The sequence below is a fragment of the Mobula hypostoma genome, chromosome 3, assembly GCF_963921235.1.
Source record: "Mobula hypostoma chromosome 3, sMobHyp1.1, whole genome shotgun sequence".
NCBI lineage: Eukaryota > Metazoa > Chordata > Chondrichthyes > Myliobatiformes > Myliobatidae > Mobula > Mobula hypostoma.
In genome coordinates, this window is record NC_086099.1 from 117,326,996 (window position 1) to 117,471,174 (window position 144,179).

Below are 144,179 nucleotides of genomic sequence, written 5' to 3' on the forward strand. Positions count from 1 at the left end.
AGGAGAGTCACTCCACACTGACCCAACAGGGATCCACTGAACAGGAGAGTCACTCCACACTGACTCAACAGGGATCCACTGAACAGGAGAGTCACTCCACACTGACCCAGCAGGGATCCACTGAACAGGAGAGTCACTCCACACTGACCCAATAGGGATCCACTGAACAGGAGAGTCACTCCACACTGACCCAATAGGGATCCACTGAACAGAAGAGTCACTCCACACTGACCCATAGTGTAGGGATCCACTGATGCCACCTTGGTGAGGCATCACCTTTTCAGGATGTCCTTCATTCTGGGGAGACTACTGATGGAGCTGGCTAATTTCACAACTTTCTGTAGCTCCTCTCCGATCCTGTGCAGTGGCCCCTCCACACCAGACAATGATGCAACCAGTTAGTATACATCTGTAAAAATTTGCAAGTGTCTTTAGTGACATACCAATTTTCCTCAAACACCTAATGAAATAGAGCTTCTGTTATGTCGTCTTGTAATTGCATTAATATGTTATGCCCAGGATAGATCCTCAGAGATGTTCACATCCAGGAACTTGAAACTGTTTGCCCTTTCCCTAGCTGACTCCTCAATGAGGGCTGGTTGTCCTCCCCCAATTTCCCCTTCCTGAAGTCCTTGTTCGTACTGACGTTGAGTGAAAGGTTGTTGCTGTGATGCCACTCAAGCAGCTGATCTATCTTGCTCCTGTATGCCTCCTGTCACCCTTGAATATCTGCCAACAATGGTGGTATCATTAGCAAATCTACAGATGCTGTTTGAACTGTGCTGAGTCACACAGTTATGGGTGAAGACAGTGGAGCAGTGGGCTAAGCACACATTCCTGAGGTGCACCATTGTTGATTGTCAGTGAGGAGGAGATGTTATTTCAGATTCAGTCATTTGGGTCTCACGTTGAGGAAGTCAAGGCTCCAGTTGCAGATCTAGGTACAAGACCCAAGTTTTGGAGCTTATTGGTTAGTACTGATGGTTTGATTGTGTTGAATGCTGAGCTGTAATCAATAAACAGCAGCTTGACATAGGCAATGCTATTGTCCAGGTGATCCAAGGCCAAGAGGAGAGCCAGTGAGACTGCATCTGCTGTACATCTATTGTGACGATTGGCAAATTGCAGCAGGTCCAGGCCCTTGCTTAGGCCGGAGTTCATTCTGGCCATGACCAACCCCTCAAAGCACTTCATCACAGGAGATGTGAGGGCCACTGGGCGGTAGTATCTGAGGCATCTCACTCTTCTCAGTCACTAGTACGATTGTCCTCCTTTTGAAGGAGGTGGGAACCTCTGACTGCAACAGTGAGAGATTGAAAATGTCCTTGAACACTCCTGCCAGTTGGTTAGCACAGGTTTTCAATGTCCTACAAGGTGCACCATCAAGGCCTGATACCTTGAGGATTCATCCTCTTGAAAGATGTTGTGACATTGGCCTCTGAGGCAGAGAGGACAGGGCCAGCAGATGCTTCAGGGATTCACACAGGTGTAGTTTTATTCTCCCTTTCAAAGCATGCAGAAAAGGTGTTAAGCTCATCTAGGAGTGAAGCATCACAGACTTTCAAGATGTTGGCTTTGCCTTGGAGGAAGCAAAGGTCTGCAAACCTTGCCAGAGTTGACGTGCATTTGATTCCGTTTTTAACTTCAATCATTGTTGCTTTATGCCTTTAAAGTAACCTTTTGTGGGTTGTAACTGGACTCCTTGTATGGTTCTGGATCATTGGTCCTGAACACCACTAACCTAGTCCTCAGCAGACTACAAATCTCTCGGTTCATTCATGGCTTTTGGTTGGGGTATGGGCAGTATGTTCTCACGCACACATTCATCCGTACAATTCTTGGTGAAGTTAATGACAAGCATGGTGTATTCATTCAGATTTGAAGATGAGTCCTTGATATTGTCCAGTCCACCAACCCAAAGCAGTCCTCCAAGCACTCTTCTACCTTCCTTGGTCCTCACCACTGCTGCTGTGGTCTTTAGTACAGCCAGGTGATCAGACTTTCCAAAGTGTGCGCATGGGATGGTATGGTAAGCGTTCCTGATGGTAATATAACAGTGGTGAAGTGTGTTGGCTCCTCTGGTTCCACAAGTGATATGTTGGCAGTAGTTGTGCAGAGACTTCTTCAAGCTGGCCTGTTTGAAATCCCCCACATCAGGGTGTGCTGTTTTGTGGCTGCTGGTTACATTGCTCAGCTCCTTCAGTGCCTCTCTGATGTTGGCCTGAGATGAAGTGTACACCACTACCAGGATGATGGTGGAAAACTCCCTTGGCAAATAAAATGGAAGAGGTGTCCACTGGAAGTTCAACATCGGGTGAGCAGGAATGAGACAGAACCGTCACGTCTGTGCACCATGATGAGTTAATCATAAAGATACTGTCTCCTCTATCTTTAAATGTCCGAGCGGTCCTGTCTTTACGGAAAATGGTGAAGCCATCAGCCTGCAGCGATGCATCTGAAGTGGTGGGGGATAGCCATGTTTCCATGAAGCAAAGTATACAGCAGTCCCTGATGTACCTCTGGTACAGCAATCTTTCTCTGAGCTCTTCAATTTTATTTTCCAGAGACTGTACATCTATCAGTAGGATAGTCAGGAATGGGGATCTAAAGCCCTGTGTTTCAATCATGCCTTCAGATCAGCTCAATTTCCTTGCTTCCATTTTCTTAAAGGGGAACTGCACTTGCAACCCGAGTATGCCATACAGAGTGTGATGATATCACTAGATTTGTCTATCAATTGATCTTTCAAATGTCTTAAAATGATGCTGCTTACTTGCATGCAAACATCTGGCTCTGTCTGTGGATTTCAGCTGCGGTAATCCTAAATGGGAACAGTTGATGATTCCCATTGGAGCTGCATGCAAAATTGCCACTTCTTGGCACCATCTTGAGACCAAGTGAGGGGTGAGGTGTGCTTGGCTTGGTGAGCTCCTTCTGCATTTTGTGTGTGTCTCATTTACTCTTGCTGCTTCTTTACCTTTCTACATAAATTTAGAAGCTTTCAGAGTATGTGTTACATTTCTCTGTGGGGACCATCTGGACAAGCCTGGAGGTTTGCCTGGAGACACCCGGGGGTGGGAGGGCAGGGGGGGAGTTACTGTCATGGTCTCATCTGTCGGCTCATTCCCAATTATTGCTAGTTCTATTAATTACAGCACACCTGGTTTCCATCAGTGAATGCAGGATAAGAACCCTGGAGTCATAGCAAAGGGCCACCAGTTCATTGGTCAGTTCTAGTGTGCGTAAACCTTGTTTCCTGATTCGTTAGGACTGTCAGTTCTATGTTCTGCACCATTACCTGAAAAATCTACATAAACCTTGTCTCCATGTAAAGACTCTCCTGGATACCTTGTTCCTGAGCTTTCCAGCTCTCATGTCAAGGGATGTTTTCTTATTGAGAAAGCAACCAGCATGAACTGCCTGTGATAGGTTGCACCTCCTGTCCAGTCCTCAGTGATCTGACTGGCAGACATCACCAGCTGGCACCAAGTCAAACACCTTGTTTCTCAGAGCCAACCTCAACTGGTAGCCAGCTGCTTCAGCCCTTGTCTCTGAGGGAACTAAGCAGGCCCACCAGGTCTCAATGATGATACCTGGTTAATGTGTCTTTAAAAACCCTTTACCGCCTTTGGACATCAAAAATCTCATCCCCCAATAACTTTATTTTAATGCTGCTATACTCAAATTGACCTCCATGTTCTCTTTAAACATCTATTTATGGCATGTACATTTCATTCGCATTACAACCAGTCATAAAGTTAAGTGACTGGTTGTTTTGAGGAACGTAGCAGTGAATCTTTATTGTGGTCAGAACTACCATTACAGTTTAAACCCCAGAACCATGCCAGAAACTAGTGATTCCAGAAAGATCATTACTAACGCCTCCACAATCTCTTCAGCTAGCTCTTCCAAAAACCTGAGGTGTATTCCATTTAGTCCAGGTGAGTTATCTACCTTCAAATCTTCTACCTTCTCAAGCACCTTCTCTAGTAATAGCAATTGCATTCATTTCTTCTCCCAAACACTCTCAAACTTCTTGCATACTGCTAGTGTCCTCCACAGTGAAGACTAATGCAAAATATTTGTTCAGTTTGTCTGCCACTAACCTCTCCAGCATCATTTTCCAGTGGTTCAATTTCTACTCTCACCTCTCATCTACTTTTTATATATCGAAAAAACTTTTAGTATCCTCTGATATTATTGGCTGGCTTACCTCCTACTTTTCTCTCCTTACAGCTTTTTTAGTTGCCTGTTGGGTTTTAAAAGCTCCCCAATCATCTATCTTCCCACTAATTTTTGCTATATCATGTTCGCCCTCGCCCTGTTTTTGACTTTCCTTGTCAGCCATGGATGTATCATCCTGCCTTTAGAATATTATGACTACTTTGGGATGTATCTTTCCTGTACCATCCAAATTGTTCCAGAAACTCCAGCCATTAATGTTCTGCTGTCATCCCTGCTAGTATTCCCTACCAATCAACTATGGCTGGCTCCTCTCTTGTGCCTCTGTAATTCCCTTTACTTCACTGTAATACTGTAATATTCTGATTTTAGCTTCTCCCCCTCAAACTGCAGGGTAAATTCTATCATATTCTGATCATTGCCTGCTAAGCACCCTAATCATATTGGTTTATTACACAGCACCCAATTCAGAATAGCCTTTCCCATAGTGGGCTCAATTACAAGCTGTTCTAAGAAGTTATCTCGTAGGCATTCTAAAAATTCTTTCTCTTGGGATCCAAAATCAGCATCAACAGGTTTTTCCCAATCAACCTGCATATTGAAAATCTCCATAACTATTGAAACATTCCCCTTTTGACATGCCTTTTCTATCTCCCATTGTAATTTGTAGCCCACATCCTGGCTACAGTTTGGAGGCCTCCATATAACTCCCATCAGGGTCTTTTTACCCTTGCAGTTCCTTAGCTCAACCCACGAGAATTCTACATCTTCTGATTCTACAGTATATCACCTCTTTCTACAGATATGATATAATTTTTTACCAAAGGAGTTACGCCACCCCTCAGCCTACCTGCCTGTACTTTTGGTACAATGTGTATCCTTGCAAGTTAAGCTCCCAACTATAACCTTTCAACCACAACACGGTGACTGTCCACATAACTTCCAACCTCTAACAGTGCTATAAGATCAATCAGCTTATTTGGTATACTGAGTGCATTCAAATACAACACCTTCAGAACTGTATTCATTACCTTTTTCAGTTTTGATCCCCTGTTCCACTGCAACTCATCCCGCTCACAGGAATTTTGGCCTGTCATCTGTCTGTCCTTCCTGACAGGCTCAATACTCACTGCCTCTGTTTGTCTACCAACTGCACCATCCTCAGCCCTTTCAATCCAGTTCCTATCCCCCTGCCGAATTAGTTTGAACCCTCCCCAAGAGTTCTGGTAAACTTGGCTCCCAGAGATATTGGTTCCCCTGTGGTTCAGGTGTAACCCATCCCTTTTGTACAGGTCATACCATCCCCAGTAGAGATCCCAGATGATCCAGAAATCTTCTCCTTATACCATGTCCTCAGCCACACATTCATCTACCAAGTTATCCTATCTTTACCCTTTCTCATGCATAGTACAGGCAGCAATCTGGAGATTACTGTCTTGGAGGTTCTGCTGTGGACCTGTTCTGAGACCTTCCCTGACCTTGGCTCCTGGGAGGCATCATACCATCTGTTTGTCTCTATCACATCCACTGAATCGCATAGTATTCCACTAACTATGGAATCCCCATCACGATTGCAGTCCTCTTCTCCCTCCTTCCCTTCTAAGCCACAGAGCCAGACTCAGTGCCAGAGACCCAGTCGCTGTTCCTCCCTCCCAGTAGGTCATCCCTGTCAACAGTATCCAAAATGGTATACTTATTATTCAGAGGAATGGCCTCAGGGGCACTCTGTATTGACTGCCTATTGCCTTTTCCTCTCCTGACAGTCACCCCGGTACCTGCTTCCTGCAACTTCAGGATGACTACCTCCTCAGTTTATCATATGAGCCGAAGATCATCGAGCTGCAGCTCCAGTTCCTTAACGCATTTTCTCAGGAGTTGCAGCTCGATGCACCCGGTGCAGATGTTTATCCCGGAGGTTGGATCCCAGAGTTCCCACATCTCACACAAAGAACACAGCACAGAACCTGGAGCCATTCTCACTGATCTAACTGTACTAACAAAGAATGAAGGAAAAGAAACTACCAGATATTTAACTTGCCCAAGTCTGATGAGCCAGATCCTCCCCACTCTAACAATGGTCCACTCCAAGAATGGCTGTTGCACTTGTCCCTGCCTTATTTTTAGTTGCCCTTGCTAATAGATTGCAATTTGATAGGGCTGTGTGAAAACACCAAAAGCCCACAGGCACTCCTTTTTAAATCTCACTCACAAACTTGAGTTGCCTCCTCTCACTCCTGATTCGATTGGACCGAGTGCACTCGGTGAACTCATCGGTCTGTGTCTGGAAAAGGCTCAGGACCTGGTTTTAAAGTTGATGGGACAGGATGTCAGTTCACTATATGTGAAGACAGTTGCCTGGGGAAATACTGAAAGGGTATGGCAGGTTTCCAGGAGATAGTTAACCATAAACTCCTTGCATGGTAACCCAAAGAATGGCATGCAGGCTTACATCAAGTGACTTTTTAAAAAGTAGCTCAGCATCAGGTAACAGTTTTACAGCAGCAGCAACAGCTTTGAGGCCTAGTCAGAGGGTGAAAAGAGCAAGAGAGAAGTACTTACTATGATGGTCCTACAGTAATTACTTATCAGATTGTTCATTGTATGGTCCAGACCTTCAGCAGAGTAATGTGCTGTAAAATAGATGGCTGTATGCCAGTCAGATATCAGATGTTGATATTTTCCTAACACTGAGTAAACTTCCAAGAGTTGTAGCAGTTACTCGACCATAATCAATGCTTTGGCAGACAAGGATTTGTTGGGAGACATCAGGTTTCTTTCAAGTGGAGTCCTCAACAGGCCTAAGCAGTCAGCTCTTCTATTTCTGGTATTTGAAGATGTAATCCTTTCAAGGAGCACACCCGTGTAATCCAAGTTTATAAAGGAAATCCCCCTTCCCACAGATTAATCAATGGGTCTTGTGCTATCAGGAACTGATGCTTTCTTTCAAATCTGCAAAGTAAATTTGTGAGAAACAGTAAGAGACTGGCTGTCCTGCAAGTCCCACAACACTTAACTGATTCATTACTCAAGGTGCTCTACGCCTTTTGGAAGCACAAGCTGTGGAAAGGATGGCTTCTGTATCTACAAAGAAATCTAGCTGTTGTCCGCCTACAGTCAGGGGAATAACTGGCTCAGAAATCTTTACAACAGGCAGAATCGTAATTGTGCAAATTCTTCAGTACAACTTGGGAAAGGATTACTTAAAGTAAACTGAGTAGTGTGTGGTGCTGGTGGCAGCAAAGGCAAAAGCTGGCTGTATTCAAAGTTACCCTGACACTGAAGGCATTTTTGAGTCCAGCTCTCACTGGCAAGACACACATTTCATGGATATCCAGCTCTTTTACCCCCACCACGTCCACTGCCACCATGTGTTTGTTGATGTGATTCAAAGAACTGTAAAAATCAGACATTTAGAATAGCATTATCTAAATCTATGCTGTCAAAATGAAAATAATGCATAAAAGCAAGTAATTGTAAAACTAAACAACAGGAGTTCTGCAGATGCTGGAAATTCAAGCAACACACATCAAAGTTGCTGGTGAACACAGCAGGCCAGGCAGCATCTCTAGGAAGAGGTACATTTGACGTTTCAGGCCGAGACCCTTTGTCAGGACTAACTGAAGGAAGAGTGAGTAAGAGATTTGAAAGGGGGAGGGGGAGATCCAAAATGATAAGAGATGACAGGAGGGGGAGGGATGGAGCCAAGAGCTGGACAGGTGATTGGCAAAAGGGATACAAGTGGATCATGGGACAGGAGGTCTGGGAAGAAAGACAAAGGTGGGGGGAGAACCCAGAGGATGGGCAAGGGGTATAGTCAGAGGGAGAAAAAGGAGAGAGAGAAAGAATGTGTATAAAAATAAATAACAGATGGGGTATGAGGGGGAGGTGGGGCATTAGCGGAAGTTAGAGAAGTCGATGTTCATGCCATCAGGTTGGAGGCTACCCAGACGGAATATAAGGTGAAGGGTCTCGGCCTGAAATGTCAACTGTACCTCTTCCTAGAGATGCTGCCTGGCCTGCTGCGTTCACCAGCAACTTTGATGTGTGTTAATTGTAAAACTAATTTTACACTGAATTCATAAGAAGTTAATATGGTAATAATTAGCAGAAACTTGCCATTTTAGTTAAATATAAACTAAAAGTTTAAGTTAAAATAGCATACAAATTGTATAGGACAACTGTAGCAATTTTTAAACAATATGCACAACATTTTGTCCATATCACCCTTAGCAGATTTAATTCTCTGATGTTGTAACTGACATTGGCTATTTTGCAAAACACTCAAAATTCTTGGCTCTTCTCATCCCACACAAGTATACATTTCCTTTAACCTGGGTTGTAACTAATTTACAACTGCATTCATTAAAACAGGCATCCCTGTCTCTTGGGTTAATCTGGAGTACTTTTGAAATACAATACACATGCATTCTTTGCATTCATTAAATTCATTCTCTGTCTCTTGTGCAACACTATGTATTTTATGTCAGTCTACATTGCGTGAGAAACATTTTCCTGGAGCTTCTGCTGGGTTACTTCAAGCACTCTTAAATCAAGCACACACATCCTGAAACTCTGAAACCAGTTGCTTCTTTTTGAATGCTGAGGTAGACACCATTATCCTTGACTGCTCTTTCTGTGTCTCTCTTTCACTTGTTTTTCCTGTGACACTCATCTAACTGTTACTGCATCTCACTTTGTTGTGTATTTAATATTTCAATGGTATTTGAGTAATACTTTAAATATATTTGATTAAGCATTCTTTGTGGTTTACATAATTCATATGTAAAAGTACATGAATGGCATATGCCACTGCATCATATGTGCACACCTAACTAAAGCAAAATTAAGAGTACACACGTTATCCCTTGCTCCCATGTTTTTTTTTTTTTTTTTTTTTTTTTTTTTTAAATCTTTTTATTGAGTAAGTATACAAAAAAGGTAAGCCATATAAACATTAATACAATGTTAAAGTATAATAAAATTCCAAAAGATAACAATACCAAAAAGAAAATACTACAAACAATGTAATTTAAGCATAAGAAACCAAGATAACATAATAGTATACTAGATTTTATATATATCAATGGAAAAAAAGAAAAAAAAAACCCCAAAAAAAAAACCCACCGTGCAACTAACTAAAAGCAAAGCAAAGCAATGGGCTAACTTGAAACCAAACAGAGTTAAACTTAAAATCACGTCCTCAATCCCGACCTCCATTAAAACAGTGAAGAGAAAACAAGAAGGGTAAATATTACATTAAATGAAAATATCGAATAAAAGGTCCCCAAATCTGTTCAAATTTAAATGAAGAATCATAAAGGTTACTTCTAATTTTCTCCAGATTCAAACATAAAATCGTCTGAGAAAACCAAAAAAAGGTAGTTGGAGCATTAAGCTCTTTCCAATGTTGTAAAATACATCTTTTCGCCATTAAAGTAAGAAATGCAATCATTCTACGGGCTGAAGGGGAAAGATTACTAGAAATTTTAGGTAGTCCAAAGATAGCAGTAATAGGGTGAGGAGAGATATCTATATTTAATACCTTAGAAATAATATTGAAAATATCTCTCCAAAAAGTTTCCAAAGTAGGGCAAGACCAAAACATATGAGTTAAAGAGGCTATCTGCCCCGAACATCTATCACAGAAAGGATTAATATGCGAGTAAAAACGCGCTAACTTATCTTTGGACATATGTGCTCTATGAACCACTTTAAATTGAATTAGGGAATGTTTAGCACAAATAGAGGAAGTATTAACTAATTGTAAAATCTGCCCCCAATCATCCACAGAAATGGTAAGCCCCAATTCCTGTTCCCAATCTACCCTAATCTTATCAAATGGAGCTTTCCTAAGTTCCATAATAATATTATAAATCATAGCCGATGCACCTTTCTGACATGGATTAAGGTTAATTATCGAATCTAAAATATATATAGGAGGAAGCATTGGAAAGGAAGTAAGTATAGTACTTAGGAAATTTCTAACTTGTAAATATCTAAAAAAATGTATTCTTGATAAGTTATATTTGTTAGATAATTGTTCAAAAGACATAAGGGAACCATCTAAAAATAAATCCAAAAACCGTAAAATACCCTTAGTCTTCCAAGTTTGAAAAGCGCGATCCGTAAAAGAGGGAGGAAAAAATATGTTACCTAAAATAGGAATCGCTAACCCGAATTGATTAAGATCAAAAAATTTTCTGAATTGAAACCAAATGCGCAAAGCATATTTAACTATCGGGTTAGAGACCTGCTTAAGACGTTTCGAATCAAAAGGAAGAGAGGAACCTAAAATAGAACCAAGTGTATAACCCTGAACAGATTGTAATTCCAATGCTACCCATTTAGGAATAAATAGTATGTCCCGATCAAGTAACCAAAATTTCATATGTCGAATATTAATAGCCCAATAATAAAATCTAAAGTTAGGTAATGCTAAACCTCCATCTCTCTTAGCTTTCTGTAAATGTATTTTACCCAGTCTCGGATTCTTGTTCTGCCAAATAAATGAAGAAATTTTAGAGTCAACTTTATCAAAAAAAGATTTAGGAACGAAAATTGGTAATGCCTGAAACACATATAAAAATTTTGGCAAAAAAAACATCTTAACTGCATTAATACGACCAATCAAAGTTAAATATAAGGGAAACCATTTAGATGAAAGTTGAGTAATATGGTCTATTAATGGTAAAAAGTTAGTCTTAAATAAATCTTTATGTTTACAAGTAATTTTAATCCCAAGATATGAAAAGTAATTATTAATCAATTTAAATGGAAATTTATAATATAAGGGAAGATGTTTATTAATCGGAAAAAGTTCACTCTTACTAAGATTTAATTTATAACCTGAGAAAAGACCAAATTGTGCTAATAACTCTAAAACAGCAGGAATGGATCTCTCAGGATTAGAAATATATAAAAGTAAATCATCAGCATAGAGTGATAATTTATGGGACTTTAATCCCCGAGTTATCCCAGTAATATTTAAAGATTCTCGAATAGCAATTGCAAGAGGTTCTAATGCAATATCAAATAATAGGGGACTAAGAGGACAGCCTTGTCGAGTACCACGAAAGAGAGGAAAAAAAGGTGAGTTTAAGGAGTTAGTACGAACCGAGGCTACAGGGGAGTAATATAACAGTTTAATCCAGGATATAAATTTCAAGCTAAAATTAAACATTTCAAGCACCTTAAATAAATAAGGCCATTCTACTCTATCAAAAGCTTTCTCGGCATCTAAAGAAATAACACACTCAGGAACATTTTGTGAGGGAGTATAAACGATATTTAACAATGTACGAATATTATAAAAAGAGTAACGACCTTTAATAAAACCCGTTTGGTCTTCCGAAATAATAGAAGGAAGTACTTTTTCTAGTCTATTTGCTAATAACTTAGAAAAAACTTTAGAATCAACATTTAATAAAGATATTGGTCTATAAGATGCACATTGAGCAGGGTCTTTATCCTTCTTTAGTATTAAAGAAATTGATGCTCTATTAAAAGATTCCGGAAGTTTACCAAGTTTCAAAGAAGCCTCAAAAACCTTATAGAGCCAAGGAATCAATAAAGAAGCAAAACATTTATAAAATTCAACGGTAAACCCATCAGGGCCAGGAGCTTTCCCCAGATTCATAGAAAAAATAACATTCTTAATCTCATCCATTGTAATGGAAGTATCTAATAAAGAAGACATATCCTGTGAAATCAGAGGGAAGTCTAACTTATCTAAAAAATCATTCATATATTTAGAATCTCGAGGAGACTCTGATTGGTATAAAGAAGAATAAAAATCACAAAAGGTTTGATTAATCCCCACATGATCCAATATCAATCGATCATTTTGGTTATAAATCTGATTGATTTGAGATTTAACATAATTAGATTTCAATTGATTAGCCAGCAGCTTGCCAATTTTATCACTGTGAACATAAAAATCACTTCTTGTTTTCTTTAATTGGTTTACAATCGAGGACGAGAGTAGTAAACTGTGTTCCATTTGAAGTTCAGTTCTTTGTTTGTATAGCTCCTCAGAAGGAGCCATAACATATTTCTTATCAATTTCTTTAATCTTGTCCACAATTACCATCTCCTCCTGCTTCTGTTTCTTCCTCAAAGCAACGGAATACGAAATAATCTGACCCCGAATATAGGCTTTAAAAGTGTCCCAAAGAGTGTTAACCGAAATATCTTCTGTATGGTTAATTGTAAAAAAAAGCTCAATCTGTTCATTCATAAAATTAACAAAGTCCGAGTCCTGAAGCAACAGCGAATTAAAACGCCATTGTCTATTGTTTGGTATATTGGCCATAATTTTAATAGAAAGCTTAAGTGGAGCATGATCCGAAATGGTTATAGAATCATAATCACATTTAATCACTGAAGAAATGAGACGAGAATCAATGAAAAAATAATCAATTCTTGAATAGGAATGATGAACATGTGAAAAGAAGGAAAAATCTTTTTCCTGAGGATGCAGAAAACGCCAAATGTCCGTCGACCCAGAATCAGAAAGGAAAAAATTAATCAAATTTGCAGATTTATTAGGTAAAGTCCGTAAAGGAGCCGAACGGTCCAAAGCTGGAGATAAACAGGTATTAAGATCTCCGCCCCAAATCAATGAAAACTCGTTCAAATTCGGAAACTGATCAAACAATGATTTATAAAATTCCGGACAATCCATATTAGGAGCATAAACATTAACCAAAACTACTTTTTTATTAAATAATAAACCACTAACCAATAAAAATCTACCATTCGGATCAGAGATAATATCCTGTTGTATAAAAGTAACTGAGGAGTCTATAAAGATAGAGACGCCTCGAATCTTAGCATTGGAGTTCGAATGAAATTGTTGTCCCTTCCAAAATTTGAAAAAACGTAGTCTGTCCCCCCTCCGTACATGGGTCTCTTGTAAAAATAAAATTTGTGCTTTAAGTCTCCGGAACACTTTAAAAACTTTTTTCCTTTTAATAGGATGATTAAGACCATTAGTATTCCAGGAGACAAAATTAATAATAGACTCCATAAATCCTAAAGTCAACCCATAACAAGGAGGATTGACAATAGGCGCGACCCACAGACCCGGAGAGGAAACAGAACATACAAAAGATACCGGGGAAAAGGACGTAACCAATACTTCAATAATGTATATAGCCCAAAGAGAAACAAACTAAAACGTGAAGCCCCTCCCACCGCCCCCCACCCCAGGACCCCAAGGCGAAATCTAAAGCAGACCCGCCAGAAAGAAGCAAGCGCTAAAACTACCCCCATGACTTCCGGTATACGCTCCCTAAAAAAAAGGTATAAATATGAAAAGGATCAGCTAATTGTAAAACAGTAAAAAAAATAAGTAAAAAAAAGTTAGCTCAATTAAAATACACACAGAACAGAACAAAAGCCGGAAAGTATATATTAAAAAAAACCACAATAAACCTCAAACTCATGAATAGACACAGCAACAAAAAAAATAGGATTATTAACATAAAATGATTATAAAAAGCAAAACAGAATAAAATTTAAAAAAAACTACAAAATTTAAGGCCGCACAGGAAATACGTAAGATGACAAAAGGGAAGTAACCACCCAGAATCCCCTGGGAAAAGAAAGAAATGACGCAGTTAAAAAGAAAGTTTAGCAGCCATATTAAGAAATCGAAAGTAAACTTTTCTGCCCAAATAGGGCACAGAAAAGTTAAAACCAACCAATTCACAGCCTCCGATCAACGGAGAAAATTAAAAAAAGGCAATTAAGATGTTGAAGATGAAAGTTGATCCAGATAACTCTGGGCATCCGATGGAGAATCAAAAAAACGAAGAGCTCCATCTAACATGCGAATCCTTAGACGTGCAGGGTACAGCAGCGCTGGTCTTAAATCCATCTTATAGAATTCCGACATCACGGATCTGTAACGGACCCGTTGGTCCCAGATTGGTTTACTGAAATCTTCCACGAATCGGAACTTAAGATCCGAAAAATCAATGAAACCTTTAGATCGAGCGAATCGAAACAGTCTCTCCTTATCTTGAAAGTAATGAAAACGTAAGATAACATGCCTAGGTCTATCTGACCTAGACGAGTATGATGGGATTCTGTGAACACGATCCAGTAGCGGTGGTTGGTCAGGAAATACAGTAGGGAATGCATCTTTTAAAAGTTGGGAGAAATATTTCATAGGGTTGTTAGCTTCCACGGCTTCCCTGACGCCAATCATTCGTAAATTCTGCCGTCGCATTCTAGATTCCAAGTCAGAGTTTTTAAAAGTCAAAAAGTCAAGTTTCTTCTTCATTACATTAATTGTTTCTTCGATTTTCCCCATCTTAAGCTCACTTTGTTGCGCGGATTTTTGAAGACCAGATATAGCCGACTGATGTTCCGCAATACATGTTTGCATCTTATCAATTAAATCGGCAATTTTCTGGAACTAAGTTGAGATTTCCATATGAATCAGGTCTTTAACAAAGCCCATAATTTCTGTACGAATCATCTCCCTAACAGAGGTTGAAATTTCCCTCTGAATTAACTCCGATATAGCTTCCAAAGTCACCGGTGATTCAGTCGGAGGGAGATCCGTAGCTTTCGGTTTAACCGGAGGTTTACCATCCTTGCCGTCTTTCCCGTTCTTAGACATAGCAGATCTAAGTTCCATCCAATTGTCAGAGAATTCAGTTTAATTCAAAGTATTGTAAAAATTGATGCCTTAATAGTTAATTAAAGTATAGCTGACCATAGAGAGAAAAAACTCAGAGGTAATGGAGCGAGTCAAGAACGCGACTTCACTCCATGAGCGCTACCGGAAGTCTCCCCATGTTTTGGAGTTACAAAACATAACAGTGATGACAAGGGAGTTTCAAAATGATCCTGAGATGACTACCTACCTGTTGAAGTGTCGTGAAATGTCCACATTTTTAAAAAGTGCAGCATGTGTCTCTTTGGAAGAGTAGAGAGATGGTTGAATTAAATTAAAAAAGGCAGAAAATGGATGACATTCACAGGTTCATAAATAGTGAGTACCGGGAGATAATAGCCATAAATTTAAAAAAAAAAGGATGAAATGGCTAGTTACTCCAGAAAGATAGATGCATTTGATTGCACAGCAGATAACTGGATATTGTATACTGAATGAATTGAGTAGCATTTTGAGCACAACTTACAGTGAATTCAACTGCTTTTTTAAAATGTATCAATGGAAAATACAGACAGAGACACAACTGAGTTGCAGTCAGGAAAGGAAGTCATTGGAAACAAAATTGCAATGTCTAAGCAGAAACATGCTTGGCTGAACAAATCATGTTACCATTGTGGCAGGGACTCACATACATCAGACCAACATGGGTTTAAAGGTGAAACTTGCAGAAAATGCAACAAAGTCGGATACATACAAAGAGTACGTTTGACAGACAAAAATAAATAGACTGCACAGTGAAGAGAAAAAAGATAAACATTTTAGTTGCAGTTTCAAAAAGAACACTAAGCTGCATGCTCTTGATGAAAATTCTGATAATGATGAGAGTGACATGGAACTGAGTAGCCACAAGATTTACAATATGAAAACTGACAAGTCACAAGCAAGTGGCCACACATTTAATTCCATGTCCCATTCCCATTCTGATATGTCTATCCACGGCCTCCTCTACTGTAAAGATGAGCCACACTCAGGTTGGAGGAACAACACCTTATATTCCACCTGGGTAGCCTCCAACCTGATGGCATGAACATTGACTTCTCAAACTTCCGCTAATGCCTCACCCCCCCCACCCCCCATACCCCATCTGTTATTTATTTATTTATTTACACTTATTCTTTTTCTCTCTCTCCTTTTTCTCCCTCTGTCCCTCTCACCATCCTTTGGGTTCCCCCCCCCTTTTCTTTCTCCCTAGGCCTCCTGTCCCATGATCCTCTCGTATCCCTTTTGCCAGTCAACTGTCCAGCTCTTGGCTCCATCCCTCCCCCTCCTGTCTTCTCCTATCATTTTGGATCTCCCCCTCCCCCTCCCGCTTTCAAATCTCTTACTAGCTCTTCTTTCAGTTAGTCCTGACAAATAGTCTCGGCCCGAAACGTCGACTGTACCTCTTCCTAGAGATGCTGCCTGGCCTGCTGCGTTCACCAGCAACTTTTGTGTGTTGCTTGAAATTCCAGCATCTGCAGATTTCCTCATGTTTGAAGTCACAAGCAATATGGCTTACACCAGAACTGAGTGGCAAATCAATTAAAATGGAATTGGACACTGCCTCAGCCCTTTCAGTCATTCCACAAAATGAGATTGAATGGAATTTCAAAGATACTGAACTGAACCCTACAGGTATTCAGCTAAGAACTTTTACAGGAGAAAAGATAATTCCTGTAGTGAAATACAACAACCAACAAACTATAATGGGTTTTCATGTACTAAAAGCAGGAAGGCCTGCATTGTGAGGCCGTTATTGACTGAGTCAATTACAACTTGATTGGAGATCCATCCAATATTTGCATGCCACATCACTTGCAATAGAATCAACTGAAAGTGAATTAAGAAAGGTATTGGATGATGCCACAGCAGTGTTCAAAGATGGTATTGGAAAACTCAAACATAGCAAAGGTAAAATAGAGTTAAATGAAAATGCCACACCCAAGTTTTACAAAGCAAGCCTATCTAGTTCCTGATAGCATCCGCGATGAAGTAGCCAGTGAGCTACATCACTTGGAGGCTGAAGGAATTCTTTCCAAGGCTGAGTGGATCCCATGAGCAATGCTAATGGTCCGAGTAGCCAAGAAGGATCTGTGATGATTTTAAGGTTACCACTAACCCAATACTGAAAGTAGGTCAATAACCTCTGCTCAGGATAGAGTCTTTGCAAACCCGCCTTGAGAGAAACATTTCAGCTAAGCGGACTTAGCCACTGAGGCCTACCTACAGATGGAGATGGAAAAGAGTCCGAAGTGTTTCTAACCATAAATACTCACAAAGGGCTTTATCGCTATAATAGGCTTATTTTTGGAGTAGCATCTGCACCTGCACTCTGGTAGAGAGCTATGGACCAGGAGTTACAGGACTGTTCAGTCACTCAGTGTTACCTGGATGACAACATTGTTGCTGCTGAGGATGACAAGCACCATCTCAAAAATCTCTAGACAGTGTGAAAAACATTAGAAGATTATGTGTTCAGAGCACGATGCGACAAATGTGAATGTTTTAAACTAAGCATCACTTGCTGTGGCCACACCATTGATGCACAAGCCTTACACAAGTGTGTTGAGGAAACTCAAGCAATGGTGGATGCTCCAAGGCCAAAGGCTGTGTAACAGCTGTGGTCCTTTTTAGGATTTGTCTATTACTATTACAGGTTCCCGCCGAACATGGCTACTGTGTTTCATCCCTTGAACTCATTACTACAGAAAGGGAAGAAATGGCAATGGACAAAGCAGTGTGGGGTGGCTTTCCAAAAGGTAAAGCAAATGGTGATGTCAGACACTGTACTCACACAGTAGGATCCACATTGTCCAGTGAAGTTTGCCTATGACTATTGCCTTATAGGTGTGGCGCGTGGCCAAGTGGTTAGGGTGTTGGGCTCACGATCTGAAGGTTGTGGGTTTGAGTCTTCGCCAGGGCAGTGTGTTGTGTCTTTGAGCAAGGCACTTAACCACACACTGCTCCAGTCCACCCAGCTGAAAATGGGTACCGGCAAAATGCTGGGGGTTAACCTCGAGATAGATTGGTGTCCTATCCGGGGGGAGTCTCATACTCTCAGTCGCTCCACGCCACAGAAACCGGCATAAGCACTGGCCTGATGGGCCACAAGGCTTGGGACAGACTTGAACGTTAAACTGCCTTGTAGTGTAGTTGCAGTCATGTCACATGTTATGAGTGTCCATTATGTTCCCTTACCGCTGCACAGATAGATTATGCACATAGTGGCATTGAGTCTGGTTTGGGGTGTAAAATGTTTCAGCAGTACTTGTATGGAAGAGACTTTACCCTCATTACTGATCATCAACTGCTGGTGTCCATTTTCAATCCACTGTAGGCTGTCCCACTAACAACAGCAGCACAACCACAGAGATGGACTCTGTCCCTTGAAGGACATTATTACAAGGCCGAATTCAAGAGGACAACTAATCATGGAAATGTTGATGGATTGTCCCAAACACTCTTGAAAAGGAAATACCTGAAAATTTTACAGAAGAAGACACTCCTCTTGACATAGTCTCCATAACACAAATCAAAAGTCTCTCTATTATGGAGAGATGATCCAAAGGGAAATCAGAATGGACCACACTCCATCTCAGGTCTACCTGACCACCCAAAATTCAAGTTCTCTATTTCTACCAGTATCGGGATGAACTTGCCTTCGGTGGGGTTTGCCTTGTGTGTGGATTGAAAGCTGTTGTACCATCCAAGCTGAGAACTAAAGTGCTGGAGGAGCTACATGCTGGTCATCTAGGCATGGTCAATATGAAAGCATTGGCTCAAAGTTTTGTCTGGTGGCCTGAGAAAGATCAGCAGATTGAGCGGCTCGCCATGCACTGTTGGGAGGCCAACACATCCAGAAGATGCCCAGAACAGCTCCTCGCCATCTGTGGAAATGGTAGGGCCCACAATTCATGTGGATTTTTCCAGACAATTCATGGGCATGAAGTTTAGTAGTAGTGTATGCAGATACAAAGTGGCCAGAAGTGCTCTCAATAGTCTCCACTACATCCCTGCACAATGTTGACGTGTTGAGAAGCCCCTTCTCAAGGACTGGTGTTTCAGAAATTTTATTCAGTGACAATGGACTACAGCTTGTTGTGGAGTAGTTTCAGTCATTCCTGAAAATTAATGGAATAAGACATATTACATCTGTACTGTCCCACCCAGCTACAAATGGTTTGGCTTAAAGTTTTGTCCAGAGTCTTAAGCAATGTCAGCAGAACACACTACACTGACAATGAATCAGAAGCTCACAATATAAACTGAGATGCATTCTGTATTAAGTTGGAGTTTATAGCTAAGCAGGGAGGAGTGTTGTGTATTTAATATTTGACTAATTTTGCAAATGTGCTGTATTGTTTGTTCTTTACATAATCATTATGGGTTATATGTAACCTCCTTACAGACCATCAAGGGTACTGGAGCTGGAACTGGGTGACTTTCAGATCATTTGAGAGACAGAAGGGTTCATAGACAGGAGTTACAGGGAGGGAGTCACGTTGAAGTTGGAGGATGTAGGTAGCTAGGTAACCGTCAGGACAGGCAGTCAGTGCAAGGTACCTGTGTGATCAACCCCCTCAGTAACAAGATTATCATTTTAGATTGGGTGCGGAAAGCCACTGTGGTCACTCTCAGGCACTGAGTCCGGCTCTGCCGCTCAGAAGGGAAAGGGGGGAGAAGAGTGATGGGGATTCCTTGGTTAAGGGTGCAGATAGGAAGTTCTGTGGACAAGAGAAAGATCCTTAGATAGTATGTTACCTTCCAGGTGCCAGGGTCAGATATGTCTCAGATGGAGTTGATAGTATTCTTGAGGGGAGGGGAAGGGAGGGTGAGCAGCCAGTTATCATTGTCTACATCGGAATCAATAACATAAGCAGATTAGGTGATGAGGTCTTGCAAAGTGATTTCAGGGAGCTAGGGTGCCAAATTAAAAGACTGGACCTCCGGTGTGGTGCTTTCAGGATTTCTTACCTGTGCTATGTGTTGGTGAACTAATAAGTAGGAAGATAGTGCAGTTTAACACATGGCTTAGCAGATGGAGCATGAGGGAGGGCTTCAGATTTTTGGTCCATTCTGCTCTCTTCCAGAGCAGCTAGGATCTGTACAAATGGAATAGTTTGTACATTGCGTAGAGGCAGACCAATATCCTTGCAGGAAGATTTGCTAGTGCTGCTTGGGTTAGGGTTGTAAGCTAGAATTGCTGTGGTGTGGGAACCAAAGTGGCAGGGCAGCAATGGTATGGTTGTGGGGAAAGAAGATAGTAAGAGAAAAAGGTTCTAGTACTTTCCCTGTGGATATGACAAGTAAACTCTTCTTGGGCTTCCAGCAGCATTCAGGTATCAATTATAACCAATGTTTCAATGACAAACTCTGCCATCTTCATCAGGGATGATGGCTGGACATGCCAAGTCCGGTGGTATTTATAACGCTGTCGTCCATCCCTCCTGATTGGTTAGTCCTCATCCTATCAGGTTTCCACTCTCCCACCTTGTTTACAATCGAATTCCAGTTCTTAAACTTAGAGGTTTGCCTTTGTTAAAATTCTTTTTCTCTAGTTTTATTTCAATGGCTTCCTTCACTAGGCAGTCTGAAAAGACATTGGTGTGGCACAGTAGTTTTGTGTCGAAGCCCATCCCATAGCCATTGCGAATGCAATGTTCTGCTACTGCAGGGTTTGATAAGAAAATTAGAATATTATCCACATACATTGTAACTTCAGTCCTATGTCTGGAGCAGATATTTTGGGGTCTCGCCGAATAGCCTCAGCCAGTGGTTCGATCACTAGTGTGAAAAGTAGTGGTGATAAAGGGCAGCCCTGCTGGTTGCTCCTCAGAATTCTAAAATTACCATCAGTGAGAATCGCAGCCAAAGGGTCGTTATAAAGAATTTTCACCCACTTAATAAAACTATTGCCTAAACCAAATTGTTCTAAAGTGAAAAAAAGATATGGCCATTGGACACGATCAAAGGCCTCTTCTGCATCTAAGGAAACCACTAAACCATCCACTGCCTGTTGCTGACATGCCTGAATCACATTAAGTAATCTTCTGATATTGTTAGATGATCTACGGCCTTTTACAAAACCCATTTGATCCTCTTTTATGATAAAAGGTAAAACAGTTTCTAATTGCAATGCTAAGGTTTTAAATAAGATTTTTAAGTCAACATTTAACAATGAAATAGGCCTGTAGGAGGCACAATCTTCAGGGCTCTTTCTTTTCTTAAGAATTAGGGAGATATTCTCTCAATGATGGCAGGAGGAGACCACAATTAAATGCATGATTGAACATGTTTAGCATAGGCTCTGATAATAACCCTGTGAACTCTTTATAGAATTCACTAGTGAGTCTATCAGGACCAGGTGCCTTCCCACTTTCGAGCTGTCTCACAGCTTCCTGTATCTCATGTATAGATAACGGAGCTTTGAGGAGGGACTCTTATTCAGAAGAAATGCCTAGGAGATCTAAATTCCTGAAAAAGGACTCTATCCTAGATTGTCCATCATTACATTGCTCAGATTGATACAATTTAGAATAAAAGTTCTTAAATACAACATTAATCATTTTAGAATTACTAGTGAGGGCTCCTGTCCCATCCCTGATTGAAGCAATAGTCTGAGAGGCATTTTTCTTTCTCGCTAAATAAGCCAAATACCTACCTGGTTTTTCACTATGTTCAAACAATTGTTGATTAGCAAAAGTCAATTTTCTTTTGGCTGCTTGTGTAAGTAAAGAGTTTAATGTACAGTCTGTACATTAAACTGTACATTAATGGCTGTGATATTCTGTAACATGGCTGCAGAAGGCATTAGTATAACCCTTTTCAGCTGCTGCAAGCCTTGCTTCCACTAGGCACTGCTGTTCCTCAGCTTGTCACTTCTTACTAGCAGAGTAGGAGATAATTAATCCCCTTGCATAGGCCTTAGTGGTTTCCCAGAGCATTGATGGACTAATAGCTGATTTGGAATTAATAGATAGGAAAGTTTTGAATTCGGAAGTAAAGTAGTCTATAAATTTATTATCTTTTAGAATACAAGGATTTAGCCTCCAGTGTCTAGATCATGCTGAGTTATCTTTGGGCCTAATATTTAAATATACTGCTGCATGGTCAGAAATAGCAATATTCCCAATTGTGCAGGATACAACTAAATCTAGGAGCGTTTTGGGGGTTAGAAAAAAGTCTATTCTGGTGAAACACTTGTGTGGATTAGAAAAATATGTGAAGTCTTTGTCTGAGGGATGTAACAACCTCCAGACGTCCACAAATCCTAGTTCTCCACAAAAGCCCATGATTTGTTTGGACTGTGAGGAGAGCAATGGGGGAACCACTAGGCACTCTGTCCATCAATGGGTCCATGAGACAATTAAAATCCCCACCTACAATAATGGTTTGTATTGAAAAGCTTGTAAGTTTGGAAAAAGCATCTATTAGGAATTTGAGAGGATGAGCTGAAGGGCAGTAAACACTGAGAATACCATATTCCTCTCGATATATTGAAGCCTTAACAATCACAAATCTCCCATACTTATCCCTAATGCTGTCTAATAACTTAAAAGGTAGGTTCTTCCTTATTAAAATGGTCACTCCCCCCCCTACTCCTGGTATTAAAAGCTGAAAAGTAGACTTGATCAAATCCACTCTGTTGCAGTTTTAGATGTTCTTTATCATTTAAATGTGTCTCCTGCATTAAGGCTATGTTCACCTTTTCCTTTTTCAGGTTTAGTCATATGTTCTTTCTCTTGATTGGTGAATGACTCCCCCTTAATGTTCCAAGTGCACAATTTTAATATGTTACTGGCCATAACCCTCTATAACAATCATTTGACTCTGGAGGAGAAGAAACCTGACTTAAGATCAGCTGAGCAGCAATAAGTGAATAAAAAAAACAAAACGCCAACAGTGCTGAACAAGAGGACTTACCCCACACTTAAAGGGGATATCTGAACCTTTTGGCATCCCATATTCTGCCCCACTGCCAATATGGCATTTAACGTAGTCAAAAATAAAAACATTTATCAATCCACTGATTTGTTACCATCATGTTTAAGCTCCTTCAGGCTAGAGCAGCACCGCTAATTTAAACAAATAATGAAACTGTATCAATCAAAACAAACACATTACCCATCCTATAAGATATCTTGCCGTCGAGTAATGAAAAGGTAAAATAAAGCAACCATCGAGCAGGTTATCGCCCATAACCAGGGCTACACAATATATAGGCAACACATACAAAATGCTGGTAGAACACAGCAGGCCAGGCAGCATCTATAGGAAGAGGTACAGTCAACATTTCGGGCCGAGGTCCTTTGTCAAGACTAACTGAAAGAAGAGATAGTAAGAATTTGAAAGAGGGAGGGGGAGGGGGAGATCCGAAATGATAGAAGTCAGGAGGGGGAGGGATGAAGCTAAGTGCTGGGAAGTACATTGGCTAAAGGGGAACAAAGCTGGAGACACGGCAGAAAGAAAAAGGGGAGTGGAGCATCAGAGGAAGATGGAGAGCAGGCAAGGGGTGATCATGAGAGGGAAAGAGAGAGAAAAAAGGGAATAATAATGAATAAATAAAATAGGGGATGGGGTAAGATGGGGAGGAGGGGCATTAGCGGAGGTTAGAGAAGTCAATGTTTGTGCCATCAGGTTGGAGGCTACCTAGACGGAATATAAGGTGTTGTTCCTTCAACCTGAGTTGGCTTCATCTTTACAGTAGAGGAGGCCAGGGATGGCCATATCAGAATGGGAATGGGACGTGGAATTAAAATGTGTGGCCACTGGGAGATCCTGCTTCCTCTGGCGGACAGAGCGTAGGTGTTCAGCAAAACAGTCTCCCAGTCTGCGTCGGGACTCGCCAATATACAGGAGGCTACACCGGGAGCACCGCACACAGTATATCACCCCAGCTGACTCGCAGGTGAAGTGTCGTCTCACCTGGAAGGACTGTCTGGGGCCCTGAATAGTAGTGAGGGAGGAAGTGTAAGGGCAGGTGTAGTGCCGGGTATACCATTAAGTACTGGATTTCGGATTCTCTCAGCCGCTTCTTTACTGGTCAAGTTCCTTGCGCTTCCAAATAACGGCTGCCAAAAAATCTTGAAAAAACATAAGCCTGGATCCCTCATATATTAAAGCCTGGGCATCAGTTCCGCGGCGCCTCGAAGCCTCCATCACTCTTTGCTTATCACCGAAATGATGGAACCGCACGAGGACAGGTCGAGGGCATTGGTCTGGGCCCAGTTTTGGAACCAGTGTACAATGAGCTCTTTCCACTTTAATGCATCCAGCTTTGGTTTCCAAATCAAGGAAATCAGGCAGCCAGCCCTCAAAAAACTTCCCCGGCTGGCTGCGTTCTGTACCTTCAGGTAGACAGATGATCCGTGTGTTCTTCTTCCTACCTCTATTCTCAAGATCATCGATATGGTCAGACAGGCTTTGAACTTGCATTTCTCGTGCCCTGATGCAGCTTTGGGCCTGATCAGTTACAGTCTCTACCGCGGAGACTTAGCCCTCGGCCTTGGTCGTTCTTGTATCAAGATTTTTAAGCTCTAATGTGTGGTTCTGGAGTGATAGCGAGAGTGGACCCAGATTCTCGTCCATCATTTTGGATATCTTCTCCATAACTTCCTGAGTTACGTGACGAAAAGCAGGGTCTAACGTGTTAGCATAGCTAGCAGTAGCTAGCTCCTCAGCCCCTGGAAAGCGCTCTGTGCAGTCCCCCTTGGCTGCCTTTTTCGTACTTTTCGATGGCATGGTGTTGAAGCAGCTCAAAAAAAATACTCATCAATGTTCATGTTATTAAATCTGACACTTGGGCATTTTTTTAAAAAAGTTGAAACGGATAGGTTTATATGCGAAATTATCAGTGTTGTGCTGAGCTCAGCAAAGCAGCCCTTTCACTGCGTCGCCATTTTGAAAATGAGGAAAGTTTTTTAAAATCAGTATGTAGAGGTCCCAACTAAAGCGAGTATGGTAATGGATCTCTTTTTATGGAATGACAGAATGTACGTGACAGAAGTAAGTGTAGATCTATTGATCAGAACTCCATTAATTTTAAGATTCTAACTGGACCAAGGTGAATTTTGATGCCTAAGAAGGAATCATGTAGGCATGGATTTGGGATAAACTGTTTTCCAGCAAAGAGATACTTGGTATCTGGGAGGCCTTCGAAAGTGAAATATTGGGAGTACAGAATGTGTATGTTCCTGTTAGAATAAAAGGTAAGGCTAACAGATTTAGGGTGCTTTGGTTATCGAGGGATATTGATACCCTGGCATATCAAGTAGAGGCTGATAGGACCAAATGAGGCATTTCAGGAGTATAAGGAATTCAGGACAAATGACACTTAAAGGATTGACGGTGGATATGCAATGGCAAGCATTTAAAGGTTGCATGGATGAACTACAACAATTGTTCATCCCAATTTGGCAAAAGAATAAATCAAGGAAGGTAGTGCACCCGTGGCTGACAAGAGAAATTAGGGATAGTATCAATTCCAAAGAAGAAGCATACAAATTAGCCAGAGAAAGTGGCTCACCTGAGGACTGGGAGAAATTCAGAGTTCAGCAGAGGAGGACAAAGGGCTTAATTAGGAAGGGGAAAAAAGATTATGAGAGAAAACTGGCAGGAAACATAAAAACTGACTGTAAAAGCTTTTATAGATATGTAAAAAGGAAAAGACTGGTAAAGACAAATGTAGGTCCCCTACAGACAGAATTGATTATGGGGAGCAAGGACATGACAGACCAATTGAATAATTACTTTGGTTCTGTCTTCACTAAGGAGGACATAAATAATCTTCCAGAAATAGTAAGGGACAGAGGGTCCAGTGAGATGGAGGAACTGAGCGAAATACATGTTAGTAGGGAAGTGGTGTTAGGTAAATTGAAGGGATTGAAGGCAGATAAATCCCCAGGGCCAGATGGTCTGCATCCTCGAGTGCTTAAGGAAGTAGCCCAAGAAATAGTGGATGCATTAGTGATAATTTTTCAAAACTCGTTAGATTCTGGACTAGTTCCTGAGGATTGGAGGGTGGCTAATGTAACCCCACTTTTTAGAAAAGGAGGGAGAGAGAAACCAGGGAATTATAGACCGGTTAGCCTAACGTCGGTGGTGGGGAAACTGCTGGAGTCAGTTATCAAAGATGTGATAACAGCACATTTGGAAAGCGGTGAAATCATTGGACAAAGTCAGCATGGATTTGTGAAAGGAAAATCATGTCTGACGAATCTCATAGAATTTTTTGAGGATGTAACTAGTGGAGTGGATAGGGGAGAACCAGTGGATGTGGTATATTTGGATTTTCAAAAGGCTTTTGACAAGGTCCCACACAGGAGATTAGTGTGCAAACTTAAAGCACACGGTATTGGGGGTAAGGTATTGATGTGGATGGAGAATTGGTTAGCAGACAGGAAGCAAAGAGTGAGAATAAATGGGACCTTTTCAGAATGGCAGGCAGTGACTAGTGGGGTACCGCAAGGCTCAGTGCTGGGACCCCAGTTGTTTACAATATATATTAATGACTTGGATGAGGGAATTAAATGCAGCATCTCCAAGTTTGCGGATGACACGAAGCTGGGTGGCAGTGTTAGCTGTGAGGAGGATGCTAAGAGGATGCAGAGTGACTTGGATAGGTTGGGTGAGTGGGTAAATTCATGGCAGATGCAATTTAATGTGGATAAATGTGAAGGTATCCACTTTGGTGGCAAAAATAGGAAAACAGATTATTATCTGAATGGTGGCCGATTAGGAAAAGAGGAGGTGCAACGAGACCTGGGTGTCATTATACACCAGTCATTGAAAGTGGGCATGCAGGTACAGCAGGCGGTGAAAAAGGCGAATGGTATGCTGGCATTTATAGCGAGAGGATTCGAGTACAGGAGCAGGGAGGTACTACTGCAGTTGTACAAGGCCTTGGTGAGACCACACCTGGAGTATTGTGTGCAGTTTTGGTCCCCTAATCTGAGGAAAGACATCCTTGCCATAGAGGGAGTACAAAGAAGGTTCACCAGATTGATTCCTGGGATGGCAGGACTTTCATATGAAGAAAGACTGGATGAACTGGGCTTGTACTCGTTGGAATTTAGAAGATTGAGGGGGGATCTGATTGAAACGTATAAAATCCTAAAGGGATTGGACAGGCTAGATGCAGGAAGATTGTTCCCGATGTTGGGGAAGTCCAGAACAAGGGGTCACAGTTTGAGGATAAAGGGGAAGCCTTTTAGGACCGAGATTAGGAAAAACTTCTTCACACAGAGAGTGGTAATTCTCTGCCACAGGAAACAGTTGAGGCCGGTTCATTGGCTATGTTTAAGAGGGAGTTAGATATGGGCCTTGTGGCTACGGGGGTCGGGGGGTGTGGAGGGAAGGCTGTGGCGGAGTTCTGAGTTGGATGATCAGCCATGATCATAATAAATGGCGGTGCAGGCTTGAAGGGCCGAATGGCCTACTCCTGCACCTATTATCTATGTTTCTATGTTTCTAAGAGAACATTAGGGGGAAATAAGGAGGGCTAAAAGTGGGCACGAAGTTGCTGTGGCAGCCAAGGTGATTCTGAATCCCAAAGGCCTCTATAGAGCCATGTTAAGAGCAAAATAATAGCAAGGGACAAAAGTGGTCCTCTTGAAAATCAACATGAGCATCTATGCATGGAGACAAAATAAATGGGGGAAATCTTAAATGATTTTTTGTGTCTGTATTTACTCAGGATAAAGATGATGATGATGGCGTCGACTCAGACCTGAGAGGCCAGCATTGGGCATTTTCATGCCTGACAAGGTACAGTTCGAAAGGTTGTGTGGGGCACCACTCCTCATATAGACATCTTGCAGTATTATTTTAAGAGGCTGAGTTGCGAGCTCAGCATCAACCCAGTGCGGATGGAGAGACAGGATAAAGACAGAGTCAATAGGAAAAATTGTGAGGTCATGCACTGTATACGGATTACAGCAGAGGGGGTACTTGAGATGAGTTAGGATGGATAAATACCAACGGCCTGATGAGGTGTTTACTTGGACTTTGAATGAGGCTGGTGCACGAATCGCAGGGGCCTATCAGAGATCAGACATCCTTAGCCACAGGTGAGATGCTGGAGGACTGGCGGATGGCTTAGGCTGTTCCATTGTTTAAGAAAGGCTCTAAGAACAGGTTGGGAAATTTTAGGCCAGTGAGCCTGCTGTCAGTTGTCAGTAAATTATTTTATTGTATTATTAGGGAAATGATATACAAGTACAGTGGATTCTGGTTAATTGGGCCATCAGTGAATCGGGGCAGCCACTTATCTGAGACAGCTCTTCAAGAACAAAAACTAATCAAGAGAACAGCTGGGATTCCCTTTGTTCATTTGGGACTCTATGCCACTTAATTGAGACAGGAAACAGTTTCTAATTTGTGCCAGTCATGTGCACTTGTAAACAGTAAGACAATTTAGAACTATTTTGCTCTCTGCAGTTTTAAGCATTCAGGCTTGGAGATGTCAGAAACAGCCAGGAGTAAAAATTGAACTATTTCGCTACTTCAACAAGTTTGGTACTATGAAGGGTTTGAAGGTATCAACAATAATCTTGAATGTTACAATGAGTGTGAAGATTATGAGGATGCAATTGTTGATAGCAGTCCATTAACTGTTCATTTAGAGTCAATCAAAAGAACAAGGGAGCATAGGAATCAAAGTTTGCAAAAATGATTTGGACCAACTGGAAAAATGGGCTGAAAAATGGCCAGTGGAATTTAATGTAGACAAGTGTGTGGTGTTGGGAGGACAAACCAGGGTAGGACTTGCACAGTGAACAGTAGGGAATTGAGGAGTATGGTAGAACAGAGGGACCTGGGAATACAGATTCCTTGGAAGTGGTGGTGTCACAGGTAGATAGGGTCAGAAGGAGAGTTCTTGGTGAATTGGCCTACATAAGTCAGAGCATTGAGTACAGGAGTTGGGATGCTATGTTGAAGTTGTATATGACATCAGAGATGCCAAATTTGGAGTATTGTGTGAAGCTCTGGTCACCTACCTACAGGAAAGATATCAATAGGATTGAAAGGGTGCAGAGAAAATTTACGTTGATATTGCCAGGACTTGAGGACCTGAGTGACAGGGATGGGATGAATAGATTAGGACTTCATTCCATAGAGCGCAGGGGAATGAGGGGGCAGCAAACAGAGGAATAATAAATTATGAGGAGTGTAGATAAGTTGAATTCATGCAGGATTTTTCCCCTCAAGGTAGGAGAGACGAAAACTACAGATCATAGGATTAGGGTGAAAGGTGAAGTACCAAGGGAAGCTACTTCACTCGGAGGGCAGTGCAAGCATGGAATGAGCTGCCAGCAGAAGTGGTAAATTGGGATTCAAATGTAACATTTAAGTCCTGTCTGGATAGGTACATGGATGAGTGGATGGAGGGCAATGGTCCAGTTACAGGTAAATGAGACTAGGCAGAAAACCAGACTGGCCTGAACGAGACAGACTGTTGTACTGCTCTATGGTTCTATGACATCCTACAATATCAGGGCTGAGATGTGGTTATAAAACATTTAGTGGCATTATTGGAAGGGCACATCTCCTAGTTCCTGTTCAGCACTGATGCCTAAACTGATAATGAAACAGATTCAAATACTTGAAAAGCTTATGAAAGGTTCAAAAAACTAGGTAATGATAGAGATCTAGAAGATTATAAGGCTAGCAGGAAGGAGCTTAAGAAAGAAATTAGGAGAGCCAAAGGGGCCCATGAGAAGGCCTTGGCAAACAGGATTAAGGAAAACCCCAAGGCATTCTACAAGTGTGTGAAGAGCAAGAGGATAAGACATGAGAGAATAGGACCAATCAAGTGTGACAGTGGAAAAGTGTGTATGGAACTGGGGGAGATAGCAGAGGGGCTTAATGGGTACCTTGTTTCAGTATTCACTATGGAAAAGGATTTTTGCAATTGTGGGGATGACTTACAGTGGATTGAAAAGTTTGAGCATATACACATTAAGAAAGAAGATGTACTGAAGCTTTTGGAAAGCATCAAGTTAGATAAGTCTCTGGGACCAGATGGGATGTATCCCAGGCTACTGTGGGAGGCGAGGGAGGAGATTGTTGAGCCTCTAGCGATGATCTTTGCATCATCAATGGGAACGGCAGAGATTCCTGAGGATTGGAGGGTTGCGGATGCTGTTCACTTATTCAAGAAAGGGAGCAGAGATAGCCCAGGAAATTATAGACCAGTGAGTCTTACTTCAGTGGTTGGAAAGTTGATGGAGAAGATCCTGAAAGGCAGGATTTATGAACATTTGGAGAGGCATAATATGATTGGGAACAGTCAGCATGGCTTTGTCAAAGGCAGGTCATGCCTTAACAGCTTGAATGAATTTTTTGAGGATGTGACTAAACATATTGATGAAGGAAGAGCGGTAGATGTAGTGTATATGGATTTCAGCAAGGCATTTGATAAGGTACCCCATGCAAGGCTTATTGAGAAAGTAAGGAAGCATGGGATCCAAGGGGACCTCGCTTTGTGGATCCAGAATTAGCTTGCTCACAGAAGATAGTGGTTGTAGACGGGTCATATTCTGCATGGAGGTCAGTGACCAGTGGTGTGCCTCAGGGATCTGTTCTGGGACCTCTTCTCTTTGTGATTTTTATAAATGACCTGGATGAGGAAGAGGAGTGATGGGTTAGTAAATTTGCTGATGAAACAAAGGATGGGGGTGTTGTGGATAGTGTGGAGGGCTGTCAGAGGTTACAGCAGGATATCAATAGGATGCAGAACTGGGCTGAGAAGTGGCAGATGGTGTTCAACCCAGAAAAGTGTGAGGTGGTTCATTTTGGTAGGTCAAGTATGAAGGCAGAATATAGTATTAATGTTAAGACTCTTAGCAGTGTGGAGGATCAGAGGGATCTTGGGGTCCGAGTGCATAGGACACTCAAAGCAGCTGCATAGGTTGACTCTGTGGTTTGGAAGGCATATGGTGCGTTGGCCTTCATCAATCATGGGATTGAGTTTAAGAGCTGAGAGGTAATGGTACAGCTATGTAGGACCCTGGTCAGACCCCATTTAGGGTACTGTGCTCAGGTCTGGTTGCCTCACTACAGGAAGGATGTGGAACCTATAGAAAGGGTGCAGAGGAGATTTACAAGGATGTTGCCTGGATTGGGGGGCATGTCTTATGAGAATAGGTTGAGTGAACTCAGCCTGTTTTCCTTGGAGCGACGGAGGACGAGGGGTGACCTGATAGAGATGTATAAGATGACGAGAGGCATTGATCATGTGACTAGTCAGAGGCTTTTTCCCAGAAGTGAAATGGCTAACATAAGAGGGCACAATTTTAAGGTGCTTGGAAGTAGGTACAGAGGAGATGTCAGGGGTAAGTTTTTTTACGCAGAGAGTAGTGAGTGCATGGAATGGGCTACTGTAGGGTCTTTTAAGAGACTCCTGGATAAGTACATGGAGCTTAGAACCCTAGGTAATTTCTAAGTAAGTACATGTTCGGCACAGCATTGTGGGCCAAAGGAGCTGTATTGTGTTGTAGGTTTTCTATGTTTCTACAGAAGTCTGAAGCATCTGGATAGTCAAGCAACATCCACAGAGAGAAACAAAAACAACATTTCAGTTCAAGAACCCTTCTAGCTTTTATTGCCTTGTCATTATCTTGGAAGCCAGTTATTACTTCTATCTACTGCAATGCATTCCACTAGCCCATTAAAACTGTACAAATCAACTCTAGTAAAGTTTCCAACACCATCTGGTTTGAATGTTTTGCTCCAGTATGTCTCAGCATAATGTATATCAATGCTGGGAAAAGTGCACCAACCAATATGACCCACACAAGAACACAAATGGCCTCCAAATCCAATGTGCACATTGCCAGAAGATTCATGTCCCGGACCAGGATTGAAAGAACTATTTAACTACAGCTCTCTGAATTATTATTAGAAATCCAGGGTTAAAAAACCAGTGCGGGTTGTCACTAGTGTTAGAAATAGTAGAGGAAGAAGGTATAAAATGTGAATTAAGTGATGATGTAGTAATATTATTATCACCATCATTATGTACTGTGTCATATGACATCATCAAGAGCCGTGTCATATGATGTAGGCCATCCTGGTCTTGCCATGACCATGATTGATCTTGGAAAATTTTTCTACATTACTGGTTGCCATTGCCTTCTTTTGAGCAGTGTCTTTACTAGAGGGCTGACCCCAGCCATTATCAATACTCTTCAGAGTATGTCTGCCTTCGTTACAGGTCGCATAGCCAGGATTTGTGGTATGTGCCGCTTGTTCATACAAATATCCATCACCTGCTCCTATAACTTCATGAGACCCTGACCAGGGGGCTAAGCAGGTGCTACACCCTGCCCAAGGGTGACCTGCAGGCCAGCAGAGGGAAGAAGCACGTTGTATCTCCTTTGATATCTCCACCCACCACCCCTGCACTACTTTGAATAAAAAAGAGTGTAGCTGAAGCAGGGCTGTGCATCCATTCAATACAATCCTGAGCAAATCCACTTACCTACTGTTCCCAGTAACCCTCAGGTTCCCCAAAGCCAACAAGTCTTGAATCATCAGTTTCCACAACAGAGAATTCCAAAAATTCACAGCCATTCAGGAGAATGAATTCCTCCTCATCTCAGTCTTGGGTGAGCTTTTACTTTGAAACTTCCTAAGGCTGTGGATCATGGAGCTCCCCCTGTGAACCTTTTGGAAAGAGAAACATTACCATGCTTCAACCTGTTTCACAAAACTGAAGATAATCATGGAGGATTACGAGACAAAGGATGCAGCTTTCAGACACCAGCTCTTGGAGTTCCTCTCTCACATCTGTTCTCCTTACTTGCTGAAGGAGAAGTTGCTGCAAGTCTGTCTGGAGTTGGCTCTCCTCCTTTTTGACACTTCCTCTTATTGCATCATTAGTTTTCCAAACTTCCTTCATCCTCCAACGAGGAAAGATTGCTGGCATCTGTCTGTTGCCATGCCTTTTATTTACAGAAACCTTTTGACACTTGGGTGGTGCTTTCTGAGAAGTCCCCCTTTCCACTACTTTCCATCTCTTCTTCCACTGATTCGTCCTCTTTGGGGTGCAAGCTGAAGGCTTTCAGCAGGCTTTGGGAGTTCGAACTGGCTGATCACTCCTCAGCAGGGGCCTCTTCTCAGTCAGAGGGGTATGCCAGCATTCCTCTGGGGGTTTTAGGTGCCAGCTTCCTCTCTTATTGCCTATGTGTAGTTACAGGATGTTTTAGGAAAATCTTGTGGAGATGATGACCTGCTCCTCCACATAGGTTGTAACTTTTGCTTTCTCCGCACTCCTTGATCTGGTGGCCCTTCAGCTTGCAGTTCCTGTAGATGACTACATTGCTCTGGGCCACCACATTGTCCAGGTATGACACACACTGGGTTGTCCTGCATACCTCATGTAACCATGGTTCCCTCCGATAGCATACATGAAGGGTGAGTGGATGATGGTATCATTAGCATCCACCCTTAGTTTGACCTTGCTGGGCCAGATCCCAAGCATCTCCTTGATGTCTGCGCTACTTCCTTCTCCCTTGATGTAACAAGCCAGGAAGGTGAGCACATCCAGAACAGGAATCCAGTCGCATTAGGAGTCCAGTTCTCAGGCATCACTTGATCCAGTTTCTGGATATCGAGCATGTGGATGACAAATCAGATGAACTATTACTGAAAGCAAGAAAAAATTCAGACAAAGACAAACAACAAACTTAAATTATCATTAATAGTGGTTTACCACTGGAAAAAAAAACAGAATTAGGATAAGGTAACAAGAAACCATTCAATGAATAGTAAAGTAGCAAGAATGACAAATTGTTTCCTTCAATAAATAACAGATCCAACTGTGGGCAGAGCAGGCTATTCAAATAAATTGAAAATATTAAGATAGCAATGGGTGTGGTAGGTGATAAATTCAATCAATCTAGAGAAGTGACATTGCTGGTTGAAGTGAATTGCCCAGATGATAGTAAGGTAGTTAAGTGGCAGTTAACAAAGGGAAAATTGCCAAAGCACTGGCAGACAGCTGATGTGATTCACTCACATAAATACAGGAACAGAATGATCCCGAGGACCTATCAATCTACCATCTTAACATCAGTTCATCGCAGAACACTTAATCACAAATGGGATTGCAACTGTTCTAGAAAGTTACCAGGATTCCAAAAGGGAAGGACATGCTTAAGCAATGTGACCAAATTCTTTGAGAAATAAGCAGTAAAAGTCAGGAAGGATATTGGAATGGGTGTAACACAAATATATTTATGAAAAGTCTCTGGCAAGGTACTGGCAATGCTTTGTTCTGTCATAAGTGGGACACACACACACACATTCTCTCTCTCTCAGCAGTACCTTGAGATCAGTGGTCAATTGCTCCCATTCCAGTTTTGTGACTACTGAAATGATGGGGCTATTGTGGGAACTGCAGATGGGGAAGGAGCTAGCTGACAGGACAGAAGTGCTAGGTAGACCATGAGCTGTGTACCAGGACTGAAGCCTTGATCTTTACTCAATCAACTAGAGGCAGAGTTGCCTGTCTGATGAAACATTAAACTGAAGCCATACTTTCTTTAGCCGGTAGGTGTAAGGATCTTATCACACTCCAAGTTTCCTCAATGTCTTAGCCATTGTGTGTTCTTTCTTCTACAACAGCTATATGAGTTTATCTGGTTATTATCACATTACTTTACATGAGAGTTTACTTTGTACAAAGTAGCTGCAGTGTGCAACAATCTCATTGGCTCTCCACTCAGCTTAGGATCACCATACATCAGGTCAAGTCAGGCTGTTGTTTTCCATTACAGCTCAGTGCTCAACACCATCATCCCCTCAATACTAATGAGGCACCATGGTAGTTTAGCAGTTAGCGTGAAGCTATTACACATCAAAGCGTCGAAGTGTAGAGTTCAATTAACAGGCTTCTAAGTACTTCCCAGTCTGGGTTTCCTCCAGGTGCACTCCAAGGACGTACTGGTTAGTGGGTCATTGTAAATTGTCCTGTGATTGACAGCTGTCCATCATATCTGACAATGACTGGAACATTGCAGGGGAGTTTTTGAGGTGGAAAAGTCCGTTGTACTGGGGCAGTTCTGCTCCATGCCTTCAGAAGTCGGGGTGCAGTGGTGCAAAGATGCATCACGGCTGGGGCCTTACTCAGTTGCAGTGATTGACCATGAATTCTTCCGTTCCTTGTCAAGTTCTTCGCTCTCAGTGGAACTGCCTTACCATACCTGCCTTGGATCTCACCATACATCTCATCTGCCTAGCCTGCTGGTGCTGACTTCGCATGCTGGCGTAGGCATGTCCCCACCACTACCATCATCTGCTTTACCCTGACTGTCGAAACAGCGTACCGGGGTATGGCTGCTGTCGCATGCAAACAGCTGCTTAGAGCCACAGGTGAGAGCTGAGTGTCCGGTGGGGACCAAAGGTGAGTGAGCGGCCCCAGACTGGACACAACAAGCCCCCTCGAGGTGCTACCCAACCCTGGACACCTGATGCACTCTGCCCCGTGATTAGGCTTGGGTTGTTCGGTGGTGTGGCTTGGCAAGCCAGAAGGGCCTGTTCAGCGCGGTATCACTAAATAAATAATTGACCAATTTCAAAACCTGGGCCTCTGCAAGTGGATCCTCGACTTTCATACTGGGAGACCACGTCGAAGTGGGTTGTTAAAAACGTCTCCTTATTGCTAAGAATCAACGCAAGGATGGGTGCTCGGCCCACTGCTCTATGTTCTCTACACCTTCAGGCAAGTGTTGGCTGCTCAAGGAACTCAGGCTCAAAACTGATGACCTGGGGTTTCAATAGTACAATTTATCAGAGAGGGGGAGAGTTACCGGGACACAATTATTTTATCAGGCTGTCGCAACCCATTAGATCAACTCCAGTTAATTTTACTACTTCAAATTATGTCTATGGCCAGGTACAAGAGGGTTGACTGCGAGTGGGGCAAGTGGGCAGGAACAGGAGGGTTGACTGCCAGTGGGGCACGTGGGCAGGAACAGGAGGGTTGACTGCCAGTGGGGCATGTGGGCAGGAACAGGAGGGTTGACTGCCAGTGGGGTACGTGGGCAGGAACAGGAGGGTTGACTGCGAGTGGGGCACGTGGGCAGGAACAGGAGGGTTGACTGCGAGTGGGGCACGTGGGCAGGAACAGGAGGGTTGACTGCGAGTGGGGCACGTGGGCAGGAACAGGAGGGTTGACTGCCAGTGGGGCACGTGGGCAGGAACAGGAGGGTTGACTGCGAGTGGGGCACGTGGGCAGGAACAGGAGGGTTGACTGCCAGTGGGGTACGTGGGCAGGAACAGGAGGGTTGACTGCCAGTGGGGCACGTGGGCAGGAACAGGAGGGTTGACTGCCAGTGGGGCACGTGGGCAGGAACAGGAGGGTTGACGGCCAGTGGGGCACGTGGGCAGGAACAGGAGGGTTGACGGCCAGTGGGGCACGTGGGCAGGAACAGGAGGGTTGACGGCCAGTGGGGCACGTGGGCAGGACCAGGAGGGTTGACGGCGTGTGGGGCACGTGGGCAGGACCAGGAGGGTTGACGGCGTGTGGGGCACGTGGGCAGGACCAGGAGGGTTGACGGCGAGTGGGGCACGTGGGCAGGACCAGGAGGGTTGACGGCGAGTGGGGCACGTGGGCAGGACCAGGAGGGTTGACGGCGAGTGGGGCACGTGGGCAGGACCAGGAGGGTTGATGGCGAGTGGGGCACATGGGCAGGAACGACTGCCAGTGGGGCACGTGGGCAGGGTTGACCGCCAGTGGGCAGGAACAGGAGGGTTGACCGCCAGTGGGGCACGTGGGCAGGAACAGGAGGGTTGACCGCCAGTGGGGCACGTGGGCAGGAACAGGAGGCCTCAGCCCCTGAACTTGCCCAACTGCTGTGTGATTGTGAGAGTGATGGATACAGGAAAGAGGAGCCAACGAACCATGGAACCATGGTTCAGGGAGCCATTCAAGAAGGGGGAGAGAAAACGCTGGGGGATTGTACAGTCAGGGGAATGGATGCAATTCTTTGTCTCAAGGATTGAGAGTCCAGAAGTTTGTGTTCCCTGGATCTGGAGTGCCTTGTGCTGCTGTGTAGACCTTTCTGACTGTCTAGGGAGTTCACGGCTGTTATTATCTCAGCTGTGTACATTCTGCCACAGGCTGATACTGATCTGGCTCTCAAGGAACTGAACGAGACCATCAGCACGCTGGAGACCGCACTCTCAGAGGCTGCTTTCATCGCCGCCGGTGTCTTTATAGAGCGTCGCCAACTAAAATCTCTCCGAAGTTTTGCCAACCCATCCAGGTGAGCACACGGAAAGATAGCGTACATGACCCTTCTATAAAGCTTACAAAATGCTCCTTCGCCCCCCCCATTTGGGAAATCAGATCACTCTTCCATCTTGGAGTACAGAAGAAGCTGAAAGAAGAGGTGTTTCCAACACCATCCACTGTAGGTCTGACCAATCAGTCTCCATGCTACAGGACTACTTTGATGACGTCGACTGGAATGTCTTCCATGATGAGGATGTCTCCGAGTTCACGGAAGGGGTCACGAGTTTCATCCGGAAGTGCATCAAGGATGTTGTCCCCCAGAAATCGGTCAGGGTCCATCCAAACTATGGAGGAAATATTGTATCATTTCTTAATGCATGCATTACTAAATGACAATAAAAGAGGACTGCCTGTCTTCATAATCTAACTAGAAACCCTTGGATCAACAGTTCCATGCGAGCAGCACTTACCACGCGTCACAGAGTTTATGTTACCAGTGACCTACAGGAGCTCGAGAAATGCAGCTACGGTCTGCGCAAAGTCAACAGGGCAGTGAAACAACGATACAGGGACAAGATCCAGACACAACTTTCCACCAAAAACACACGCAGCTTATGGCAAAGTCATCACAGACTTCAAAGCTAAACGCAGTGGAGTTTCCAACATCACTGCTTCTCTCCCAGATGAGCTGAATCTTTCTTTACGCTCAGTTTGATGTCGCCAACACTGAGCCGCTGATGCGACCTGCACCTTGGTCATCTCTGAGGCCGAAGTACACAGGTGTTTCCCATGAGTGGACAGTCACAAGGCTGCGGGACCGGACGGCATCCCAGGCCGGGTGCTCAGGATGTGTGCAGCACAACTGGCAGGTGTGTTTACTCTCCCTCTCCCAGTGTTGTGTGCCCTTCAAAACACCCACCGTTGTCCCTGTACATAAAAAGATGAAGGTAACACGTCTGAATGACTGGCATCCTGTCACACTCACCTCAATAATAAGCAAATGCTTTGAGCGACTGGTCAAGGACTATATCTGCAGCTTGCTACCACCCAAACTGGATCCCCCTACAATTTGCCTACCGACACAGCCATGATGTAATACAGATGATGTAATAGCCACAGATCTGCACACTGTCCTTACACATCTGGAGAAAAAGGATGCTTATCTGAGAATGCTGTTCTTGGACTACAGTTCAGCATTTAACATCATAGTTCCATCCAGGCTCGACAAGAAGCTCAGAGACCTCAGCCTTCACCCTGCCTTGTGCAGTTGAATCCTGGACTTCCTGTCAGCTCGCAGGAGCTGGTAAGAGTGGACTGCCTCACCTCTGCCCCTCTGATCCTCAACACGGATGCCCCACAGGGCTGTGTACTAAGTCCCCTCCTTTAACTCTGTATACCCATGACTGTGTCGCCACTCACAGCTCCAATCTGCTAATTAAATTTGCTGACAACACTACATTGACTGGCCTTATCTCAAATAATGAGGCAGCCGACAGAGAAGAAGTCATCACCCTGACACAGTGGTCTCAAGAAAACAACCTCTCCCTCAATGTCGCAAAAACAAGGGAGCTGGTTGTGGACTACAGGAGGAATGGAGACAGGCTAGCCCCTGTTGACAACCATAGATCTGGGGTTGAGAGGGTGAACTGCTTTAAGTTCCTCGGCATAAACATCACTGAGGATCTCATGTGGTCTGTACATATCGGCTGTGTGGTGATAAAGGCACAACAGCTCTTCTTTCACCTCAGACAGTTGAAGAAGTTTGTGAGAGGTCCCCAGATCCTAAGAACTTTCTACAGGGGCACAATTGAGAGCATCCTAACTGGCTGCATCACTGCCTGGTATGGGAACTGTACCTCCCTCAATCGCAGAGAGTGGTGAAGACAGCCCAGCGCATCTGCAGTTGTGAACTTTCCACTATTCAGGACATTTACAAAGACAGGTGTGTAAGAAGGGCCCGAAGGATCACTGGGGACCCGAGTCACCCCAATCACAAACTGTTCCAGCTGCTACCATCCGGGAAATGATACCGCAGCATAAAAGCCAGGATCAACAGGCTCCAGGACAGCTTCTTCCACCAGGCCATCAGACTGATTAATTCATGCTGACACAATTGTATTTCTATGTTATATTGACTGTCCAATGTACATTCTGTTTATTATAAATTACTATAAATTTCACATTGCACCTTTAGGCGGAGACGTAATGTAAAGATTTTTGCTCCTCATGTATATGAAGGATATCAGAAATAAAGTCAATTCCATTCAGTTCTCTGACTGGTGCCTGGGTTCAAGACATCCGACTTGAAGAGGAATTTGAGGTGTGAGGGGAAGATCCAGTTGTCATGGTCCATGTGGGTATCAATGGCATAGGAAGAACAAGGAAGGGAGTTACGCTGAGGGAATTTGAGCTGCTGGAGACTAAAGTAAAACTAGAACTAAATAGGTTACGATCTCTGGACTGTTACCTGAGCAGTATGCAAATTGGCACTGGGTTAATAAGCTCAAAGAGCTAAGTACATGGCACAAAGATTGGTTTGGGAGAAGAGGCTTGAATTTGTGGGATATTGGCACCATTACTGGGGAATGTGGGAGCTGTTCCAATGGAACGGGCTCCACCTGATCCACGATGAGACCAGGGTCCTGGGAAATCGCATATCTAGGACTGTGGATAGGGCTTTAAATTAAAAAGAAGGAGGGCGGATTCAACACTTTGGACAAGTGAAGGTAAAGTGAAAAGGAGAGTGCGGCAGAGGTTGCAGAAGTCTCAGAATAATAAAAAGACAAAAAGTTTAGAAATGATAAGAATTTAATTTTGGTAGCATGGAGGCATAACTGAAAGGAATGATGAATACAGGACTAGTGGGGTACCGCAAGGCTCAGTGCTGGGACCCCAGTTGTTTACAATATATATTAATGACTTGGATGAGGGAATTAAATGCAGCATCTCCAAGTTTGCGGATGACACGAAGCTGGGTGGCAGTGTTAGCTGTGAGGAGGATGCTAAGAGGATGCAGGGTGACTTGGATAGGTTGGGTGAGTGGGCAAATTCATGGCAGATGCAATTTAATGTGGATAAATGTGAAGTTATCCACTTTGGTGGCAAAAATAGGAAAACAGATTATTATCTGAATGGTGGCCGATTAGGAAAAGGGGAGATGCAACAAGACCTGGGTGTCATTATACACCAGTCATTGAAAGTGGGCATGCAGGTACAGCAGGCGGTGAAAAAGGCGAATGGTATGCTGGCATTTATAGCGAGAGGATTCGAGTACAGGAGCGGGGAGGTACTACTGCAGTTGTACAAGGCCTTGGTGAGACCACACCTGGAGTATTGTGTGCAGTTTTGGTCCCCTAATCTGAGGAAAGACATCTTTGCCATAGAGGGAGTACAAAGAAGGTTCACCAGATTGATTCCTGGGATGGCAGGACTTTCATATGAAGAAAGACTGGATGAACTGGGCTTGTACTCGTTGGAATTTAGAAGATTGAGGGGGGATCTGATTGAAACGTATAAAATCCTAAAGGGATTGGACAGGCTAGATGCAGGAAGACTGTTCCCGATGTTGGGGAAGTCCAGAACGAGGGGCCACAGTTTGAGGATAGAGGGGAAGCCTTTTAGGACCGAGATTAGGAAAAACTTCTTCACACAGAGAGTGGTGAATCTGTGGAATTCTCTGCCACAGGAAACAGTTGAGGCCAGTTCATTGGCTATATTTAAGAGGGAGTTAGATATGGCCCTTGTGGCTACGGGGGTCAGGGGGTATGGAGGGAAGGCTGGGGTGGTGTTCTGAGTTGGATGATCAGCCATGATCATAATAAATGGCGGTGCAGGCTCAAAGGGCCGAATGGCCTACTCCTGCACCTATTTTCTATGTTTCTATGAAGCTGTTATATTTGAATGCATGCAGTATACAGAAAAATATAGATGATCTTGTAGCACAGTTAGAGATTGGCAAGTATGATATTGTGGGCAACAATGAGTTGTGGTTGCAAGAAGATCACAACTGGGAGCTTACTATCCATGATACACATCATATTGATCAGGCAGGTGGGTGGGGAGGGGCTCTCCGCCCCCATTCTCTTACCTTCTTCCTGTAACCTTTGATGTCCTGACTAATCAAGAACCTATCAAACTCTGTTTTAAATATACTCAGACTTAGCCTCCACAGCCATCTGTGTCAATGAAATCCACAGATTCACCATCCTCTAGCTAAAGATATTCCTCCTCATCTCTGTTCTAAATAGATGTCCCACTTGCCTGAGGCTGTGCCCTCTGGTCTCGACTCCCCCACTAAGGAAACATCCTCTCATAGTCGTAGTCATACTTTATTAATCCTGGGGGAAATTGGTTTTCATTACAGTTGCTCCATAAATAATAAATCGTAACAGAACCATAAATAGTTAAATAGTAATATGTAAATTATGCCAGGAAATTATGAAATAAGTCCAGGACCAGCCTATCAGCTCAGGGTATCTGACCCTCCAAGGGAGGAGTTGTAAAGTTTGATGGCCACAGGCAGGAATGACTTCCTATGACGCTCTGTGCTGCATCTCGGTGGAATGAGTCTCTGGCTGAATGTACTCCTGTGCCCAACCAGTACATTATGTAGTGGATGGGAGACATTGACCAAGATGGCATGCAACTTGGACAGCATCCTCTTTTCAGACACCACCGTCAGAGAGTCCAGTTCCATCCCCACAACATCACTGGCCTTACGAATGTGTTTATTGATTCTGTTTGTGTCTGCTACCCTCAGCCTGCTGCCCCAGCACACAACAGCAAACATGATAGCACTGGCCACCACAGACTCGTAGAACATCCTCAGCATCGTCCAGCAGATGTTAAAGGACCTCAGTCTCCTCAGGAAATAGAGACGGCTCTGACCCTTCTTGTAGATAGCCTCTATCTACATCCACTCTGTCCTTAGCCTTTCAATATCTGATAGGTTTCAATGAGACCCCCACTGATTCTGCTAAACTCAAATGAGTACAGGCCCAGAGTCATCAAACTGTCCTCGGACGTCAACCCTTTCATTCACTGAACCATTCTCATGAAACTCCTCAGGACCCTCTCCAATGCCAGCACATATTTTTGCAGATGAGAGGCCCAAAACTTCTCACACTACTCTAAGTGCAGTCTGAACAAACCTTTATAAAGCTTCAGCATTACATTCTTGCTTTTATAATCTAGTACTCTCAAAATTAATGCTAACATTGCATTTGCCTTCCTTATCACTGACTTGCAAGTTAACCATTAGACACTCACAAGTCCCTTTGCACCTCTGGTTTTTGAATGTTCTTCCTGTTTAGAAAATAGCTTAAGCCTTTATTCCTTCTAGCAAAGTGCATGACCGTACACTTTCCTACACTATGCTCCACCTGTCACTTCTTTGCCCATTCTCCCAATCTGTCTAAGTCTTTCTGCAGACTCCTGCTTCCCCAACTCTACCTGCCCCAACACCTATCTTGGTATCATCCTCAGACTTGGCCACAAACCGATTCATTCTGTCTTTCAAATCAATGACATATAATGCAAAAAGAAGTGGTCCCAACACCAAAGACCTGCAGAACACCACTAATCAGCAACAGCCAACCAGGAAAGGCCCCCTTTATTTCTGCTCTTTGCCTCCTGCCGGTCAGCCAATCTTCTATCCTTGCTATAACCTGTTCTATAACCTGGGAATACAGATCTATAATTCCGTGAAAGTGGCATCACAGGTAGATAGGGTCATACAGCGAACTTTTGGCACATTGGCATTCATTGATCCAAGTACTGAGTACAGGAGTTCAGATGTTAAGTTGAAATTACATTAGATGTTGGTGAGACCGCATTTGGAATATTGTGTGCGGTTCTGGTCTCCAACTTACAGAAAAAGGTATCAAAAAGAATGAAAAAGTACAGAGAAAAGTTACAAGGTTATTTCTGGCACTTCAGATTATAGCAACAGGTTGAATAAATTAGGACTATTCCCTGGAGTGTAGAAGAATAAGAAGAGATTGATAGAGGTATACAAAATTATGAGGGGTATAGATTGGGTTAATGCACTCAAGCTTTTTTCCCACTGAGGTTTGATGAAGCTAGAACGAGAGGTCATAGGTTAAGGGTGAAATGAGAAATATTTAAGGGAAACCTGAGGGAGAACTTCTTTGCTCAGTGGGTGGCATGAATGTAAAATGAACTGCCAGGGAAAGTGGTGGATACAGATTTTATTTCAACATTTGAGAGAAGTTTGGGTAAGTACATGGACGTACTGTTATGAAGGGCTATGGTCCAGGTGCAGGAGGATGGGACTGGGCAGAATAACATTTCAGCATGGTCTAGATTGGCCGAAGGGCCTACTTCTGTGTTTTATGACTCTAAAACCAGCACGAACCTGTTAAACACTGACCTGTTTCTCTGGTGCTACATTTTGCAATGTATTTACCAGAAATAACCACAGTGTCTGGTCTGAGTAATGATGGAGTGGGATGATTCAGTGTATTTAATATCACTGGGTAGAGGTCTGTACGTAATATGAATAATCAGATTCAGGACTGATGAAGAAGGCAATCAGATGCCTCCAGCTGGGGAGAAATCTCTGAAGTCTGTTGTATGAAACATGAATAGCAATGGATGATTACAAACAAGAAGTATGTTCACATGGGCAAGGCAGCATAGAAATGCCCCTGATCTTTTATTGTGGTTCTAGAATAGTATTGTTAAATATTTACATGGAAGACGAAGCTGTAAAATAGATAACACCACTGCAATGATAATATAGTAACTGCAGTGATATCATAATTACGATTAGCAATTAGCCCAAGTCAAGTCAAGTGTTTGTAAAATTGCACGAGCTATGAATCAATGCCAAACACAATGGCTTTATTGTGTGAAGCAGCTCCAAAAGGAAGTACGGTGTCCAATCCTTCAGGTGCAGTACAAAGGTTCACTTAGAGCAGTGTAGCTGCTATTCATTCTGCATAATAAGCTGTGCGACTCAGTCTGTCTCTTTCTTTCATGATCAACTCCTTTATTGATTTTATCTTTTATAAAGTACTTTTTTCTTTTATCATATCAAACTTTTCATAAAATTTCCTTTAGGAATTGATTTGATCCTTTTCTCTTTCTCAAACTTTGTTGGGTAGGGAAACACTTTTTAACCTTGGGGTTTCATTTTTAATTTTCGTTGTAGCCGTCTTTTGCTATAACAACCTCTCACTTTGCTACTGCTTGGAGATGTCCATCTCGGGCCAGCCTGTGGCACAGTTCAGTGTGTGGGATTATGTGGTGTTTATCGCCATGCTTCTTGTGTCCCTGAGCATTGGGGTCTATCATGCATTTAAGGCCAGGGCCCAGCAGTCGAACAATGAGTTCCTGCTGGGAGGCAGGAAGATGAAGGCAGTGCCTGTTGCCATGTCACTTACTGCCAGCTTCATGTCGGCTGTTACGGTGATTGGGACACCAGCAGAGGTTTATCGCTACGGGGCCATGTTCTTGATCTTCTGCATCAGCTACTCCGTGGTTGCCATCGTCTGTGCTGAAATCTTCCTGCCTGTATTCTACAGACTCAATATCACCAGCACTTATGAGGTAGGCCAATAAGTTCAGGCTTTTGAAACCTTGCGTACAAGCTTTTGTTCCCTTGAACTTTGATATTTCTGTGCTTTCCTAGTTATTATGACTCTTGGTACTGTATTTAAACTTGAACTCATCCAAAACATTGCTGCTGTTCTTGCCATATTGGTACAATAATGAGGCGTTTTCTCATCACAACCTTGTTTTTAAATTCCTCTCTAGTGCCACCACACCCTAAGTCTGCAAATTTCCACAAAGATTTTTCTCCCCGGAGTTAGAAACATTTTATAACTGATCTCTCAGCATCTTGGCATATAGAAACATAGAAACATAGAAAATAGGTGCAGGAGTAAGCCATTCGGCCCTTCGAGCCTGCACCACCATTTATTATGATCATGGCTGATCATCCAACTCAGAACCCCACCCCAGCCTTCCCTCCATACCCCCTGACCCCCGTAGCCACAAGGACCATATCTAACTCCCTCTTAAATATAGCCAATGAACTGGCCTCAACCGCTTCCTGTGGCAGAGAATTCCACAGATTCACCACTCTCTGAGTGAAGAAGTTTTTCCTAATCTCAGTCCTAAAAGGCTTCCCCTTTATCCTCAAACTGTGACCCCTTGTTCTGGACTTCCCCAACATCGGGAACAATCTTCCTGCATCTAACCCTTTAGGATTTTATATGTTTCAATCAGATCCCCCCTCAATCTTCTGCTGATACTTCACCCGGAATACATCTTTGGTCTCCTCACCAAAAGGAGAGAGTGTGCAGTAAAGATTTCCCAGACTGATTCCTGAGGTGGCAAGTTAGTCCTATGAAAAAATTTAATGCTTACTATTATTGTTTGCACAATGTTTTTTTTCTACACATTGGATGTTCGATGACCTTTTTTTAATGGGCTCTGTTGGGATTCCTTGTTCTGTGGCTGTCTGTAAGAAGTCAAATCTCAAGGTTGTATACAGCATACGTACTTTGACAATACATATACTTTGAACTATGAGGAAAGACTGAGTTACCTAATTTAGAATTTAGAAAAAAATGAGAGATTAACTAAAATTAGTACTTAAGCGGTATTTACATAATTAAAACTCACTTGTACCTCGATCAACATAATATAAAACCATGGCATATCTCACACAGTGAGCCCTGTTTATAAATACAGTACATGACATTTTTGTTAAACCAGTTGATTCCAGTGGAGAAGGAAGAATGTAGGTTCTAACTATAGGTACCAAACTAAGAAGTACGAAATTCATATAGTGCTCAACAAGATAGGCATGGGAGTATATTTTCCTTGGCTGATCTCCAAAAACTGGAGCTGTCATGTCAAAATGAGGCGTAAGCTGAAATCATAAGACATTCCATTATTTGGAGAATGGTAAATATTTGGAATTCTCTATGCCTCAGTCATTTAATTTGTATTCAAAACAGAAATGAGTGGATTCCTAGATTTTTATGGAAGCAATATACTTCTCATGGGTTTAAAAACGCAAACACGAGGAATTCTGCAGATGCTGGAAATTCAAGCAATACACATCAAAGTTGCTGGTGAACGCATCAGGCTAGGCAGCATCTCTAGGGAGAGGTACAGTTGACGTTTTGGGCCGAGACCCTTCAGGGACAAAGATAATTTCCAACAATTGTCTCTCTATCACCCTTTGTCATTAATCCCATTACCTTCTCTGAATTCCTCATTTCTGTACCCTGTTAACCAACAACTTAATTGGACCAAGCACATGCTTAACAGTGTCTATAAGAGCAAGTCAGGACCCCCAGCACCTACGACATGCCCCTTTTTCATTGTTAGCATCAGGGTAGGAGGAACAGCTTCTTCCTCTCTGCCATCTGATTTCTAAATGGACATTGAACCCATGAACACTACCTCCCTACTGTTTGATTTCAGGTTTTTTTTGCACTACTTGTTTTAACTTCACTATTTAATAGACATGTACTGTATACTTATTGTAATTCATTTTTCTCTATATTTATTTATCATGTATTTCATTGTACTGCTGCGGTAAGGTTAATGAATTTCACAATGTACCCGGTGGTATTAAACTTGATCCTGATTCTGATGCTGACTGGTAAGTGACTTACCTCTCGAATTCCTTAAGCCAGTCTACCATCTTTCACCATATCACTCGCAGAATATGACATCACTTAGAACAAAACATCCTATGCAACGTCCGAGATGTTCACCCCCTCTATCACTGGTACATTGCAGAGGCAGTGGGTATCATCTTTAAGATGGAGTTTAGCAGTTCTACACCAGTCCCCTTCAACACATCTCCTAAGCCCCAGATTAAGGACGCTGGCTTGAAAAATTTCTGCCACAATGTTCTAGAGCTGAACTCATTTGTCTCCAGTTGCCACACCATTTACCCCCATGGTGTCATCCCCAGTGAGGACAATTTTACTGCAACTTCAAGGTGCTACAACCGGTGAAATACTATCCCTTATATCGAACGCAGTTGCTCTCAATCAAAAGGCCTCAGCTACCACGTTTTTTAAAGAAGTCTGGAGCTGAATATCTCCAATCTGAGTACCAGTGAGTAAATTATTAATGAGTGACTGAATGCCATATGAGCTTTGTCTCAATAGCTGGCAGAGTTCCAGGAAACTGATAAATCAGTGTCACTATAGCAGTATCTCAATACCAAAGTTCAAATTTATTATAAAAGTACTCAACCCATATACACAACCCAGAGATTAATCTTCTTGTGGCACACTCAATGAATTCATAATAGAATAATAACCATAACAGAATCAATGAAAAGCCTCACCAACTTGGGCGCTCAACCAGTGTACAAAGGACAATAAATTGTGCAAATGCAGAAAGAAAGAAATAATAATAATAATAATAAATAAGCAATAAATATTGACTAAACAAACAATAAATGAGTAATAAATACCTTGCATAATTCTGGACTAGCAGAGAGACAATGTCATGATAGCATTGTCTCAATTCCCTGCAGGTACCAAATTTCTTCAACATATAAAATGCCTTTGGATTTCACTCCTAAATGCCTTAGCTCTGTTTCTCTGTTCTTTTCATCTTGTTCCAGCCAGAAAAAAAAAATGCTCTTTAAAAAAACAGCAAAATAGCACAGTTACTGAAAACCTGAAGCTTAGCAGGAAATATTAGAAATATTCAGGCAACATCTGAGCAATCTCAGAAGTATAGCTTATAACTTTTGTTAGAATATATAACAGTAGAGCACAGGAAGAAGCACTAGGTCTACACCAAACACAATGCACAATTAAATCGCATCTCTTCCGCCTGTATTTGATCCATAACTGTCTATTCTCTGCATATACCTATATCTACCTTATAGTATCTTAACCACCACTATCATATCCGTTTCTACCACTCCCTCCAGCAGCCCATTCTAAGCACCCATCACTCGGCAGCATATATGATCTTACATCTTATTGTTTGCCTACACTCCACTTTCTCTGTAGCTGTTACATTTTATTCTTTTTACCTTGTTCTACCTTAATGCATTGTGCAATGATTTCATTGACGGACAAACTTTTCACTGTCAAACCAATTCCAAATTCCCCTCTCACCCCTCAAACCTGACCATCCTACTCTGGGTAAAAGATTCTGTTTACCCTATCAATGCATCTCACAATATTACAAACCTCTATCAGGTTTTCCCGATGCTCCAGAGAAAACAACCTAAATTTGTTCAACTACTTATAGACCATACCCTCTAAACCAAGCAGCATCCTGGTAAAAATTTTGTGTGGCATAAGAGCTGAATTCTGAAGGAAGGCAGTTTTTTTTAAATTTCTTCGAGTGCAAGAAGGATGAGACTGCGCAGGTGCGTGACGTAGACAGGACAGCGCGGAGAGTTTAAAAAGGAGACCACTCTATACAGTGGGCAGCGGAGTGAGTGGTAGCAGAGTGTAGGGCTTTGGTTCAACGGGCTTAGGCGGTAATGGGAAGAGGCGAGAGCGAAGCACCAACTCTTTTTTTTCCCTTGGCGAATCAGCCCAGACAGACAGAGGAATAGCAGGTCTCACACAGCTAATGGTACGAACTAATGGTTTAAAAAGTTTGTGTGTTTGGCGAGGTAAGTGGGTGAGTAGACTTATTTTTCCTTGTTTCATTCCTGTAGCATTAGATAGCGTGCCTGCAGGGTTAGTGCTTTGTTCAGGGTGTCAGATGTGGGAATCCTGGGAGACCTCCAGCCTCCCTGATGGCCACATCTGCACCAGGTGCACCAAGATGCAGCTCCTCAGAGACCGTGTTAGGGATCTGGAGCTGTAGCTTGATGACCTACTGCTTATCAGAGACAGTGAAGAGGTGATAGACCAGAGCTACAGGGAGGTAGTCATCCCTAGGCTACAGGGGTCAGAAAACTGGGTCACTGTCAGGAGAGGGGAGGGAAATGCCCGGATAGTGGAGAGCACACCTGTGGCTGTCCCCCTCAGCAACAAATATCTTGTTCTAGATGCTGTTGAGGGGGATGACCTGACAGGGGACGCCCACAGTGACCAGGTCTCTGTCACTGAGCCTGGCACTGTTGTGCAAGAGAGAAGGAGGGAGAAGAGGAATGCGGTAGTCATAGGGGATTCCATTGTCAGGGGAACAGACAGGAGATTCTGTGAGCCTGATAGAGATACCCGCATGGTGTGTTGCCTCCCAGATGGCAGGGTACAGGATGTCTCGGATCGCGTCCAGAATATTCTGAAGGGAGAGGTGAGCAGCCAGTTGTCTTGGTACATGTTGGTACCAATGACATAGATAGGAAAAGGGAGGAGCTCCTGAAGAGAGATTTCCGGGAGTTAGGAAGGAAGCTGAGAAGCAGGACCTCCAGGGTAGTAATCTCGGGATTACTACCTGTGCCACGTGTTAGCGAGGCAAGAATAGTAGGATCAGGCAGATGAATGCCTGGCTGAGAGACTGGTGTAGGGGGCAGGGCTTCAGATTCTTGGATGATTGGGATCTCTTCTGGGGGAAGTATGACCTGTTCAAAAAGGACAGGTTACACCTGAACCCAAAGGGGACCAATATCCTGGCGGGAAGGTTTAATAGAGCTGTTAGGGAGGGTTGGGAACTGGAATGATAGAGCGGAGGAGGGGGAAAACAGAAATAAATTTAAGACAGTGAGCAGTAAAGATGTCAGGAAGGACATGCAGGTGATGGAGCAAATTTGCAGCCATTGGGATGAGTTGCAGCGCAATCAAAGCAAAACGTACCAAATATTGGTCTTAAGGTGTTATACTTAAATGCACGCAGCATAAGGAATAAGGTGGATGATCTTGTCGAACAGCTACAGATTGGCAGGTATGATATTGTGGCCATCACTGAGACGTGGCTAAAGGATGCATGTCTCTGGGAGCTGAATGTCCAAGGATACACGGTGTATCGGAAGGATAGGAAGGTAGGCAGAGGGGGTGGCGTGGCTTTATTGGTAAGAAATGATATCAAAGCATTAGAAAGAAGTGACATAGGATCGGAAGGTGCAGAATCTTTACGGGTTGAGCTAAGAAATTGCAGGGGTAAAAGGACCCTGATGGCAGTTATATACAGGCCTCCTAACAGCTGCAGGGATGTGGACTACAAATTACAACAGGAAGTAGAAAAGGCTTGTCAGAAGGGCAGTGTTATGATAATTGTGGGGGATTTTAACATGTGAGTGGATTGGGAAAATCAGGTTGGCACTGGATCTCAAGAGAGAGAATTTGTAGAATGTCTGCGAGATGGCTTTTTAGAACAGCTTGTTGTTGAGCCCACTAGGGGTTCGGCTGTACTGGATTGGGTACGTGTAATGAACCAGAGGTGATTGGAGAGATTGAGGTGAAGGATCCCTTAGGAGACAGTGATCATAACATGATTGAGTTCACTGTGAAATTTGAGAAAGGGAAGCCAGAATCCGATGTCGGTATTTCAATGGAGTAAAGGAAATTACAGTGGCATGAGAGAGGAACTGGCCAAAGTTGACTGGAAAGGGACACTAGCAGGAAGGACAGCAGAGCAGCAGTGGCTGGAGTTTATGCGAGAAGTGAGGAAGGTGCAAGACAGATATATTCCAAAAAAGTAGAAATTTTCGAATGGAAAAAGGATGCAACCGTGGTTGACAATAGAAGTGAAAGCCAAAGTTAAAGCAAAGGAGAGGGCATACAAGGAAGCAAAAATTAGTGGGAAGACAGAGGATTGGGAAGTTTTTCAAAACTTACAAAAGGAAACTAAGAAGGTCATTAAGAGGGAAAAGATGAACTATGAAAGGAAGCTAGCAAATAATATCAAAGAGGATACTGAAAGCTTTTTCAAGTATATAATGAGTAAAAGACAGGTGAGAATAGATATAGGACCGACAGAAAATGATGCTGGAAAAATTGTAATGGGGATAAGGAGATGGCGGAGGAACTGAACGAGTATTTTTCATCAGTCTTCACTGAGGAAGACATCAGCAGTATACCAGACACTCAAGGGTGTCGGGGAAGAGAAGTGTGCACAATCACAATTATGACAGAGGAAGTACTCAGGAAGCTGAATAGCCTAAGGGTAGGTAAATCTCCCAGACCAGATGGAATGCACCCTCATGTTCTGAAGGAAGTAGCTGTGGAGATTGCGGAGGCATTAGCAATGATCTTTCAAAAGTCAATAGATTCTGTCATGGTTCCGGAGGACTGGAAGATTGCAAATGTCACTCCGCTATTTAAGAAGGGGGCAAGGAAGCAAAAAGGAAATTATAGACCTGTTAGCTTGACGTCGGTGGTTGGGAAGTTGTTGGAGTCGATTGTCAAGGAGGAGGTTACGGTGTACCTGGAGGCATATGACAAGATAGGCAGAACTCAGCATGGATTCCTTAAAGGAAAATCCTGCCTGACAAACCTATTGCAATTTTTTGAGGAAATTGCAAGTAGGCTAGACAAGGGAGATGCAGTGGATGTTGTATATTTGGATTTTCAGAAGGCCTTTGACAAGGTACCACACATGTGGCTGCTTAACAAGATAAGAGCCCATGGAATTATGGGAAAGTTACATACGTGGATAGAGCATTGGCTGATTGGCAGGAAACAGAGAGTGGGAATAAAGGGATCCTATTCTGGTTGGCTACCGGTTAACAGTGGTGTTCCACAGGGGTCCGTGTTGGGGCCACTTCTTTTTACGTTGTACATCAACGATTTGGATTATGGAATAGATTGCTTTGTGGCTAAGTTTGCTGATGATACAAAGATAGGTGGAGGGGCCGGTAGTGCTGAGGAAACAGAGAGTCTGCAGAGAGACCTGGATAGAGTGGAAGAATGGGCAAAGAAGTGGCAAATGAAATACAATGTTGGAAAGTGTATGGTTCTGCACTTTGGCAGAAAAAAATAAATGGGCAGACTATTATTTAAATGGGGAGAGAATTCAAAGTTCTGAGGTACAACAGGACTTGGAAGTCCTCGTACAGGACACCCTTAAAGTTAACCTCCAGGTTGAATCAGTAGTGAAGAAGGCAAATGCAATGTTGGCATTCATTTCCAGAGGAATAGAGTATAGGAGCAGGGATGTGATGTTGAGGCTCTATAAGGCGCTGGTGAGACCTCACTTGGAGCACTGTGGGCAGATTTGGGCTCCTTATTTAAGAAAGGATGTGCTGACGTTGGACAGGGTTCAGAGAAGATTCACTAGAATGATTTTGGGAATGAGAGGAATGTTTGTCCACTCTTGGACTGTATTCCTTAGAGTTTAGAAGAATGAGGGGGGACCTCATAGAAACATTTCAAATGTTGAAAGGCATGGACAGAGTGGATGTGACAAAATTGTTTCCCATGATGGGGGAGTCTAGTACGAGAGGGCATGACTTAAGGATTGAAGGGCGCCCATTCAGAACAGAGATGCGAAGAGATTTTTTTAGCCAGAGGTTGGTGAATCTATGGAATTTGTTGCCACGGGCGGCAGTGGGTGCCAAGTCATTGGGTGTATTTAAGGCAGAGATTGACAGGTATCTGAGCAGCCAGGGCATCAAAGGTTATGATGAGAAGGCGGGGGAGTGGGACTAAATGGGAGAATGGATCAGCTCATGATAAAATGGCGGAGCAGACTCAACGGGCCGAATGGCCAACTTCTGCTCCTTTGTCTTATGGTCTTACAAAGACTCCTTTCTGACTCTTATACTCCTGAGCAATGATAGTAACCCAGGTCCCACTCTCTCCGCTAGTGTAGCCTCTTTCAAGAGCTATGGACTTGGACTCCGAGCTTCCTTTGTACATTAATGCTGTACACACTTTCTCCTTACATTAGGCCAGACAAATGTTTTTCAGAATTATTCTGATGAAAGGCCATCAGAACTAAATGGTAACCATTTCTGTCCTCAACAATGCTGCCTGATGGATTGATACTGTTTATTGTTCTTTCTACCTTACGATACAATTTATTGTTTTGAACTACCTGATAGGATTGCCTCCTATGATTCAGACTTACATCATTATTGTCAAAGATTTTGCAAGCCAACCTTGCAGTTAACCCTTCTTGCCATCTATAAATTTGTTGATGGTACAACCATTGTTGTTAGAGTCTCAGGTGGAGACGAGAGGGTGTACAGGAGTGAGATATACCAGTTAGTTGAGTGGTGCCACAGCAACAACCTTGTACTCAACATCAGTGAGACCAAAGAGCTGATTGTGGACTTAAGGAAGCGTAAGATGAAGGAACACAGACCAATCCTCATAGAAGGATTTGAAGTGGAGGGAGTGTACAATTTCAAGTTCCTGGTTGTCAAGATCTCTGAGGATATAACTTGGTCTGAACGTATCAATGCACCTATAAAGAAGGCAAGAAGGCAAGACAGCGGCTATATTTCATTGGGAGTTTGAAGAGATTTGGTTTGTCACCTAAAACACTCAAGAACTTCTATAGATGTACTGTGAAGAACGTTCCGACAGGTTGCATCATGGTCTGGTATGGGGGGGGTGTGGTGCCACCTGTGGTCCTACTGTACAGGATCAAAGGAAGCTACAGAAAGTCGTAAAATTAGTCAGCTCTATCTTGGATACTAGCCTTCGTAGTATCCAAGACATCTTCAAGGAGCTGTGTCTCATAAAGGCGGTATCCAATATTAAGGACCCCCCATCACCCAGGACATGTCCTCTTCTTATTGTTACCATCAGGTAGGAGATACAGAAGCCTGAAGGCACACACTCAGAAATTCAGGAACAGCTTCTTCCCCTCTGCCATCTAATTATAAATGGACATTGAACCCATGAACACTATCTCACTTCTTCTTATATTATTTCTGTTTTGCACTATTTTTAAACTAACTATTAAAATAGTTAGATTTTTAACATATATGTATATACTTATTGTAATTGGTTTACTTATTTATTTGCTTTCTTTCTAGATTATGTATTGCATTGTAGTGCTGCTGCTCAGTTAACAAATTTCATGACATATGCCACTGACGTAAACCTGATTCGGATTCCAATGTACCAAGACCAGCACTGCTCAATTTCATGCCCTTGCAGATATCTCACTACAGAGCATTGAAAGAAGGTCTCAGCCCTTAAGGCACATTCCCTTGGCAACCGGATAGCAACAATGCACATTGTGGTTGTGACAGAAAAGACGGTGGTTGAGAGCTTGTAGACTTATTCACTAAGACACGGAAGTTCTCATCAGATGAAGCATAGCATGAACAAGATTTGGGGACTAGCTGACCAGCATGGACTCAATGGGCTGAAAGGCCTGTATGTGTATTTGAATGCTCCATGACTCTGTGAAGGTGGTCCTGTGAACGAGGAGAGTCAGTAGAACATCAGGAGCCACCACCTGGAAGGAAGGTTGTTCCAGCTGTCCTACAGATATTAGTAGCCCCACTCATTCTAGCAATGAAGAAGTTGTCCTATCCTCACATGATGGCAATTAGAGCAAGCAATTTCAGTAACTGAATGCAAGGATCAGTGGCAACTGTTTTTCTGAAGGAGAATGTGAGGTATCAAAGTTTTTCATCTGGGCTCCTTCAGCTGACTATCAGTGGCCTAGGGTAGTGTGAACAATTGGTCTGCACTGCTCCAAATGGAAAAAAGAAGTCTGTCTGTCAGGATCATTGAGACACATTGTGTACATATTCCTCTGCTGGTCACAAGGTCCATAAGTAGAAACATCACTTGAAGCACCAGAACCTCAGCTTCAGCTTATCATCCCTTCCCTTTCTGGTTCCATGCTTCATCATTCTCTCTTCACCTTCTCCACCTCCTTCCACCCTTTCCCTCTGCATCTGCCAGTCATCCCATCTCACCTATATTCGCCTCATCACTTGTCAGCTCTTCCCTCAGCCCTTTCCCTCTATATTGGCTATCTCCTCTCTATCTTATAGTCTAAATGAAGGTCTTCCACCCAAAATGTAGACTGTCCATTTCCCTCCACACTGCTGAGTTCCCCATCTTTGCATATCTCTGGATATGTCCGATCGTGAGAACCTACTCAGGAGGCAGGTGTCACACTTCACGTTAACCATCAGGAGTTCTTCTGGTACTTGATAGCCATTTTCTTAAGATCGAAAGAATGGAAACCATTCAGGCTGCTGACCGGGCACTGGTTACTAACAAGAGCTCATGGACATGTGCAGACCATATCACCACACACAACCCCGAGATTCTTTTTCTGTGGCCGTACTTGGCAAACCTATAGAACAGTAAGTGTAAACAGGATGAATGGGTTGCCTGCACATGTGGGATAGAACATAAGATATAGGAGCAGAATTAAGCCATCTGGCCCATCAAGTTTGCTCTGCCGTTTCATCATGGCTGATCCACGTCTCCACTCAGCCCAAATCTTCTGCCTTCTCCCTGTTTCCCTTCATGCCCTGACCAATCAAGAATCTATCAACCTCTGCCTTAAATATAACCAGTGACTTGGTCTCCACAGCTGCCTGTGGCAACAAATTCCACAAATTTAACACACTCTGCATAAAGACGTTCCTCCTCATCTCTGTTCTCAAAGGATACTCCTCCCCCCCGTTCTCAGACTCTCCCACCAGAGACAGCCAGCCGAGTGCCTGAGATGTAAACAGAGGGTAAAGTCAATGAATTCACCCCTCTAGGAATGTAGTGTCAGGCCCACTTCTTTGATGTTGGGGTGAGCAACAAATCGAGAGACAAATACAGAGTAGAGATTTCCCACTGGATTATGGAAAGATCCTGTGGTGAGGAAGCTGAAAGCCAACATGACTATGTCTACCATAGAGGCAGTAGATCAGGCACCATCAATGATCCTCACAACCCAGACCATGCTCTTTTCTGGCAGCTGCCATCAGGTAGAAAGTACAGGTGCCTCAGGATTCACACCACAAGGTTCAAGAACAGTTACTACCCCTTAACCTCTTGAACAAAAGAGGATATTCTACTTCTTGTGTTTCCACATCCGATGGTCTCACTTTAATACCTCTTTACTTGTTATTTCATGCTCATTATTTTTTGCTATTTATTTATATCTGCATTTGCACAGTTTCTTGTTCATTGATCCTGGTTACACTTACTGTTCTATAGATTTGCTAAGCTTGCTCACAGAAAAAGAATCTCAGGGTTGTACGAGGTGACATGTATGTACTTTGATATAAATTTCTCTTTGAACTTTGAAGGCCAATAGTACAATGGCACCATCCCCAGTGAAGGGCTTGTCAACAGTTTGAAGAGTAGAATATTACTCTAGAGTAGATTCTTTGCACAAGGCAAGTCTTTCAATCAGGAGGTTCTTCACCCAGCCTGCATGGCTGCTCATTACCATGCCTGCACCTCAACTACAGAGCACTGCCCATGGGGCCCCCACTGCATCCCTCATTGAAGAAATATCTCAGCAGATGAGTGCTGGAGGAGATAGCCCCTGTACTTTCAGCACACGCCGTGTACTGGCTAGACAGCCTGCTCAGAGATTTGAAGTTGCAGCCAGATCTCCTGAAGCCAGCAGTCTGCCTCTGGACGTAAACTGTAGCCAAGTAACAGAATGTACTCTCAGTTCTACAGTTTAACAATACTCATTGTCTGCAACCTAGACCTATACATTATTCATAGAAGAGAGGGCATTGCACAATAGTGAAGTAATTTGGTGTTCATCTGAGATCAGATTGCTAACATAAACAGAGCAGCAAACTGTCTAGTTCACTCTCCCAATGGGTACAATTTCATCCGAAAATGGCCAGTGAAATATACTCCAGATTAAAATATTTTTCAGTGTACTTTCAGCATGTTTATGATAGGAACACATCTGTATGTGAATCATAACAAACAGTCATAGTTCAATACAGCACAGATACAGGCTCCTCGGACCAACGAGACAATGGTGCCCATAGCAAGCTCCAATTTCCTGTTTCTGGTTTCTGATTCAGCTTTTGTCCCTTCCGTCCTAATCCTGATGAAGTGACTCAGACTGAAATGTTGACTGTTTATTTACCACCTCAGATACTATCTGACCAACTGAGTTCCTCCAGCATGTTTACGTCTGTTCCTCAAGATTTCCAGCCTCCGCAAAATCTCTTGTGCCCCCAATTTCCTACACTTGAACCATAACCCCCCGAAGTTTTCTCTCTCCATATACCCATGCAAGTGCTGTTTCCATTATCTACCCAATTGCTGTTTCTATTATCTATCCAAGTGCTGTTTGCATTATCTATCCAAGTGCTGTTTGCATTATCTATCCAAGTGCTGTTTCCATTATCTACCCAAGTGCTGTTTCCATTATCTACCCAAGTGCTGTTTCCATTACCTGCACAAGTGCTGTTTCCATTACCTGCACAAGTGCTGTTTCCATTATCTACCCAAGTGCTGTTTCCATTACCTGCACAAGTGCTGTTTCCATTACCTGCACAAGTGCTGTTTCCATTATCTACCCAAGTGCTGTTTCCATTACCTGCACAAGTGCTGTTTCCATTACCTGCACAAGTGCTGTTTCCATTATCTACCCAAGTGCTGTTTCCATGTATCTACCCAAGTGCTGTTTCCATGTATCTACTCTACTGGGTGTTTTTATAGACCGCCCAATAGTAATAGGGTCATTGAGGAGCAGATAGGGAGACAGATTCCGGAAAGGAGTAATAATAACAGGCTTGTTGTGGTGGGAGATTTTAATTTCCAGAATATTATTGGCATCTCCCTAGAGTGAGGGGTTTAGGTAGGGTAGAGTTTGTTAGGTGTGTTCAGGAAGGTTTCTTGATACAATATGAAGAGAGGCTGTACTTGACCTGGTTTTGGGAAATGAACCTGGTCAGGTGTCAGGTCTCTCAGTGGGAGAGCATTTTGGAGAAAGTGATCACAATTCTATCTCCTTTACCATAGCATTGGAGAGGGATAGGAACAGACAAGTTAGAGAAATGTTTCAGGGGAAATATGAGGCTATCAGGCAGGAACTTGGAAGCATAAATTGGAAACAGATGTTCTCAGGGAAACGTACGGAAGGAACGTGGCAAATATTCAGGGGGTGTTTGCGTGGGGTTCTCCGTAGATAGGTTCCAGTGAGACAGGGTAGGGTACTGGAACCGTGGTGTACAAAGACTGTTATAAATCTAGTCAAGAAGAAAAGAAGAGCTTACGAAAGGTTCAAAAACCTGGGCAATGATAGAGATCTAGAAGATTATAAGTCTAGCAGGAAGGAGTTTAAGAATGAAATTAGGAGGGCCAGAAGGGGCCATGAAAAGGCCTTGGCAGACAGGATTAAGGAAAACCCCAAGGCATTCTACAAGTATGTAAAGAGCAAGAGGATAAGATATGAGAGAATAGGACCAATCAAAAGTGACAGTGGAAAAGTGTGTATGGAACCAGAGGAGGTAGCAGAGGTACTTAGTGAATACTTTGCTTCAGTATTCACTATGGAAAAGGATCTTGGCAATTGTAGGGATGACTTGCAGTGGACTGAAAAGCTCGAGCAAGTAGACATCAAGGACAGGATGTGCTGGAGCTTTTGGAAAGTATCAAGTTGAATAAGTCACCAGGACTGGATGGGATATACCCCAAGCTACTGTGGGAGGTGAGGGAGGAGATTACTGAGCCTCTGACGATGGTTTTTGCACCATTAATGAGGATGGGAGAGGTTCCGGAGGATTGTAGGGTTGTGGATGTTGTTCCCTTATTCAAGAAAGGGAATAGAGATAGCCCAGGAAATTATAGACCAGTGAGTCTTACTTCAGTGGTTGGTAAGCTGATGGAGAAGATCCTGAGGGGCAGGATTTACGAACATTTGGAGAGGCATAATATGATTAGGAATAGTCAGCATGTCTTTGTGAAAGGCAGGTCATGATTGAATTTTGTGTGGATGTGACTGAACACATTGATAAAGGTGGAGCAGTAGATATAGTGTATATGGATTTCAGCAAGGCATTTGACAAGGTACCCCTGCAAGGCTTATTGAGAAAGTAAGGAGGCAATGGATCCAAGGGGGCATTGCTTTGTGGATCCAGAACTGGCTTTTCCACAGAAGGCAAAGAGTGGTTGTAGACAGGTCATATTCTGCATGGAGGCTGGTGACCAGTGGTGTCTCAGAGATCTATTCTGGGACCCCTACTCTTTGTGGTTTCCTTGTATCTGCCCAAGTGCTGTTTCCATGTATCTCTCCAAGTGCTGTTCCTATGTATCTACCCAAATTCTGTTTCCATGCACCTACCCAGCTGCTTTTCCCATACCTACCCCAGTGCTGCTTAAATGATATGAATGTATCTGCCTCAACCACTTCGTCTGGCAGGTTGTTCCTAACAATTTTGCCATTGTATGAACAAGTTGCTCCTCGGGTTCCTTTTAAATCTTTCCTTTCTCACCTTAACCCTATGAGCTTTAGTTCTGGACTCTCCTACACTGGGCAAATGTTTATGATCACCCAGTTATCCGTGCACTCCAGAATTTCCACCATTACTAGGAGGTTCTGCCTAACAAAGGAGAAAGAAACAGGTTCTGGCTTTTCAGCCGCTTGTATGTGGTATGGAACTTACTAAGTTGACAGTCACTTTCCTGCACCTAGTGCTTATCCATTATTTCTCTTTATATCCAAAATTTCCTTTACCCCTACATTTGAGAGACACAGCAAATAACCATCAACTTTCCCAGAGAATTTCCAAAATATATTGTTTTTTGGTTGAAGAAATTTCCTCTAGCTGTCCTCAATGACTCGTGAACCTATGCTGCACTCCCTCAATAGCAAGAATGTCCTTCCTCAAATTTGGAGACCAAAACTGCACACAGCTCTCCAGGTGTGGTCTCACCAGGGCCCCATACAAATACAGAAGGATGTCTTTGCTCTTATACTCAACTCCCCTTGTTATGAAGGCCAACATGCCATTAGCTTTCTTCACTGCCTGCTGTACCTGCATGCTTACTTTCCGTGACTGATGAACTAGGACACCTAGATCTCATTGCACTTCCCCTTCTCCTAACTTGACACCATTCAGATAGTAATCTGCCTTCCTGTTCTTGCCACCAAAGTGGATAACCTCACATTTATCCACATAAAACTGCATCTGCCATGCATCTGCCCACTCACCCAACCTGTCCAAGTCACCCTGCATTCTGACAACATCCTCCTCACATTTCACACTGCCACCCAGCTTTGCATCATCTGCAAATTTGCTAATGTTACTTTCAATCCCTTCATCTAAATCATTAATGTGTATTGTAAATAGCTGTGGTCCCAGCACCAAGCCTTGCGGTACCTCACTAGTCATTGCCTGCCATTCTGACAGGGACCCGTTAATCCCTACTCTTGTTTCCTTTCTGTCCATGTCAGTACCCTACCCCCAATACCATGTGCTCCAATTTTGCCCACTAATCTCCTATGTGGGACCTTACCAAAGGCTTTCTGAAATTCCAGGTACACTATATCCACTGGCTCTCCCTTGTCCATTTTCATAGTTACATCCTCAAAAAATTCCTGAAGATTAGTGAAACATGATTTCCCCTTCGTAAATCCATGCTGACTCAGACCTATCCTGTTACTGCTATCCAAATGTGCCGCTATTTCATCTTTTATAATTGACTCCAGCATCTTCCCACCACTGATGTCAGGCTAACTGGTCTGTAATTCCCTGTTTTCTCTCTCCTTCCTTTCTTAAAAAGTGGGAGAACATTAGCTACCCTCCAATCCACAGGAACTGATCCTGAATCTATAGAACATTGGAAAATGATTACCAATGCGTCCACGATTTCTAGGGTGAGAGGTTTAGAGGGGATTTTCGGCTTTGGACCAAAAGACCTGTTTCCATGTTAGGTTAATCTCTGTCTCTTTTTTCCACCAAACTCAAGAATATGTATCCATTTCTTTTTCATCTGCCCTTCAAGCAACCATTCCAAGAAGCAATCTGGTGGATCTTTGTACTCCATCTGTTGGAAGTACAGTCGATTCTGGTTAATTGGGGCACATTAGGACCAGTACCTTTTGGCCCAATTAAGTGTCTGCCCCAATCAGCTAAAGTTTCATGGAAATAGCGAAAAAGATATAAAAAAAGACAAACTGAGAAACAAATTACATATTAGTCATAGTCATAGTCATACTTCATTGATCCCGGGGGAAATTGGTTTTTGTTACAGTTGCACCATAAATAATAAATAGTAACAGAACCATAAATAGTTAAATAGTAATATGTAAATTATGCCAGTAAATTATGAAATAAGACCAGGACTAGCCTATCGGCTCAGGGTGTCTGACCCTCCAAGGGAGGGGTTGTAAAGTTTGATGGCCACAGGCAGGAATGACTTCCTATGACACTCTGTGCTGCATCTCGGTGGAATGAGTCTCTGGCTGAATGTACTCCTGTGCCCAGCCAGTACATTATGTAGTGGATGGGAGACATTGACCAAGATGGCATGCAACTTAGACAGCATCCTCTTTTCAGACACCACCGTGAGAGAGTCCAGTTCCATCCCCACAACATCACTGGCCTTACGAATGAGTTTGTTGATTCTGTTAACAAATTGGAACACCACCAATATTGCTACAACAGTATAAAACTGTGTATTAGTTCCTAATACTTAGTGATAGAGGGATTTATCCGTGTCACATTCTTTTGACTGTAATTGAACAAGATTAGCGCAGGTAATGGACTGCTTCATACAATGCTTTCTATGATTGCAACCTTTAAAATTTCCATTTTCATTGTAACATCTAAGATGATTGTCTGTATCTTCAAACTCTTTGCATTTCCAAACTCGTTGAAGTCGTAAAATTGTTTCATTTTCATTCCTGGCCATTTCTGGCATCTCCAAGCCTGAATGCTTGAAACTACAGTGAGCGTAACAGTTCTGAATTGTCTTACTGCTTATTTTCCACCAGCTATCGGTGAGAAAAATCACTTTTTTGAACACAAACGCATGTAACTGATCCTATTTTAAAACTCTTCTCTTAAAGCATGGTGTAGCGTCTAAAGACCATCCAACTACACACCAATGATGCAAGTTAGAAACTGTTTGGCAGCAGTGTCCTGCTCCGATTAAGCAGCATAGCATCTCAGATAAATGAAGGGAATTCCAGCTGGTTTGTCGATTAGTTTTTGTTCTTTAAGAGTTGTCCCAAATAATCGGCTGCCCTGATTAACCAATGGTCCAAATAACTGAACATCATACTTTAGATCTGACAAGCTCACAATTTTCTTGATTTACACAATATCCAGCATGAAGTCTTCGAAGGGCTGTGGGTAATAACAGAACAGCATTTTAATTTTATTTTATTGAGATATAGTGTAGAACAGGCCCCTCCTGCCCTTCGAGCCACACCACCCAGCAACCCCCAATTTAACTCTTGTCTAATCATGGGACAATCTACAATGACTAATTTAACCTACCCATCAGTACATCTGTGGACTGTGGAAAGAAACTGGAGTACCTGGAGGAATCCTGAAGTCATGGGGAGAGCCTACAGACTCCTCACAGACAGCAATGGCAATTGAACCCAGGTCACTAGTACCATAAGCCATTACATAGAACATACAGCACAGGATCAGGCCCTTTGGCCACAATGTTGTGTCAAGCCGGCTGAAAAGTAAATTTAAAAAGAACGAAAAAATTAATCTCTCCTATGTACACAATGTTCATATCCCACCATCGTCCTCATATTAATGTGCTGAGCTAACTGTCGCTTAAAAGCTTCTAATGAATTTGCCTCTACCATCATACCAGGCAGCACATTCCAGGCATCCACCAGTTTCTGAGTAAAAAACTTACCCCTCACATCCCCTTTGAACCTACCCCCTCTCACCTCCAATGCATGCCCTCTGGTAGTAGATGTTGTGCTAACTACCGCACTACTGTGCTGGCCCATCTCGCCTCAGGTACTCAAACCCCCTTCTCATGAAGGCCAACATGCTATTTGCCTGCCTAGTTGCTTGCTAACTTTAAGCGACTTGTGCACAAGAACATCCTGATCCTTCCTGATCAACATCTTTCAACCTCTCCGAGTCAAGCACCATGCTGATTTGGTAGCGTGACTCTTGACTCACCATTTCACATTCTGAAACAGTCCTAGCACTACAGGAGCAGCTACAGCAGAACCTGGCTCACTCGCCACTTGTCCAAGGGTGTCGCACACCTCCAGACACATAGGTTTCATCTTGTCTTTGGGTGCTGTATGTATGCAGCAGACACATTCTCTCAGTGACTGTGTGAGTTTCCCCTCACTGCTTCAGTGCCTCTCAAATACCAATGATGCATTCGTTAGGTAGGTGGTAGGATCATTGGGAGGGAAGAAAATTACTGGGAATATGAGGAGAAAAATGGCATTAGGATCATTGCAGATGGGCGTTTGGCTGTCAGTGTACAGTAGGCCAGATGGGCCAAAGGGTCCATTTTCTCTGGCAGCTAAGAAAGATCAAAACAGTAACCATATCCTTTCAGATAATAAATAAGCATGGTTTAAAAACCTCCCCTTAGAAAAGGTTTGTCATTCCAAAGTTGACCCCAATAATGAGAATGTGGCCAACATCTTAGTCAGAAGGATAAAGAGCCACAAAGAAATAGGGAACGTGGAAGGAGCTGTGAATTGTGAAGCAATTAAAATCAAGAGACCCAAACTGGAGATGCATTCACCTTTTGAGTTCTGTCTGCAGCAGGTTTTAGAGATGGTTTGTCCAAGGTCATGGCACCATTGGATGTTATATTCTGGTAAGCACTTACCTACACTGTACTTGTTACTTGTTTGACCTGCTGGGTGTGACCTCTGCCCCACTGTGTATATGCCGGTCAGCAAGGTTCAATCACTACTGATCCCATGTCCCAGCACTTGGTTTGCAATCCTCTTGAGTATGGCTAGCATGATGTAAAACTGCATTCACACAATGGGTCAATCAGGCAAAGTAGCTGGCGTGACAGTCAAGGTTAATCATTTGCTGTAATACACATGTGTCGATCAAATGTAGCTCACTAAATGTGTTTTTTTTTATCTTCAGTATCTAGGGATGAGATTCAACAAAACGGCCCGATACATTGGGACCTTTCTCTACGTCGTTCTAACAGTGAGTACCATGTCTGAGCTTCCACTACACTCCTGCCCATTTACTTGCAAGGCACGTGATTTCTTTTTTTGCTGTTGATTTTTCTTGGGATCATGACACTGCTAGTAAGACCAGTGTTAAATCCGCTGAGAAAGTGTGGTGAGCCGGCTTCTTGAACTGCAGCAGACGTTCGAGTGAAATGAAGTGAGGAGCAACCTAAGTTTCAACCAACTGCGAAAAAGGTCCTGGGATATATTTGCAAGTCAGATTGGTGTATGGTTTGGAAGAACCTGTCGGCAGTGTCCTGAAGCACCAACTATCCTTGCCTTTGGAGGTGGAAGGAGCAGGTGTAGGAGGTGCTGAGAACTGGAGTGTATTTTGTAGATGGGGTACACTGCAGGCATTGTCCACCATTAGCGAAGGAAACAGACTTAGGCTGGTTGGTGGTGAGCCAATCAAATAGCAACTACGAAGTATTCTGTCACATTCCTGGGTCTTGTACATGGTTCAGAAGCCTCGGGCTGTCAGGGTATCAGTCATTCATCACAGGGTACCCAGCCTTTGACCTGCTCCTGGTCATCATGTTTGTGGAGGCTTCTGCTGTGGTTCTAGTAAGGAAGTTGATAGTGAGGATCTCACTACCTGCGGGATAGGTAGATTTTCTCTTGTTGAAATGGCACTTGTCTGACGTATCTGCCACGTGCTATTTCAGCAGAACTTGCCACTGCTCAGTCCATGCCTGAACATTGCCTAAATACAGGGACAGGCTGCTTCATTTGCTGAGATGTGAATAGAGCTAATCACTGTGACAATCCCCTCTCTGACACTGTGAATGGAAAGGAGATCATTGATGAAGTAGCAGAAAATCGTTGAACCTTGGATATTGCCCTGAGCCAGACATACATTGGACCTGGGATAACTTGACGTCCAACGACCACAACCATATTCCTTTGTGCGTGGTATGACTCCAACCATTGAGTGTTTATTTCCCTCAATACCCATTAACTTTAGTTTCTCCAGGACACCTTGGTACCATACCAGGTCACGTGCTATCTTGACGTTACAAGTTGTCACCCTCACCATGAAAGTGGCTCATGAAAATAAACTTATTGGAAGGTAACTGGCCATACTGGATCGCCCTGTTTTTTGTGAACAGGATATACCTGGGCAATTTTTCAAGGGTTGGATTGGGTAAGGAAGCCCATCATTTATTGTAGTAAAGTACCATCCCAAGGGGCAACATGAGTGGAAAAGGTGACATTAGTTTAAACAAATGTAATTTAACATTAAATGTATTGCCTGAGAATATGAGAATGGAAAGTGTTACATGGTTAATGCTTCTAATAGTTTTTATTATGAATAAAGTTTATTTTGGTTAGTTTATAAAAATCCATATCATCAGGAAAGTGTCAGTGTTAGAACTGTATTGGAACTCTGGAACTACTTAGATAGAGTCATGGCTAGTTCTGGATCGCAGGTTTCCACTAAAACTAGTCTGATCTCAATCTTCACTGTATCTAGAGCCCTCAGCCATTTCCTGATAACTCATAGAGTGAACTGAGTGGGCTCAAGACTGCCCTTTGTGATGGTGGAAGAAGCCAAGAGTGGCTATGCATATACCACTTCTGACAGAACGTGATTGTGAATGCTTGGTAACACTCACATGGTAAGTCCCATCTGGTTGTACCTTGGAGCCTTCTCCTTCTGTCCATTAACTGTCCATGATCCTTCCTGACTCAGTAAGGTTGCGCTGAGTTTGCCTTGTTTGGTCTCAATACTGTTTATGTATCTTAGCATGCACGTAACCTTAATTTGTAGCTCTGCTAGGCTGACACCTCGGTTTAGGTATGCCTAATATTCTATCATGCTCTTGAGCACTCTGAAATAAGGGAGATAGTAATGGTAGAATATGTCAGACCATGAGGTTGCAGTGAAATACATTTTTGCTGCTGGAAGTGTTCAGATGTGAGCTGCCAGGTTGTTCTGAATCCATCCTATTGAGCATGATTCTGGTGTCACACAACATGATGGAGTGTGTCCTCAGGTTGGAGATGAGATTTTGTCTCCACTAGGACAGTAGGATAGTCACTCTAGCAATGTTATCATGGTCATATGCATGGGCCACAGATAGATTTGTACGTTATTTTACATTATTTTGTTTATTTAGAGATACATGTAACCAATTCACCTACTAACCCGTATGTCTTTGGGAAATCAAGCACCCGGAGGAAACACACACGATCACAGGGGGAACACAGACAGCCGTGTGAATTGAACCAGGGTCACTGGTACTATAATAGTGTTATGCTAACTGCTACACTACCTTGTTATACTTGGACAGGGTTAGGTATGTTTACTCACTACCTGACAGAGATCTGGTTTGGAGTTCATGTCCTTCTGGAGTCAACAGCAAAGCTGCTACGTCCATGGTCTAGGTGATGGATACTGAGGTCTACCAGGTCAACTGCACCGCATGTTCCTGATACATAGAAACATAGAAAACCTACAGCACGATACAGGCTCTTCGGCCCACAAAGCTGTGCCACCACCATCACCAGCAGCCCATTCCATGCACTCACCACTCTCTGCGTACCCTCAATCCTTCGCCCAAGTGAGGGAGCATCGCGGGTGATAATTAAGAGGAAATTGCCTTGCCCTCATTTGATCTGATGCCATGAAGGCATCTGGAAACTATGTTACGAACTCCCAGGGCTAATGCCTCCCAACATTGTGGTCCTGCCACTGGAGGTACAACTGTATCAGGCTGCTGCTTGTTTAACCTATGTGGCATCAGCTGTTATAGACATCGGTGCACAGATGCTTGTGGGGACGATTTTGCAAGGTCCATCTCTGCAACAAAGTCATCCCCGTGACTTTACTGTGGAGTCCCTGCATTTATTCTTCCTCTGGATAGGATGGTGGAATGAATGCCAGTCAGTGTACCAATGCTGCATCTCACACTCAATAGATCATGCTCATTCAAAAGGAGCAGGCGCTCGGGCAAGAAAATAAGAGGTAAGAAGAGTGGTTGGCTTCCAAAGAGGCAACTCACATTAAATTCAGATCTTCCATCTTCAAGTTGAAAATCTGGTGAGAACTTACAAACTTAGTGAAGTGGATAAAACTACTGATTTAATATAAAATAATTATTGGAGAAAGAATCGAATAATGATACCCAGATGTCTTTTTGCAGGTACTATACACTGGGATTGTCATTTATGCCCCGGCATTAGCATTGAATCAGAGTAAGTATAAACTTATTGTTATTGCAGGTAAGAATTCCAGGGCCTAAGCAATGCCTTCCCGCAGTCCAGCTGGTCACGTGACATTCATCATCTATGGAAGGTCATATGACCAGGTCCATCACTCGAGCTGATGATGTCATTGTCTTCACCAGTGATTGATGGAAATGAGTGGTGATGGTTCTCTTCTGCAAATGGGCATGGTCTCACATCACACATCATGCAAGAAAGGGCAAAGCTAAATAACATCGGGGAATTCCCTCTCTCTGGCCTGGGAGGAAGTGGGAAAAAATTAATATCGAATATAAAACAAACCTTGTACTTACATCTTTTGGGCTGTTAGCCAGTGATACAGGCAAAGTTAATCAGGTTCACTTCTAACGCTACACCGTGGGTTCCAGATGGAGCAGGGGATCCACGTAAAAGCTGGCACTTCACTCAACCAGAAACATCACTACCCTTTCTTGCTGGAGCTGTGTGGTTCACAGGCCAAAGGCCGGGAAATTACAGCTCCCAGTAGCAGTGGGAGTGGTGCTGCGCTGGTGTTGGTGAATGGCAAGCAGGCAATCGGATGCTGGCCAATCTGCCAGTCACTGCTTGGAAGCGAGGGCAGGCGGTTCCAGTTACCCTAGTAATTGGGCATTAATGCGACTCTGAAGTACATTGCAACCCTGCCCATTCCTCGTGGTATTTGTGTTGTTTCTGAGCCAGATATACCACATGTGTGCTTTAGTGGATAATCCTGCCCACCCCCCCCCTTCATAACAGACGTAAAAGCATCACTCACAATTAACCACTTGGTTACTATTTCCATACGTTATTTTTAGGACAGTTAGCCTTACGTGACATTAACTGGTTACATGTTAGATTGGCATCTCAGACCCATCCACTGTGAAGTTAGCTACAGTTCCTACTTAGCCATTTACCTGCTTCAGCAGTTCTGTGGAGGAAATGTAGGTGAGTATACTCAGTCATCTTGTTATTTGTGACATATGCCCTAACAGTTTATGATCTACCAAATTCCACTGCTGTAACTGGAACTAAAATGTTACTTTTTGTTGGTATCTTTTATTTGGTTATGCTCTTGTGAAGTGGTTTTGATACGTTTCGTATGTTTTATAAATGCAAATTATTGCCTTACTGTTCTCAAACTTACCCCGTCTCCAATGCGTGTTCCTTCTCTACTCTCCCTCTGCCATGACCAGTTTTTATGTTTAATTTTATCTCCAGTTATTAAATTCTAACTTCAATGTGCTTATCTTTTTGAGTAACTAACATGTGCTTGATCTTGCACAATTCTATGCCTTCAGTCCCCAGGTCTCTGTAGTCCTTGCTTTCCTTGTCATTGACATGAGTTCTGCACGTGTCCACTTTAAGGCAGTTCAGCCCACAATGGTGTCTGAACTGTATTAACTAATAACATGAAAATCTATATTTATATTCTTATGACAGGGAAGTATTGTGGATTCTGAAACTGGAAATGAAAACAGTAAGAGCAATACAAACAGCATTGGTGAAGGCAGAAACAGTTACTATTTTGATTGCCTTCCATCAGACATAGTTCTAAGCTCTGGGTGTATCTTGCTCTAATGTTCAGCCTGCCTCTCTCCTTCATTCTGCTCCTCATTACTGAATGTCTCTCCACCTTTCTCTTTGCCTGTGTGTCTCCATCTATCCCTGAAAATCTCTGAGATTCGATTCTTTCTTTCCCCATTCTTCTGCTTGCTTCCTCTCCGATATTTCTTTCATTGTCTCCAATGTTACCGTTTGCTCTTGGGGTTATGGTCATTCTAACCTATTTTGCAAAGTGAAAAGATTACTGTAGAAAAAGAGATTCATTCCTTGCTCTAAATTGGAACACCTCTTCTTTTCATCAGTAACTGGATTGGATCTCTGGGGAGTTCTCGTTGCAACTGGGCTTGTCTGCACCTTTTACTGTACTTTGGTAAGTTTAAATCCTGCTAGATTAAGCATGTGTAATGTAAGTATTTCATTTTAGCAGTTTTGTAAGAGCAGTCTATTCTGCTTTCAGCTTGTTTGGGGTTGAACTGATGATGGAATTGGGAGAAGATTCTGGAGAATGCTGGGTTTTTGTCTTAGTTGGTGGGAGCTGGAAGGAGAGAGGGGGAAAAGATGGCTGAGGATGCCGTCCCAGTTGCACAAGGTGATTGGAGCAGATAAATGGCTTCAGGAAGGAAGTAAGAACCAATACTCCCATGGGAGACCCGTTTGTTCGAGATGGATTTCAAGTGACATTTGGAATATACATAGAAACGTAGAAAATAGGTACAGGAGTAGGCCATTCGGCCCTTCGAGCCTGCACCGCCATTTATTATGATCATGGCTGATCATCCAACTCAGAACCCAGCCTTCCCTCCATACCCCCTGACCCCTGTAGCCACAAGGGCCATATCTAACTTCCTTTTAAACATAGCTAATGAACTGGCCTCAACAGTTTGCTGTGGCAGAGAATTCCACAGATTCACCACTCTCTGTGTGAAGAAGTTTTTCCTAATCTCGGTCCTAAAAGGCTTCCCCTCTATCCTCAAACTGTGACCCCTCGATCTGGACCTCCCCAACACTGAGAGTCCAACGCGTGAGTGACAAACAAGTTCAAGATGAGCTCTAACTTAAGTGCACATTTGACGCTTTAAGAATACTGGGCCCTTTTTGTGTGTGTTTTTTTCTCTTTTTGCTTAAATTAACATTCTTAAATATACTTTTTAATTGTTTGCAGTGAACGATCTGTTATTTCTTGCAGGGGGCAGTAAATCACACAACATTATTCATACAAACCGGGGTTTGGGTGGGTGATGCACCCCAACCTCACAGAGTTGGCGGGACCAAAATTATATACATCCTAGACATATGAAGCTGGAGAAGAAGGGTGGGGGGATACACGTGTTTTTTTTGTGTCCATGGGCAATCGTTGTATGTAATGCCATGAGTTGACTTCCCTTGCTATTGTTGTGCAAGTATTTGAATAATCTTTTGAACAAAAAAAAGGTTGTCTTTTGTGACGCAAGTGTGTTAATACCGGTGGATTAGAGCTGGTATGCTGGTGGAAATTTAAAAGTATATTGAATTAGTAGAGGTGTGTGTTTGTAGAAAGGGTAGGTATGTTAATGATGTCACGTTTGTGAGGATATACTGCATGTGAGTTTGTGGAGAAATATTGATATAAAAGTGTAAATGCGTCTCTGTTTGCTTTGGTTGAAATCCGTCATGGATCTATAAGGATGAAAACCAGTGCCGAAGGGATGTTTCTAAATGTGTGTTGGTGTGGATATGTTTTCGTGATGTTTCTAAGTGTGTATTGGTCTGAGTATGTTTTTGTGATGTTTCTAAGTGTGTATTGGTGTGGGTCTGTTTTTGTGATGTTTCTAAGTGTGTATTGGTATGGATATGTTTTTGTGATGTTTCTAAGTGTGTATTGGTGTGGGTAAGTTTTTGTGAGGTTTCTAAGTGGCTATTGGTGTGGATATGTTTTTGTCATGTGCATATTTAGTGAATCTTTCTGTTGGTGGAATGTTGATCGATGTGTTATTGAGGGCGAGTTAGTGGCAGTGTATGAGTGCGTGTTAACATCTGTACTGGTAACAGTGGAGAGGTGTCCGGAGTGTACTGATGGGATAGGCATTGGTTTGGCTGTAAATTGAGAATGTGTTGGAGAGATTAGGGTGGGTAATACGATTGATTTAAATTCCTTACAGATCAGTGATGCAGCCACGTGCATATCGCTGGGGTTTAGCAGGTCTGAGCAGCTGCTTATTGAAGCCCCAGTCCTGTGAACATACTGAACGAGGTACTTGCCAATTTGAACTGGGGAGTGTAGGGAAATAAATGATACCAATGTTCCGCTGTCTTATGAAAGTGAAACCAATCATTGATTGAACGGGATTGCAATCTTCACGCAAGATCTGTGGTCAGCGTTTGCGAAGATTTTCAAGGGCAGGGAGAGGACTATCAGATACTTTTTGGAGACAGGAGCAGTAGAGAGAGATGGATATACTCAAACTGTGTAAAGATAACCTGCCTACGCAAATTCACTGTGCCAGCCGCTCATAGCTGTCATACAGATGTGTGTGGCAGGTAACAGGATATCACTGCATATCTTTGAGGTCTGTACATTGCACTTCCTTTCAGAGTCATGAAGAGTAAAGCACAGGAAAAGATGTTTTGGCCAATCTATACCACGCTGAAACCATTTAAACCACCTGCTCCCATCGATTTGCACCAGGACCTTAGCTCTCCATAATCCGAAATCCATGTACCTATCTAAACTTCTCTTAAACTTTGAAATCAAGGTCACATGCACCACTTGTTCTGGCAGCTCATTCCATACTCTAACAATCCTCTGAGTGAAGAAGTTCCCCCTTATGTTCCCCTTACACTTTTCACCTTTCACCCTTAACCCATGACCTCTGGTTGTAGTCCCACCCAACCTCAGTGCAAAAAGCCTGCTTACATTAACCCTATCTATAACCCTCATAATTTTGTATACCACTATCAAATTTCCTCCCGTCTTCTATGTTCTAACCTCTTCAATTCTTCCTTATGATTCAGGTCCTCCTCACACTTGTCTGCATTAAATTCCATCTGCCATTTTCAGCCCATTTTTTCCAGCTGATGCAGATCCCTCTGCAAGCCATGATAGCCTGTCTTGCTATCCACTACACCCCCAATCTTAATGCATCCACAAATTTGCTGATCTAGTTAACGACATTATCATCCAGATTGTTGATAGAGGTGATAACCAACAACAGACGTGGCACTGATCCCTGTGGCACTCCACTAGTCACAGGCTTCCAGTCAGAGAGGCAATCATCTACTAGCACCCTCTGGCTTCTCCCATCAAGCCAATGTCAAAACCAATTTACTACTTCATCTTGAATGCTGAGCCATTGAACCTTCCAATGTGGGACCTTGTCAATAGCCTTGCTAAAGTCCACGTAGTCAACATCCACTGCCTTGCCTTCACCCACATTCCTGGTAACTCTCTGGAAAAACTCGAAAGATTTGTTAGACATGGTCTACCATGCATGAACCCATGCTGACTATCCTTAAATCAGTCCATGTCTATCAAAATACTTATATAACCAGTCCCTTAGGACACGTTCTGGTAACTGTCCCAGAAATGATGGCAGATTCACTGGCCTATAATTTCCTGGTTTATGTTTGGAGCCTTTTTTAAACAGCAGAACAACATTGACTGTTCTCCAATCCTCTGGTACCTCTTCTGTCACTAAGGATAATTTAGGTCCCAGAAATTTCTGCATTTGCCTCCTGTAAGGTCCGAGGGAACACCTTATCAAGCCCTGGGGATTTATCCACCCTGATTTGCCTCAGGGTAGCAAACACCTCCTCCTCTGTAATCTGCACAGGGACAATGAAGTTGATGCCACTTTGCCTCACTCTGCCTAGACTCTGTGTTCATCTGCTGAGTGAGGAGATTGAAAGGATGCCAAAAAATTATTTAAGATCTCCCTCATCTGTTCTGGTTCAACACATGGATTACCATTCTGGTGTTTCAGAGCACCATCTTCAGGAACCCCCACCATCCAGGTCATGCTCTCTTCTTGCTGCTGCCATCAGGAAGATGGTACAGGAACAGTTATTACCCCTCAACCATCAGGCTCGTGAACCAAAGGGGATAACTTCACTCAGCTTCACTTGTCATATCATTGAACTGTTTCCGCAAGCTATGGACTCACTTTCAAGGTCTTTTCATCTTACGTTCTCAATATTTATTGATTATTTATTTATTATCATTATTATTTCTTTTTTCTTTTGTATTTGCAAAATTTGTTGTCTTTTGTACATCATTATTTTTTATTCGCCCTGTTGGGTGTTGTCTTTATTTGAATTTTGTTGGCCTCTCTGGACCCTCTTACGGCATGGTTTTTGGATTTACTAACTATGCCCACAAGAAAACAAACTTCATCATTATATAAGGTCACATAAATGTACTTTGAAAATAAATTTACTTTGAATTTTGAGCATTTGAACATCCCAGAACCAACATCCTAAGATCTGCAATCTTTGCAGTAATTCCCCAGTTGCTGTCAATGTTATATGATTCAATATTTGGGAAACTGTGTCCAGTCACATTACATCAAATTTTCTTTATCTTTGTTCCCCAGTGAATGAAATTTTGCATGTAGCTTTATCATTGATTTTTGTCAGTTTGAAAATTGTTCTTGACTCTCCCTTATCTGATTGTTGCCTTGTTTTCTATTTTCTTGGTAAATGATAGAACCCTGCTGGTTGAAGCTAGGTAAATGATGCTTAAATGTTAACAGATGTTTCTCCCAGATAGAAACATAGAAACATAGAAAATAGGTGCAGGAGTAGGCCATTCGGCCCTTCGAGCCTGCACCGCCATTTATTATGATCATGGCTGATCATCCAACTCAGAACCCCGCCCCAGCCTTCCCTCCATACCCCCTGACCCCCGTAGCCACAAGGGCCATATCTAACTCCCTCTTAAATATAGCCAATGAACTGGCCTCAACTGTTTCCTGTGGCAGAGAATTCTACAGATTCACCACTCTCTGTGTGAAGAAGTTTTTCCTAATCTCGGTCCTAAAAGGCTTCCCCTCTATCCTCAAACTGTGGCCCCTCGTTCTGGACTTCCCCAACATCGGGAACAATCTTCCTGCATCTAGCCTGTCCAATCCCTTTAGGATTTTATACGTTTCAATCAGATCCCCCCTCAATCTTCTAAATTCCAACGAGTACAAGCCCAGTTCATCCAGTCTTTCTTCATATGAAAGTCCTGCCATCCCAGGAATCAATCTGGTGAACCTTCTTTGTACTCCCTCTATGGCAAGGATGTCTTTCTTCAGATTAGGGGACCAAAACTGCACACAATACTCCAGGTGTGGTCTCACCAAGGCCTTGTACAACTGCAGTAGTACCTCCCTGCTCCTGTACTCGAATCCTCTCGCTATAAATGCCAGCATACCATTCGCCTTTTTCACCGTCTGCTGTTAAGCATCTTCTGGGTATGTCAGGAACTCTATGCCTCTCTTGAGATGGTATGAATTTTGTTGGCCTCTTTGGATCGTCATACGGCATCAACAGAGCATTCTGCTTCTCCTCACTTCTTCCCATGTTATCCCAAACAATCAGCCTCTAGAAGTCCCAACCAGCAGCAGCTGTCCCCAACATGACTATATTGAAACATGCCATCTTCCATGTCGTTCAGCTTGTTGTGACCTGGGAACCAACCCACTGTACAGAATGTCCTCAGGAATATGATTGTTTTCCATCCAATGATTACAGTTAACCAACCTCAAATACCGTTGGCTTATAATGAATATGCAGTTACAGACCTGGCAGACTCCAGAACATCAAAACAGAAGACCTTGTGCCAGAAGAGAATGACTAGAATGCACCTGAGACAGTGAAGACAAAACGGCTACCTTTGAATATTTCTCATGCACTCTAACCTCTAACGATATCAAAGGAAGCCCTTTGGTCCATCGAGCCCGTGGAGGCTCTCTGAACAGCACGAGAAGTGGGGAAAAATCTTGCATTCATGAATAAGAACAAGGTTCAGTAAACTCATTAATTGCATTTAGCATTATTACAACAAAAAACTTTAAAACTATTGCATTTGATTATAAATCAGTAACCTACAAAGTTATGTGCATACCCACACATACACAGCAAACGAACATTACAGTGAATGCTGTGGGCATTTCTGAGTCTCATTACATTTTCTTCTCTCTTTTAGCAATGGTGATTAAAACTGTTTTTACCTTGCATCTGCTGGTAAAACCAAAAACGGCTATAGTTTTACAGAAAAACTTCAAGAAAAAGTTACTGAAATATAACCAAGGGTCCACTGGGAGTTTTCAATGCCCGAGCCTGTCGAATCCTCCAATCAGCCAATACTCTTCCAACTTCCACCTTTAGAGGTGGCAATAGTCCACAATCCCTGATGCAATCAGATCTTCCTGCAGGGCATCTGTAAGCACTAGAATTAGCTTCTCAGCCAAGGACCTGAAAGTGTGCAAACATGTGAATTAGGCCCAGAGTACCCGCAGCCCTTCTAATTGATATCAAAATTCAATAGGACCATGGTTGATCTGACAAACCTATCCAGGATAAGCTGATTACTTATTAACTATCTATCCACCTGACACTGTAAAGACTTTGCTTCCACCACCCTTTGAGGAAGAGGGTTCCAAACACCCTCAACCTTTGGAAAGAGAAAAAAAAAACTCTCTATCCCTTTGTTCAATGGGAGCTCTGCTAATGAACCTCAGCACGAGAGGAAGCATTTTCACCACATTTATTTTGTCAAGACACCTCTGAAGCTCACATGTTTCAATCAAGCTTCCGCTCACTGTTTTGAACCGCTGGCTTGTCGAATCCTTTCTCACAGAGAACCAGCACATTCCAGGTATTAATCTCAAGAACCCTTTACAACATGTTAATATCTTTCCTTTAATAAAACCAATACTGTTTACAATACACAAACAGGCCTCATAAATGTCCTACTAACCAAAGTACATACAGTTCAATCACCAGATTGCAATACCAATAAAACCATCTTCAGATACGTCAAGTACAACAGCTTGGAATAGCTTGGCTGGTCTTTGGCACTGAAGGGGCCACCACCTGTTTGCAAAGACAACTGTTCCAGCTGATATCATCCAAGTGGACAAAAGGGAAATTTAATACTGAAGTGCTGTAACTACTTGATTGCCAGTCAATTGCTATGACTAAGTATACAGTGAATTTCTTGCATTGTTAAGAAGTGCTGATAGAGGCTGAGGGAATGAAGGTTGTCTTAGCTAGGCTTGTGATACAGATGCAAACACGAGGAAATCTGCAGATGCTAGAAATTCAAGCAACACACACAAAAAATGCTGATGAATGCAGCAGGCTAGGCAGCATCTATAGGAAGAGGTACAAACAGGCCTCACAAATGTCATCACAAAATAAATGTGGTGAAAATGCTTCCTATTGTGGGAGAATCCAAAGCTAAGGTTCATTATCAGAGCTCCCATTGAACAAAGGAATCGAGAGGTTTTTTTCTCTTTCCAAAGGTTGAGGGTGCTTGGAACCCTCTTCCTCAAAGGCAAAGTCTTTAAAGTGTCAGGTCGATAGATAGTTAATAACAAACCAGCAAACAGGTGGTGGCCCTTTCAGTGCCAAAGACCAGCCAAGCTTATCCAAGCTGTTGTCCTTGACGTATCTGAAGATGGTTTTATTGGTATTGCAATCTGGTGATTGAACTGTGTACTTTGGTTACAGACGACATTTGTGAGGCCTGTTTGTGTTTGTGTATTGTCAGTCCTGACGAAATGTCTTGGCCCGAGACGTCGACTGTACCTCTTCCTATAGATGCTGCCTGGCCTGCTGTGTACACCAGCATTTTCTGTGTGTGTTGCTTGTGGTATAGATGTAGGGTGTGGATTACTTTGGATTAATGTTTGAGGTGTGTTTGATGAGTATGTCTCCATTGTGTATTGGTAAATACATCAGAAGCTCTCAACTACATTTGCTCAAAGGCTGTATTAGTTTTCTTTTGGCACTGCTTGACAGGTCGCAGTAGTTACAGGAAGACTGAGGTCAGGCTGTATTGGTTTTAAAGGCTGTATTAGTTTACTTCTGGTATTGTTTGACAGGTCGCAGTAGTTACAGGGAGACTGAGGTCAGGAATTTCTTCCCGTACTGTTTCCAAATTTGGGATGGGGCTGAAGGCAACTTTACTTCTAAAGGTGATTTCTCTTGTCACCTCTTCATTCAGATGTGGGGATTGTCATTAGTTAGAATTCACATCAGGTTTACAATCCCTGACATGTCATGATGTTTGTTGTACAGTTCAAGATATCAAAATTACTCGAAGTTACAATAACTAAATAAGTAGAGCAAAAGAGGGGTAGTGAGATAGTGTTCATGGCCGTTCACCTCCAATATGTCTTCCCTGCCCTTCCGTGCAGGGATCATGAGGAGTAGTGAGATGGTGTTCATAGCTGTTCATCTCCGATATGAGAAAACTAAAGATATTTAGCCTGTCTCCTAAAACCCTCACGAATTTTTATAGATGCACCGTAAAAAGCATTCTTCTAGGGTGCATCACAACCTGGTATGGAAGTTGTCCTGTCCAAGACCGAAAGAAGCTGCAGAAGATCGTGAACACGGCGCAACACATCACACAAACCAATCTTCCGTCCGTGGACTCACTTTACACCGCACGCTGTCGGAGCAGTGCTGCCAGGATAATCAAGGACACGACCCACCCAGCCAACACACTTTTCGTCCCTCTTCCCTCCGGGAGAAGGCTCAGGAGCTTGAAGACTCGTACAGCCAGATTTGGGAACAGCTTCTTTCCAACTGTGATAAGACTGCTGAATGGATCCTGACCCGGATCTGGGCCATACCCTCCAAATATCCGGACCTGCCTCTCGGTTTTTTTGCGCTACCTTACTTTCCATTTTTATTTTTTCTATTTATGATTTATAATTTAAATTTTTAATATTTACTATCGATTTGTAATCCAGGGAGCGGGAAGTGCAGAATCAAATATCACTGTGATGATTGTACGTTCTAGTATCAATTGTTTAGCGACAATGAAGTATAAAGTATATGTTTTCCCTGCCGTCCCGTACAGGGATCATGAAGTCAAACCCACACTCATCCAATAGTAAATTACCTGCCTTGTCAATAAAGCAGACAGCATGCTTCTTCTCCTAAAGTTCGCCCAGACTGCTTTAGTTCCGAAGTTGGGTGTCCTGGACTTCTGTCTGATTAGCACTTGAATGGTTCAGCAGGGTTATACATCAAAAGTGATAAAGCACCAGGAAGAGTGCACTCAAAATGTAATCAGTATTTTAACTGGGACCACATTTAACATGTGAGCCTGCAGTACGGTGTGAGTCAGGGCAGGTTCATCATGCAGTGCAGTGTCTGAGGGATACATATCCACCAGGTCCGCACCCCAAGATCAAAAGAATTGACATTGGCTTATGATTCCACAAGTAGCGAGATACAGAGATAAGTTTGCCTTGCGTGCAGATCAAAACATTGCACAGTGCATTCTGGTAGAACAAGGTAAAACAATAACAATGTGGAATAAAGTTTAGGCGCTACAGAGAAAGTACAGTAAACAATGAAAGCAAGATCATAACGAGAGAGACTGGGAGGTCAGGAGTTCATTTCACCATTCTGGGAAACCATTTAATGGTCCTTTAACAATGAGGTAGAAATTTTGTTAGCTTGGTGGTACAGTATATGCTATCAGGCATTTGTATCTCCTGCACGATGAGAGCAGGGAGCAGAGAGAACGTGGGGAGTCTTTGATTATGTCGGTTGCTATGCCAGGGAGCAAGATGTGTAGACAGAGTCCGTGGACGGTTTACATGATGAGCTGACCTGTGTCCACATCTCTGTTTTTCCTGCAGTCACACTCAGATCAGTTACCATACTGAGGCATTATGCACCCAGTCAGGATATTTTCCATCATGCATCAGTTAGAAATTACAAGCAGGCCACTCGGCCCTTCAAACTTGCTGCAACATTCAATAGGATTATAGCTGCTCTGCCCAGCCCTCACCTGCCCCTCTGTGTCCGATTCATGGTGCTCATCCCGTCATTCACATTTACTGCATTTCATAAGTTAATTCCCCATCACTCACTGGGGCAGGGAATTCCAGATATTCATCCCCTTCTAAACGTTAAACAACATTTTACACTAATCCTACCCAAATCCATTTAATTCTCCCCACGTTCCCATCACTGACATGGTAGCACAGTGGTCACACAATGCTTTACAGTACCAGTGACCCGGGTTCAATTCCTGCCACTGACTGTAAAGAGCTTGTATGTTCTCCCTGTGATCGCGTGAGTTTCCTCCAGATCACTCTGCTTTCCTCCCACAGTCCAAAGCTGACCAGTTAGTAGGTTAATGGGTCAAGGTAAATTGTCCCTTGACTAGGCTAGGATTAAATCGGGGGTTGCTAGGCAGCACGCTCGAAGGGCTGGAAGAGCCTGTTCCACTCTCTAACTCAATTAAAAAACAAATAAACATAAAAACCTCTTCCTGCCCCAGATTCTACCACGCTCCTGCATGGGTGTGATGTACAATTCACTCGGCAAAACTTCACCTCTGGCTAAATCACACCATCCACAATTTATTTTCTTTGGTTTGGATGGAAAGTTACAGGAATAGGAAAGCCGTGCTATTGTAATAAGCCATGGATATTAAAGGAACATGGACATGCAATGAAATGTAAGTGTTTCTCTGTAGAGATACAAACTGACTGTGCGCTTTATACTTGTAATTAGTAGACCGACATGTCCTCTTTTCTCAGCTTCCTGATTCAGCAGATACTGACTATATCTTGTGTTAACAGGGTGGCCTGAAAGCTGTGGTTTGGACTGATGTGTTCCAGATGTTGATCATGTTTGCTGGCTTCATGGCTGTAATAATCCGAGGTTTGGTTCCCCAAGGAGGATTTGGACGTATCTGGAATATCTCATATCATGGAGGGAGACTCAACTTCTGGGAGTAAGGCCCTACTATTTATCTTTGGGAGTTGAGGAATAAGACAGCAGGAAAGGAGGGATCTTTGGAATAGTTTTGACTTGCTGTTGAAAAGCAAATCAAAACTGCTTAGAGACTGAGTGAGGAACTCAACACTGTATGACATCCTTTCAAGTAACTGAGTTCCTAGTCAAAGGAAAGTACGTTCAATCGTCTATTATGAAACCAGTGAAGAGGAACGATCTTGTAATGATAAAAAAACTATCAAAATAAAATAATCAAAATAAGAGTAATTAGCGGTCAATAGAAACATAACAATCCCGGCTCACTCCATATCAACTAAAGCAAGCTAACTAACTAGGACAAAGTGTGAATATGTAATTATACTCACTTGCTTCTACAACACCCCAATTACCGTAACCCATAATAAAGCACACAACACAAACAATACAGACAGACAGAAAATAGATGCATGGCTCCACTTGCCTTGAAGGAGAGAGAAAAATTCTGTAACCTTGATCCACGTGGGTGTGAAAGAGTTGGGGATACACAATGCCCTCACCTACATTCCTCAGATGTACGAGGGGCTGAAGTACAGGCACACATTTCCCAAAAATGGGAATGTAGGTTCCTGAACCAGAAAATCAAGGGAGAGGGCCAGAAAATTTACAAAGATTAACTCAGGCATTTTGTTCACTTGGGAGTCAGTTCACTGAGCGAGGGACAGGGTGCTTACTGGAACTAAATCACCACCTTAATCAACAAGAGTATTTTCAAAGAGGGAGGGGTTAGTTGAAGTCCTGGAGGGGAGGTTGATTGAAACCTTGAAGATGCAGATGGATCAGAGAGAAAACCAGAGAGGATCTCTGGGCATTTAGAGAATCATGGTCTGATCAAGGACAGTCAGCATGGCTTTGTAAAGAGCAGATCGTGTCTAACAAGCCTGATAGAGTTCTTTGAGGAGGTGACCAGGCACATAGATGAGGGTAGTGCAGTGGATGTGACCTATATAGATTTTAGTAAGGCTTTTGACAAGGTTCCACATGGTAGGCTTATTCAGAAAGTCAGAAGGCATGGGATCCAGGGTAGTTTGGCCTGGTGGATTCAGAATTGGCTTGCCTGCAGAAGGCAGAGGGTGGTGGTGGAGGGAGTACATTCAGATTGGAGGGTTGTGACTGGTGGTGTCCCACAAGGATCTGTTCTGGGACCTCTACTTTTCATGATTTTTATTAACGACCTGGATGTGGGGGTAGAAGGGTGGGTTGGCAAGTTTGCAGATGACACAAAGGTTGATGGTGTTGTAGATAGTGTAGAGGATTGTCAAAGATTGCAGAGAGACATTGATAGGATGCAGAAGTGGGCTGAGAAGTGGCAGATGGAGTTCAACCCGGAGAAGTGTGAGGTGGTACACTTTGGAAGGACAAACTCCAAGGCAGAGTACAAAGTAAATGGCAGGATACTTGGCAGTGTGGAGGAGCAGAGGGATCTGGGGATACATGTCCATAGATCCCTGAAAGTTGCCTCACAAGTGGATAGGATAGTTAAGAAAGCTTATGGGGTGTTAGCTTTCATAAGTCGAGGGATAGAGTTTAAGAGTCACGATGTAATGATGTAGTTCTATAAAACTCTGGTTAGGCCACACTTGGAGTACTGTGTCCAGTTCTGGTCGCCTCACTATAGGAAGGATGTGGAAGCATTGGAAAGGGTACAGAGGAGATTTATGAGAATGCTGCCTGGTTTAGAGAGTATGGATTATGATCAGAGATTAAGGGAGCTAGGGCTTTACTCTTTGGAGAGATGGAGGATGAGAGGAGACATGATAGAGGTGTACAAGATAATAAGAGGAATAGATAGAGTGGATAGCCAGCGCCTCTTCCCTGGGGCACCACTGCTCAATACAAGAGGACACGGCTTTAAGGTAAGGGGTGGGAAGTTCAAGGGGGATATTAGAGGAAGATTTTTTACTCAGAGAGTGGTTGGTGCGTAGAATGCACTGCCTGAGTCAGTGGTGGAGGCAGATACACTAGTGAAGTTTAAGAGACTACTAGACAGGTATATGGAGGAATCTAAGGTGGGGGCTTATATGGGAGGCAGGGTTTGAGGGTCGGCACAACATTGTGGGCCGAAGGACCTGTACTGTGCTGTATGTTCTATGTTCTATGTTGTAAAACCCTGGAGGGAGCACTGATAGAATCCTGTGGTTGAATGGTCAAAGAGGGCTTTGAGACCTGGGTCGGGTGAAGACAGTGGTGAGGACATTAGCATTTCACAGACAGAGTTCATGGTAAGCGATCTCTTAAGAAGATGGAAGTGGTGGCAATGATTTCAGTCTGAAAGGCTCCCTGGGCTGGCCAGTGGTGCAGCAAGTAGAACAAATTACACACAGCTCCAGTGACCTGGGTTAAATCCTGCCCTCCAGTGTTTTATCCATTTATTTATACATTCATTTATTCATTTATTGCAACACAGCACAGGATATGCCCTTCAAGCCATGCCAGTAACAATTCCCCAATTTTCATTCCGGCCTAATCTCAGGCTTAATGTCCAATTAACCTACCAACTGGTATGCCTTTGGACTGTGGGAGGAGACTAGAGTCCCTGGAGGAAATCTACTTGGTCTCGGGGAGAACATACAGACAGTGGCGGGAATTGAACCCAGGTCAGTTGGTGCTGGTCCTGTGCTCACCACTATGCAACCGTGCTATCTGTTGTCTGCACTTTCATACTGTGACCATGTTGGTTTCTGCTGTGTGTTCTGGCTCGTACGCACATCCCAACATGTAGGTTGGTATGTTTGTCAGCTGTTTATGCATTCAATTGGCCCTCCTTCAGGTGCATGCTGGGTTCTAGGGGCATTTAAGAACAAAATGGAGGAAGTAAAAGATGGGATTGATGCTGTATTAGCATAAATTGATGTATGATAGTCAATGTAGTCCTTTTTGACTCTATGACCCCCAACATGAGCCAGATTTGAGCATCTCTTGTCTAAAACAAACCCAAATAATAGCTTCTCACCACAGTAACCTTGTCCCTCCACAGCTTTGACCCAGACCCATTGAGACGCCACACTTTCTGGACAATTGTGGTTGGAGGGAGTTTTATGTGGACAGCCATCTATGGTATCAACCAATCTCAGGTGCAGCGGTACATCTCCTGCAAATCTATATGTGAAGCTAAACTGTAAGTAGCAGCTCCACACTTGCCGGGATCCAGCTGAAATATTGGTTATGCTATAAGCTTACAGTCAAGATGACACCGAGCATGATGGGGACCTAATTATAGTAATGGTTTGGGGGAACAAGTTAGGATTAGGGGTCAGGCCAGGGTTCAGGGGCAGGAGCCTATATTTGGAGCCAATATTGGAACATTCCAAGGTTGAAGATCAGTGATCCAGAGGCCAGGTTGGATTGACTGCCACGGATGGGACCAGTAATCCCCAGGCCACTGAATCCTGATTTGGAGGTCCATATGGCTAGGAGTCATGAGGTCTGGTGATCCCTCCCAGGCCACCAGGATCAGAGAGCCCTGCTAGTCCAGAGGTTGGGGCCTGAGGCACTCCACAGTCAAGGTCAACAATCCCGGCAGTTGGGTTGGTCAAGGCCCAAAAGTCAGACATCATCAGCGAGTGGTGGGGTCAAGGCCAGCAGGTCAAACTCATGATCAGCAAGTGGTGGGGTCAAGGCCAGGAGGACAAACTCATCATCAGCAAGTCCTGGTATCGATATTCAGAGATCAGCAAAGTCCAAAGGGCAAAGCTGAAGGTCAAAGCCCAGAGCAAGGTCAGGTCTGGAAATGAAAGGCAAGTCCAGGCCAGAAACTGGAGGAGTTTCCAAGTTTGAGAGTCCAGGGCGAAGGACTGGAGGACCGGAGACAGCCTGTCATGGGGTTAGAGGCCTGTGTGTGTGAGGGGTTTCTATTGCTTTGTTCTGTTGTTGCTCCTGCCACTTGTGTTATTCTTTTTTGTACGCTCGGTCGTTGTTGTTCAGTTGTTGTTGCTGTTTGTGTTGTTCTGTTGTTGTTGTTTATGTTGTTCTGTTGTTGTTGCTGTTTGTGTTGTCCTGTTGTTGTTACTGTTTGTGTTGTTCTGTTGTTGCTGTTTGTGTTGTCCTGTTGTTGTTACTGTTTGTGTTGTTCTGTTGTTGCTGTTTATGTTGTTCTGTTGTTGTTGCTGTTTGTGTTGTTCTGTTGTTGTTACTGTTTGTGTTGTCCTGTTGTTGTTACTGTTTGTGTTGTTCTGTTGTTGCTGTTTGTGTTGTCCTGTTGTTGTTACTGTTTGTGTTGTTCTGTTGTTGCTGTTTATGTTGTTCTGTTGTTGTTGCTGTTTGTGTTGTTCTGTTGTTGTTACTGTTTGTGTTGTCCTGTTGTTGTTACTGTTTGTGTTGTTCTGTTGTTTTTGCTAATAGTGTTGTTCTGTTGTTGTTGCTGTTTGTGTTGTTCTGTTGTTGCTGTTTGTGTTGTTCTGTTGTTGTTGCTGTTTGTGTTGTTCTGTTGTTGCTGTTTGTGTTGTTCTGTTGTTGCTGTTTGTGTTGTTCTGTTGTTGTTGCTGTTTGTGTTGTTCTGTTGTTGCTGTTTGTGTTGTTCTGTTGTTGCTGTTTGTGTTGTTCTGTTGTTGTTGCTGTTTGTGTTGTTCTGTTGTTGCTGTTTGTGTTGTTCTGTTGTTGCTGTTTATGTTGTTCTGTTGTTGTTGCTGTTTGTGTTGTTCTGTTGTTGCTGTTTGTGTTGTTGTTGTTGCTGTTTGTGTTGTTCTGTTGCTGTTTGTGTTGTTCTGTTGTTGTTGCTGTTTGTGTTGTTCTGTTGTTGTTGCTGTTTGGGTTGTTGTTGTTGCTGTTTGTGTTGTTCTGTTGTTGCTGTTTGTGTTGTTCTGTTGTTGTTGCTGTTTGTGTTGTTCTGTTGTTGCTGTTTATGTTGTTCTGTTGTTGTTGCTGTTTGTGTTGTTCTGTTGTTGCTGTTAGTGAAAGCAATAAGAACACAACACATAACACTGGATATGTGAGAGGCCCTCAGGCAGAGTGTGATATAAAAGTAATGAATAGTAATCACAGTCACTACATACCCCACAAAAGAACAGGCCACCAGCACCAATTCTGAACCATCTCTGTCCCCTATATATATCCGTAAAAGCATTCCCATCCTCAAACCACCATGTGCGAAATTTCACCCCATTAACTGAATTCCTCTGTATTACTTTCTTAAGGAGTTGGGGATAGGTCAGGGTTTACTATTGTGGTTGATCCAACTATACAGAGGGTGGCAAGGTGACATTGTGGTTAACACAGCGCTTTACAATACCAGCAACCTGGGTTTAATTCACGCCCTGTCTCTAAGGAATTTGTATATTCTCCCTGTGACTGCGTGGGTTTCCTCTAGGTGCTCCAGTTTCCTCCCACAGTTCAACGATGTACCAGTTGGTAGGTTAATTAGTCATTGTAAATTGTCCTGTGATTGGACTAGGGTTAAATTGGGGGTTGCTGGATGGTGTGAACCAAAGGGCTGGAAGGACTGTATTTCAATAAATTAATAAACAACTAAATAAATTTGTAGATCATAAAGCACATTAAAATTATTCTCGGATTGAACCTTTGCTAGCAGTAAATCAGCAAAGGGGAATTTTTCATCAGTTCTCCATCTGTGCTGTGCTCTGGTCTTTGTTTCTCCCATTACAGGACTTGTTTAGAAATGTTTCTCCATACATGACCCTTTTGTAGTGCACACGTCAAGAGGTGAATGACAGAGAGGTAGGTGAAAGGCTGGATTTTCTCTGAGAAATGGCAGTTTGAGTTCAGAAATTGATGTCTTCAGGCCTGAATATGAATTGCACAAGGTGTTCTCAGAATCCCTCAGTAAGTCTGAATGAGCAACATATGATGGATGGTTGATAAGTTCATGGCCTAGGGTAGAAGGAGTCAATTTTAGAAAACCTAGCACATTTATTTTTCCTACATTTACAGTCTTAGTCCAGTGGTCGTGGAGCATATGGATCCCTTCTTTGTGGAAGTCGGCATCTTGGACCTCCAGAAGGTGGTCCACAGCAGGGGTGATTGCTAAGTTTGTGGCCTAAAGAAGAACGAGATGAAGAGAAACTTCAAACATTCTGCATTTTCACTCTAGGAGTTGAACTGCATGTACATGTAGCAAGAACTGTATAACTCATCTCCTTCTACCTTAGGCCACGAACATGGATAACATCATGCCTGCTGTGGACCACCTGGAGGTCCAAGACACTCTCATTACATGCACGTGCAGTTGAGTGATAATGCAGAAAGTTTGAAGTTAATAACTCATCTCCCTGCTGTGGACCACTTCAACAAAGAAGTGATCCGTATTATGCTCCACGACCACTGGACTAAGTGTGTACATGTAGGAGGGGACTATGTTGAAAAATAAATGTGCTAGGTTTTCTAAAATTGACTCTTTCTACCTTAGGCCATGAACGTATCAATCACCCCTCGTATGTCCAGCATTTGTGAGAAATTGACTCATTTCTCAGGCAAGTTGTTTGAATTCTTACAGGTCACTCTACCTGAACATGGTTGGCCTTTGGATGACTGCTTTGTGTGCAGTGCTGAGTGGACTGATTATGTATTCTATTTACTACCAGTGTGACCCATTGACAGCAAAGCAAGTCCAAGCACTCGACCAGGTAAGTCCACAGGAATGAGGCTGAGCCAGTTTATCCCCACTGCCCTGAGAAATCAGAATCACTTACACCAATTCTTAGATAAAAAGACCGTGGGAAGGAACAAATTTGTTTTGCAATCACCCTCCATAGAAATATTGATGCCAAAATTGGAAACAGACTAATTTCTAAAATCCAAAACATCCACCTTCTTCATGCAAATCAGGACTGGGTCCAAATCCATCCTTCACTGGGCAGAATCCCTCAGCTGAACTGAGTGCTGGAGTCATACAGCAGGGAATACAGGCCTTTCAGCCCAATAATCCATTGTCTGCCACTTCCCCAAGTTTAGCCCATATCCCGCTCAACCTTTCCTATCCATGTTCTTGTCTAAATGTCATTTAAACATTGCAGTCGTACCCACCTCTACCACCCCCTCTTGCAGCTCATTCCATATTCCCTCCAGCCACTGTGTGGAACAATCTTGCTTCCAACACCCAATTGGTCCCAGGATCACATCTGTTTTTCTTCATGGCACTTGAAGAGTCATAGGTTGACCAAACTTTGTCCCAGCAAGAGCTTGTTCCCTGCCCCAAATTTGTCCCCACCATCCTGCTTCACCTCCAACTTTTCCCAATCTAGAATGTACATGTGAGCCAAGGAAGTTTCAGAGACAATGGAATTCTATGTAGACAATAGACAATAGGAGCAGGAGTAGGCCATTTGGCCCTTCAAGCCAGCACCGCCATCCACTGTGATCATGGCTGATCATCCACAATCAGTATTCAGTTCCTGCCTTATCCCCATAACCTTTGATTCCACTATCTTTAAGGGCTCTATCCATCTCTTTCTTGAAAGCATCCAGAGACTTGGCCTCCACAGCCTTCTGGGGCAGAGCATTCCATATATCCACAACTCTCTGGGTGAAAAAGTTTTTCCCTCAAACAGGGTAGACAATATCTCCCATGATATTAGTTCCAGCAAGGACAAGCAGAGCCTCCTGAAGATGCATTTTTCCAATTGTGATATGTTCTCCTGTTTTAGTTGCTCCCGTATCTGGTAATGGATTTCCTGGGAGATTATCCGGGTGTGCCTGGACTCTTTGTTGCAGCTGCATACAGTGGGACTTTGAGGTACGCCTCTCTCCGTCAAACAGTATTCAATTTCAATGTCCTGACTTCTCCCGTAATAACACATTGATTCCTCCCCATTGACCAATCCAGTACAGTCTCCTCCAGCATTAATGCACTGACAGCTGTCACAATGGAGGATGTCCTCAAGCCTCATCTCAACTTTTCAGAGAAGAAAATGGCTTGGATCACAAAAGGAATCAGTAAGTGAGCTATTAGCGATGTTAATATACAGTGTGTAATGTGAAAAATAAACACTTGTCAATTTTCTTAACCAAGAACATCTTACCTCCCTCTATTTTAAGAATGTTACTCATAAACTCATCATTGGATTATTTCCCAATTATCATAATTACACTCTTTGCTTTTGATGTGATCTACCCTGTTGGGGTTTGCATGTTCTCCCTGTGAGGTTTCCACCAGGTGCTCCAGTTTCCTCCCACATCCCAAAGCCAGGCCAGTCTGTAGGTTAATTGGCCACTGTAAGTTATCCCTGGTGCATAGATGATAAATAGAATGCAAATGAGGTGATGGTAATGTGTGGAAAGCAGCATGGTTTTGATGCTTGATTGATGGAGTGGTTTTGTTGGGCCAAAGAGTTTGTTTCCACTCTGTATAATTTTATGAGTTTATACACTGCTGTCATATAGGAAACAGAGCAGATGATGTATGCACAGCAAGGCCCACAAACAGCAATGTATAATTAACCAGATAATCTGTTTAACAGTGAGGATGACTAAGTATCACAAGTTGTCCAGGATATGGGTGATAACATCTTTGCTTTTCCATCACATTTTGTCCAGCCACCCAAAAGAGCAAAATTAAAATTACTTTGCATTCAAAATATGGCACTGTTGACACTGCATCCTCCCCTCCCCCCTGCACAAGGAAAACTGCAGACTGCAGCTCCAGTGGCCCCAGTTCAGAAAATCAGTTGCAAGGAAACAAGGAGAGGGGGAATGGGACTGATGGTGTTACTCTGTTGGGAGCTGGCATAGTTCCAATGGGCTGAATAGCCTCCATCTGTGCAGTTATAAGTACACTGGATTCCAGTAATTAGGACATGTTGGGACCAGTACGTTTTGGCACAATTAAGTGACTGCCCCAATTGGCTGAATTTTCATGGAAATAGTTAAAGAAGTATAAACAAGACATGTTGAATATGAATTACATATTTAAATTAAATACAGAACAAATTAGAACACTAGTATAAAACTGTGTAGATGCCTAATGGACTGCCTTCATAAAATGCTTTCGACGATTGCATCCCCCAAATCTTTATTTTCATTGTAACATTCAAGATTGCCAATACCTTCGAATTCTTTGTAGTTCCTAACTTGTAGAACTAGTGAAATCATTTCATTTTCACTCCAAGCTGTTCTTGGTATCTCCAAGCCTGAATGCTTGAAACCGCAGTGAGCAAAACAGTTCTGAGTTATCTTACTGCTTACTTCTCACCAACTATCAATGAGAAAAATCACTGCATTTTGAAGACAAATGCCCACAGCTGATGCTATTTAAAAACTGTTCGCACAAAGCACAATGTGGTATCTAATGGCCACACAAGTGCACACAACTGACACTGGTTAGAAACTGTTTGGCAAAAGATGTCTGCCCCAATTAAGTGGCATAGAGTCCTAAATAACCAAAGGGAATCCCAGCTATTTTCCTGATTAGTTTTTGTTCTTTAAGAGTTGTCCCAAATAAGCGGCTGCCCTGTTGAACCAATTGCCCAATTAACCGTAATGCTTTTGCGTTACGTTTATGTGAAAATGATCACAAGTTGATGCATTACATTTATGTGAAATGAGGCTGGGAACAGATCATATGAAATTGTTTTTTTTCAATCCCTAATATGGTGCACAAAACTTTTCTCCCACTGTGTTTATGACCATTTCAGTCCAGGCTGGTCTCTGTGATTTTGAGGTTGTTGGACCTTATTATCCCACTGCAATTCATGGGAACTTATCAAATATTAAATCTGCACATCACTGCTCCTAAGGCTCCTGCCATTTAAAAACATAGAACAGAGAACAGTACAGACCCTTCAGCCCATGATGCAGTGCTGACATTTTAAACTACTCCAAGATCAGCCTAACAATTCCCTTCCTCACAGCCCCCCCATTTTTCTTTCATCCATGAGCCTCTCTAAGAATCTCTTAAACACCACCCCAGACAGCACATTCCATTCACCCATCACTGTGTGTGGGAAAAAAAAACATACTTCTGACCTCCTCTCCAATCACTTTGAAACTATGCTGCCTTGCATTAGCCATTTTCGCTCTGGGAAGTAGGCGCAGGCTGTCCACCCTATCAATGCCTCTGAACACCTTATATACCTCTTTCATGCTCCTTCGCTGCAAATAGAAGTATTTCAGCATCTAGTTCACTCAACCAGGCAGCATCCAGGTAAATATCCTCTGCACCCCCTCTAAAGCTTCCACATCCTTCTTATAATGGGGTGACCAGAACTGAACACAGTACTCCAAGTCCCAGAGCAGATCCCTGTGGGATTCCATTGGTTACCAAGTTCCAAGCAGAATACTCTTCATCTCCAACCACACACGGCCTTTTGTGGGCCAGCCGCACAGCCAGGTTACACTGGATCCCATGTGTCCTGACTCTCTGAATGAGCCCTTGTCAAAAGCTTTACTAAACTCCAAAAACACCACTTCCACTGCTCTGCCTTAATAAATTTGTTTTGTTAATTCCTTGAAAAATTTAAGCAGGCTCAAAAGGCAAGCCTACTCCTCATAAAGCCATGCTAACTAATCCTAATCAGCAAATGCCTCCCCAAATGCTTGTAAATCTCGTCTCTAAGAACCCTGTCTAGTAGTTTGCCCACCACTGACATAAACTCATTGGTCTATAATTCCCAGGATTATCCTTACTTCCTTTTTGAATAAGGGAATAATATTTCCACTTTCCAAACTTCTGATAATACTCCTGTGGCCAGTGAGGGCACAAAGATCATCACCAAAGGTGCAGTGAACTCTTCTTTCATTTCCAGTAGTAACCTGGAGTCATCCCCTCTCACTCTGGGAGCTTACCTATCCTAATGTTTTTCAAAAGATCCAGCACATTTGCTTTCTTAATGTCAGCACGTTTACGGTACTTTCGCCATGCACGTGACCTCCCGAAGTGCAGCAGCTCATATTTGTCCTGATTGAACGCCACCTAACATTTCAGATCCACATTTCGACCTGATCTGTGACCTGAGACAGACTTCCTTACTCCCTCTATCACAAATTTTTGTGTCATCTGCAAACCTACAACCTAACCGTTGCAAGCAGTATTCCAATGTGATGACAGTGACTCCATTTTCAATAAGTTAATCAGCCATGGAAGACATTAGGATTTTCTAAATGTAGATTTGTGCTTTCTTTCTTCCTTAACTCACCTATTGATCACACTTGATTAATTAAGAGTGACCCTGCAAGGACTCAAGACTCAGAAATAGTGTTAATTAATACTGATTGCTTATTTAGTTTGTACTTGCATCATCTTAAACCATTCAATTATTTGTCCCTATCTGGAAAGGGTGCATATGGTGCCAATGGTAATCCCAGAGAGAGAGAGAGAGAGAGAGGTGATTGGCTATTTCAATTGCCAGTCAAGCCGAGTGATGACATAAGTGATGGAGGCTGATTTTCAGCACACACTTATGCATGACTATTTTCTATGAGACACACTTCTCTGTAGGCTGGGCATGGGCGAGGGAGCACAGGTTGGGTATTTCTAGCTTTCCTAAGGGGTACAGGGGTTTTTTATAGGATATGACAGATAAACAGGAATAGAGTACTAGGATGGCCAGAGATGGGAGGATAAAGTGTAGGTGAGGGTATGTGTGGGTGTGTGATTTAAAATGTAAGTCTATTGCACACTCCAGAGCAGAAGGTGATGGTAATGCACCACTAAGCTGGGTGCCAACCGCTGTAAAATAAGACGGAGAGAGAGAGAGACTTTTCTGTAGAACCTACTCTACTTTTATTGGGAGATGCTGCCTTAAGTTTTAGAACATAGACAGCACAACACAGTACCAACCATTTAATCAGCAATGTTGTGCTAACCAATATAAACTTACTCCTTGATCACTCTAACCATTCTCTCTTGTATAGCCCATAACCCTCCATTTTTCTTACATCTGTAGCCCCCCGGCCAGTCTTAGGGTCGCTCAGCTCACTGTCGTCCAGGGAAACAACCCTCGGCCCCACCAAACTGAGTAATTAGTTTGTGTGGATGCTGTGTAATGTACACCACCCCGCCCAGATAACAGACAGTACACCAGATACGATTAAATGATTTACAGTTTATAGATATTTCTGGAACTATATAATTAATAGAGAATAAAACATAAGAGGAAATTAAAAGGAGCCACACTTATCAAAGTTCAATCTCTTCATGCACAAACAGTTGGAGCTCAGGCCCCTCCTTCTTCGCCCTGCGACCCCTCGGACCTCCTCGACCTGCCGCCTGGGACCAACAATGTTGGTCAACCAGACGCTCCACCCGAGTCTGTCTCCGTCTCCTCTCCTCGCCGAACACCCTGGACCTCGAACTCCTGCTCGGGGTCCGACCCCATTAGCGGACTCACAGTACCTTGTCCATCCTCTGTCTCTCTCTCCCGCCTTCTCCCCAAAAACCCACGCATCACACTAACTTACAGATGCACAGAAAGCATAACAACTATCCCAATTGGTTCGTAACATCCTCTTATCAGTAACATGAACCAAACAAACTGCTAGCGGGAGGACTTTTTCAGCAGTTAACATAACAAAGAAGCCATTTCAATTATAACATAACAAAGAAACTATTTTAATTAGACTACGCAGTAACCTAAAAGAAGAAACCCCTTACACTCTCCCCCCACCAAATAAAGTCATGTCCTCATGACTTCTAAATAACTCGCCAACCAGTCCTACAGACACAAATACCCATCCAAATACATACAGTGACATTGCTCCCCAAACAGTGGACCTTCCGCCGGTCCACAGGCGCTACATAGGCCAACCTATCTGGGAGCTTCCTAATCCTCCGAGACCTCCGTACCCCCTCACCTAAACCCTAAAGGCTCAGACACTACTAGGGATACCTCGAGCCTGGTTGCCAACTCCTCTCTCACTCATGCCACCACTACAACTCAGAGCCCCTTGACCTGTGTCCAGGGCCCTGCTTCTTTTCCTTCCTGGTCCTGCTGCAACTCAGACTGCCCACAGCTAGCCCTCCCCACTACACCTGACTCAGTGGGAGAAGGGCCAAAGGTCTCTTCCTCAATCACAGGGAAGTTAGCGAAAGGCAGCATGTACCACATGCCCAGCACATCATCCTTCAAATCCGTATTCTTCCTCATTCCCTCGCTTGGTAGCTGCTGTTTGAGTTTCTTCAAACTGAAGCATTTAGCCGGGGCTACCCCTTCATCCTCCTGCAGTCGAGACGTCAGCTTCTTCGGGGACTCCTTCAATTCTCACCACAGCCTCCGCAGTTCTGACTCAGGGTTCTTGGCCATCTCAATCTGGGACACAGTTACCCCACCAGCTTCTTCCAGGTCAACTTCCAGTTTTTCCAGTTCATTTAAACTCACGATAGTCATCTTCAGGTTCCTTTCAAGCGTAGGCCTCCCTTTTCCGAGATCTGTCCTCCATTGCTTCACCTCCTTGGGAGTGTAGTCAAACTCCCCATCCTGGGCTCCCGGTTTCCTGTTGGCCTTAGTCAGAACACTTCCTTGATCTTCCCCAGCTGATAAGTCTTCCATTCTTTTCTGGATTAATTCATCAGTACGTGACTGCAGTTTCCGTTTGTCCTTCTCCATGTTGACGAGCGTGAATTCCAAGTCTGCAATGGTTGTCCCGCAAGAGCGGCACTCCGTCTCCAGCCTGCATTTCTGTGCATTCAGTTCAGCGGTGCAAATCCCCTTCCTCCCCTGTGTCTCATTCCGATTGACAACCTGGGTTTCTATCCCCAGGTCCACCATCGTCTGTTCCAACACCAGGAAGTTCAACTGGTATGTCGGATCATTTTTCTCCCATTGCACCAAACTCCTCCAGCCAAAAATTCCACACACCCTCACTTCCCCCATGGTCTTCCTCATGCCCCGTGGGAAGGTTGCAGGGGCTCCGGATATGCCCTTGGGCTTCTTTTCAGATCGGAAGAATCATAGGGAACTAATAACGCCCATTTTCTGCTCATCAGCCGCACTCCTCTGGATCTGGCAACATCCACTCCTCAGATCCAACACATTAAACTATGTCGCATAATCCACACTCATGCTGCCTCCATCTTCCACGGCATCAGGGTCCAGTTGCTGTGACCTCTCTCTCACTGAGGTGTCTTCAGCGGTCAACTCCCCTCCCTCGTGGTAGTTCGGAGCAGCTACTAAGAGGGTCTCACCCTCAGATACTTTCCCCAGGCCGTACCACCGCTGGGTCTCGTTTAAATTTGGTACCGTCTCAAGGCTGCTACAAACGTCCTCAGAAGCAGCTCGACACACTGGGTGCCCAGACAATGCCCCCATGAACTCCAGCGTCATTAACCAATCATCGTCTTCTGGATAATTACTGGCACTGATACCCAAAATCTTGAGGTTGTCAAGGGTAAATGCTTCAGACACCGGTTGTAAAACGAACTGTACAACAACTTGACCTGCGCCCCAGGGTCGAGGATGGCTTTAACATCGCTTCCCTCTATCCGTAACAACACCCTGGGGCGTGGTCCCTCTAAGCCTTCAGGAATAGGGTCTTTGGCTTTCGGAAGTTCATTGGTACGTTCCCCAGAGACCCCAAGCTGTTCCCCCACTGGGCCTCCACTAAGTTTCCCGACACCTGTCTGATCAGCTGAACAACTGAAGGAGGGGTTGATCCCCTGAAATGATCCCCCTGGCACTGCAAGCAATTTAGCTGCCCTCCTAGCCAGAGAAGACACACTGAAAACTTTCCCCCCCCTTTCAAATAACTGACAGCTGTCACTACGGTGTAATTGAAACTGGCAGCTCTAACACCATCACCAGCCCGCCTACTCAAACTTTCAACCAATCCCGGTCACTCTCCCTCAACCGAGCACTGCCACTCATCTAACAACTGAGAGATCTGCTCCGCCCATGTCTCACCTGCCTCCGCCCCTCTTGGGGTGGATACTATCCCAAGCACCAGGCGGAGCCTGCCAGAGCTAGAACATTTATTCGCAGACACTACCTCCAAATCAGACCACTCTTTCCTCTCTCTCTCAACAGCATGGACAGCCGCGAGTCTCACCACCAACTCGTCAATGCTAGTCTGAACTCGAACAAAGACCTCACCCACCACGCATGCAGCAATAACCAGCAAACAACCCACAGAGACACACATTACTGATTTAAACAGGGCAACCACGCAGCGTACAGATCCAATCCCGGACGAGCCCCCAAACGTAGTCCCCCTGGCCAGCCTCAGGGTCGCTCGCCTCGCTGCCGTCTAGGGAAACAGCCTTCGGCCCCGACAAACTGGGTAATTAGTTTGTGTGGATGCTGTGTGATGTAACCCACCCCGCCCAAATAACAGACAATACACCAGATACAATTAAGTGAAGTACAGTTTATAGATATTTCTGGAACTATATAACTAATACAGAATAAAATATAAGAGGAAAGTAAAAGGTGCCACACTTATCAAAGTTCAATCTTTCCGTGCACAAACAGTTGGAGCTCAGGACCCTCCTTCTTCGTCCTGCGATCCCTTCGGACCACCTCGACCTGCCGCCTGGGACCAAAAATGGTGGTCAACCAGATGCTCCTCCCGAGTACGTCTCCGTCTCCTCTCCTCGCCGATCACCCTGGACCTCGGACTCTTGCTTGGGGTCTGACCCCGTTAGCGGACTCAGAGCACCTGGTTCATCCTCTGTCTCTCTCTTCCGCCTTCTCCCCAAAAACCCGTGCATCACAATATCTTACAGACACACAGAAAGCATAACAACTATCCCAATTGGTTCGTAACATCCTCTTATCAGTAACATGATCCAAACAAACTGCTAGCGGAAGGACTTTTTCAGCAGTTAACATAACGAAGAAGCCATTTCAATTATAACATAATAAAGAACGCATTTTAATTAGACTATGCAGTAACCTAAAAGAAGAAACCCCTTACACATCCATCTGCATATCTGAAAGTGTCTTAAAGGTCCCTTCTATATCAACCTCTACATAAGACCATAAGACATAGGAGCAGAATTAGGCCATTCAGCCCATTGAGTTTGCTCCACCATTTCATCGTGGCTGATCCCAGATCCAACTCAACCCCATACTCCTGCCTTCTCGCCATATCCTTTGATGCCCTGACCGATCAGGGAATGATCAACTTCTGCCTTAAATATACCCACGGATTGGCCTCCACTGCAGTCTGTGGCAGAGCATTCCACAGATTGACTACTCTCTGGCTAAAAAAACTCCTCCTTATCTCCGTTCTAAGAGGTCTCCCCTCAATTTTGAGGCTGTGCTCTCTAATTCTGGATACCCTCACCACAGGAAACATCCTCTCAACATCCACTCTATCTAGTCCTTTCAACATTCGGTAGGTTTCAATGAGATCCTCATACATTCTTCTAAATTCCAGTGCATACAGTCCTAAAGCTGCCAAAAGCTCTGCACTAATAATCTGCACGATTGTTCCTTTTACCAAAATGCATTATCATACATTTCCCAACACTGTATTCCCTCTGCCACTTTTTTGCCCATTCTTTCAACTTGTCTAAGCCCTACTGCAATCACATTTCTTCCTCAGTACTACCTACCACTCCACCTATCTTCATATCATCCACAAACTTTGCCACAAAGTCATCAATTCCATTATCCAAATCATTGACAAACAATGTGAAAAGTATTGGTCTCAATACTGACCTCTGAGAACACCACTAGTCACTGGCAGCCAACTAGAAAAGGCCCCCTTTATTCCCACTCACTGACTCTTGTCTGTCAGCCATTCCTCTATCAATGCTAATATCTTTACTGTAACACCATTCTTCCTCAAAGAACTCCAACAGATTTGTCAGACAAGATTTCCCTTCACAGAAACCATGCTGACTTTGACTTATTTTATCATTAGTCTCCAAGTGCCCGGAAACCTCATCCTTAATAATTGACTCCAACACTTTCCCAACCACTGTTAGACTAACAGGCCTTTTTTTGCCACCTCTCTTCTTAAAGACTGGAGTGACATTTGCAATCTTCCAGTCCTCTGAGACTATGCCAGAATCCAGTGATTATTGAAAGATCATAACCAATGCATCTGTTATATCTTCAGCAACCTCTCTCAGGACTGGGGGATGTAGTCCATCTGGCCCAGGTGATTTATCCATTTTAAGACCTTTGAGTTTACCTAGTGCTTTTTCCTTTGTAATAGCAATGGCATTCACTCCTGCTCCCTGACACTCACGGACCTCTGGCACACTGCTAGTGTTCCACAGTGAAGACAGACACAAAGTACCCATTAAGTTCACCTGTCATTTCTTTGTCCCCATTACTACCTCACCAGCATCATTTTCCAGTTGTCCTATATCAACTCTCACTGCCGCTTTACTCTTTATATAACTGAAAAAAAACTTTTGGTATCCTGCTCTATATTATTGGGTAGTTTGCCCTCATATTTCATCTTTTCCCTTCTTATAGCTCTTTTAGTTTCCTTTTGTTGGATTTTAAAAGCTCCCCAATCATTCAACTTCCTATTCACTTTTGCTACCTTATATGCCCTTTCCTTGGCTTTTATGTAGTCCCTAATTTCCCTTGTCAGCCACGGTTGCCTACCCCTGCCATGTCAGAACTTCTTCTGGGGGACATATTTATCTTGTGCTTTGTGAACTATTCCCAGAAACTTTAGCTATCTCTGCTCTGCTGTCATCCCTGCCAGTATCCTCATCCAATCCACCTGGCTAAGCTCCTCTTTCATGCCTCTGTAATTCTCTTCATCCCATTGTGATACTGATACATGTGATTTATGCTTCTCACAATCAAACTGGAGTATGAATTCAATCATATTATGATTACAGTCTCCTAAGGGTTCCTTTACATTAATCTCCCTCATAAGATCTGGGTAATTACACAGCACCCAATCTAAGATAGTCTTTCCCCGAGTAGGCTCAGGCACAAGCTGCTCTAAAAAGCCATCTCATGGGCATTCAACAAATTCCCTCCCTTGCAATCCAAGACCAACCTGATTTTCTCAATCCTCTTGCATATTGAAGTCCCCCATTACAATTGTGTCATTACCCTCATTACATGCCTGTTCCAGCTCCCTTTGCAATCTCAACTCTACATCTTGGCTAATATTTGGCCTATATATGATTCCCATGATGTTTTTTTACCCTTGCTGTTTCTTAACTCCACCTACAAAGTTGCAACATTCTCTGACCCTATGTCACCTCTTTATAAAGATACAATTCCATCTCTTACCAGCACAGCCACACCACCACCTATGCCTCTTTGCCTGCTCTTTTGGTACAAAGTATATCCTTTGATGTGAAGCTCCCAACTATGGCCTTCTTTCAGCCATGACTCAGTGATGCCTACAATATCATACTGACCAATCTCTAATTGTGCCATGAGTTCATCCACCTTATTCTGAATGCTACACGCATCTAAATACAGCACCTTCAGTTCAGCATTTTTCGTCCTTTTGAATTTTGCCTCTGTGGTAAAATTTAACTCTTTGCTCTGTCTGCATTTGTACCCACTCATTGGCTTGTCCTTCCTTACTTTCACGTTACACCCATCATCAACTTGCAAACCTGCTGGCTGATCCTCAGCTCTATCATCCTGGTTCCTATCCCCCTGCCATATTAGTTTAAATCACTCCCAACAGCTCCTGTAAATCTGTCCACAAGGATATTGAAGTGGAGTCATTCAATTCAAAATCCACGTCTGTTACCTTTGATTCAATGATCCTAAACAGTGGGCTGTGAGCCACCTGTTTTCCCAAGAGCATTAATTGATTGGTAAATTAGTTTATTAGTGTCACATGTACCTAACTACAATAAAAAACTTTGTTTTCCGTAACATCCATACACATCCTTTCATTACACCAGTGCATTGACATAGTTCAAGAGAAATCAATAACCATGTAAAATAAAGTCTTCCTGTTACAGACGTAGCGCAGTGAGGTGCAAGCCCTTGACAAGGTAGATTGCGAGGTCAGGACTAGGAGATTGTTCGGCAGGATAGAAGCTGTCCTTGCACCCTGTGGTACAATGGGAAGTGGAGGGGTGGTGAAGAACAAATGAGCCTGGATAGGCTGGATTTTACCATGTGATACACTCTATACTAGTTGTTTATGTGCTTCTATAGGTCTCATGTTTGGACTCATCTGCATTGGAATGGCTGCCTTATCTTCCTTGATGGGAAGTGTGCTCGAGGTAGGATTCACCTACATTACAAAGGGTTTCATGCTTTCCCACTTGATGAAATGTGGTGCTCAGTATCATGAGCATTGTTGGATCTGGTGAGCAGTCCACTCTTTCCATTCAGGCATGCAATATCAGCGTCAGGCTGAGGACAAACAATCTCTCGGCCCATGAACAATATACCTCGGTTACCACAATCTCTACTGCATCAATTTGCTTTTTCCATTACTCATTCTACCCATTTCTATACCTCTGGGAATGAAATTATTAACTGTAATCCATCAGAAAAGGGCCCTTCAACCCAGGGAGTTGGTACCAATCACCAACTGTCCACTAACAGTATATTTACAAATCAACCTTAATCTCAATTTTTCCTCCCCACATTCCTATCAACCCACCCCCCACTCCGCCCAGATTCTACCTCTAGGAACTAGGAACTACTTATAGCAGGTAATTAACCTACCAACCCTTTGGGACATTAGAGGAAATCGGAGAACTCAAAGGAACCCCACAAGGTCACTGACAGCACTGGAGAACAAGATTGTACCTGGGTCACTGGAGCTGTGAGCCAGCACCTGTACCAATGGCACCATTAAAAAAGCACAGGGAACCAATAGCTTTCAACGTGGCAGTTAGGAAGCTTCCATCCCATCTGTTCTGGATCCTCATGGGGTAGGAGGTTTCTCTAGATATCAGTGTCTGAACCTGAGGCATAACTGAGGTACCGTGAGCATTGGGAAGGGTGAGGGCATCCTGCATCATAACTTCAGGATAGTTTTCCGACAGCCACAGATTTGGGATGGTAAGTGGATGGAGGTACCAAAGTCAAAGTCAAGTTTATTGTCATCTGCACAAGTACATGTCTGCACAGGTGCAATGAAAACAGACTCGCAGCAGCATCGTGGACACTTAACATCGAATCAGAAGCATTCAGAAGAAAAATACAAATTGAACACTAATCATACACAATTTTTACAAGCAAACACAATTAGAACACAGAAATAAAGTCCACTTTAATGCAAGTGGTCATAATGTTGCAAAACTGTAACGAGTAAGGTTTTGCTGGTCAGCTCAAGCACCAAATGTTTGGAACCTTTAGGACGGACACAATCCTCGTTTGATAGACAGCTTTGAGCTGACAATGCGTGAGGTTTAAATTAGTAATGGGGAAGGGGAATAACCAGAAGCAGGCCAAAGTATAACTTTCTCATTGGAAGAGAGCGAACTTCAATGGGATGAGATAGGACCTAGTCAAACCAAAGCGGAGCCAAAGATTGGCAGGTGAAACTGTACTGAACAATGGGATAACATTAAAGATAAGTTTCAGGTAGAACTTAGGTATATCAGCACAGAATGATCCAGTAGGTAATAGATGAGATCCTATATGGAACTGTGACATTTTATCACACCTGCCTGGAGCCTGTGGTTTATTCCCATCTACTTCTATACTTGTGAAAGGAAATAGTCAAAGAGGTATTTTAAAAACTGATTCTCCTTTCCATAAAGAAATTAGGAGAACATCAAGTATCCTGGATTATTTCATTACAATCCAGGAGGATGAAATTTGGTTAACCATCATTTGGGAGTTTCCTGAAAATTCTCTGACTCCTGGCTGCCCCTGCATTTGTCATTCACAATAAAGCTAAATAGAAATATTTACAGTATTTGGTGATGTTATTTGTCCACAGACAGTTCTCAGTTTTGGGAAAGAGGCAGAAGAATCTTCTCTCAGGATCTGTTCACTAGGTTCTTTGAGGCAGGAGGGTTTCCTACCTGTTTTAAGCCATAGACCCCCTACCATTAACAGAGGGGTCTGTGGACCCCTACAACATGAATCATACCAATGAATCGTCTCTACACCTTTTCCTATTTTGCAGGCAGCCCTCACTATCTTTGGGATTATTGGAGGTCCACTGCTTGGATTCTTTTTGTTAGGCATGATATTCCCCTGGGCCAATTCAACTGTAAGTATCTCATAGGTTCCAAGTAAGTACCTTATCAGTTCCAAGGTGCCTCTTCTTCCCAGTATCAATTCACTTTAACTCTGTGTGAATCATTTGCTTTTAGGATAATGTTGTGGCATTTCAGCAAAATGATCTGGCCAATGGCGTTGGACCTTCAAAAGACTTGAAAGTATGCTCCTTTCACTTGGGCTCACGCACGTCCACAATAGTGCTTGCTTGTCATACCTGCTGGCCTTCAGTATTAGAGGGAGGAGAATGACAGTAAAATACCGGAAGAGTGGGAGGAGGCAGGGCAGAAAGCTGGCTTTTCTGGGAGAACTATCCTGAGGGGAAGTGATGGCTGCATTCTTCTAAGCATCTCATACAACACAGGCCAGAATGTTTTGCTCATAACAATCAATGTAATAGCTCACAGTATTGTAATGCCTCATAGAGCCAGGCTGTTGCTATCACAATGCTTGGCTCAAGTGAGGTTACAGGAGCCCTCTATTCAAGGAGAGCAGAGTTCCCGTCCTTTCTGCTTTGGTGCTGAGTAGCAGACAGGGCCAGCAAGCAGGGAAACTTTCTAAGTCATACAGAGCCAGTGATGGTACACGTATCATGAGGATCTGCAGTGCATCATGATATGGTTATGGACACAAGGGAAACCTTCTCTCAAAGTGTGTATCTTATCTGTGACCATGGCTAGAAAGCAGTGATGGCCAGTATATAAATTCCCATCAAAACCTTCAGTGCAAATCTGTCCTCTGTGCCGAGCACCTTGCATGTCAGACAAAAGTACCAATAGATATTCCCTCAGTACCTGGTTCCTCACATCCTTCTGATCAATATCTGGAGCTTCCACTGCCTGGCCCTGCTAACGAAGGAAAGCAAACATTTCTAGCAGTGTGCCTCAACAAAATAATAGGTAGGCCTGTGGAATGCCAATATTTAATGGGCCTTTCTAAGTGCTAGAACACTTCTAGAACACTTTGTCACTACCCCAGGTATTGTATTCCAAGCACCCACCACTCTCTGTGTAAAAACTTGCCTCTCACATCGCCTTTGAATTTACCCACTCTCAGCTTAAATGCAAGCCCTCTGGTATTAGACATTTCAACCCTGGGAAAAAGGTACTGTCTGTCTACTCCATCTACGCCCCTCTTAATCTTATAAAACTCTATCAGATCTCCCCTCTGTCTCCGGCGCTCCAGAGAAAACAACCCAAGTTTGTCCGACCTCTCATTATAGCACATGCTCTCTAATCCAGACAGCATCCTGGTAAACCTCCTCTGCATCCTCTCCAAAGCTTCAATATTCCTCCCGTAGTGGGGCGACAGGAACTGTATGCAATTCTCCAGGTGCGGCCTAACTAGAGTTGTGTCTATTTATTTACTTAGGGGTATACAGTACGGAGTAGGCCCTTCCGGCCCAGCAACCCCCCTTTATCCTTGAGTGATCCCATCCTCTCCTGAGTCATCCTCTTACTCTTGATGTATGTACAGAATGCCTTAGGATTCACCTGAATCCTACTTGCCAAGGACTTGTCATGGCTTCTCCTGGCTTTCCAAATTCCCTTCTTTAGTTCTTTTCTGGCTCCCCATGAGTTTCGTTTGATCCAAACATCCAAAGCTTTACGTACTTTTCCTTTTTCTTTTTGACTAAACTCATTGCTTCTCTGGACTATTGAAGTTTCTTCATCAGGAGAACAGTGGTTCAAGAAGGCATCTCATCATCAATGTCTCAAGGGCAATTAGCGATGCATAATAAATGTATACTTGCAGTAAATCCCAGATCTGGAGAACTGCGTAAAGCCTTTGCTTTTTATGGCTTCAGATGTCAAGGCCTCAGTTTCCAGAATTTGCTATCTCTACTTTCATTTCTTCTTTTTAAGATATCCTTTAAAACCTATCTCTTTGGTAACCTGCCGCAAACACAGCTCCCCTGTTTCCCCTGGGAAAGACTTTGACATGATTAAAGGAGATATATAAATGGAAATTGTTAATGTTGCATTTTATAACAGGGCGCAATATCTGGCCTGGTTGTCAGCCTCGCATTGACATTATGGGTTGGAATTGGTGGACAGGTCTACCCGCCACTGCCTGAGAAAACGCGACCCCTGCCCCTCAGCGTTGAGGGGTGCCTGTTCAACATCACCACACCTGCACCACCTATGAATGAGAGCAGCTGGGGGACAACTCATGAACCAGAGCTGAACTTCAGGTAATGTCGGACTTGGATAGATCAAAGCCAGGAGCTCATGTGACTCGGATTTCAGAAGTGATGCAGTTTGTCTTCCTGTTAAAATTGTATTCTGTTGATACAGATTAGCCTGCTTTCACTGAAATTACCAGGCAGAAGTGTATTGGATATGGGAATTACCCCACTTTCCTGTGCATTTCAAGCCTAGCACTGAGAGCATTGCTGCCTCTCACTAACACAGTTACAGATGGTGTGGGTAGCCAGTACCAATACCAAAGTAACTTGTTCCACTGTGAGTATCAACTCCACCTGTCTTTCACCCCCAGCAGTAGACCCCCCTCCCCAAGTTGGCCAAGGCTGTTTTGAGATCTGCTGGTTTTAGATGCCAGACTTGGATGTGAACCAGTGCCTACTGGTTCACATCCCAGTGCATAGTTTAAGATCCTGGATCATGGATGGACACCAGTACCTGCTGGTTTAACATCCTACACATAGGCTGGTGGCAGAACGTGTTGCTTTCAGATGCTAGACCATGTACAAATCTGGTTTTATGTCCTACACACAGACCAACCCAAGGTTTCAGATTCAAGACCAGGGTTGATCCTGCTTAGTTAACCGTACACTAATGCACTGGCCCAGTACAAGCTGTTTTCCAATTGCAGTCTTCTATCACTTCCATCTTCCCAGAGGCTAATGTGCCTGAATTATTAGCTCCAGAGCTGCTTGTTCAGTCACAGCAATGCCTTGGTGTGAAATTGCACCAACACATTTTATATTAGGCTGAGAAAGACTAATTAATAAATAAAATAAGCTGCCAGCAGTTTGAGCAGCACCTGTGGAGGCAAGACTGTGGACATATCAGGTCAAGATCCTGCACTGTATTGTGTTTCCAAACACCCACCAGCTTGACTTGGATTTGAACCAATGTTCGGATTGTAGGGAGAAGATTTTGGAAAATTACTTCCCGTATTTCCCTTTCCTACTTATATTTGTAACCACATTAACCAATGCAATCTTTGTCGTAGTTAAATCCAACTCACTTCTTTGATTTCAGGCCAGAAATTGCAAGCACGTGGTATTCAATCTCCTACCTCTACTTGAACCCAATAGCAACCATGATTGTCTTGATTCTTGGGCTCATCATCAGCTTGCTGACAGGTTTGTGTATTCTATACTAGCAACTCTTCACCTGTGGCAGAATAACAAAACTTTAATCTCTCTCTGAATGTGTTAAAAAAATAATGTGTTGCTATCCAGGAGCCTCGTGCTGACAGAGAAATCTGTTTTTTGGACACATGTTTGAATATGAATAAGCTTGGAATTCCATCCTTTGAACTAAATGCCCGTCCTCGGAGGAATGATCTTGGAATGAGACACGATCCATCGGGTCTGAATGGCACCCGTGTGTCCTACTTTGTGCCAGTTACCCATTAGCAGAGAAACAGGCTGTGGACTCCAAACATGACCCCCGCTTATGGAAACAAGATAGGGTTTCATAGTCACCCGAGCTGATTTGTTTTGGAATTGTGTGCAGTTGCACCAGACTTGTGAGGAAATGTGCTGGAGATTCACACTTGGCATAACTTCTCATCACTGTCCTGACAGGAATGAGTGTAAGTCCTGCATTTGCCATCATGTTTCCTTCACAGCCGGGATAACTTTGATGCTCCATATTTTCTACGTCCTGGACAAGGGGCAGTAAATGTATGGTTGAAGGATTTCACCTCCAAAGGTGAAACAGACTGAGGCTATTTCCCTGAAGGGTGGAGGCAGATTTAGAGGGGATTTGACAGAAGTGTACAAAAAAGGGCCTGGTTTAGGCAGGGTAAGAAGAGGGAAACTATTCCCATTAGTGGAAGGAGCAAGGAGTTGGGAACTTTAAAGAATCAGTAAAAATCACGGGGGGGGGCGCGGGTGCATCGGAAAGTTTTTGCCTGTTTATGATCTGGAGCACACTGCCTATTGGTGAAACAATCAATCAAGACTGAAAAGTACAAATGGGAAAAGAAATCAACATCTGTTACACAGGAAAGCGGGTGAATGGGATCGACTAATTGGTCTACAAGAAGCTAGATAGATGGTTGCATGCTAATTTGGTACTGCAAAGATGTGATTATTTTGATTCCAAGGCATTGTTAATGAAGCCAAGCAGAGACAGAATTGTCACTCTGTATGGAAGAATGCAAGTTTATTTTAATTCACTCATGTTGAAGCAGACTGGCTATTGTTAAATTGTTTTAATAAAGTTGGTTTTCTTTCAATATTGGTTCAATAAGACACCAATTTTATTAAAATTAATGTTTTCCATCACTGTACCATTTAAAGCCATACTGCCATAACAGAAGTGAAGCACAAATTATCTGTATGAAGTTCTTTCCATTAAGATAAAACTCCTTTATAGGTTTGAAAAAAATAAAGCCTTGCTTCAGAAACCTTCCCAAATCTGCACCTTTCTATGGCAAAGTAGCTGATTTGTTTTTTCATGGGGAACAATTACTTACGGCTCTGTTCTCTGTTTACCGTGAGCTTTAGGGACTGAATGTGTTTCTCCCAGTGAGTCCCTCTGAATCTTGTTGACTGATTCTCACAGGAAAAAGCAAGAGAGAGGTGGATACGAAGCTTCTGATCACAAAGAAGGACCTGGTGTGCTGTTTCTGCTGGACTGATACAGCCGATCACCCAGAGGTACTCAATGAGGGCTTGGGCTTGACCTGCACTATCTATTTTTATGGGGAGTTGAAGGCTATGCTATATATCGTCTTGCGTCAAAGACTGACTTAACCGCATCTCCAATTTCTTCCAACGTATTGTTAACGTAGGGAGGGAAGGGAAGGATGGGAGTGGAGGGCACCTTGAGTGACATTGAGACTCATGGGAACAGGATACGATAACTAACTCATGTTGCCACAGACTGACATCGATGTTGGCCAAGTAGGAATAACATGCACAAGCCAGTTCCTGCTCCATTGCTACTGTCCAATTTGTTTTATTCAGGTTGAAATCATTGCTTCCAGGTTGAACCACATACACTTCTGATTTTTAATGTAAAATTCTTTCAAATTACAGTCACACTTTCCTTTGTAATCATTCTGTAATGTCTATTAGATTGCATCCCTTATAACACGATTGTCGTTAATTCATCCACCATGCATTAGGTACAATTCCTTTCATTCCTTTCCTCAATTTTCCATCCTCTGGTGGTATTTACCAGTTGGCCTATTTATTTTCCTTATTACATTTCCCACTTTCAGCTCTTCCTGATGATGTTTGTGTTCTCAGCCCTGGTTTTAACCTACCTCATAAACATGAGGGAGTCTGTCTGACAGGCGTTTTTCTGAGATGAAGCTAATTATTCTTCAATTTCCTCAGGCAGGCATGCAGAGTTAGAACTAACTAGAATTACAACACCTTGTATCAGCTGGAACTTAACACTCCTTTCTGGATCGTGTTCCTCCAAGTTGACCTCTGAGACTGGTGTTCTCACAGAGTTGGCAGTGTGTGCACGTTCTAAGCTAAATGCTCTTTGCTGCTAAAACACACTTTTACTCAAATTAATGGAACTGAATTTCAGAGGCAAAATGGAATGTGATATTGCCAGTGGTAGCAACAAACACAAACCTGGAGTAACTCAAAGGGTCAGGCGGTATCTGAGGAAAGAAATGGACAGTCAGCTTTTCAGGTTGAAACCCCCTCTTGCGTCAGGTTCCAGCACCTGCAGTCTCTTGCATCTCCATCACAGGTATATTCCTTTTCAAAAAAAGCCAGATCTGTGTCTTCCATTGGGAAATTTATTTTGAGATACAGCTAGGTCCTTTTGGCCCAAAGTCACCCATGTGACAAAATCACATCTTTAATTCGGAGAAGGAAGTCTGAGAATTGGAGCGGGAGTGCGGAGGAAGCCTTTTTTGAATTTTTCGGTTTTTTCATCGACGTTCAGAGAGGCGGGACTGCGCAGGCGTGTGATATCGGGGAGTGAAGAGCGCAAGATTTAAAAAGAACACAGCCTTATATAGCAGGCAGTGTAGTTTGCGGGCTGTGGAGTGAACCGGGAGCAGAGTGAAGGCTTAAGGGCTTCGGCTCAACGGGCTTAGGTGGAAACGGGCAAGGCAAGGAAGGTTTGATATTCATTTTTTGCTCTTATTTGAGGAGAGGGGGAAGTATGAGTGTGAGGGCAGCTTGTTGTTCTCAGTGCCGGATGTGGGAGGTCGTGGAGTCTCCCAGCCACCCGGACGTCCACATCTGCGCCAGGTGCGTCGAGATGCAGCTCCTAAGAGACCGCGTTAGGGAACTGGAGCTGCAGCTCGATGACCTTCATCTGGTCAGGGAGAGTGAAGAGCTGATAGAGAGGAGTTACAGGCAGGTGGTCACACCGGGGCAAAGGGAGGCAGACAAGTGGTTACCTGGGGGAAGCAGGTGGTCACACCGGCAGAGAGTCCAGCCCTGTAGCTAAGAAGGGTAGGGAAAGGAAGAAGAGGGCAGTAGTAATAGGGGACTCGATAGTTAGGGGGTCAGGTAGGGGATCCTGTGGACGCAGTCCGGAGACCTGGATGGTAGTTTGCCTCCCTGGTGCCAGGGTCCAGGGTGGTTCTGATCGTGTCCAAGATATCCTGAAGTGGGAGGGAGAGGAGCCAGAGGTCGTGGTACATATAGGTACCAATGACATACGTAGGAAAAGGGGAGAGGTCCTGAAAGAAGAAGATAGGGAATCAGGAAGGGAGTTGAGAAAAAGGACCGCAAAGGTAGTAATCTCGGGATTACTGCCTGTGCCACGTGACAGTGAGAGTAGGAATGCAATGATATGGAGGATAAATGCGTGGCTGAGGGATTGGAGCAGGGGGCAGGGATTCAAGTTTTTGGATCATTGGGACCTCTCTTGCGCAGGCGTGACCTGTATAAAAAGGACGGGTTACACTTGAATCCTAGGGGGATCAATATCCTAGCGCGGAGATTTGCGAGGGCTACTGAGGTGACTTTAAACTAGAATAGTTGGGGAGTGGGAATCAAATTAAAGAGACCAGGAGAGAGGAGGTTAGTTCACAAATAGAGAAAGCTAGTAGACAGTGTGTGAGGGAGGATAGGCAGGGGACAGAGATCAGGAGCACTCAGACCAAAGAAGGGACAAGGAAGAAGAAGATAACAAAGTTGTTTGCTCCATTAAGGATAAACAGAGAGTAGGAGGTGGAGAGTTTCTTTAATGCATCTATTTTAATGCTAGGAGCATTGTAAGAAAGGTGGATGAGCTTAGAACATGGATTGACACCTAGAAGTATGATGTTGTAGCTATTAGTGAAACGTGGTTGCAGGAGGGGTGTGATTGGCAACTAAATATTCCAGGATTTCGTTGCTTCAGGTGTGATACAATAGGAGGGGCAAGAGGGAGAGGTGTTGCATTGCTTGTCAGGGAAGATATAACAGCGGTGCTCTGGCAGGATAGATTAGAGGACTCATCTAGGGAGGCTATTTGGGTGGAACTGAGGAATAGGAAATGTGTTGTGATGCTTATAGGGGTGTATTATAGACCAGTTAATGGGGACCATGAACTGGAGGAGCAAATTTGTAAGGAGGTAGCAGATATTTGTAGTAAGCCCAAGGTTGTGATTGTGGGAGATTTTAATTTTCCACACATAGACTGGGAAGCCCATTCTGTAAAAGGGCTGGATGGTTTGGAGTTTGTCAAATGTGTGCATGATAGTTTTTTGAAGCAATACATAGAGGTACCAGCTAGAGAAGGGGCAGTGTTGGATCTCCTGTTAGGGAATGAGATGGGTCAGGTGACGGAGGTATGTGTTGGGGAGCACTTCGGGTCCAGTGATCACAATACCATTAGTTTCAATATAATTATGGAGAAGGATAGGTCTGGACCCAGTGTTGAGATTTTTGATTGGAGAAAGGCTAACTTTGAGGAGATGTGAAAGGATTTAGAAGGAGTGGATTGGGACAATTTGTTTTATGGGAAGGATGTAATAGAGAAATGGAGATCATTTAAAGGTGAAATTTTGAGGGTACAGGATCTTTATGTTCCTGTTAGGTTGAAAGGAAAGGTTAAAAGTTTGAGAGAGCCATGGCTTTCAAGGGATATTAGAAACTTGGTTCAGAAAAAGAGAGGTATCTTCAATAAATATAGGTAGCTTAGAGTTAATGAGGTGTTCAAGGAATATAAAGAATTTAAGAAGAATCTTAAGAAAGAAATTAGAAAAGCTAAAAGAAGATATGAGGCTGCTTTGGCAAGTAAGGTGAAAATAAATTCAAAGGGTTTCTACAGTTACGTTAATAGCAAAAGGATAGTGAAGGATAAAATTGGTCCCTTAGAGAATCAGAGTGGATGGCTATGTGTGGAGCCAAAAGAGATGGGGGAGATTTTGAACAATTTCTTTTATTCAGTATTCACTAAGGAGAAGGATATTGAATTGTGTAAGGTAAAGGAAACAAGAAGGGTAGTTATGGAAAGTATGACGATTAAAGAAGAGGAAGTACTGGCGCTTTCAAGGAATATAAAAGTGGATAAGTCTCCGGGTCCGGACAAAATATTCCCGAGAACCTTGAGGAAGGTTAGTGTGGAAATAGCAGGGGCTCTGACAGAAATATTTCAAATGTCATTAAAAAAGGGGATGGTGCCGGAGGATTAGCGTATTGCTTATGTGATTCCATTGTTTAATAAGTGTTATCGGCCTGTGAGTTTGACGTCAGTGGTGGGTAAACTGATGGAAAGTATTCTTAGAACTGGTATATATAATTTTCTGGATAGACAGGGTCTGATTAGGAACAGTCAGCAGGGATTTGTGCGTGGAAGGTCATGTTTGAAAAAACTTCATGAATTTTTTGATGAGGTTACTAAGAAAGTTGATGAGGGTAAAGCAGCAGATGTTGTCTATATGGACTTCAGCAAGGCCTTTGACAAGGTTCCACATGCAAGGTTTAATCGTTAGGCATTAATATCGAAGAAATAAAATGGATTCAACAGTGGCTAGATGCGAGACACCAGAGAGTAGTGGTGGATAACTGTGTGTCATATTGGAGGCCAGTGACGAGTGGTGTGCCTCAGGGATCTGTACTGGGTCCAATGTTGTTTGTCATATATATGTATTAATGTTCTGGATGATGGGGTGGTAAATGGGATTGGTAAGTATGCAGATGATACTATGATAGGTAGTGTTGTGGATAATGAAGTAGGTTTTCAAAGCTTGCAGCGAGATTTAGGCCAGTTAGAAGAGCGGGCTGAAACATGGCAGATGGAGTTTAATGCTGAAAAATGTGAGGTGCTACATTTTGGTAGCTCTAATCAAAATAGGACATACATGGTAAATGGTAGGGCATTGAAGAATGCTGTAGAAGAGAGGGATCTAGGAATAATGGTGCATAGTTCCCTGAAGGTGGAATCTCATGTGGATAGGGTGGTGAAGAAAGCTTTCGGTATGCTGGCCTTTATAAATCAGAGCATTGAGTATAGGAGTTGGGATGCAATGTTGAAATTGTATACGGCATTGGTAAGGCCAAATTTGGAGTATTGTGTACAGTTTTGGTCACCAAATTATAGGAAAGATGTCAATACAATTGAGAGAGTACAGAGGAGGTTTATTAAAATGTTGCCTGGGTTTCATCTCCTAAGTTACAGAGAAAGGTTGAACAAGTTAGGTCTTTATTCTTTGGAGCGTAGAAGGTTGAGGGGGGACTTGATAGAGGTGTTCAAAATTATGGGGGGATGGATAGAATTGATGTGGATAGGCTTTTTCCATTGAGAATGGGGGGGATTCAAACAAGAGGACATGAGTTGAGAGTTAAAGGGCAAAAGTTTAGGGGTAACATGAGGGGGAACTTCTTTACTCAGAGAGTGGTAGCTGTGTGGAACGAACTTCCAGCAGAAGTGGTTGAGGCAGGTTCGATGTTGTCGTTTAAAGTTAAATTGGATAGATACATGGACAGGAAAGGAATGGAGGGTTATGGGCTTAGTGCCGGTCGGCGGGACTAGGTGAGAGTAAGAGTTCGGCACAGACTGGAAGGGCCGAGATGGCCGGTTTCCGTGCTGTAATTGTTATATGGTTATATGGTTATATCTTTGGAAAGTAGAGCACCTGGAGGAAGTCCATCCAGTCACAGCAAGAACATGCAAGCTTCTTACAGCAGTGGAATTGAACCCAGATTGCCAGTGCTGTTGCCATAGCGTTACACTAACTGCTATACCACTGTGTCGCTCATTCTGGGCAGAGATCCACTTCCCAGTCCTGGAGACACGTCAATATTTATATGTCCATTTCTCTCACCACAGAGTAATGCAGCATGGAAGCTGGCCCTCCAAACCAAATAGACCAAGATGCCCACTTGCTGTGTTTGCTTGATATCCCTCTGAACCAGCGGTTCCAAACAGTCAACATTTCAGGCAGAGACTCTTCATCAGGAGGGTCCTGTTGAAGGGTCTCAGCCTGAAATGTTGACTGTACTTGTTTCCATAGATGCTGCCTGGCCTGCTGAGTTCCTCCAGCATTCTGTGTGTTGTTTTCACATTTGAAAATGCCTTTGGGCTCCTTTCGTGTTCTTTGACCACAGTGATGGTTTGCTGGTGTTGCACTGCCACCTGCAGGCAAGCTGTGATACTGCAGAACTTCCCATGATTGCAATTGCCATTGGAAAACTTCATTGAATTCTCAGTCAGCTGCCTAACTACAGGGGATGATCAACAGACGTTCCAGGCATAGCATTTGAACTTAGATTTTGTTGAAGAGGTTGTTAGGAGAAGAACATCAAAAATTTCCTGGTGATTTATCTCCAGATATATGAGTAATGGTAATGGTGCTTCTAAAATGCTTTCAATTATCCAGCCTACCTGTATTAGCTCGGTGTTCACCTGCGACGTTTGCTCCTACAAACCTTTCTGTTTCCAAACCCACAGGATAAAGACATTAAAATGAAGACAAAGAAGGCAGAAGAGAAGGGCCAGGAAAATCCCACCTTCAATCATCAAGAGGTCAACTGTCCAGAGAAACAGGCTCCCATCCCATCCACAACATATTTGTAGATAATATATATATCATCCTCAACACAAGAATATCACACTAAGTTTCCAGATGTTGGGAACTTTATTTCCTCTCACAAGTGTGTTGAGTGCACGTCTATCAGATTGGGTTATAGAGGTGGTTCCCACTGTCCCTCTTCTCACATACTCCCACGTCCTGAAATATGACTGTGGTGGAGTTTCCCACTGCATTTCACTGAAACTATCTCAGCAGAATCAACTCTGAAGAATCACATGGCATTTAACTTTAACCACTCAGATGCCAGGGAGTGAAATATTGGAGGTCAATTAACATTGGTTGTCAACTTTAAGCACATTCACAGCTACTATTTGCACTCAATTTCACACTTCCATTTTCAACCACTTCAATGCATTGTGTGAAGGTGAACCCAACCAATGGCTGCACTCATTCAGACATCAGTGTTGGCACCTAAAGGCCAATTACTCCCCCAGTAATGTATGACACATCACCGGAACCTAACCTCTGGTTAATATGGTTTGACAGGACACACATTTCTCTTCTTAAGCTTTTTAGTTCATACACTGAGATGTCGAATTAAAACTATTATTAAAGTAATATTTAGTAAATATTTTCAAGATTAGATTCTATTGCCCTTCAAAATATAACAGTGCATAGGCATTATTGTAAACAGCGCAAACCAGGCACAGAACTGTTCACACTTCACCTAGTTTCCAGAAATGCGGTTTTGCACAAATTTATATATCACTACAATTTAAAATCCACCATGAAGAGATAATCAAGCAAAATATTAAAGTGTAATTTTTAAAAATAAATATATTCTTTGATCAATTTGAGTAAAGATGTTTCAGTTTGGTTAGTATGATAAAATGAATTTATTACCGAAATATGCATTTTAATCGATTTGACAAATTACCTGAAGAGATTACTGAAAATGATTACTAAAATATGTGCAGAACAGTTACTAACTACACTTGCGTCAATTTTATGGTAAATTAACAAAAACATTGAAAAGCTTTTAAAAACTTGTCTTTCTGCTTTTCAAGAGAAAAAAGTAATTGTAAGATCCCCCGGAATCTTTAAGTGGCCACAGTTAGTAGAAACTGACAATGCTGACTGTTGGTTTAGTCATACAGCAAACCCAGTTTTATACATAGTTGGAGTTGACTACCAGTGCTATATACTTAACAAGCACCAGGTGGAATATGTGCTTTTAGCTGGGCTATCTTTACAACTGATCTGGGGAAAATTGTGTTAGATGATGCCCCTAGCATTAATTGTTGAAACTCCCAAAGTATATTATTGGCTGCCCATTTGAGTGATAGTCTATCCCTGCAGCTTTAGCTAGCTTACGACAGCAAGATTTTCAAAGTTCAAAGTAAATTTACTCAAAGTATATACATGCCACTATATACAACCCTGAGATTCATTTTCTTGTGGGCATTCTCAATAAATCCATAATAGAATAATAACCATAACAGAATCAATGAAAGACTGACCAACTTGAGTGTCTGGCCAGAGTGCAAAAGACAACAAACTGCAAATACAAAAAGAAAGAAATAATAATAATATATAAATATATAATAAATAATGAGAACATGAGATGAAGAGTCCTTGAAAATGAGTGCACAGGTTGTGGGAATATTTCAACGATGGGGCAAGTGAAGTTATCCCCTTTAGTTCAGGAGCCTGATGGTTGAGGGGTAACTATCTCTAAACCTGGTGGTGTGAGTCCTGAGGCTCCTGTACCTTCTTCCTGATGGCAGCAACGAGAAGAGAGCATGACCTGGATGGTGCAGGTCCCTGTGTTCCTGTGACAACACTTTGTGTAGATGTGCTCAGTGGTGGCTAGGGCTTTATCCATGATGGGCTGGTCCATATCCACCACTTTTTGTAGGCTTTTCTGTTCAAGGGCATTGGTGTTTCCATAACAGGCTGTGATGCAGCCAGTCAATAAACACTCCACTATATATTTGTATAAGTTTCTTAAGTATTTCAGTCAAGCAGGGAACTACAAGGCATTGCATTCCCCGTTTGTGATTTGAATTTGTGGTGGATGATGGCATCATAGTTAAAAATAGCACAGGATTTGCCAGGCAAAGCAGCTCTCAGGGCAGCTTCCCGGTTTTATACCAGAGCTGGAGGCAGTTTAGCAAATCAGATTTATTGGGAATGTTGACTCAAAGTCCATCAGCTCAACACTCAGACACACCCCAATCCAACCCTGGACCCCATATTCCAGACACAGAGCCCAGATTATACCTGATTCCCGACTCATCCAGCCCACACCCATTCCCCAGGCTTGACAGCAATCCCACTGACCCTGACTCTAGTCCATGCCCCATCCTGAACAGTGCATGATTGTCAGCCAGGGGAGAAGGACTGGAGGCCCAGAGGCAACCTAGCCTCGTGCTGGAGTCCTGTCTGGCTGTGCAGGTGAAGGATGGGAAAGGGGCTGGTTCTGCTGCTGCTTGTGTTGTTCTGTGGAACATTGTAGGCATGTTATGTCGGCACTACCATGTGTGGTGGCAATCGCGGGAGGTCCCCAAAACATCCTTGGGTGTTGCTAGCTGACACATTTCATGCTATGTTTCAGTGTAAGTGAAAATTAATCTGAATTGAATCTGAATCTGAATCCCCTCTCCCTTTGTCTTTACCCTGTTACAGACCAACATTATTGGCTCCAAATCCAAATCCCCTTTCCCTGTCTTTACTCTGTTACTGACGATCGTTATTGGCTCCGAATCCCCTTTCCCTTTGTCTTTGCCCTGTTACTGACCATCATTGTTGGGTCTGAATCTGAATCTGAATCCCCTTTCCCTTGTTTTAACTCTGTTAATGATGCTCATTATTGTCTGATTTTGCTTTCTTCTCTCGGCTGACCCAGCAAGGATATTGTGACTGCTTCAAATAACAGCTCCCCTCTCACTGCCATGGAATTGGTTGAAAACTCTCTCCTATTTCAACAAAGAATTGTTGGAAATAAAGGGCATTTAACCACCCAATCTATCTGCTTTCACCTTTTGTAACAAGGTCACAAAAGTCACATGCAAATGAGAATTGGGGTCAAATTCCCAAGTATTTAATACTGCTGAATTAACCACAGCTGGAGTTCCAATTAGTCACATGTATTTAGCACAAAAAGCATAAAATGAACTGAATTGTAAACAGTCATTATATGAAAAAGAAGTAGTGCTTTCCCAGCGTATATGATGAGTAAACTCTTCTTGGGCTTCCAGCTGGGTACAGATATCATTTTTAACCAACGTTTCAATGACGAGCTCTGCCATCTTCATCACGGATGAGGCCTGGGCATGTCCAGTCTGGTGGCATTTATACCCCCATCATCTGTCCCTCCTGATTGGTTAGTTCTCATCCAATCAGGTTTCTGCTCTCCCACCTTGTTTACAATCAAATTCCAGTTGTTACTTAGAGTGAGACCTTCGTCGTTGTTAAAATTGTTGTCCTCTAGTTTTATTTCAACTGCTTTCTTCACCAGGTGGTCCCAAAAGCCATTGGCACTGCACAGTAGTTTAGTGCCACTGAAGTCAGTCCCGAGGCCATCACGAATACAATGTTCTGCCTCTGCCGATTTCTCCAGGTAACCCAACCAGATACACCCCCTGTCCTCCTTGATGTGGGTTTCCACAGTGTGATATACGCAAGGTGTAAATGCCAGCCAAACTGAGTCCCAGGTCATCTGTGATTTGAGCTTCCTTACGGGTTTGTGAAATAATTCAGTATTTCTTCAGGATCCTGGCGGCCTTTCCAGAAACTGTGGAAATATATGGAAGGCAGGCGGTAGTGGCAGGTTCCTCCTCGTTATTAGGTTTCCTGATTTTTCCATCACCCCTTTTAAGGATCTGATTGATTTCCTTCACCTTGTGGGCATTCTGTAGGAAGGTCATGTGTAATCGTCTGATTTCTTCAGGGATCCTGGGTGGGCATTAGTGTCATAGAGAAATACAGCATACAAACAGGCCTTTCAGCCCATTTCATCCATTCTGACCAAGATCTCATCTCAACCAATCTCATTTGCCACCAGCTGGCCGATATCCCTGTAAACCTTTCGTAGTCATGTCCCTGCCAAGAATCTTTAACAGGTAGGTTAATTGGTCATTGTAAAATTGTCCCATGATTAGTCTAGGGTTAATTCAGGGGTTCTGGGCGGTGCAGCTTGAAGAGCTGGAAGGTCCTATCTGGAGAATAAAATGGGAGCTCGGTGGTTGTCACAGACTAGGTGGGCCGAAATGGCTCTTTTTACACCGTAGGTCTCCCTCACACGTAAAGGATTTTGCAACTTCTCCAGATTTGAGAGTTTAGTAACTCTACTCACAACGAGCAAAAGTCTGAATGCGATGAAGATGTATTTGGATAGATGGTGTCAAAAGAAAACTACTGTGAACAGAAACCAGTGGGAATTGGTAAGGGCCAGGATAACGTCAGCTCAGTGAATGCCCAAGTGCACTACAAACTTCACTTGTTCAGAGATGGTCACCTTTGGGTGTGCCTGACATGCCTGCTCACTACGCTGGATGGGTTTGTTCAGTGAAGTGAAGGTAAGGATTTGCCAGCTGACAAAGCCAACAGCTCAGTTTTGAGGTCAAAACATCTGCATTGCATTGACTGAGGTCCTACCTACCTCTGCTCAGTCTTGTCATTAGACTTAAGGACACTTCTAAGGGAATAAACCTATATTGGATGAATGTAGGTCTTCCTCATATCCCTATATGACAATAACGTAAGGAGAAAACAAAGAGAAGAGGTAAGCCTATTCCTTTTCCTTTTTTGGTACAAAGTTGTGACGATGGGATTCTCCTCCTGTCAGATGTGGGAACTCAGGCTACCTGGCAGTTTCCCTGATGACCACATCTGCGGGAAGTGCACCCAATGTCAGCACCTGACTGACTGGGTCAGGTTGTTGAAGCTGGAGTTGGGTGTACTCAGGATCATTCGGGAGGCTGAAGATGTCATAGACGAGACCTTTGAAGAGGTGGTCACACCCAGCGTACAGGCTTCAGACAGTAGATGGGTAACCACCAGGAGAGGTAAGGGGATTAAAAAGTCAGTGCAGGGTCCCCCTGCGGCCATTCTCCTCAGCAACAAGTACGTCTCTTTCGAAACTGCTGGGGGGGATGACCCATCAGATCATGGCAGTAGCCAGCCCTGAAGCTCGACGGGAAAGGGTAAAGTCAGGTAGTGCATTAGTTATAGGGGACTCAAGGGACAAAAAGGAGATTCTGTGTCTGCAAAAAAGACACCAGAATAGTTGGTTGCCTCCCGGGTGCTAGGATCCATAATGTATCAGGATATTCTCAAGGGGGAGGGTGAACAGACAAGGATCTTGGCGATTGTAGGGATGACTTGCAGTGGACTGAAAAGCTTGAGAATGTAGACATTAAGGAAGAGGATGTGCTGGAGCTTTTGGAAAGCATCAAGTTGGATAAGTCACCAGGACTGGATGAGATGTACCTCAGGCTACTGTGGGAAGCGAGGGAGGAGATTGCTGAGCCTCTGGCAATGATCTTTGCATCATCAGTGAAGACAGGAGAGGTTCCGGAGGATTGGAGGGTTGCGGATGTTGTTCCTCTATTCAAGAAAGGGAGTAGGGATAGTCCAGGAAATTATAGACCAGTGAGTCTTACTTCAGTGGTTGGTAAGTTGATGGAGAAGATCCTAAGAGGCAGGTTTATGAATGTTTGGAGAGGTATAATATGATTAGGAATAGTCAGCGTGGCATTGTCAAATGCAGGTCATGCCTTCCGAGACTGATTGAATTTTTTGAGGATGTGACTAAACCCATTGATGAAGGTAGAGCCGTAGATGTAGTGTATATGGATTTTAGCAAGGCATTTGATAAGGTACCCCATGCAAGGCTTATTGAGAAAGTAAGGGGGCATGGGGTCCAAGGGGACATTACTTTGTGGATCCAGAACTGGCTTTCCCACAGAAGGCAAAGAGTGGTTGTAGATAGGTCATATTCTGCAAGGAGGTCGGTGACTAGTGGTGTGCCTCCAGGGTCTGTTCTGAGACCCCTATTCTTTGTGATTTTTATAAATGACCTGGATGAGGAAGTGGAGGGATGGGTGAGTAAATTTGCTGATGACACAAAGGTTGGGGGTGTTGTGGATAGTGTGAAGGCCTGTCAGAGGTTACAACGGGACATTGATAGGATGCAAAATTGGGCTCAGAAGTGGAAGATGGGGTTAATGGTAAGACTCTTTGCAGAGTGGAGGATCAGAGTGATCTTGAGGTCTGAGTCCCTAGGACACTCAAAGCTGCTACGCAGGTTGACTCTGTGTTTAAGAAGGCATACGGTGCATTGGCCTTCATCAATCATGGGATTGAGTTTTGGAGCCAAAAGGTAATGTTGCAGCTATATAGGACCCTGGTCAGACCCCACTTGGAGTACTGTGCTCAGTTCTGATCGCCTCACTACAGGAAGGATGTGGAAACCATAGAAAGGGTGCAGAGGAGGTTTACAAGGATGTTACCTGGATTGGGGAGCATGCCTTATGAGAATAGGTTGAGTGAACTCGACCTTTTCTCCTTGGAGCAACAGAAGATGAGAAGTGACCTGATGGAGGTGTATAAGATGATGGGAGGCATTGATCATGTGGATAATCAGAGGCTTTTTCCCAGGGCTGAAATGGCTGCCACAAGAGGGCACAGTTTTAAGGGGCTTGGAAGTAGGTACAGAGGGGATGTCTGGGTAAGTTTTTTACACAGAGAGTGGTGAGTGCGTGGAATGGGTTGCCAGCAACAACGGTGGAGACAGATATGATAGGGTCTTTCAAGAGACTCCTGAATGGCTACGTGGAGCTTAGAAAATAGAGGGCTAGGGGTAAAGCCTGGAGACAGCAGCCTGAGAACTGGAAATGAATACCAATGAATTGATCCACTTGACCTGAAACAGGAGTGTGTGGGCCATGGCAGTCAAAGCTCAAACTGGGCACGGCACCTGATAATGATGATGATGATGGGTAAAGCCTAGGTAGTTCTAAGGTAAGGACATGCTCGGCACAGCTTTGTGGGCCGAAAAACCTGTATTGTGCTGTAGGTTTTCTATGTTTCTATGTTTCTATGTCACAGGTTGTGGTGCATATTGACACCAATGACATAGGTAGAAAAGGAGAAGAGTATATAGAGTTACGAAAGAGCCCGAAGAGAGGGATCTCCAAGGTTGTAATCTCCAGATTACTGCCTGTGCCACAGAGTAGTGCAGGTAGGAATGGGATGTTAGCACGGATGAATGAGTAGCTGTGGAGATGGTGCAGGGGACAGGGTTTCAGTTGTTGGATCATTGGACCCTTTTCTGGGGAAGGGGTGACCTGTACAAGAGGGACGGGTTACACCTGAACTTGAGGGGAACCAATATCCTGGCCGGGTGGTTTCCTGATGCTACTCAGGAGAGTTTGAAATAGTTTTGCTATTAAGGGACCAGAGGCCCAGGTCAGTAAGGGAAGGTTCAGAGAGAATGGTCGATGTCAGGAAAAGTATTGAAAGGCAAAACCGAAATAATGGGTATGATGGGTTGGATAGTTTGAAGTGTGTATATTTTAATTTAGGAGTATTATGGTTAAGGGTGATGAACTTAGAGCATGGATTGGCACATAAAACTAAGATGTTGTAGCCATTACTGAAACATGGTTAAGAGAGGGCAGGAATGAGAGATTAATGTACCAGATTTCCAAAGCTTTAGAAAAGATAGAAGAGGAGGTAAGAAGTGTGTGTGTGTGTGTGTGTGTGTGTGTGTGTGTGTGTTGCGGGGGGGCGGCGGTTGGGATTACACTTCTAATCAGGGACAATATCAGAGCTGCGCTCAGGGAAGACATAATGGAGGGGTCAGACACTGAGTCCATTTGGGTGGAACCCAGGAACAGGAAAGGTGCAATCACACTGATAGGATTGTACTCCAAACCCCCTAATGGCCACTAGGACATTGAGTAACAGATACTGTATGTAATCAGATTTAGGAAATGTGTAAAAATGATAGGGTTTCTGTCATGGGGGATTTCAACTTCCCTAATATAAACTGGGACACTTTTAGTGTAAGCGATTCAGATGGGGCAGAATTTGTGAAGTATACAGTATCCAGGAAGGTTTCTGAAATCGATATGTGGATGGTCCAATGAGAGGAGGGGCTGCACTGGAACGGGTGTTGGATAATGAGCCTGGTCAGGTGACTGATACCTCAGTGGGTGAACAGTCAGGGAACAGCGACCTCAACTCCGTAACTTTCAGGATAGCTATAGGTAAGGACAGGTGCAGTCTTTGTGGGAGAGTTTTAAATTGGAGTAGGGCAAATTCCAAGGGCAGGAACTAAGAAGAATTATTTGGGAGAACCTTTTCTCTGGCACGTCCACGTCAGACATGTGGAGGGTGTTTAAAGATCAATTGCGCAGAGTACAGGGAAGGGATGTTCCTGTTAGAAGGAAGAACGGAGATGGAAAGGGAAGAGAACCTTGGATGTCCAGAGGCGATGAATTTAGTCAAGAAGAAAAGGGAAAAGTATGTAAAGTTTTGGAAGTCAGGATCAAGTGAAACTCATAGGGAGTAAAAAGAAGCCCGAAAAGAACTAAAGAAGGGAATTTGGAAAGCCAGGAGAGGCCATGGAAAGTCCTTGGCAAGTAGGATTCAGGTGAATCCTAAGGTATTCTATACATACATCAAGAGTAAAAGGATAACCAGAGAGAGGGTGAGACCATTCAAAGATAAAGGAGGGGTCATTTGCTTGGATGCAGAGATTGCGAGCGAGGTACTTAATGAGTAATTTGCTTCAGGATTTACAAAGTAAAAGGATATGGAGGACCAGGAGATCAGCACTGAGTGTATATATATGTTAGAGTGTTCAGAGGTTAAGGAAGAGGAAGTGTTGGGATAAGTCCCCAGGGCCTGATGGGATTTACCCCAAGTTACTGAAGGAGGCAAGAGGCGAGATTGCTGGTCCCTTGACCAGTATCTTTCTGTTTTTTCCGAGACACAGGGGAGGTCCTGGAGGGGTGGCAAGTGGCTAATGTTGGACCTCTGTTTAAGAGGGGAACAAGGGAAAATTCTGGGAATATTTGACCTGTGAGTCTCACATCAGCTGTCAGGAAATTGCTGGAGAAAATTCTTAAGGATAGGATCATGAGCATTTGAAAACCCATAACATAATCATGGAAAGCCAGCATGGCTTTTTGTGTGGAAAGTCATGTCGTACCAACCTGATTGAGCTTTTGACAAGGTGACAAGAGAGACTGATGAGGGTAGGGCAGTGGATGTTGTCTACATGGATCTTAGTAAGGCGTTTGACAAAGTCCCTCATGGGAGGCTCTTCTAGAAGATGAAGATACATGGGATCTGCAGCCATTTGGCTGTTTGGATTCAGAACTGCCTTGTGCATAGAAGACAGAGAGTTGAAGGGACCTGTTTGAGCTGGAGGCCTGTAATTAGTAGAGTCCCACAGTGATCTATGCTGGGACCTTTGCTGTGTGTAATGCGTACAAATGACCTTGGGTGTGTTTCTAAATTTGCGGATGATACCAAGTTTGGTGGAGTTGTGGATAGTGTAGAAAAATGGCAAAGAATACAGATATAAATCATTGCAGATATGGGCAGAGAAATGGCAGATGGAGTTTAACCCAGATAAATGTGAGGTGTTGCACCTCAGTAGGGCAAGTGCAAGGAGACCGACCATACACTGCTAAGGACAAGATCCTCAACAGTGTTGCTGAGCAGAGAGATCATGGGATCCAAGTTCATAGCTCCTTGAAAGTGGCTACACAGGTCAATAAGGTTTATGGAACACTTGCTTATACTAGTCAAGGCATCAAGTTCAAAAGTCAAGAAGTTGTGTTGCAACTTTATAAAAGTCTGTTAGGCCACATCTGGAGTAATGCATACAGTTCTGGTTGCCCCACTATAGGAAGGACACTGAGGCTTTGGAGAGGGTACAGTAGAGGTTTACCAGGATGCTGCCTGGTTTAGAGGCATGTGCTATCATGTCTAAAACCAGAGGGCATGCATTGAAGGTGAGAGGGGATAGGTTCTAGGATGATGTGAGGGCAAGTTTTTTACTCCAAGAGTAGCAGGTGCCTGGTATGGTGGAAGAGGAAAATGCATGAGGGGCTTTTAAGAGACATTTGGTTAGGCACATAGATGTAAGGAAGATGGAGGGATATGGACACGTCTAGGTAGGAGGGATTAGTGTTTGGGCGTTTTTGATGTGCCTTTTGGATGGTTTGGCACAACATTGTGGGCTGAATGGCCTGTCCTGTATTGTACTATTCTATGTTCTCCTAAATAGGCCATCTGGCCCGTCATGCTTGATTCAAGATCACCAGGACTGAGTTTTCACCTCTGCTCACTTTCCTGCATTCCCTTCATATCGAGAAAAAAAATCAACCTCTAACTGGAATACACTCAGCGATTGAGCCTCCGCAGTCCTCTTGGTGCAGAATCCTGAAGATCAGCTCTAAAGCAGCTGATGAAATTTCTCCTCCCCTCAGTGTTGAATGGCTGACCCCTTATTTTGAAACTCTGACCCTTGGGTTTCTAGACATCCAATGTAGGAGAAACATCATCCCTACATCTACCAGACAAGCTCCAGAAGAATAAAGTGGGGTCACTTCTCATTCTTTTAAAATTTTAAGCTAATGGCATCCAGATGTTAAGGGGACTGGGTGTTTGTGCAGTAAATTTGACACTGAAGGAAAATCCAACTGTGGCTTCTTCATGCTTCTATTTCTTTTGTCCCTATCATGCAACCAAGCAAACCTTGGATCTTGTCCAAACTGTTCAACAAGCCCACCGATCCAGGAATCAGTCTGAGGAACATCTGCATTCATGGGTCTGCCATTGAACAGGGAAATGCCAGCAAATCTAGGAATCACAGCATGTATCCACAAAACCCACAATTTTCCCATACAAACGTCCCTGGATCAGGCCACGATATAGGATGGGTCAAGAATAACCCTCAGCCAGCATCCATTCTGTGCCAGGCATGCAAGTCAAACAGAACTGCCAAGGAAGGTAACTCGTTGCTTGTCACAGGTAAAACATTCACACCGAGGTTAGAATAACCTTGTTTAGACTGGTGCAGGTGGCCAGAGATCATTGCTAGATAACCGTCTGTTGTTCATGTATTATTCAAACAAAGTAAATAATTGCAGTTCCATTTATATATATTTGATCTCAATGTCTGAGTATTTTCCCAGCGGGTGGTTAATGATTGATTATGTGCTTCTTTATTCAGAGGCTTACTGTGTGTGAGATCGTTCCATTAGCTCGCAATGTGGCTCTCCCCAAGGTAATAATTTGAACCTCAGCTCAGTGAATGTTTACAACAAACTTCACTTGTTTGGAGATAGTCACCTTTGGGTGTGCCTCACATCCCTGCTCTCTCCATAGTTGGAAGTTGAATGGGTTTGGTAGCCCTTCATGCCTTCCCTGGGTATTAATAAATGGGTTCAGTGTTGAACTGGTTTCATTGTCTAATATGAGGCAATTTTATTTCTAAAGCTCCGAAGTCCTTCTGCCTTAAGAGCTTGTTTTGAACATATCCACAAAACATTGCTGTTGGGTGCTTCTGTATCCTCGCACATCTCAAAGACGTGATAGGACAGTAATTGTCCCTTACTGCAAAAGGAGATGTGAGGGACACTAGACAAAGAGAAGTAGGTGGAGGGGAATAGGCTTGGTGGGATTGCTATCCTGGGAGACGGTATTGACTTGATGGGCCGAATTGCTTCTTTCTATATCATGAAGGCATACAGTATGGACCCAGACCCTTCAGCCAGCCCACTGAGTCTGAGCTGGCCACCAATCACACACTTACACTATTTATAGGGTACATTAACACCATTTTGTTTTCCCCCCACCCCAATCAATGTTCTATCACCATGTTCTCTCACTCACTGATACAGTGGGGACAACTAACAGTGATCAAAGGGAATATGGTGGGGTCAGTGAGGTTGAGTGGGCCCATGGTCATGTAGCTTGAGGATGTGGGCACTGGGGAGGAAACGTGGAAGTAGTGTTAGTGGACACAATTTGGTGATGGGTGTCCAAGAGACGAGAAGCTCCAGTACCTCCACATCACAGACTAGGGAGGGTTGAATCTATTTTAAAAAGTGCAAAGTTCAAAGTAAATTTATTATCAAAGTACAAGTATGCCATAATGGCCCAGTGGTTTGTTCCTCCTGCAGCATGTGGGAAATCAGGGATACTTCCAGTGTCCCTGACGACTATGTGTGCATGAAATGTGTCCAGCTGCAGCTTCTGGCAGACCGCAATGAGCGACTGGAGCTGCGACTGGATTCATACTGGAGCATCCACGGTGCTGAGAAAGTCGTGAATAGCATGTTCAGTGAATTGGCCACACCGCAGGTAGAGGCTACACAGGCAGAATGGGAATGGGTGGCCACTAAACAGCGTAGCAGTAGGTAGGTAGTGCAGGAGTCCCCTGAGGTCATCTCCCTCCAAAACAGATATACTGTTTTGGATACTGTTGGAGGAGATGTCTCATCAGGGGAAGGCAGCAGCAGCCGAGTTCATGGCACCATGGATGGCTCTGCGGCACAGGAGGGAAGGAAAAGGAGTGGGAGAGTTATAGTGATAGGGGATTTGATTGTAAGGGGAATAGATAGGTGTTTCTGCGGCTGCAAACGAGACTCCAGGAGGGTATGTTGCCTCCCTGGTGCAAGGGTCAAGGATGTCTCTGAGCGGCTGCAGGACATTCTGGAGTGGGAGAGTGAACAGCCAGTGGTTGTGGTGCACATAGGTACCAACGATATGGGAAAAAATGGGATGAGGTCCTACAAGGTGAATTTAGGGAGTTAGGAGATAAACTAAAAAGTAGGACCACAAAGGTAGTAATCTCTGGATTACTACCAGTGCCACGTGCTAGTCAGAGTAGAAATAGGAGGATATTTCAGACGAATACGTGGCTTGAAAAATGGTGCAAGGGGGAGGGATTCAAATTTCTGGGGCATTGGAACCAGTTCTGGAGGAGGTGGGACTGGTACAAACAGGACGGTCTGTACCTGGGTTGGACTGGAACCAATGTCCCAGGGGGAGTGTTTGATACTGTTGTTCAGGAGGATTTAAACTAATGTGGCAGGGGGATGGGAACCAGTGCAGAGAGACAGAGGGGTGTAAAGTGAGGGTAGAAGCAAAAAGTAGTAAGGTGAAAAGTAAAAGTGCCAGGCCAGCAAATCCAGGGCAAAAATCAAAAAGGGACACTTTTCAACATAATTGTATAAGGGCTAAGAGAGTTGTAAAAGCAAGTCTGAAGGCTTTGTGTGTCAATGCAAGGAGCATTCATAACAGGTGGATGAATTGAATATGCAGATAGTTATTAATGAATATGATATATTTGGGATCACAGAGACATGGCTCCAGGGTGACCAAGGATGGGAGCTCAACGTTCAGGGATATTCAGTATTCAGGAGGGATAGACATGAAAGAAAAGGAGGTGGGGTGGCATTGCTGGTTAGAGAGGAGATTAACGCAATAGAAAGGAAGGACATTAGCCGGGAGGATGTGGAATCGATATGGGTAGAGCTGCATAACACTAAGGGTCAGAAAACACTGGTGGGAGTTGTGTACAGGCCACCTAACAGTAGTAGTGAGTTTGGGGATGGCATTAAACAGGAAATTAGAAATGTGTGCAATAAAGGAACAGCAGTTATAATGGGCGACTTCAATCTACATATAGACTGGGTGAACCAAATTGGTAAGGGTGCTGAGGAAAAGGATTTCTTGGAATGTATGTGGGATAGTTTTCTGAACCAACATGTCGAGGAACCAACAAGAGAGTAGGCCATTCTGGACTGGGTATTGAGCAATGAGGAAGGGTTAGTTAGCAATCTTGTCGTGAGAGGCCCCTTGGGTAAGAGTGACCATAATATGGTGGAATTCTTCATTAAGATGGAGAGCGACATAGTAAATTCAGTAACAAAGGTTCTGAACTTAAAGAAGGGTAACTTTGAAGGTACAAGGCATGAATTAGCTAAGTTAGACTGGCAAATGATACTTAAAGGGTTGACAGTGGATATGCAATGGCAAGCATTTAAAGATCGCATGGATGAACTGCAACAATTGTTCATCCCAGTTTGGCAAAAGAATAAACCAGGGAAGGTAGTGCACCCGTGGCTGACAAGGGAAATTAGGGATAGTATCAATTCCAAAGAAGAAACATACAAATTATCCAGAAAATGCGGCACACCTGAGGACTGGGAGAAATTCAGAGTCCAGCAGAGGAGGACAAAGGGCTTAATTAGGAAGGGGAAAAAAGATTATGAGAGAAAACTGGCTGGGAACAGAAAAACTGACTGTAAAAGCTTTTATAGATATGTGAAAAGAAAAAGATTGGTTAAGACAAATGTAGATGTCTTACAGTCAGAAACAGGTGAATTGATCATGGGGAACAAGGACATGGCAGACCATTTGAATAACTACTTTGGTTCTGTCTTCACTAAGGAGGACATAAATAATCTTCCGGAAATAGTAGGGGACAGAGGGTCTAGTGAGATGGAGGAACTGAGGGAAATACATGTTAGTCGGGAAGTGGTGTTAGGTAAATTGAAGGAATTAAAGGCAGATAAGTCCCCAGGGCCATATGGTCTGCATCCCAGAGTGCTTAAGGAAGTAGCACAAGAAATAGTGGATGCATTAGTGATAGTTTTTCAAAACTCTTTAGATTCTGGATTAGTTCCTGAGGATTGGAGGGTGGCTAATGTAACCCCGCTTTTTAAAAAAGAAGGGAGAGAGAAACCGGGGAATTATAGACCGGTTAGCCTAACATCAGTGGTGGGGAAACTGCTGGAGTCAGTTATCAAAGATGTGATAACAGCACATTTGGAAAGCGGTGAAATCATCGGACAAAGTCAGCATGGATTTGTGAAAGGAAAATCATGTCTGACGAATCTCATAGAACTTTTTGAGGATGTACCTAATAGTGTGGATAGGGGAGAGCCAGTGGATGTGGTATATTTGGATTTTCAAAAGGCTTTTGACAAGGTCCCACACAGGAGATTAGTGTGCAAACTTAAAGCACACGGTATTGGGGGTATGGTATTGGTGTGGGTGGAGAATTGGTTAGCAGACAGGAAGTAAAGAGTGGGAATAAACGGGACCTTTTCAGAATGGCAGGCAGTGACGAGTGGGGTACCGCAAGGCTCAGTGCTGGGACGCCAGTTGTTTAGAATATATATTAATGACTTAGACGGAGGAATTAAATGCAGCATCTCCAAGTTTGCGGATGACACGAAGCTGGGCGGCAGTGTTAGCTGTGAGGAGGATGCTAAGAGGATGCAGGGTGACTTGGATAGGTTGGGTGAGTGGGAAAATTCATGGCAGATGCAATTTAATGTGGATAAATGTGAGGTTATCCACTTTGGTGGCAAAAACAGGAAAACAGATTATTATCTGAATGGTGGCCGATTAGGAAAAGGGGAGGTGCAACGAGACCTGGGTGTCATTATACACCAGTCATTGAAAGTGGGCATGCAGGTACAGCAGGCGGTGAAAAAGGCGAATGGTATGCTGGCATTTATAGCAAGAGGATTCGAGTACAGGAGCAGGGAGGTACTACTGCAGTTGTACAAGGCCTTGGTGAGACCACACCTGGAGTATTGTGTGCAGTTTTGGTCCCCTAATCTGAGGAAAGACATTCTTGCCATAGAGGGAGTACAAAGAAGGTTCACCAGATTGATTCCTGGGATGGCAGGACTTTCATATGAAGAAAGACTGGATCGACTAGGCTTACACTCTCTGGAATTTAGAAGATTGAGGGGCGATCTTCTTGAAACATATAAAATCCTAAAAGGATTGGACAGGCTAGATGCAGGAAGATTGTTCCTGATGTTGGGGTCACAGTTTAAGGATAAAGGGGAAGCCTTTTAGGACCGAGATGAGGAAAAGCTTCTTCACACAGAGAGTGGTGAATCTGTGGAATTCTCTTCCACAGGAAACAGTTGAGGCCGGTTCATTGGCTATATTTAAGAGGGAGTTAGATATGGCCCTTGTGGCTAAAGAGATCGTGGGTATGGAGAGAAGGCAGATACAGGGTTCTGAATTGGATGATCAGCCATGGTCGTACTGAATGGCGGTGCAGGCTCGAAGGGCCAAATGGCCTACTCCTGCACCTATTTTCTATGTTTCTATGTTTCTATACAACCCTGAGATTCATTTTCTTGCGGCCATACTTAATAAATCCATAACAGAATGGTAAACCATACCAACATGGGTGTTCCACCAGTGTGCAAAAGACATCAAACTGCAAATACAAAAGTAAAGAAAGAATAATAATAAATAAATAAGCAAAAAAATTGAAAACATGAGATGAAAAGTCTTTGAAAGTGAGTCTATTGGTTGTGGGAGTATTTCAATGATGGGGCAAGTGAAGCTGAGTGAAGTTATCCTCTCTGTTTCAGGAACCTGATGGTTGAGGGGTAATAACTGTTCCTGAACCTGGTGGTGTGAGTCCTGAGGCTCCTGTACCTCCTTCCGGATAGCAGCAGCAAGAAGTGTGTACATCCCGGGTAATGGGGATCCCTGATGGTGGATGCTGCTTTCCTGCGACAGCGCTCCATGTAGATGTGCTCACTGGTAGGGAGAGCTTTACCCGTGATGGACTGGGCCGGATCCACTACTTTTTGTCCGACTTTCTGTTTAAGGGTACTGGTGTTTCCATACCAGGCTTTGATGCAGCCATGTTCATGGATCTTTGTTTACCTCCTCCTGAAAGCAATAATCAGCTCCTTGGTCTTGCTGACATTGAGGGAGAACGCTCAGCCAGATTTTCAATCTCCCTCCGATATGTTGATTTGTCCTCACCTTTGATTCGGCCTACGACAGCGGTACAAACTTGAACATAGCATTGGAGCTGTGTTTAGCCTCACAGTCATCAGTGTAAAGTAAATAGAGCAGGGGGCTAAGCACACAGCCTTGTGGTACACCTGTGCTGATGGAGATTGTGGAGGAGATGATGTTGCCAATCCAAACTGACTCGAGTCTGCAAGTGTGGAAATCGAAGATCCAATTGCATAAGAAGGTATTGAGACTTGGGGCTTCTTGATAAGTTCTGAGGGGTTTTGAGGGGATGATGGTATTGAATGCTGATCTGTAGTCGATAAGGAGCATCGTGATTTATCCATCTTTGCTGCCCAGATGTTCCAGTGTTGAGTGAAGAGCCAATGCAATGGCATTGTTGCTCCAGTAGGCAAATTGGGCCGGATCCAAGTTGCTTCTTAGGCAGGAGTTGTTACGCTATAGCACCAACCTCTCAAAACACTTCATCACTGTGGACGTAAGTGCTACTGGACTATAATCATTGAGGTAAGTTACCACGTTCTTCTTAGGCACCGGTATAACTAAAGCTTGTTTGTAGCAGGAGGCTACCTCAGACTGCCACAGTGGGAGTTTAAAAATCTCGGTGAACACTCCAGCCAATTGATCAGTACAGATCTTTAGCACCTGGCCAGGTACCCTGTCTGGGCTGGATGCTTTTCATGGGTTCATCCTCCTGATGACTGCTCACATGTCGGCCTCAAGGACTGGAATCACAGGATTATCGGTGGTTGTGGGAGTTTGTGATGGTTCCCCATGCTTTGTCGGTCAAATTGAGCATAGAAGGCATTGAGCTCATCTGGAAGCAAAGCCCTGTTGTCACTTATGTCACTCGATTTATCTTTATAAGAGGTGATAGTGTTCAAGCCCTGCCACAAGTCGAGCATCCTCTGTTGAATGTATTAGTCAGAATTGCCACTTCACCCATGAGATGGCTTTCTGGAGATCATACCTGGATCTCTTCTAACTTATTTGGTCACCAGACTCGATGCCTCTATTCTGGGCCTTGGCAGATTTCAGATCTCATGATTCATCCAGGGCTTCTGATTGGGGAAGACTCTGAATGATTCTGTGGGGACACACTCACCTACAGCTGTTTTAATAAAGTCTGTGACGACCATGGTGTATTCATTCGGATCCCTAGAAGAGTGCTTGGACATGGCCCAGGCCACCACTGTCCACCAACTCAAAGCAATCCCATAGCCCCTCCTCTGCTCCCCTGCAACCACCTCTCTGTTGTCCTAATCTCTGGAGTTTTACTCTGTAGCCTCTGCCTGTATGCAGATATGAGAAGGGCAGCCAAGTGATCCGATTTACCAAAAGGCCGTCTGGGCACGGAACAGTAGGCATTCCTTATCTTAGTAAACCAGTGGTCTAGTGTGTTGGGACCTCTGCTGATGGTAACTGGGTGGGGATTTCTTCAAACAAGCCTGATTGAAGTCCCCGACTATGATTTGAAGTGCTTCGGGATGAACTGTTCCTTGCTTGGAGACAGCATCCTGCTGTATCATAAGAACCTGATTATAGTTGACCACTGGTGGTATGCAAACTGCGGTCAGGATTACAGAGAACTCCCAAGGCAAATAAAACGGCTGGCATTTGACCATTAGCTGTTCAAGGTCGGGGGAACAGGAGTTCGATAAAGCTGCCATATCGCAGCACCGCTGAGAGTTTATCATGAAACATAAACATCCATCTTTTACCTTTTCCAAATCAGCAGTTCAGTTCGTTCTGTGAATCGAGAAGCCTTCAGGCTTAATCGCAGTTCCGGGCCTGCTGGGAGTAAGCCATGCCTTGTTCAAACATAGAACATAACAATCTCTCATTTCCCTCTGATGCTGTAATCTTGCCCTCAGACCCTCAATTTTGTTCTCCAGTGACTGCACATTTGCTAAAAAAAATGCTAGGTCAAGGGAGCCTCATCCCTTTATATTTCAATCCAGCTTGGAGTCCCCAGCTCCTGTATTATTTCTGGCAAGGCGATGAACTTCCATCTGCATAAAGATACCATACCTGGTCGCTTGCAAGTTAAGTCCATTAAGTCCTTCATTAGATTGTGAAATTTGAAGATTATTAAGTCGATTTAAAAGTACATTGTTTAAAGGGAAATGTCATGTTGTAGATTTCAGTCAAAGTAATTCAAAAGAGGTATAATTAGAAGTAATGTACGTAGCTGGCAGAAGGTCGCCGTGGTTCGCCTGCGTCATCTAGCACGCTCCAGTTGAGACCTCCCTTGGAGCAAGTGGTGTACTCCATAGACAGACACTGTATGCTGATTCTTAACAAAAGATGGTGTCTGATGTCCTCGCGCTTCCTCAGTTGTCTCATAAGGAAATAGAAGCAAGAGTAAGTCACTTGCCCCTGTGATGTGCCATGCCATTCAATATGATCGGAGTTCAAAGCTAATTTATTATGAAAGTACATATATGTCACTATGATCATGGCTGATCTGCTCCAGGCCCCACTTCCTCCGATGTACCAGTTCCCTAGAGCCTTCAATCTCCCAATCTTTCAAAAATATACCTGGTTCCACTTTACATACTTCCAGTGATCTAGCCCCTGCAGCCTAGAGCAGAGCTCCAGACATTCACTAACCTCTGTGAGCAGAAATTTCCATGCACCTCAGATTTAAATGACTGGACCCTTACCCTGAGGTAAGAAAGCTAATGGCATGTTGGCCTTCATAACAAGGGGAGTTGAGTATAGGAGCAAAGAGGTCCTTTTGCAGCTGTACAGGGCCCTGGTGAGACCACACCTGAAATATTGTGTGCAGTTTTGGTCTCCAAATTTGAGGAATGACATTCCAGCTATTGAGGGAATGCAGCGTAGGTTCACGAGGTTAATTCCCGGGATGGCGGGACTGTCATATGTTGAAAGATGGGAGTGACTGGGCTTGAATACACTGGAATTTACAAGGTTGAGAGGGGATCTGATTGAAACATGTAAGATTATTAAGGGATTGGACACGCTAGAGGCAGGAAATATGTTCCCGATGTTGGTGGAGTCCAGAACCAGAGGCCACAGTTTAAGAATAAGGGGTAGACAATTTAGAACGGAGTTGAGGAAAAACTTTTTCACACAGAGGGTTGTGGTTCTGTGGAATGCTCTGCCTCAGAGGGCAGTGGAGGCCAATTCTCTGGATTCTTTCAAGAAAGAGTTAGATAGAGCTCTTAGAGATAGCGGAGTCAAGGGATATGGGGAGAAGGCAAGAAAGGGTACTGATTGTGGATGATCAACCATGATCACAGTGAATGGCGGTGCTGGCTCGAAGGGTTGAATGGCCTACTCCTGCACCTATTTGTCTATTGTCTATTATTGTCTAAATGACATCTGTGATCACGCTGTCACTGAAGGCCCAGGTGGAGCTCCATCTCTATCCCCAGACCCCAGCCATATCTCCAACCCCTACTCCAGCCCAATCGACACCGCACCTTTCCCCTACCCAACCACTAACCTCACTCACCTTTGGACGGGGTTTACAAATCTCCTGAAGTGGGTCATCAGTACTTCAGGTAGCCAATCTGGTTACGTAAGAAATCCAACAGATGCTAGAAACCTTGAGCAACACCCTCCCTTTTCTATTTCTCTGCAATTCTGGTGGCTGTCTTCCCATTCTCTTCTCCTCCCCCGCCTCATGACCTGTCCATCACCTCCCTCTGGTTCTCACAAAGGGAACTTGCAGCCCATGTCCATAGATATCTTAAAGTCGTTGTGAAAGTTGATAAGTGATTAAGAAGGCATATGGTGTGTTGGCCTTCATTAGTTAAGGGATTGAGTTCAAGAGCTGCAAGGAGGTAAAACTCTGGTTAGACCACACTTGGAATATTGTGTTCGGTTCTGGTCAATTTATTCTAGGAAAGATGTGGAAACGTTAGAGAAGGTGCAAGAGGAGATTTACCAGGATGCTGCCTGGATTAGAGTATATCTTATGAGGATAGGTTGAGCGAGATAGGGGTTTTCTCTCTGGAACGAAGGAGAATGAGAGGTGACTGGACAGAGGAGTTCAAAATAATAAGAGGCACAGATCAATTGATAGCCAGAGACCTTTTTTCCAGAGCAGAAATGGTTCATATGAGGGGGCATAATTTCAAGGTGACTGGAGGAAAGTATAGTGGGGATATTAGAAACACAAACACGAGCAATTCTGCAGATGCTGGAAGTTCAAGCAACACACATCAAAGTTGCTGGTGAACGCAGCAGGCCAGGCAGCATCTCTAGGAAGAGGTACAGTCGACGTTTTGGGCCAAGACCCTTCGTCAGAGAAGTCAATGTTCATGCCATCAGGTTGGAGGCTACCCAGATGGAATATAAGGTGTTGTTCCTCCAACCTGAGTGTGGCTTCATCTTTACAGTAGAGGAGGCCGTGGATAGACATATGGGAATGGGATGTGGAATTAAAATGTTTGGCCACTGGGAGATCTTGCTTTCTCTGGCGGACAGAGCGTAGGTGTTCAGCAAAGCGGTCTCCCAGTCTGCGTCGGGTCTCACCAATATATAGAAGGCCACATCGGGAGCACCAGACGCAGTATACCCGATGGCATGAACGTTGACTTGTCAAACTTCCGCTAATGCCCCACCTCCCCCTTGTACCCCATCCGTTATTTATTTATACACACACATTCTTTCTCTCTCTCTCTCCTTTTTCTTCCTCTGTCCCTCTGACTATACCCCTTGCCCATCATCTGGGTTTCCCCCCTCTCCCTTTTCCTTCTTCCTGGGCCTCCTGTCCCATGATCCTCTCATATCCCTGTCCAGCTCTTGGCTCTATCCCTCCCCCTCCTGTCTTCTCCTATCATTTTGGATCTCCCCCTCCCTCTCCCACTTTCAAATCTCTCACTAGCTCTTCCTTCAGTTAGTGCTGACGAAGGGTCTTGGCCCGAAACATTGACTGTACCTCTTCCTGGAGATGCTGTCTGGCCTGCTGCATTCACCAGCAACTTTGATGTGTGTTGGGGATATTAGAGTATGTTTTTTACATAGGGAGTAGTAGGTGTGTGGAACACCCTGCCAGAGGCAGACACATTAGGAGCAAACTCAGAAAAGCAGATGAATGATTGAAAACTGGAGGGCTATGTAGGAGGGAATGGTTAGATGCATCATGGAGTTGGTTAAAAAGTCAGCACAGCATTGTGGGCTGAAGGGCCTGTACTGCCTATGTTCTACGTTCTTACGTTGCTCGTTCAGAGCTCTGTGTAAACATCGTCTTCTTTAATTGTTTTAGTCATGGGGCAGTTATCACTTCTGCAGAAATAGCTCAGCTGGTTGGGTGCCAGTTCCATGTGACACACGGTTTTCTTGGTGAGAGTGAAGTTTGTCTAAAGCATGTGGGCAGGGTGAAAGTGTCAGATGGTGTCTGGGAAATTTACTGAAAGGTCCTCTTCACAAAAGACAGGGGCATGGGGGGAGCTGGCTGCTGCAGGTTCAAAACAACAAGATCTCAAATGAGTACAGTTCCTGAGGTGGGGTGTTTATCAGGAACGGTGTGAGATACTAGACTGTCAAGGCACAGAAGTCCATCAAGGACACTACAGGAGCCCAGCAATTGAGCTTATATGTCGGAGTACAATGCAGATGCTGGAAATCTGGAATGAAGCAAAAAACTCTCAGCTGGACAATGCGTAACCATGGATACCAGTGATTTGACAGAGCTAACCCACAAGATTTGGGATGCGCTGGAAACAAAAATTAGGTCAGGCAGCTTCACTTCTGGAATGTGTGTCGACAGTGAATGCTCTGCTTCACTTCAGAGACCCTTGATATGATATGTAATTAGCTTGAACAAAGTTTATAAACAGCCAGCAATTTCAAATCTCTGCCCATTGCTCTGGGCTTTGAAGGCAAACATTTGTGTTTCTGCATCAATGGCAGTAGGATCAATGGGATTAAAAAGATCCCTGAAAGGCTCACTGCAGCCTGCATCAGTAGGAGGGAAGGTTTGAGTGTACATCAGCCACTGAGAACGAGGACAAAGCTGCCCAGGTTGTCAGGGGGATGAGTGAAAAGTGGGCTGGTATCTGCCTGACTGTAGTCAGGGGCTCAAGAACGCCCCCCAATATTGGAAAAATATTGATCGTTGAACCAAATGACCCAACATACCGCTGGGAGGGGCAGACTATTTGATGGACATGCGTTAGAAAGAAATCCAACACAGTTTCGCACAACGGGTTCCACCAGTTATCTGTTTCTGTATTCAGAAGTGCTGCATCCAAAGCAAACCCCCACTGGTCAGCCCGTCTTCTGGGAGAGCAAGTACACAGGGCAAACTGGTGGCTCAATGGTGCAGCTAGAGCAGGAGGGCTAACAGCCCAGGTACAGCCCCAGCCTCTGGAGCTGTCTATGTGGAGTTTGCATGTTCTCCCTGTTAGCCTGGGGCTCTCTTCTGGGTGCACTGGTCTCCTCTCACCCCTAAAGGACATGCAGGTTGATCAGATGCTGTAGGTCACTAGCTTGTAGGTGAGTGGTAGAATCCGGGGGGTGGGGGGGGGAGGTGTGATGGGATATGAGGAGAATGGTTTTAATGAGGTTTTCATGGTTAGCATGGAATCGATGGGCTGAAGGGCCTATGACCATACTTTTTGACTTTGTGATTGGTAAAGTGGTAACAAAAACTCCAGGTAAATGCAGTAGTCCTTTAATTATTACCTCAGCAAACTACCAAGTGATCCATTACATCTGCTAAAATTGTCCTCACTCAAGAAATAGATTGGTTGTCTTTTAAAAGATTGAAAATCCACGCGTACCAGCCATAAAGTCTCTGTATAAAGAAATGCGAGGAGAACTTGACTTAGGGAAAGATTAAAAGGACTGACAGAAACATTTCATTAAGTAGGATTCGAGATAGAGAGATCTGTAGAGCAGTTCCCAAAGATTTGTCAGGAAATCCCAGGCAAACTGGGAAAGGGAAGCCTGGAAAGAGATGGGGTTCATTAGGCTGGGCACGCAGAAGCTGATATAAACACAAGGCACCTCTAATAACAGAAATGAGTTGCGTTTCCTTTACAGGAGAATGAAGGCCCCTGAAGGAACTGGTAAATGAAACATAACCGCATGCAAGAGCAGGCAGTGTTTGCACAATGAGGGCAGGAGTGGAGGATTGTGTGTGACACAAGCAGTAATTAGGGGAAGGGAGGCTGGTGTTCTGCATAAGCACCTCAGGAGGATTGAATAGTGACCTGTTCTATCACTGTAAATTGGGGTTATTTGGATTTTAAGAAGGAAAGACATTGAATATGTTCATAGCATGTGTTCTAACTCTGGTGTTGGCACATGGCCAAGTGGTTAAGGCGTCGATCTAGTGATCTGAAGGTCACTAATTCGAGCCTCAGCTGAGGCAGCATGTTGTATCCTTGAGCAAGGCACTTAACCACACATTGCTCTGCGACGACACTGGTGCCAAGCTGTTTTGGCCCTAGTGCCCTTCCCTTGAACAACATCGGTGGCGTGCAGAGGGGAGACTTGCAGCATGGGCAACTGCCGGTCTTCCATACAACCTTGCCCAGGCCTGCGTCCTGTAAACCCTCCAAGGCGCAAATCCATGGTCTCATGAGACTAACAGATGCCTATTATTATTATTAACTCTGAAGGGATTGGATTAAAACATAACTAAGGGGAAATGAGAGAATAAATAGAGAGAAACAATTTCTAGGATTACAGGGTGGAAAACAGATATTAGAAATCAGGAATGAATGATGGACTAAAAGAGTATTTGATATTTGGGACATCATTCACAAACATACTAGGTCAGTTGTTAATCTGAAATCTCTGAATGATGGATTTTAATTAATCAGGATATTATGGGAGGTGTGGCAATGGCAGGTACACAGAATGGCCCAATCTCGGTCATTGAGAGAATGTCAATCACAAACATACTTTACTCTGCATTTTTATTGTTTTAACTTGTTCTACCTCAATGCACTATGTAATGATTTGATCTGTATGAGGAGCTTTTCACTGTATCTCACTACATGTGATAATAATTCAAAAGTTATCAAAGTATATACATCCAACAATATACTAACTTGAGATTTGTTTTCTGACAGGTATTTACAGGTAAATAAAGAAACACAATACAGTTTATTAAAAGCTATAAATAACAGGCTGACAAACAACCAATATGCAAAAGAAGACAAAGCATGCAAATCTTAATAAAGTAAATAATTCTGAGATGTAGAGTCTTTGAAAGTGAGTCTAAAGGACATGGAGTCAGTTCAGTTTTGGTGAGTGAAGTGGTTCAGGAGCCTGATGATTATAGATTGCTGAACATGGTGGTATGGGATCCAAGACTTCTGCACCTCCTGCTGATGTAGTAGAAAGAAGAGAGCACTGTCAGGATGATGGGTGCCCTTGATGATGAATAACAAACCCATATGAACACCATTCCGGAGCCAAAAACTTTGGCAGAGTCAAAGCAGTTGGGTGGTCCTCTGCAATATACTCTTCTTCCCCACTGAGAACTGTTATGTATTTAATTATTTAAGTAATGTTTGAGTAACCTTGTATATATGTGGGTTGATTAAGAATTTCTATTCATTTAAATAATTCATTACATTCAATACATAGAAACATAGAAAATATAGAAAATAGGTGCAGGAGTAGGCCATTCGGCCCTTTGAGCCTGCACCGCCATTTATTATGATCATGGCTGATCATCCAACTCAGAACCCCGCCCCAGCCTTCCCTCCATAACCCCTGACCCCCGTAGCCACAAGGGCCATATCTAACTCCCTCTTAAATATAGCCAATGAACTGGCCTCAACTGTTTCCTGTGGCAGAGAATTCTACAGATTCACCACTCTCTGTGTGAAGAAGTTTTTCCTAATCTCGGTCCTAAAAGGCTTCCCCTCTATCCTCAAACTGTGGCCTCTCGTTCTGGACTTCCCCAACATCGGGAACAATCTTCCTGCATCTAGCCTGTCCAATCCCTTTAGGATTTTATACGTTTCAATCAGATCCCCCCTCAATCTTCTAAATTCCAACGAGTACAAGCCCAGTTCATCCAGTCTTTCTTCATATGAAAGTCCTGCCATCCCAGGAATCAATCTGGTGAACCTTCTTTGTACTCCCTCTATGGCAAAGATGTCCTTCCTCAGATTAGGGGACCAAAACTGCACACAATACTCCAGGTGTGGTCTCACCAAGGCCTTGTACAACTGCAGTAGTACCTCCCTGCTCCTGTACTCGAATCCTCTCGCTATAAATGCCAGCAAACCATTCGCCTTTTTCACCGCCTGCTGTACCCGCATGCCCACTTTCAATGACTGGTGTATAATGACACCCAGGTCTCGTTGCACCTCCCCTTTTCCTAATCGGCCACCATTCAGATAATAATCTGTTTTCCTATTTTTGCCACCAAAGTGGATAACTTCACATTTATCCACATTAAATTGCATCTGCCATGAATTTGCCTACTCACCCAACCTATCCAAGTCACCCTGCATCCTCTTAGCATCCTCCTCATTGCTAACACTGCCACCCAGCTTCGTGTCATCCGCAAACTTGGAGATGCTGCATTTAATTCCCTCATCCAAGTCATTAATATATATTGTAAACAACTGGGGTCCCAGCACTGAGCCTTGCGGTACCCCACTAGTCACCGCCTGCCATTCTGAAAAGGTCCCGTTTATTCCCACTCTTTGCCTCCTGTCTGCCAACCAATTCTCCATCCACACCAATACCTTACCCCCAATACCGTGTGCTTTAAGTTTGCACACTAATCTCCTGTGTGGGACCTTGTCAAAAGCCTTTTGAAAATCCAAATATACCACATCCACTGGTTCTCCCCTATCCACTCTACTAGTTACATTCTCAAAAAATTCTATGAGATTCATCAGACATGATTTTCCTTTCACAAATCCATGCTGACTTTGTCCGATCATTTCACCGCTTTCCAAATGTGCTGTTATCACATCCTTGATAACTGACTCCAGCAGTTTCCCCACCACCGACGTCAGGCTAACTGGTCTATAATTCCCCGGTTTCTCTCTCCCTCCTTTTTTAAAAAGTGGGGTTACATTAGCCACCCTCCAATCCTCAGGAACTAGTCCAGAATCTAACGAGTTTTGGAAAATTATCACTAATGCATCCACTATTTCTTGGGCTACTTCCTTAAGCACTCTAGGATGCAGACCATCTGGACCTGGGGATTTATCTACCTTTAATCCCTTCAATTTACCTAACACCACTTCCCTACTAACATGTATTTCCCTCAGTTCCTCCATCTCACTGGACCCTCTGTCCCCTACTATTTCCGAAAGATTATTTATGTCCTCCTTAGTGAAGACAGAACCAAAGTAATTATTCAATTGGTCTGCCATGTCCTTGCTCCCCATAATCAATTCACCTGTTTCTGTCTGCAGGGGACTTACATTTGTCTTTACCGGTCTTTTCCTTTTTACATATCTATAAAAGCTTTTACAGTCAGTTTTTATGTTTCCTGCCAGTTTTCTCTCATAATCTTTTTTCCCCTTCCTAATTAAGCCCTTTGTCCTCCTCTGCTGAACTCTGAATTTCTCCCAGTCCTCAGGTGAGCCACTTTCTCTGGCTAATTTGTATGCTTCTTCTTTGGAATTGATACTATCCCTAATTTCTCTTGTCAGCCACGGGTGCACTACCTTCCTTGATTTATTTTTTTGCCAAACTGGGATGAACAATTGTTGTAGTTCATCCATGCAACCTTTAAATGCTTGCCATTGCATATCCACCGTCAATCATTTAAGTGTCATTTGCCAGTCTATCTTGGCTATTTCACGTCTCATACCTTCAAAGTTACCCCTCTTTAAGTTCAGAACCTTTGTTTCTGAATTAACTATGTCACTCTCCATCTTAATGAAGAATTCCACCATATTATGGTCACTCTTACCCAAGGGGCCTCTCACGACAAGATTGCTAATTAACCCTTCCTCATTGCTCAAAACCCAGTCCAGAATAGCCTGCTCTCTAGTTGGTTCCTCGACATGTTGGTTCAAAAAACCATCCCGCATACATTCCAAGAAATCCTCTTCCTCAGCACCTTTACCAATTTGGTTCACCCAGTCTACATGTAGATTGAAGTCACCCATTATAACTGCTGTTCCTTTATTGCACACATTTCTAATTTCCTGTTTAATACCATCTCTGACCTCACTACTACTGTTAGGTGGCCTGTACACAACTCCCACCAGCGTCTTCTACCCCTTAGTGTTACGCAGCTCTACCCATATCGATTCCACATTGGATATGTCAACACGCTACCATGTGATACATGCGTGCCTTGTTTAAAGTAAACATGAAGTTAGACCTGCATTTCGGACTCCCACGTATTCCTTTGAATTAGTTTAATATTTTGGCACTGAGGAGGGGATTTTTAAAACAAACCACAAAGGGCGACTAACCTGTAAGTGCAGTGAGACGTTCTATCTAAAAAAAATGCAGCTTGGAGCGGCAAGTGAAAAAACAGCCCAGCACAGCCCAGCACATGCAGACCGTCAAGTTACAAAATGCAAAGCACCACATCTTCTTCAGAACAGAAGACATAATCAATTTTTTTTAAAAAGTCAGAAAACAGAAGAATTAACGGGTTCATAAAGAGTACCGGGTGATAATAATCATTTAAAAAGTCAAAAATGGCTGGCTATGTCAGAAAGATTGACAAATTTGATTACAGAAGCTCTCTTTCGCATTCTTACTCTTACTATTCTTAGGCATCAGCTTACTCTCAAAACTATCTCTTCTTTCAGTTAGTCCTGACGAAGGGTCTCGGCCCAAAACGTCGACTGTACCTCCTCCTATAGATGCTGCCTGGCCTGCTGCATTCACCAGCATTTTGTGTGTCATAATGAAATTTGAGTCGATTTCAGCCTATGTAGCTGAATTGAAGAGAGTACTGTTATCTGAGCATTGTCCATTCAATGATGGGTTCAGGGATACACTGAGAGATCATTTAATTTGTGGAATCTTACAAGAAAGCATTCAAAAATGGCTCCTAACAGAAGCACAACTTACATTTACAAGAGCAGTTCAAATCACCATTCCAATGGAAACGGAAGATGGAGACACAATTGAGTTGCAGTCAGGAATAAAAGTGAGCTTGAACAAAATTGTAGCATCTAAATAGAAACCAGCCAGGCCGAACAAACCATGTTACCACTGTGGCAGGGGGTCATTCACAACAAACAAGTGAAGATTTAAAGACTCCTCTTCATTATGGCACACAAAAATAAATGGACTGCTCAGGGAAGACAAAAAGCTAAAAAGTCAAGTTGCACTTTCAAACAGAGCACTAATTTATATGCTGTTGATGACAAATCTGGTAATGATGAGAATGATACAGGACTGAGTAGCCTTGAGATTTCAGTGTGAAAATTAACAACAGACAAGTAATATTGCTTACACCTGAAGTGAATGGAAAATTAATTAAAATGGAATTAGACACCAGTTTGGCCATTTTAGTCATTCCATAAAATGAGTTTGAAAGGCATTTCAAAGATGCCTTACTGAAGCCTGAAGATATTAAACTAAGAATTTATACTGATGAAAAACCCTAACCCTAACTCCCGTGGGAATGACATATTAAGCTTGTAGTGGTAAAAACAGGAAGGCCAGCATTGTGGAGGCATGATTGGCTGAAACAACTACAGCCTGATTGTAGATCCATCACCATTTGCATGCCTCATTCCCTGCAATGAAGCCAAATGAAAGTGAATTAAGAAAAGTACTGGATGATGCCACGACTGCCTCCATGTCGAATGCCATGAACCGTTGCCCAACAGAGGACAAACAGGTATTGGTGCCATGGTCACCTGAACTTCAGCAGTAGAGTTGCAGTTTGCATTGTATTTGCATTTTCACGGTCAGCCTGTGAAAATTCCCTGCTAATCTGTCAGCAACAGCTAATGAAGATTCAGGTAGTTATACAGAGAGAAAGAATCTACATTCTGAAATCCCAAACGTTTGCCCCCATAACTTCCAACCAGCCTTGGCCTCACTCCCAGACACAGGAAATAGAGTGCATGGAGGCGGTGGACTGTGTACCCTCAGTCCCCCAGGATGAAGTAGCTGGTCTTGGTACACTGACCTCACAGCACAGCATGGTACCCAGTGTGAAACAAAGTAGCCAGTCAAGTTTGAATAAGTTTCAGTCTTTAAAAGGCTATTCAAGAGTACTTGAAATTTTACCATTACTCAGAACTAAAGGTACCAACATGGACTCCTCTTCTGACTCAGTCCATGGTCCCATGTGAAGGGTGGTCGACGGTAGCAAGTGGGCTGGATTTTGCCCTAACAGACAATTCACCAAGGATCTCCAACCCTGACTCCCACTCAATGTCACTGTGAACCAAAGAAAAGCAGTGGATCTTGGCAAAAGGAGTTCCATTATTTCAAGATGTGTGAAACTACTTCTGGCTTGATTTACTGGGCTACATCCTCGCCACGGTGACATTATTTATTTCAAGTTATGAGCTGCATCATGAGGTGAAGTCATGTTTAACTGCAAATGAAACCTACAGAAACTCAAGTTGTTTTGTCAAACTTTCAATTCTGTAGAAGAGCATTTGACCTGGAGCTGCTTCTCCTTCCCCAGGTATTGGCTAAGTGGCCGACTCATAGAATCATTGTTGTGGTGTCTCACAGCAGAGTCTCACCCAACCTCAGGGGAAGGAGCCTGTTTGCATTTACCCTATCTATACCCCTCATAATTTTGTGTACCCCTATCAGATCTCCTCTCAGGCAATGAAGGCCTGAGCTATCCAACCTCGTCTGATAACTCAGGTCCTCAAGTTGCAACCACATCCTTTTACATTCACTCAGTTCAAAGGTCTAATCCAATGTCAGAGAAATGTATACAATATACATCCTGAAATGTATACAATATACATCCTGAAATGCTTCTTTTTCGCAAACATCCATGGAAACAGAGGAGTGCACTAAAGAATGAACGACTAGAACCCCTAAAGTCCCCCCAGCTCCCCTCCCTCCCGCACGTAAGCAGCAGCAACAACAATTCCCCTTCCCCTCACCAGCAAAAAAAGCATCGGCACCTGCTATCAAACACTCAAGAGCGTGAGCAAAGCAATAGCAAAGACAGAGGCTTGCAGTTACCCCAAAGACTTCGTGTTTCACCCGGTATTCGACAAACCACAGAATCTCTCTCTCCCTAATAAGGGAGAAGGAGGTGTCTCCGTTTTCCCAGCGAGGAGGGAGACATAACAAACAACTCACTGGTTTACAATGTTAAAAGTCTGTTACATTGCTTTTCTTTCAAGCTCTGCCTGAAGATCGCAAAGATCTCGGGTCTTCGAGCACACAGCAATAGATTTTCAAACTCCCCCCAAAGGCACATGGGTCTCCTGCCATGACACCGACCCTCGATCTGCCTGTCTCCAGAGCCCTGAGATCTTAGGTTTCAAAATTCGAGCCAGACTCTCAGGCTGAACCCTTGGTGTGCCTGAAACCCCGAGAACGGGTCTCATTCCTGCAGAGAACCGAAATCAGCATGTAACTCCAGGCCAGGGTCTTCAAAAAAACCCTGAAAGGGAAAAATAAAGACATTAAAGATGGAAATAGAGCTGTTTCTGAAGATGCAAGCAAAGGCGTCACTGTTTAGCACCATCTTAACTTTATTTCACCTCCGTCTTTCAATCTTATTAATATTTCTCTTGTAGGTAGGAAACCAGAGCTGTGCACAGTGCTCCAAATTTAGCCTCACCAATGTCCAAAGTGCATTTATTATCCAAGTATGTATACTACATACAACCTTGAGGCAGCCAGAGAGCAAAGAAACCCAAAATAGCCCATTAAAAAAAAGACCGTTAAGTATATGCAAAAAATAAACAAATCATGCAAACAGTAAAAGTAAGCAAATAACATTAAGAACTGAAGTTCATGAAAGTGAATTCACAGCCACAAAGCCTGTCACAGCCGATCCAGGAACCCATTAGTTTCAGGCCAGGGCCTCAGTTCAGTACAGGGTTAAGTAAACCTCACCGAGTAGCAAGCTGAACACTGGCCTGTCCCTCAACTCCAGCCCCACCACACTGAGCTTTTCAATATGGCCCAGCACTTACATCGGTCAAACCTCAGCTTCGACCCAGGCCTCGCCATTCCGATATGCTCTCCAGCCTTGGCCCCACTGCCTCTACTCGGCCCATACCTGACCTTTCCAATCTGGCCCAGTGCTTAAGATGGCCAAACCTCAGCTCGCTGCTCAATCTCGGGTGTGGGACCCACCACCTCAGTTCGCCTCGCCTCAGAACCGCTGCTCTGCTTGAAATGGGCTCCAAGTCTGCTCCAGCAATGGCCATTAATTGTCTTGTTCCTTGCTCTCAGGGCCATGATGCCTCAATCTGGC

At 43.5% G+C, this 144,179-nt stretch overlaps 1 protein-coding gene across 1 annotated transcript; it reads left to right on the forward strand.

The window, feature by feature from the left end:
* Positions 1-43,988: 43,988 nt before the first annotated feature.
* On the forward strand, positions 43,989-112,852 carry slc5a8l (solute carrier family 5 member 8, like). The gene is made up of 15 exons (XM_063043624.1): positions 43,989-44,660; positions 63,997-64,062; positions 67,235-67,286; positions 69,161-69,228; positions 79,655-79,809; positions 82,825-82,965; positions 86,296-86,425; positions 87,446-87,534; positions 87,625-87,734; positions 98,834-98,901; positions 100,767-100,853; positions 102,856-103,055; positions 104,089-104,192; positions 105,625-105,719; positions 111,919-112,852. The coding sequence occupies exons 1-15, from the start codon at positions 44,307-44,309 to the stop codon at positions 112,042-112,044; spliced, it is 1,845 nt and encodes a 614-aa protein (XP_062899694.1). The 5' UTR covers positions 43,989-44,306; the 3' UTR covers positions 112,045-112,852.
* The last annotated feature ends 31,327 nt before the right edge of the window (positions 112,853-144,179 follow it).

Excerpts from the sequence above, each read along its gene's own strand:
- slc5a8l (XM_063043624.1), top strand. The coding sequence starts at position 44,307 with ATGTCCATCTCGGGCCAGCCTGTGGCACAGTTCAGTGTGTGGGATTAT. Across the intron at positions 69,229-79,654 it reads GCACCTTTTACTGTACTTTG|GGTGGCCTGAAAGCTGTGGT; the intron begins GTAAGTTTAAAT and ends TTGTGTTAACAG. Across the intron at positions 86,426-87,445 it reads AAGTCCAAGCACTCGACCAG|TTGCTCCCGTATCTGGTAAT; the intron begins GTAAGTCCACAG and ends CTCCTGTTTTAG.